Here is a 143684-nt window from a genome sequence, read left to right as displayed (position 1 = left end):
CTCCCTGCCATGCCCCCTGCATCCCAGCATTCACACACATCCTCCCGCAGATGCTGTCTGACACTATTCACAGGGGTTTGGAAAAAAGGGAAGGCCTGCCATAAAGTCTGCAAAGAGGTGTGACTATGGAGTTTCAGTAGGAAAAAAATCTCTGGGGGATCACAATTCCTATTGTCCTTATGGCTATGGATCATGGTTATGGTTATGGACAATTAAGGAGATGATGTAAAAATCACTGTCCAGGAACCCTCCCTGCATGTCCCCGAGGATGACACCTCCACACCCTTGTCAACATGTCCTGGGCTTAATGACCCTGTGAGTGCACCTAGCTTTGAAAGTTCTGGTGTTTGCACATGTGTGTGTGTGTGCGCGCGCGCGCGTGTGTGTGTGAAGGAGAGAGAAACAGTGAGAGAGAGAAAATTAATACTCTTGTTTCCAGACCAGACTTTGCTTCTGTGCTCGAAACACACACACTCCCATCCAAGTGCCTCCTGGACAGCCCCACTTACATGTCCTATAGGCAACTCAAATTGAATCTACCCAACACAACTTGTCATCCTTTCCTTCCCCCTCAAACTCACAGTTTGTCCTGCCTGATGATCCCTTTCTCAATAAGTGGCACTGCCACTCACCTACCTGGCCAAGCAGGAAATCTGGGCACACCCTAGTCTCACACTCCCATAGGCCTAGTCATCAAGTCAGGCCTGTTCTAGCCTTCACGTTTTCACTTCAACAACCTCGCTCTCCATGCACAGTCACTACTTCGGGTCAGGCCCCCATCTATGTGGAAGTGCAGCAACGCCTCCTGATGAGCTTTCCTGCCTCTAGTTCCCCGAATATCCCCACCCCACCCTCCAATCCATTCTCAACCCTCTCAACAAACCAGTCCCGAAGGAAGTGCCCAAGGCAGCAGGAAGCAGACCTGCCTGACAAGTCTTTCTCCAGGTTGTAGGTGCCTGATGTTCCCCCTTATTCCAGTAGTTTCTGGGGACAGCACTGCCATATTAGCTAGCTCACCACTCTAGGTTATCTGATTCACCCTACTGGCATTGGCAGAAAGGAAGGAATGTGAACTGAGAAGAAAGTTTTGAGGCTGGGCGCGGTGGCTCATGCCTGTAATCCCAGCACTTTGGGAGGCCAAAGCGGGCGGAATACCTGAGGTCAGGAGTTTGAGACCAGTCTGACCAACATGGTGAAACCCCATCTCTACTAAAAATACAAAATTAGCTGGGCATTGTGGCACATGCCTGTAATCCCAGCTACTCAGGAGGCTGAGGCAGGAGAATTGCTTGAACCTGGGAAGTGGAGGTTGCAGTGAGCCGAGATCGCGCCACTGCACTCCAGGCTGGGCAACAAGAGCAACACTCCGTCTCAAAAAAAAAAAAAAAAAAAAATTGACACCAATGAGGAAGTCAGGGGAAGGCCCAGAGAAGGGTAATGCTCATGTCCATAGGACCAGAGGGGATTTGTGGGGAGTGGCTTCCTGAAAAGGTGTGGGCTGGGTTCTGAAGGGACAGCCCATGAGGAAGCCCGGCCCTGAAGAAGGCAGGGCCAGTGGAAGGGAGCGGTCTCAGCTTGCCAGCTCCTGCCATGACAGGTGACTGTGCTTCCCTCCCAAGGTCTTTCTGTGGGGAGAGCCAGCAAATAGCTCTCAGGGGGAGAGTTATGATCTCCCAGAATGTGGTGTCCAGGCTTCCTTCCAGGAGGGAGAAAGAAACTGGCAAGAGGAAATTTGGGGGTGGGGTTGAAAAAGGGCTCCAATTCTCCCACTCAAGACCTATGACCTGAAAAGTTGACAGAGCCACGCATTTCTTCCTCTGGGTGGGCGGATCCTGATCCTCTTCAGAGTCTGAGGGAGGCTTTTTCTCTTACAAAATTCAAGTCTCTTCTTAACCCCCATCCTCTAGGCCAGCTGGAGAGACAGCCCCCTATAAGATATAGCTTGCACCAACCCCTCTCCAGTCCTGCAAGGTGACATTGAAGCCCATGCCCTTCTGTGGCCGCCTCTGACATCTCCAGGACACTGCCGCAACCAGTCCTCCAGGATGTGACACCACCAGACTTCTTGAGAAGAGCCCACCGTGCCTCATTCATCTTTGTATCTGTACTATGATGTGTCGCTCAAACATAACCAGAGCTAAGAAGATGACCACCATGCATCCTTCTACTCAGCCTGCAAAATGCCCATCTTTTCTCTATCCTGGTACTTCCTCCAAGGTCAACCCCTTCCCCTACACCCTTTTCGTTTTCTGTCCTGTGTTTGCTTTTTGGAGACAGGGTCTTGCTCTGTTGCCCAGGCTGGAGTGCAGTGGCGTGATCATGGCTCACTGAAACTTGACTTCCTGGGCTCAATCGATCCTCTCACCTCAGCTTCCGGAGTAGCTGGGACTACAGGTGCATGCCACCACACCTGGCTAATTTTTGTATTTTTTTGTAGAGACGGGGTCTCTCTATGTTGCCCAGGCTGGTCTTGAACTCCTGGCCTCAAGAGATCTTCCTACCTCGGCCTTCCAAAATGCTGGGATTACAGGCATGAGCTACCATGCCTGGCTCCTTTCACTCCTTTGGGAATATACCTTTTACTGCCCCGAAGTCCAGATTCTGACCATGGTGAGCAGGTCTCTTCAAGAACTAGCTGCTGCTTTCATTTCTCACCACTCCCTCCCCAATCCTTGGTACTCTGTGTCTTGCCATACTTTTTTATTTTATTTTTATTTATTTATTTTTATTTATTTTGGGACAGAGTCTCACCCTATCGCCAGGCTGGAGTGCAGTGGCACGATCTCGGTTCACTTCAACCTCTGCCTCCTGGGTTCAAGCGATTCTCCTGCCTCAGCCTCCCGAGTAGCTGGGACTACAGGCATGCGCCACCATGCCCAGCTAATTTTTGCATTTTTAGTAGAGACGGGGTTTCACCATGTTGGCCAGGATGGTCTCGATCTCTTGACCTTGTGATCCCCCTGCCCTGGCCTCCCAAAGTGCTGGGACTACAGGCGTGAGCCACCGCTCCTGTCCTATACTGAAAAAACTCTTTATTTGGAAGTAATTTCAGGCTGGGCGCGGTGGTTCACGTCTGTAATCCCAGCACTTTGGGAGGCCGAGGTGGGTGGATTGCCTGAGCTCAGTAGTTCAAGGCCAGCCTGGCTGACATGGCAAAACCGTGTCTCTACCAAAAATGCCAAAAAAAAAAAAGAAAAAAAGGAGCTGGCAGGAGGATCACTTGAACCTGAGAGGCGGAGGTTGCAGTGAGCTAAGATTGTACCTCTGCACTCCAGCCTGGGCAACAGAGTGAAACTCCATCAAAAAAATAAAAATAAAAAAAAATTCAAATTTACAAAATGTGCAAAAATAAAAAGAGCACGAGGAACACTTGTATAATCTTTACCCAGATTCATCTGCTTTTAACATTTTATCTCATTTCCTTTATCATTTGTGTTCTCTCTCTCTTTCTCGCTCTTTCTCTCTCCATACAGATACACACACACATTATGTATATACATTTTATACATACACACTATATATACACATATACACATACACGCATAATATATACACATTATGTATATACATTTTATATGCATACTATAAACACACACACTTTTTCTGAACCATTTGAGAATAAGTTGTATATATCATGGTCCTTTACCTCTACACTTCAGTGTATATTTCCTAAGAATAGAGATATCCTGTTCCAGATTTTTAAAAAAGCTAAATGCAATACCTGACCCTAGAGTAGCTCCTGTACTTGAGAGGAAAAAAATGTTCTAAAGAACATTCCCACAGCATTTTTTTTAGATGGCATGATCTTGGCTCACTGCAACCTCCACCTCCTGGGCTCAAGCGATTCTCCTGCCTCAGCCTCCCGAGTGGAGCTGGGATTACAGGTGCGCGCCACTACCGCCCGGCTAATTTTTATTTTTATTTTATTTTTAGTAGAGATGGGGTTTCACCACGTGGGTCAGGCTGGTCTCGAGCTCCTGACCTCAGGTGATCCGCCCACCTCGGCCTCCCAAAGTGCTTGGATTACAAGCATGAGCCACCATGCCCCGGCCTGTTGTTTCTTTAAATCTTTTCAAAAACCAACTTAAAAAAAACTTCAGTAGTTTTCTGGGGTACAGGTTGTTTTTTGGTTACATGGATAAGTTCTTTAGTGGAAAACTGACTTTTCATTTCATTGATCTTGTATATTTTTTTAAGTCTCAATTGTATTTATTTCTGCTCTGGCCTTTATTACTTCTTTCCTTCTACTAATTTTGGGTTTGGTTTGTTCTTGCTTTTCTAGTTTTTGTTTTGTTTTGAGACAGAGTCTCGCTCTGTCGCCGAGGCTGGAGTGCAGTGGCACGATCTCGGCTCACTGCAATCTCCACCTCCCGGGTTCACACCATTCTCCTGCCTCAGCCTCCCAAGTAGCTGGGACTACAGGCGCCCACCACCACGTCCGGCTAATTTTTTGTATTTTTTTTAGTAGAGACGGGGTTTCACCGTGTTAGCCAGGATGGTGGTCTTAATCTCCTGACCTGATCTGCCCGTCTCGGCCTCCCAAAGTACTGGGATTACAGGTGTGAGCCACTGCGCCCAGCCACTTTTCCAGTTTTTTGAGGTGCATTGTTGGGTTATTTGAAATCATTATATTTTCTTGATATAGTTGCTTATTGGTATAAACTTTCCTCTTAGTACTGCTCTTACTGTATCCCACAGATTTTGGCATGTTGTGTTTCATCCGATATTTTTTTCTTTTTGAGACAGGGTCTCATTCTGTCCCCCAGGATGGAGTGCAGTGGCACGATCACAGCTCACTGGAGCCTCAAACTCCTGGTCTCAAGTGATCTTCCCACCTCAGCCTCCTGAGTAGCTAAGACTATAGGCTTGCACCACCGTGCCCAGCTTATCTTCTTAATTTTTTGTAGAGACAGGGTCTCGCTGTGTTGCCCAGGCTGGTCTTGAACCCCTGGCCTCAAGTGATCCTCCCACCTAAGCTTCCTAAAGGGTTGGGATTACAGGCGTGAGCCACCACATCTGGCCCATCCAATCTTTATAATGATATTTGCAAAATGATGTGTTTCCAACTCTCATGCTCCCTCCATCCACATTTGCCAGTTGGCCCTTGCACTCTAGCCATTTTGAACCACCTTTGGTTCTCCACACCTGCTAAGTACTATTGGCTAACTCCTATTTATCCTTCAGCCTGGGCTGTTACAATTGGTAATGCACAACATTCACATTGTAGCCATGCCACGTGGCAGCTGTGGTTGAGATGGCACTTCCTTTTTTTTCTTGAGACACAATCTTGCTCTGTCAACCAGGCTGGAGTGCAGTAGTGAGATCTTGACTCACTGCCACCTCTGCTTCCTGGGTTCAAGGAATTCTCCTGCCTCAGCTCCCCGAGTAGCTGGGATTACAGGTGTGTGCCACCACACCCAGCTAATTTCTGTATTTTTAGTAGAGACAGGGTTTTGCCATGTTGCCCAGGCTGGTCTCGAACTCCTGGCCTCAAGTGATCTGCCTACTTCGGCTTCCCAAAGTGCTGGGATTACAGGTGTGAGCCACCGCGCCCGGCCGAGATGGAGCTTTCTCTCGGAAGTGTTTCCAGATTCCCCAAATGTCAGTTAGTTAAACATTCTTCCTTCTTTGCTCCCAAATCTCAGTCTGCTGACCCCTCTTAACACTCTTGTCACACTATATTGTAATTCTTACTTCTCTGCCTCCTTCACTGGGATATAAGCTCCATAAGCGTAGGATTTTTTCTCTCTTCTCTGCTGTGTATCCCTTGCTCCTAGTACAGTGCCTGGCCCACAATATCTGCTCAGCAAATGTCAAGTCAATAAATAGTTTGGTCTTATGTTACAGCTCGTTTTAATTCCACTTTATTAAACTAATAAACTAATTCCATTTATATATGTGTGACTGGCTTCTCTGGCAGAGGACAAAGTCCTTAAGGGAAAGGACTATGCTTAAGTCAACTTTGCATCCTCTTCCCCTCCCCTTGGTACTTGGTACAGGACCTTGTTCATAACAGACACTCAACAAATGTTTACTGAATGAGTCTGTATGTGTATATTGGTTGTTAAGGGTACACTTTTTTTTTTCCTTTCCATAGAACTGCACTAAACTGTTTGTGAGCAAGATCTGAGAAGCAGGCGATGTGCTTTTTGAACGCCTGCTGTTCTGGCACACCTGGGCCCAACCCTGACTGAGCCCGAGGCACAGGAAGGAAATGCAGTTGCAATGTGATTAGGGTCATGAGGGTTTCTGTAACTGAGGGACGCCAAAACCTGAGTGAGTCTCTGAGGGCGATCAAGGGTTGCCCAGGACCTATCCTGAAGCTCTGAAGCCTTCCTAGATGACAGTGTCTGACTCCTCCTATGGAATCCCTCATAGGAGCCCCTGGCTGGGCTAGATCCCTAGGATAGGTGAGCTGACTTTGGAAGTCTTTCTGGTGCAATGTCACTTGGAAGTCAAGCTGTTTGTGTTGGGATAATGTAGAAAGAAGAAGCCTGAAGAGAAGGCCTAGGAGGGGCTGGGCTGACAATCCAGCCCTTTGAAGAGCAGGGGCCACCTCTGTGGTCTAGGGCACAGCCTGCCAATCTGGCAGGATGACCTCAGATGATGGCGGAGACAACAGCTGGATTCCGGATTGTTGTCTTGCCCTGCAACCCTGGGGCCCCCGTACCCTCAGGCCCATTGCCACAGCAGCACACGCTTCTTTGTGGAGGCTGAGACCTTTGATCAGCTCAGTAGCCACAGCAACTCTTCCTAGAAGGCACTGGCTTGGGAAGGTCTCCTGTGGACTCTTACCAGCCCTCTAGAGGCAGAGTGGGGGCCCCAAGAACAGCACCAGGAAAAAGTCAATGTAGTAAGAACTTTAGATGACACAATCTTGCCTTTATACAGGAATTTTAGCCTAGATACAGGCTATTTTTTAGTTTTTCCTTTCTGTGTAAGAAATGCACCATACAACACAACATTTAGCTTTTTCCCAATAGGAAAAAAATGCACCAAAGGGCCTAAGATCGGTAAGTGAAAACCTTGAAACTTACAGCCAGGGAATAGAGGGACATGCACCAAACACGGGAACCACTGACATGGACGTTTTTCTTTTTGTTTAAAAAGCATGTATAGGCGGGGTGCAGTGGCTCACGCCTGTAATCCCAGCACTTTAGGGGGCCAAGGCAGGTAGATCACCTGAGGTCAGGAGTTTGAGGTCAGCTTGGCCAACATGGTGAAACCCTGTCCCTACTAAAAATGCAAAAATTAGCCAGGCATGGTGGTGGGCACCTGTAGTCCCAGCTACTTGGGGGGCTGAGGCAGGAGAATTGCTTGAACCCAGGAGGTAGAGGTTGCAGTGAGCCGAGATCGCGCCATTGCACTCCACCCTGGGCCACAGAGTGAGACTCCATCTCAAAAATAAAATAAAATAAAAACAATAAATAAATAAATAGCATGTATATTGCACTTACCACATGCCCAGGCACCGTTCTAAATGCATTGCAATCTGTTAACTCACTGAATCCTCATAACAAGTCTTTTAAAGTAGGTACAGTTATCCCCATTTTACGGTGGAAGAAATGGAAGCAGACAGAGGTTAAATAACTTGTCCAAAGTTGTAACCACCCAATGGGTTCACCTTGCTCACTGCCTAGATAGAGATGATTTATCAAGACAGGGGAATTGCAATGGAGAGTTCGGCCTATGCCCAGGAATGAACAAGGACAGTTTAAAGGTTAGAAGCAAGATGGAATCGGTTAGGTCTGTTTTCTTTCACTATCATAACTTCCTCAGTTATAATTTTGCAAAGGTGGTTTCAAAGTCACACAGGTGATAAATGGCAGAGTCAGGATTCCAGCCCAGGCAGCCTGTGTTTGCTTCGGCACTCTGCCCTGCTGCCTCCTTGAGTTTACAAGCCTCGTGATCATAGAACAGGACAGGGAGTGGCCCTCTTACTCCTCCCTTTTTCTTTCTTCCTTAGGTTCTTTTATATGGATCAAGTGCAGGAGTCCAGCCTGTCCCCTAGCCACATCAGGGAGAAAAAAAATGTGTGTGTGTGTGTGAGAGAGAGAGGGAGAGAGAGAGAGAGAGAATATGAGAGAATATGAAGGTGGCACTGCTGTCTGGATGCTTCTGGAAAACCCAGCTCTGTCAAGGACTGAGGAATACTGCAGTGGAAACTCCTGCATTTTATTTCCTGAGCCAGAATTCTGAGATGAGTATGCTTAGAGACTCCCCTAAGATGAGCAGCATCAAAGTCTCTTTAACCCTTGCCTCAGGGAACAGTCACCTAACAAAGAGGAGCTGGGGCTAAGCTTCTGTTTTACACTGAACAGAGCAGGGAAGAAAATTCATGCATCAGGGTGCTCTTTAGAGTTCTATTGTGAAGGAGAATAACTTGTTTATATTAGGCAAGGCCCCAGTAGCTTCTTTGTAAATTTCAGTCTGGAGAAAATAAAGCCAGAGCTGCAAGTCCAAACAGGTAAAAAAAAAAAAAAAAAAAAAAAAAAAAAATTTTTTTTTTAAAAAAAAATTTTTTTTTTTTTTTTTTTTTTTTGAGACGGAGTCTCACACTCTTGCCTGGGCTGGAGTGCAATGGCGCAATCTCAGCTCACTGTAACCTCTGCCTCCCAGCTTCAAGCGATTCTCCTTGCCTCAGCCTCTCAAGTAGCTGGGATTACAGGCACCCGCCACGACGCCCAGCTAATTTTTTTTGTAATTTTAGTAGAGACGAGGTTTCACCATGTTGGCCAGGCTAGTCTCGAACTCCTGACCTCGTGATCCGCCTGCCTCGGCCTCCCAAAGTGCTGGGATTAGAGGCATGAGCCACCGCGCTTGGCTCCAGGTAAAATTTTGATAAGCTCGTGAAAATTTCAACTAGAGAGTTCAGGCACCCATGGCTGGGATGAGGGCAACAAATCTGGAGCAACAAACATGCAACCAACAAGCTTTTTTTGACAGCATACTTTTGTTTGGCACTCCTCTACGCACTGGGATACAAATATGAGTAAGAATGCTACCACCTAAAATAATAGATGCCTGGATAGGCATAGCTTATCTCTGGAAGGGAACACCAGAATGTGGTCATGGAGATTACCTGGGGGTGGCGAGGGAACAGGGGTGGGAGGGAAACTAACTTGTTGCTGTAAACCCTTTATACCTTGTCAATTTGGTATCCGAGGATATATTACCAATATATTACCCATTCAAAAGATAAATGTGGTATCAGGGAGACACAAATACGTAAATGTGTAAATAGAGAAGTAAATAGCAGCATCAGCTCACAAAAGCATGTTCACAGTGCTAGAGTTATTGACAACAATGGAGGAACCATGATATAAAGACTGAATTTACTAGCCCAGGCATGATGGCTCACACCTGTAATCCCAGCACTTTGGAGGCCCAGGCCGGCAGATTGCCTGAGGTCAGGAGTTCGAGACCAGCCTGGCCAACATGGAGAAACCCTGTCTCTACTAAAAATACAAAAATTAGCTGGCCGTGGTAGCTCATGCCTGTAATTCCAGCTACTTGAGGGGCTGAGGTGGGAGGATCACTTGAGCCTGGGCTATCGAGGCTGCAGTGAGTTGAGATTGTGCCACTGCACTCCAGCCTGGGAGACAGGAGTGAGACCCTGTCAAAAAAAAAAAAAAAAAAAAAAAAGACCAATTTTACCAATTTGGTTTCCTGGCTTAGGACAGAATTGAGGCTTCAGCCATGATAGTGACGTCTAAGAAGTCCCTCTACCTCTAGCCAGAGGTCCTGGCTAGAAGAAAAAAAAAAAAAGTGTGTTTTCTTGTCTTTTTCCAAACACATCACAAGAGCAATATATAACCTGACAAGAATGCAGGGGCAGGTAAGACCTGCCTAAGGCAGAAGGAGTTTTGTCCTTCCATAGGCATTGGCCTCCTCCTCCCCTCACAGACAAAGGTGACTGTGTCAGTAACAACTATTTACCTTGCAAGCACATACCTGTGCCTAGCCAGACCTACTCCCTTGCATAGAGAAGTGATTCCTGACAGACTCTGCATCCAACTGGTCTTGGGGCAACGCCACCTGCTCACTCTAGCCTAAACCTGCTGAGGAGCTAGCACAATCCTGAGAAAAAGGGTCAAGAAATCACGTTCTGGCTGTTGAGTGGTGGCTCACTCCTGTAATCCCAACACTTTGGGAAACTGAGGCAGGAAGATCACTTGAGGCCAGGAGTTCGACACCGCAGTGAGCTCTGATCACACCACTGCACTCTAGCCTGGGCAACAGTGAGACCCTGTTTCAAAAAAAAAAAAAGAATAAGAAGTGGATAACTCGATTATCCACAGGTGGATTGTTTTTTTCTGGATTATAGGCTGACAATTTTTTATTATTATGTATGTATTTATTTATTTATTGCGAGACAGAGTCTCACTCTGTCACCCAGGCACGATCTTGGCTCACGGCAACCTTTGCCTCCCGGGTTCAAACAATTCTTCTGCCTCAGCCTCCCAAGTAGCTGGGACTACAGGCACCTGCCACAACATTCGGCTAATTTGTGTATTTTTTAGTAGAGACAGGGTTTTGCCATGTTGGCCAGGCTAGTCTCAAACTGCTGACCTCAAGTGATCCACCTGCCTCCGCCTCCCAAAGTGGTACGATTACAGATGAGAGCTACTGTGCCGGGCCTATGCTGACAGTTTTTAATCCTGGCCTGATTTTCCCTCATATACCCCTCCCCCAGGCTACCTTTAGACTTCCTTTATCCAAAGCCCAGTGGGTCTACTAGGGAAATAATGTCATGATAACTATGATTGCCACCCTTTATTGAATGCTTCCAGGAGCCAGACATCAGGCTGTGTTACATGTATTAGTCTTCATGCAATCCTCACAGATACCCAATGAGAAAGGTATTCTGGCTATATCTGTGTTTTGCAGATGAAGAAACTCAGGGAGATAAACAGCTAGCAAATGGTGGTGATTGGACTGAAAACCAGACTGTGTGGCTGAGCGCCCATACCACTGGTCTATAAAGGCTCTTAACCACTCTCCTATTCTGCATCCCATAAAGTTAATTTTAATTAGCCCAATCCAGCTCTATTTAGGAAGAGAAATATGCTGCCAAAAATCACTTACAATATCCAAAAGCTAAATATAAAAAGGCTTTTCTATTATCACTTGTTTGGGGCTATTTAGGCCAAGGCTTCCTTCCAAGGGCCTGTGTAACCAAGAGTTATATGGCAGCTTAGCATCTGGGCAAACAGGAAATGAGCCCAGCTCTGCTGGCTCTGTCAGCGCCCTAAAAAGATCTACTCACGGGGGAAGTTAAACTTATAGAACCAGGATGGGCCAGGTGCGGTGGCACACACCTGTAATCCCAACACTTTGGGAGGCTGAGGTGGGCAGATCACTTGAGGTCAGGAGTTCGAGACCAGCCTGGCCAACATGGCAAAACCCTGTCTCTACTAAAAATACAAAAATGTAGCTGGGTATGGTTGTGTGTGCCTGTAGTCCCAGCTACTTGGGAGCAGAAGAATCGCTTGAACCCGGGAGGTTAAGGTTGTAGTGAGCTGAGATCGCGCCACTGCACTCTGGCCTGGGTGACAGAGCAAGACTCTTTCTAAACAAACAAACAAACAAACAAAAAAACAAAACCCAGCATGGAAATGAAAACCTTAGACCGGGCCCTGAGATCAGAAATGTCAAGAATAGCCTTCCAGTTTACTGTCCCTGGGGTGGGGAGTTTGGGGGTGGTGGGGGGACAAATGCCCGGGATGAGCATTTTGCAGTTGATAGCTGAGGGTTTCGTGGGCTGGCTTCTGGGTCCCATTGGGTCATGTTCTTGGAATTCTAGACATATGTTCAGGCCCAGAAGAAAGAAACTTCCAGAGTCGCTTATCCCATATTATTGGCTTCTCTGCACCTGCAGAGGGAGATTGGGCCTCATCTTCCTTAGCTTGCGGTCATAGATTTGCCTTCCTCTTCTAAAATGCTGTGGCTGGAGACCAAGAGACTTCTCTAACAATCATCCGAGACACTGTTTCCCTCATATTACTTCTTTGTTTTTACTTTTGTTTTTGAGACCGAGTCTCGCTCTGTCACCCAAGCTGAAGTGCAGTGTCATGATCTCGGCTCACTGCAACCTACACCTCCCGGGTTCAAGCAATTCTCCTGCCTCTGCCTCCCAAGTAGCTGGGATTACAGGCACCTGCCACCATGCCCAGTTAATTTTTGTATTTTTTGTAGAGATGGAGTTTCACCATGTTGGCCAGGCTTGTCTTGAACTCCTGACTTCAGGCGATACGCCAGCCTTGGCCTCCCAAGTGCTGGGATTACAGGCGTGAGCCACCGCACCCAGCCCCTCATATGACTTTTTCACTGACTTCTTAATGCACAGTCGGGGAGCTGAGCAGCTGCCTGTACCTGGCTGGGCTGGGCCTGAAACCACTCAGCCCCATCACAGCAGCCTCCATCCTTGCCGATGCAGACCCATGGGACCAGCCCTGAAGACATCCTGTCTTTCCCTCTTTCTGGAATGCCCTCCCTGCTCCGTTCTCACACCTCCTGCCCCTTCACCTTCAATCAGTCAGGGAAAAACCCACTTTCTACTCACCTGCCACTTGTGTCTTCCAAGGTTTTTCTGTACTCAGTATAGTCAATGGTACCACATTGCTTTATTGTTACTGGAACAATAACATGGATTCCAGCTACCATTTACTGAGCACTACCTGTGAGCCAGGCTCTATCTCATTTATGCAATATCTCACTGAAACCCCACAACCACCCTGTGAGGTGGATACTGTTTTTGCCCTCCCCATTTTACAGATGAGGTAACTGAGGTTCAGGAAGTTCAGCAGCCTGACTTATGACATAGTGCTAAGAAGTGATGGGACCGAGATCTGAACCCAGGTCTCTGTGATCTCTGAACCAATGTGGGCTTGCCTTTTCTCTTCCATCAGATTGGGTTTGGTGAAGGAGTCTTTGATTTCTCCTGGATTTCCACCTCCCCACACCCAATCCTGGGCTCGGCTTGCAGTGGGCACTTGCCCAACTGATCTCAGTTTGCAGGGGTCTTCCTAGCACCATCAGGCCCACTGGGCCTCACACTCTGCTGTTTCCTGGCCCTGTTAGGGAGATGAAAATGGTAAGGTGTCCAGGAGCTAGAAGCAGGAGGAAGTGTCAAGTTTGGCCAATAACCAATGTTCCCTGTAGTCGGGTAAGGGCTCTTTGGCTTCCCAGAGCTCGCCTCATTGCCATATGGCAACACGCACACCTCTGACGTTGCAGCTTCTGCTAATAGGGCAGGGGAAATGGATGGCATTGATATCCTCCTTGTGCTTGTTCAGATAGCTGAAGCACCTATGAGGGGAGATTACCTTTATTTTTTATTTTTCTGAGATGGAGTCTCGCTGCGACGCCCAGGCTAGAGTGCAATGGAACGATCTCGGCTCACTGCAACCTCCGCCTCCCGGGTTCAAGCCATTCTCTCGGGTTCAAGCCATTCTTCTGCCTCAGCCTCCCGAGTAGCTGGGATTACAGGCGCCTGCCACTACACCCGGCTAATTTTTCTATTTTTAGTAGAGATGGGGTTTCACCATATTGGCCAGGCCGGTCTTGAACTCCTGATCTCAAGTGATCTGCCCACTTTGGACTCCCAAAGTGCTGGGATAACAGGCATGAGCCACAGCGCCCGGCCGGGAGATTGCCTTTTAATATCACTAGTATTGCCATCGTAATTGGACTTTGCCAGATATAATCTGCCCCCTTGTGGACGGTGCTGTCCTGACACTTTGAAGGAAGAGAAGGAAAAAAAAAAAAAAAATCCGGCAGTCTCTAAAATTCCTGGGAAAATGTTATTGCCCAAAAAATTTGCAGCGTCTGGGAACTGGCCATTCCAACTTTCACTGACCAGGGCCAGCAGAACCCCCTGTGAGTCTTCCGGGTTATTTTACACTTTGACAGGAGGTGGCAGACAGGCTCAGCTCTGTGCTTTTTGGCAGTAAAACACACGTAGCAGGTCTCTGCATCTTTCTGAGTTCACACCTATTTCTCTTTTCTAATTTGCAGTCATCTCTCCACAGTTTCCTTTCAAAAATAAGTTCTGGCCGGGTACGGTGGCTCACGCCTGTAATCCCAGCACTTTGGGAGGCCGAGGCGGGTGGGTCACGAGGTCAGCAGTACGAGACCTGCCTGACCAACATGGTGAAACCCCATCTGTACTAAAAATACAAAAATTAGCCGGGTGTGGTGGCACGCACCTGTCATCGAATCCCAGCTACTCAGTGAGAGGTGACAGCGTGCTGGCAGTCCTCACAGCCCTCGCTCGCTCTCGGCGCCTCCTCTGCCTGGGCTCCCACTTTGGCGGCACTTGAGGAGCCCTTCAGCCCACCACTGCATTGTGGGAGCCCCTTTCTGGGCTGGCCAAGGGCAGAGCCGGCTCCCTCAGCTTGCAGGGAGGTGTGGAGGGAGAGGTGCGAGCAGGAACCGGGGATGCATGAGGCGCTTGCGGGCCAGCTGGAGTTCCGGGTGGGCGTGGGCTTGGCGGGCCCCGCACTCGGAGCAGCCGGCCAGCCCTGCCGGCCCTGGGGAATGAGGGACTTAGCACCCGGGCCAGTGGCTGCGGAGAGTGTACTGGGTCCCCCAGCAGTGCCGGCCCACTGGCGCTGCGCTCCATTTCTCACCGAGCCTTAGCTGCCTTCCCGTAGGGCAGGGCTCCTTAGCTGCCTTCCCGTAGGGCAGGGCTCGGGACCTGCAGCTCTCCATGCCTGAGCCTCCCACCCACTCCATGGGCTCCTGTGCGGCCCGAGCCTCCCCAACGAGCACCACCCCCTGCTCCACGGCGCCCAGTCCCATCGACCACCCAAGGGCTGAGGACTGCGGGCGCACGGCGCGGGACTGGCAGGCAGCTCCACCTGCAGCCCCAGTGTGGGATCCACTAGGTGAAGCCAGCTGGGCTCCTGAGTCTGGTGGGGACGTGGAGAGTCTTTATGTCTCGCTCAGGGATTGTAAATACACCAATCAGCACCCTGTGTTTAGTTCGAGGTTTGTGAGTGCACCAATCCACACTCTGTATCTAGCTGCTCTGGTGGGGCCTTGAAGAACCTTTATGTCTAGCTCAGGGATTGTAAATACACCAATCAGCACCCTGTGTTTAGCTCAAGGTTTGTGAGTGCACCAATCGACACTCTGTATCTAGCTGCTCTGGTGGGGACGTGGAGAACCTTTATGTCTAGCTCAGGGATTGTAAATACACCAATCGGCACTCTGTATCTAGCTCAAGGTTTGTAAACACACCAATCAGCACCCTGTGTTTAGCTCAAGGTTTGTGAATGCACCAATTGACACTCTGTATCTAGCTGCTCTGGTGGGGCCTTGGAGAACCTGTGTGTCCAAACTCTGTATCTAATCTGATGGGGACCTGGAGAACCTTTGTATCTAGCTCAGGGATTGTAAACGCACCAATCAGCGCCCTGACAAAACAGGCCACTGGGCTCTACCAATCAGCAGGATGTGGGTGGGGGCCAGATAAGAGAATAAAAGCAGGCTGCCCAGCCAGCATTGGCAACCCGCTCCGGTCTCCTTCCACGGTGTGGAAGGTTTGTTTTTTCGCTCTTTGCAATAAATCTTGTTACTGCTCACTCTGGGTGCACGCTGCTTTTATGAGCTGTAAGACTCACTGTAAAGATCTGCAGCTTCACTCCTGAGCCCAGTGAGACCACGAGGCTACCAGGAGGAGCGAACAACTCCAGACGCGCTGCCTTAAGAGCTGTAACAGTCACCGCGAGGGTCTGCAGCTTCACTCCTGAGCCAGCGAGACCACGAACCCACCAGAAGGATAAAACTTTGAACACATCTGAGCATCAGAAGGGACAGACTCCAGATGCGCCACCTTAAGACCTGTGACACTCACCGCGAGGGTCTGCGGCTTCATTCTTGAAGTCAGTGAGACCAAGAACCCACCAATTCCGGACACATCAAGAGGCTGAGGCAGGAGAATCGCTTGAACCCAGGAGGCAGAGGTTGCACTGAGCCAAGACTGCGCCATTGCACTCCAGCCTGGGCAACAGAGCGAGACTGTCTCAAAAACAACAACAAAAAACAAGTTCTGTTATGCTTTCTCTGCCATACCTGTCCTTTCATCCCCATTGCCATCACCCTAGCCTGTCCCTAATCCCTTTGCTGTTGCAACAACTGCGACACCTGTGTCTCCTCCTCCTCTTCAACCCACACCTCACACCACATCTGTGTTGATTGTCCAACACCCATTGTCCACATCTGTGTTCATCGTCCAACACCCACCCTACTTTTTGTGCGAAGCTCCCCATTGCCTACAGGGATAAAAGGTTCAAGGCCCCAAACTTCCTCTCAGTCAACCTGTATTAGCTGATGACCTACTGTATGCAAAGCACTCCTCCGAAATCTGCTTCAGCCTAAGGGGTGTGATCACAATGGCCACCAATTGTCCTTGAGGGTTGCAGCAGGCACTTTACTCACATTGTATCATGTAATCTGTTTTTTTGGAGAGGGAGTCTCGCTCTGTCGCCCAGGCTGGTGTGCAGTGGTGCGATCTCGGCTCACTGCAACTTCCACCTCCTGGGTTCAAGCGATTTTCCTGTCTCAGCCTCTTAAGTAGCTGGGACTACAGGCATGCACCACGACGCCCAGCTAATTTTTGTTGTTGCTGCTGCTGTTGTTTGTTTTTTTGAGATGGAGTTTCCCTCTGTCGCCCAGGCTGGGGTGCAGTGGTGTGATCTCAGCTCACTGCATCCTCCACCTCCTGGGTTCAAGCGACTCTCCTGCCTCAGCCTCCCGAGTAGCTGAGATTACAGGCACCCACCACCATACCCAGCTAATTTTTGCATTTTTAGTAGAGACAGGGTTTCACCGTGTCGGCCAGGCTGGTCTCAAATTCCTATGCTCAAGTGATCCTCGCATCTTGGCCTCCCAAAATGCTGGGATTATAGTGGTAAGCCACCACACCTGGCCCACCCTTCCGCCCTTCCTTTCCTTTCCTTCCTTCCTTCCTTCCTTCCTTCCTCTCTTCCTTCCTTCTTTCCTCCCTCCCTCCCTTCCTTCCACAAACATGTATTGAGAGCCTACTATGTGTCAGGGACTGTGCTAGGCACTGAGGGTAGAGCAGAGGCAGAGGGCCCTGCCCTCCTGCACTTGGCATTCTCGATCATTCATACCTTCCTGCTTTTGTGCCCTTAGTGCATGCCCTTCCCTCTGTCTGGATTGTCTTCCTCATGCCTCTTCACCAAAGATCAACGCCATCATCAGGGCCCAACTGAAATCTCACCTCCACCATGCAGCCCTGACCACCCCGCCCAGTGATTGCTCTCTAAGAGAATCCATTAAATACTTATCATCTGGACAGCGCATTTGGCACATGTCAGATGTTCTGGCACTCTTAACTCTCATGTGTATATATGGATCCTATCACTCAGGAAACATTTCCATTCTCCTCAAGAAACATTAACTGGGTGCCTCCTATATATTTTAGCAGTGGTAAACAAAATGAAACTTTGTGGTGCCTCTTTCAGTTACAACAGCTTTCATAACTATTTTATCATTTGGTTTTCACAAAACACCATCACTTCCATTTTATGCTTCAATTTAAAAAAATATAATGTATACCCCAGCTAGAATAGCTATTGTCAAAAAGACAAAAAAAAAAAAAATGCTAGGGAGGATGCAGAGAAAAGGGGACTTGTACATTGTTGATGAGAATGTAAATCAGTACAGCCATTATGGAAAATGGTATGAAGGTTTCTTAAAAAAAAAAAAAAAAAAAACTACAAATAGGACTACCATATGATCCAGCAATTCCACTCACTACTGGATATATACCCCCAAAAAGGAAATCAGTGTATTGAGATACCTGCCTCCCCATGTTTATTGCAGCACTATTTACAATAGCTAAGATATGGAATCTATCTTAGTGTCCAGCAATGGATGAATGGATAGAGAAAATGTCATACATATACACAGCAGAATATTATTCAGCCATAAAAAAGAATGAGATCTTGTCATTCATGACAAGATGGATGAGCTTGGAGGACATTATGTTAAGTGAAATAAGTCAGGCATGTTCTGCATGTTCTCACTTATATGTGGGAGCTAAAAAAAACCCCTGAGCTCATAGAAGTAGAGAGTAGAATTATGATTATTAGAGGCTGGGAAAGGTAGAGGGGAGGGGAGGATAGGGAGAGGTTGGTTACAAAGTTACAGCTAAATCGAAGGAATAAAGCTGGGTGCAGTGGCTCATGCCTGTAATCCCAGCACTTTGGGAGGCTGAGGTAGGTGGATCACTTGAGGTCAGGAGTTCGAGGCCATCCTGGCCAACCTGGTGAAACCCCATCTCTACTAAAAATACAAAATTAGCTGGGTGTGGTGGTGAGCGCCTGTAATCCCAGCTACTCATGAGGCTGAGGCTGGAGAATCGCTTGAACCCAGAAGGCGGAGGTTGCAGTGAGCCGAGATGGCACCACTGCACTCCAGCCTGGGCAACAGAGCGAGATTCTATCTCAAAAAAAAAAAATGTGTACTGTTAAAAATGTAATTTAAATTACTTACTTCATGGATAAGTATGTTCTCATGAACATTAAAACATTATAAATCTGGCTATCATTGTAGATCTGACCACCGCTACCCTACTCCAGACTCCCTCGGAGATACAGAAGAGGAAACTGAGACTCAAAGAAGTGACATGGTGTGCCCAAGGCCACACAGCTAGTGCCTGTGGGGGATTTTCTGATTCTAAGTCTCTCTCTGTTTTTTTTTCTTTTTTGAGACGGAGTCTCACTCAGTCGCCCAGGCTGGAGTGCAGTGGTGCAATCTTGGCTCACTGCAACCTCCACTTCCCGGGGTTCAAGCAATTCTCCTGCCTCAGCCTCCCAAGTAGCTGAGACTACAGGCATGCGCCACCACGCCCTGCTAATTTTTTTTTTTTTTTTTTTTTTTTTAGTAGAGACAGGATTTTACCTTGTTGGTCAAGCTGGTCTCGAACTCCAGACCTCAAATAATCCACCCACCTTGGCCTCCCAAAGTGTTGGGATTACCGGCGTGAGCCACCGCGCCCAGCCTGACTTTAAATCTCTTGCTATTCTAATTTTTCTACACTGCCTCCCATCACCACAAGAATCCTTTCTATTCCTCACTGTGTCCCTGGTGCCCAGCACAGGGCTCTGCACCAAAGCTGGGGCTCAGCAAATATTTCCATATCAATGGATTCCCTGGCAGAGGGTTTCCTTTGCACGAAGGCATTGCCTTCTGAGGTGGGCTACACCGACCTCATTTGGTCAGTGAAGGCTCGAAGTGGCAACTGAGGCCATGCAGGCATCCTCCCAGGTGTCCCTTCTGCCACCCCAGGGCTTGGCGACATCAGGGATCCTGAGAGTCTCCTTTGGGAGCCAATACAGTGAGACCTAGTAGAGGTACACCAGGTGTTTGCTGGGCACACGCTATGTGGCTGCCGGTATGCCAATGGCCGTGTGTGACTCGGGGGAGAAATGCAAAGTATGATATTGTTGAGCCAAGATTTGTCCCATACGTAGGACACAGTGACCAGCCAGCACATATCCAAGTTCTAAATTATGCAGTGCTGATGATGCTTTGGGGGTTCAGGGGAGGAAGAGCTTGGCTGGAGCGGCCAGGGTAGACTTCTTGGGGGCGGTGGGTTTAGCTGAGCTTGGTGGAAAGCGGCCTGCGTGGAGGACACAGCTCTTCCAGCGGAGTCGGCCGCGGTGCCCAGGCCGAGGCGAGAAGCAGCGCGCCCTCTGCAGGCAGGTGCGAGAGGCGGCCGGAGACCCGCCTGGGCACGTGGACTGGAAAAGGAAGGAGTCGGCCATCGGCTGCTGCCGCTGCGGCTGCGCTGCGACTTTTTCAGCCTGTCTGTCTCAATCCAGCCTTGCACTTCGGCGACTTTCAACCGCCATTAGGCCTGCAAAAGCCGCGTTTTTTCCCTCAGGGCGTGCCCTCTCCTCCTCTCTCCTAGTTGTCTGCAGCTCCCCGCCTGGCGGGCCGGGCCATTTCCTTCTGCTGCTACTCGGCATAGTCCTAGCGGACTGTTTTAGCCACCGCGCTGAGAGCGCTCTTTACAAAGTTTCCCAGATTACAAAACCGGCGCCTAAAGGGAAGGGGCCGACTCTGAGAGAGCCCGTAGTTATTTAACAAACACTTAAGCGCATATTATATGCTAGGCTTTGTGCCAAGCGCCTCGCAAATACTAATTTATTTCATCCTCACTACAGTGCCAGGCAAGTAGTGTTCTTGACCCCATTTTCCGGCTGAGCAAGGTGAGGCAGTGAGACTTAGAATCTTGCTCACCATTTCACAGCTGGAAAGGGGCGGAACCATGCTCTTAACCACTGCACCAAGCGCCTCTCCAGGGGCTCCTCACATGGGTAGGTCCCCAAGCAGGCCGATGGTCCCTAAAGAGCTTGAACCCCTCCCTTCCTCTGGGTCTCCGTGGTTATTTTCCAGGCACCGCAGCATTAAGTGCTACTTCCTGACTCTCTCTAAGTTGGGGGGGTTCCCTTTGTTTTCAGGGTTTTCATCTGCAGGTGTTACACGTGGTTTGCCAGGTGCCTCAGTTTCCTCATCTGGGAAATGGTAATCTTAGCACCTGCATCATAAGGCCACTGAAAGGATTAAATGAGTATCCACAATTAAAAGAGTGCCTGGCCCATAGTCAAAGCTCAAGAAATGACAATGGATGTTACTACTGAGCAAGTCCGCTGCTGCACTCCTGGAGGCCTCCCACTCACAAGTGAGAGAGAACAAACTCTGCCTGCTTCCTGAGCACGTCAAAAAGGGCCACATTCACTCAAGGGTTCTCATGGGCTTTTAGTGGCTGAAATAGTCTTAGAAGCTGGGAACATTAGGCCCAGGTCTGGGAGCAGGTCTGGCCTAATCAGCCCTAATCAGTCACATGGGCGTGCAGTTGGCACAGCTCTATCGGCAGCGTCCTCAGGTGCCCCAGGAACATGTCTGTTCCTCTCCCCTTGGAGTGGCCTGAGTCATGTTGTGTGACAGCCACTGTTCAATATTGTCATCATCACAACCAGACATCCATCAGGCAATTACTATGTGGAGGGCTCTGTGTTAGGGGCTCATGACAAGATGGCCAGCACATGTGTGGCACAGGCCAGCATCCCATGAACACAGTATGGTAGAAGCCCTGGATGTGGAGTCAGCTGTTTTTCATACAGATTTCAGGAGGGGAGGGGTGTGTGCCAAGGTCCCGCCTCTCTGGTTCTCTAGCATGGACAACATAGCAGCAGTACAGGAACCAGTTGATTTCCCAACCCCTGCAATATCCAGATCTTCCCTGTAAGCCCAGGGTCTGGAAAAACAATAGCTGCAAGTCAAAAGGCCCCGGACATTTGCCAAATTATTATGTAAGAAAATGAAAAAGAAAGGCCCTGTACATTTATTGCTACAGAATTGTTCCCAGGTATCAAGTGGCTGGATCGAGCCAAAATTCATTCATGCCAGTCAATAACCAATGCACAAACCCTACAACATGCCATTCATTCATTCTCTATTTATTTCGTTATATAGATATTTATTTATTTATTTTTGAGACAGGGTCTCTCTCTGTCACCCAGGCTGGAGTGCAATGGCTCGATCTCGGCTCACTGCAACCTACACCTCCCGGGTTCAAGCCATTCTCCTGCCTCAGCCTCCCGAGTAGCTGGGACTACAGTGCCCGCCACCACACCTAGCTAATTTTTGTATTTTTAGTAGAGATTGGGTTTCACTATGTTGGCCAGGCTGGTCTCAAACTCCCAATCTCAAGTGATTCGACCGCCTCGGCCTCCCAAAGTGCTGGGATTACAGGCATGAGCCACTGTGCCTGGCTATTTTATTTATTTATTTATTTATTTATTTATTTATTTATTTATTTAGAGATAGAGTCTCTGTCGCCCTGGCTGGAGTGCAGTGGTGCGATCTCAGCTCACTGCAACTTCCACCTCCCGGGCTCAAGCGATTCTCCGGCCTCAGCCTCCTGAGTAGCTGGGACTACAGGCATGTGCCACCACACCCAGCTAATTTTTTGTATTTTTAGTAGTTACGGTGTTTCACCATGTTGGCCAAGCTAGTCTCAAACTCCTGACCTCAAATGACCCACCCGCCTCGGCCTCCCAAAGTGGTGGGATGACAGGTGTGAGCCACTGCACTTGGCCCATTTTCTCATTTATCTCCTCCTTCAGCAAACATTTACCACACATTCACTATGTGTTAGGTTCTATGCTCAGTTTTAGGAATGTAAAGAGAAACGAGACATAGCCCTTAATGAGGACAGACAAATAAACACTTGGTTGTGATACCATTAAATAAACATTATAATTCATTCACTTAACAACTATTTCTTGAACATCTACTATGTGCCAGGCACTGTTCTAGACACTGGGGACACATGAATGAAACAGACAAAATATCTGCCTTTGTGAAGCTGACAGAGATAGATTACTTTAGAAGTACAGAGGAGAGAGCAATGAGTATGGGCAGGTGGAGTCTGGGAAGGCTCCCAGAGGTGGTGCAATCTGAGCTGGGTCTTGAAGGATCATGCCCTGGCAGAGGGGCAGGTAAGGGCATGCTGGGAAAAACAATAGTACAGCCAAGCTTGGAAATATGAAAGTGAATGACATAGGTAGGAAATGGCAAGTGGAACTGCAGATCACGTGCAGGAGGAGGAACAGAACATGAGGCGCACAGTACTGTCTCTCAATATAAGGTGCAATCAGATAAAATAGCCCAAAGCCCAACTCATTTCATTTTTCTTTTTCTTTTATTCTTTTTTTTTCTCGAGACGGAGTCTTGCTCTGTCGCCCAGGCTGGAGTGCAGTGGCGCAATCTTAGCTCGCTGCAAGCTCCGCCTCCTGGGTTCACGCCATTCTCCTGCCTCAGCCTCCCAAGTAACTGGGACTACAGGCACCTGCCACCACGCCCGGCTAATTTTTTGTATTTTTAGTAGAGACAGGGTTTCACCATGTTAGCCAGGATGGTCTCGATCTCCTGACCTCGTGATCCGCCTGCCTCGGCCTCCCAAAGTTTTTTTGAGACTGAGTTTCACTCTGTCACCCAGGCTGAAGTGCAATGGTGCGATCTCAGCTCACTGCAGCCTCCGCCTCCTGGGTTCAAGCGATTCTCCTGCCTCAGCCTCCTGAGTAGCTGGGATTACGGGTGCCCGCTACCACACTCAGCTAATTTTTGTATTTTTAGCAAAGACGGGGTTTCACCACGTTGGCCAGGCTGGTCTCGAACTCCTGACCTCAGGTGATCTGCCCGCCTAGGCTTCCCAAAGTGCTGGGATTACGGGCGTGAGCCACCGTGCCCAGCCTCACTGCATTTTTCTGAGAGCCAACCCTGGTTAGAGGTAAGGGTGCGGCCAACACCAACTCCTCCTGTGGTTGTGTTAGTTGGTATGGGCCTTACGCAAAGTCCTAATGACCCCAGCCTCAGGCTTGTAACCTTAGAGAGAGGCTCAGTATTCCTTGTGAAGAGCTGTCATTTAAAAGGAAGATCTGTCTTGGAAAAGCCAAAGAAATGTGAATAAATTCAAATTTAACTCTAGAGCTTTAGGGTCAAGTAGTTTTTAATGACCATAATTCTTAAATTGGCCGAAAATAGAAAATAACCCATACTCTAAAAATGGACTTTATAAACAGTGCTTTGGTTATTATAATTTATTTTTTCTTTTGTTATCTCTTTTTTTATCCAACTGAGGTTATTATAATTTCTATTTAATATTTGTCAAATGGATTTTGTCAGTTGGTATTGAAACTAGCCGGCTTTCATATTTTAATATAGTTCATGACCCAAAATAAATAGTTGGACAGGGTCACCTTGAAGTTCTCTTTGAAACCTTTTGCCGAGTCAGATAGCTCAGAGGACATTATCTCATCGCTCTAAGCTTCGGTTTCATAGCTGTGAAATGGAGTGAATAATAATACCTGCCTCTTAGGGCTGTTGAGACAATCAGGACAGTTAATCCATGTAAAGTGCTTAGCACAACATCTGGCATATAAGATGTCAAAATAATGAGCTATGATCTTGATTCTGTAGTTTTAGAGAAATTACTGTTACCTGGTTGTATCGATTGTTTAACCTGAAGACGCAGGCTTAACTTAATTCAATCTATCTAGCCCTAGAAACTCCAAAAAGAACCACAGCCCACAGTAGATTTGAGGAATTATATTGTAGCTTAAAAAGGAAAGTTGATTTCCAGGTTTCCTGGTAGACAAACTGAGCCACTAACTAGTGACGGGATGTGATATAACCCAAGACAAAGAAACATGGAGCCGAAGTGGGATTACAATTTCAGTGGTCAAACTCCTAGCTTTCTACCCTAATTGGCAAACAGCACGCTTTTACCCAGAAGCCCAAGCGTCCTTACCCCCTGATCTTCACTTCTGGGATAAAGCCATTATGAAGCTCAATTTTTGTAATAAATGGACTCCTGAACCCTGGACTTAGTTGTGAAAGTGAAAGGAGATCCTTTGCTTCTAAAGGTCTCAGTAAATTTTCTCCTCCCTGCAGCTTCTTTCCCTAGGGAGTGAAGTCATAGGGTTGGGTAATCAGGCTGGGACCTCATGGGTTCCTTGAAATACTACGAGAGCAAAGGAAGCTGTGAGAAGAATCCTGGTGACCACACAGTGGCCTCTGGGTCAGGTGAGCAGTGCAGTCTGGTTGTGAGGCAGGACGGATTTATCTTTGACCTTTGGTCTCTTTCATAATCAGTGTTGTAAAATAAGTGCTCTGAGTTAGAGCTCAGGATTATCACCATAAGCACATGTTTCTATTCATTCAGTCCATTCCAAAAATGTCCTTTTCTTTCTTTACAACCTTCTCTCTCTCTCTCTGTGTGTGTGTGTGTGATCCACTTTCTATAGTATATATAGCATTTTCTTGAGACTGTTTTAGAAAATCTGCAGGAAAAGGATAAATCCATTAAACCATTCTCCCATGAATGAAGTGAAAATAATTTAAAGCATTTCAATAAAACAATAACAGTCGGGCCAGATGCAGTGGCTCCTGCCTGTAATCCCAGCACTTTGGGAGGCCGAGGCGGTTGGATCACTTGAGGCCAGGAGTTCAAGACCAACCTGGCCAACATGGTGAAACCCCATCTCTACTAAAAATACAAAAATTAGCCAGGTGTGGTGGCTTGCACCTCTTGTCCCAGCTACTCGGGAGACTAAGGCAGGAGAATCGCTTGAACCTGGGGGTGGAGGTTGCAGTGAGCCAAGTTCGCACCACTGAACTCCAGCCTGGGTGACAGAGCAAGACTCTATCTCAAAAACAAAAACAAAGCAATAACAGTCATAATAAGAGCAAAATTGTGTAAAGCAGGTGCCCAGCATTGTTCTAAGCACTTTACATATATTAACTCCTTTAATCTTCACACTATTCCTATGAGGTAGGTACTAAAGTTATCCCCATATTCCACATGGGGAAACTAAGGCACAAAACAGTTAAGTAAAAGTTGAATTGTTGTCAAGTAAGAAAGTTTGGTATTTGAAAATGAGACCTCTAGCCTCAAAGCTTCTCATGAGTGAGTCCTGAGCGGTGTGCTCCGAGGAAGGTCAGGTGGTGAGGAAGCCCCAGACCTCTCCCTGATGTACAGGGCTGCCTCCAAATTCCTTCATCTACTCCAGTTCCACGGGCAGGAATGGATCTGAGTTTTGTGGAAGTGTCAGCTTATATGATTTGGCTCCCTCTTTTTAAAAACACAAAATATGTCTTTTGAAAATGTTGCCAAACCACATGACCAAATGAATATATGGTTAGGGCTTGGGAGGGGCCCATGCAAGGGGTGGCTCCAAAGGGGAAGCACCCCTAGCTCCACAGTACATCTGCCTTTGCCTCTGCCCATAAGATATCTCTGCTTCTTGCCAAACTGGGTATTGGAGTTCATTTAGACAGAAGAGTTTTCCTTTTCATTCCCAAACACGAGGCCCTCGGAAGTTACCAGTCAACAGCTATTTAACTGATACTTTATTCTGGTTATGTCCTTGCAACCATAACCATCTCTATTCTGGGACTGAAAACATTAGAGACAGTGTAACATGTCATGTGATCAGATTCGGCATGTTCTCTAAAATCTCAACAGTGCTAAATTGCCTCCCCATGTTACGAAAGTTGCCCAAGGAAATGAAATCCCAGGATGGATGCTTGCCATAAAAATAACCCCCTCCTTTCTCTGTCCCCTTCCCTGATAGTCACGGAAAAGCCAAGGATTAATAGACTCCTTTAATTTAACTCAGTTTTGTCTCTGATGAGGGTCTAGTGAAAGCAACTGCCCAATCTGTCGCTTGAATACTGTTTATATTTGTTGCCGGGATACCAAAGGCTCTCTTAAGCCTTTGGCTAAGAAGAGCACCATGCATCTGACCTTGTTCACCTGCACATAAAGCAAATAATGGCTGAAATGATAGGAAAGCTCCTCCAAACATTTGGAGTGGAACACAAGGCATTTTTGTGTCCGAAATTGCAGCGCCTAATATTTGTTGTTCAAATAAATCTCAACCTGCATACGGAAGTGCACATTACACATAATAAGATGAGGCTTTGAGAAGACAGATGTTAATTATTTTGAGGTAAATCAGAGCACCTCTGACCCAAACACCGAGCTGTAATTTGTTGCTCAGCTTCTTGGTCCTGAAATTAATGTAAATCTTTACATTCGTAATTTTACTTGCCAATGCCAAACCACCCACACAGTCTGTAAATGACTGCTCTGAGTCAGAGACTATTCATTTACGATTGTGTTAGATATTTTAAAATGTTCTCTGAAAGGATTAAATCACCTAATCCTGGTCCTTTCACTGGTTCTGCTTTCTGCAAAAATGATGATGCTGGAGGACGTCTAAACTAGAAGGGACTTTAGAGTTTGTCTCTTCCCCAAATTTCTCCATTCAAGGATAAGAAACTAAGACCCTGATGTTAGAAGTGGCTTGTCTCCAGGTCACTCAGCAACCAAAACTAACCCCCCAACCCCCGCAAAAAAAAAAAAAAAAAAAAAATCCCAGGTTAGGATTTTAATAAATGGCCACACTTAGAAATCCTTGCTCAGAGTCCGGAAGCTACCCTTTCCCTGCCCTCCTGCCTCCGACAGCTTCTGTTAGTCCTGGTACTCCACAGTATGACTCGGTTCTAAAAGAATCATGCCATTTTGAATCCAGGTGGTCAGAATACGATTCCGATAAAACAAATCAGCAGCCGTTACAGCAATATGCATTAATTTTGGGGGAATGGATAGCCAAGAAATTGCTAATAACGGTGACTTTTGAGGAGGGGGCTAGTGATGAGAAACGCAGGACAGGAAGATGTTTACTTTTCGTTTTACATATTTTCTTTACTATTTGGCTTTTATTACCATGTACAGATGTTAACTATTAAAAACCTCAAAAGCAAATTAGAAATACTACGTTCACAAACTTCAAAGGAGAAATAGAATTTACCCCAGTAACATGGATGCTTGAAAATCTATGATACAGTACAGCAGTACTTTAAAAATTTTTTCTCCCAAAGTATCTGTAATGATAGAGGAGACTGAATTGGAGTCTGGGGGCAGTGCCAGAAATGGCCCTTGTATACCAAAACTCTCTTTGCAGTTTATGTTTTTAAAATGCCTTCAAATTAATAGACTCTCTAGCATCTCTGCATCTCTTTTGATACAAAAAAATGACGGTTTAAATGACTTACCATTCACGAAAACTGCCGCTCTGGGAAGACACCCCTCGTTTCTTTCTCCGGCGGTCCGGAGCGCCCGTAGCGCGCTGCTTCCAGTCACTGAGTGCAGAGGGCCCTTGGAATAGGAAGCACGGCTGTGCACAAGCTGACCTGTGTTCTGGCTCTCTCACCTGGAATCAGGCTTCACGGATCCTGTTATGCATTGAATAGTAACAAAACAACGGCATAAATTAGGGTGTTGCTAAGATTGTGTACCATCAACGTTCGCATGAGCGTAATGGACATAATGAATTCTATAGCACTATCCTGCACAGCTTGGAGAGATTAAAACCACTTTGTCTTTAAATTAAATTTCAAAAATCATTGAACAAGAATAGAAAGAACAACAACAACAAAAAACCCCACCTCATCTATGTCAGCTACCCAATTGCAGGAGGCACCACTTCTTGCTTTGTGATCATTAATGCCTGGTCCTAGGTTTATTTTAATAGCTGCCAGCTCAGTGAGTCCACATCTATTGTAATAACCATAAAGGGGGCTTGGGTCTTCTTGCATCGTGTATGCAGCCCTTACTGGAGAGCCTCTTATCCCCTTTCAAGAATAAAATCTACAACTGAAAAAGAACTAACCTGAAGTTTATTTTGTATAAATGCTACACAATATAGTATATCTAGTCTGTTGCAGAAAAAGAAAGGTGAGCTTGAATTCATTCTTAAGCAGAGCTGTACTTGGGCAAATCTTCACTCAACAAACCTGGGTGCCGTATTATGTGAAAGTTCACATCGGAGTGCTTGCTAAATGCCAGGCACCATACTTCTGGCTCTACATGCTTTCTTATGCTTAACCCTCACTCACAACACCCCTAAGAAATATATGAGCAGGCCAGGAGAGGTGGCTCACGCCTGTAATCCCAGCACTTTGGGAGGCCAAGGCAGGCAGATCACCTGAGGTCAGGAGTTTGAGACCAGCCTGGCTAACATGACGAAAACCCATCTCTACTAAAAATACAAAAATTAACCAGGTATGGTGGTGCATGCCTGTAATCCCAGCTACTTGGGAGGCTGAGGCAGGAGAATTGCTTGAACCTGGGAGGCAGAGGTTGCAGTGAGCCGAGCTCGCACCACTGCATTCCAGCTGTTAAAGATTTCATAGTCTTTAACAGCACTGCAATCTCAGCACTATGTAACTGTACCAGCTCTAATCCTCTACTCTGAATGGGCGACAGAGTGAGACTCCGTGTCAAAAAAAAAAAAAAAAAAAGGAAGGAAAGAAATATATAAGCGCTGTTATATCCCCACTTCACAGACGAGGAAACTGAGGCTCCCGGGGATTAAGTGACTTGCCCAAAGTCACACAGTAATCAGCAGAGCCAGGGTTAAAATCCAGGTATGTCTGATTGATTCTAGAGCCCCTGAAATCTGCCTCCTAAGAACTGTCAGTCACCATTTATGTAATGCTTATTATGTTCTATGGTAGATGCTTGGCATAAATTATTTAATCTTTGCAACAACCCTCTGAGGCAGGCATTATTAATAGCCTCATTTTACAGATAAGGAAAACCAAGGTTTAGAAAAATTAAGTAACTTGGCCTAACACAACTGAACATCAGAGTCCAGAACTTCAGCCCAGGCCTCTTTGATACCAGAACAGAATTCTTAATAACTAAGCTATAGTACGATTCAGGTGCCTGGCCAGAGGACAAACATAAACTCTGGGATCTTTGGGCATTCATCCATGCCATGCAGACCTCTCTGTGAATAGCTCTTATACATGCCAGTGTGTGGGATATTCCTCAAGAATGAGCTTTACATGTACACATGGAGCACCCGTTCTATCATTTTTAAAGTTGTGGCTTGACAGACATAATGCTGCATTCTTAGTACAAATCTCATGGCAAAATCCACTGGATTTGAGCCCTAATCAAGAGATACAGAAAGTCCAAACACTGTCACATGGATTCCAAATAAGGGTTTATTGAAAATAAACATAAATGCCCTCCATTGACTGGGCTTATTAGCATGAAGCAAAAGGCAGATGCTATTTCCTCTTTGTAAGGTTAGTTTTGAGGTCGTGGCCAATGTCTGGCCCTCTTCATAATCTTTAACAGCACTGCAATCTCAGCACTATGTAACTGTGCCAGCTCTAATCCTCTACTCTGAATGGAATTAAAAATGGCTTGAGGCCAGGCGTGGTGACTCACATCTGTAATCTCAGTACTTTGGGAGGCCGAAATGGGCAGATCATGAGGTTAGGAGTTCGAGACCAGCCTGGCCAACATGGTGAAACCCCGTCTCTACTAAAAATACAAAAATTAGCCCGGCATGGTGAGAGGCGCCTGTAATCCCAGTTACTCAAAAGGCTGAGGCAGAATCGCTTGAAACTGGAAGGGGGAGGTTGCAGTGAGCCAAGATTGTGTCATTGCACTCCAGCCTGGGCGAAAGAGAGAAACTCCATCTCGGCCAGGCACGGTGGCTCACGCCTGTAATCCCAGCACTTTGGGAGGCCAAGGCGGGCAGATCACAACGTCAGGAGATCAAGATCATCCTGGCTAACACGGTGAAACCCCGTCTCTACTAAAAATACAAAAAATATTAGCCGGGCATGGTGGCGGGCACCCGTAGTCCCAGCTACTCGGGAGGCTGAGGCAGGAGAATGGCGTGAACCTGGGAGGCGGAGGTTGCAGTGAGCCGAGATCGTGCCACTGCACTCCAGCCTGGGCAACAGAGCAAGACTCTGTCTCAAAAAAAAAAAAAAAAAGAGACACTCCATCTCAAAAGATAGATAATAAATAAATTTTAAAAAATTGCTCTAGCTGGCCAGGCACAGTGGCTCACGCCTGTAATCCTAGAACTTTGGGAGGCCAAGGTGGGTGGATCATGAGGTCAAGAGATCTAGACCATCCTGGCCAACATGGTGAAACTGTCTCTACTAAAAATACAAAAATTAGCCAGGCTTGGTGGTACGCACCTGTAGTCCCAGCTACTTGGGAGGCTGAGGCAGGAGAATCGCTTGAACCCAGGAGGCAGAGGCTGCAGTGAGCCAAGATTGCACCATTGCACTCCAGCCTGGCAACAGAGCAAGACTCTGTCTCAAAAAAAAAAAAAAAAAAAAAAAAAAATGGCTTGAGCCAGGTGAAAATGAAGGCAACTAGATGAAATTGGTATTGATTCTAAAAGTTTAAATGAGGTGATATTCATGCAACAAATGTAACCATTTTAAAGTGGATAATTCAGCTCATGGCTCATGATTAATAACCATAGGACTAGAAAAGGTGGGTTCATAGTATTTCTTGGAGAAAGCTCATTCAGCTATGATCATCCATAGGCAATGGAACAATGTTTTTTGGATGCACTGGGCCTGAATTCCTTTGCTAATGTGTTGGAAATGTTTGTGGGTGGCACAACCAAGTTATTCTGTTAAGTGGACTGCTGACAATTGGTTTTAAAAAGACAGTTCTTCATCTCCGGAGATACTGTAGCATGTATTAAAAATGTAGCATTCACTAAAAAGGTAGTATTTATTCGAATGTAGCACTCAAATATGTATTTTTATATGAAAATATACTGCAGACAAAATTTATTTTAGATATTTTTATTTCTCCAAATTTGTTATTTATCAGGAGTGACTGAAATAAAAAATACAATTGAGTCCCATCATCATCATCATGGAAATGGCTTTAAGAGAAAACTGGTCAGATGAATATTATTGCTTCCCATTTTCAACCAGTAAATAGTTGCCACTGAGAAACTGACAGCCAGGAGTCTGTCAAGAATGCTCAAGATATGTTATATAATACAACATGCCTGTTCACAGGGGGAAAAATCCTAGGAAATAACTTATGTGTACTTCTTGATTTCATCATACAAGACAAGCACAAAAGCACCACCCATGCCTCTGAGAACATTGGACCATGCACCCTTGAAAAAAGCTTTGCCTCCTTCATCACGAGCAATCTTCCTCCAGCAGTCAAGCGTGCCTGTGTACATGATGTCAGCTGCAAAGAATAAAGACATGGAGTTGGTGACTGAAGGGCGATGAAAAATCCTAAGATTCACTAGGCTAAATAAAGCAGAGCCCCACCTCTAAGAACGTCAGCTTTAAATCCAACATTCACACATTAGCATGGGCAACACTGAAATATTAATGCTATGACCACAGGAGTACAGACTACCCATTGGTCTTAACCTCTAACACCATTTAAGCACCCTCATTCATAGGCATCTGAAGGGCCAGCTCAAAGGAAGTTGTGGAACAGACACAGATGCTATCAACCCCATCCCTTGACTTGGACAGACAGCCATTTTTAAAGGTATGTATCACCAGTTTGTGGCAGCAGATTGCCCGACTACAACTTTATCTTCTGCTCAAGTGGAACTTACTTCCTTTGCGCCCTGACTGCATCATCATGCGGCGGCGAACGGTGTCAAATGGATAGGAAGTCAACCCGGCAACAGCAGTGACAGTCTGTGCGATCATCCAGCTGATAACGATGTGAGTGTTCTTGGGATCCGGAAGCATTCCTGGGAATAGGAAAGAGATGCTTTTACCAAAAAGCAGAGTTTTACTGACTTCCTTTCCCCACATCCCCTAAACACGTCATCTGTACACAAGGGTTGCATTGGATGATCTTGGCTTCCTTTAGCAATTAAAAAAACAACTCTCTAGCTCTTGGACTCTTAGGTTGGTACAATGCTCTTTTAAACTGTCTCCTAAGAACACAACGTTAAAGCCCACAGCAAACTTACCCTTTGCAGTGTCATAGATACCGAAGTAGGCGGCTCGGTAGATGATAATACCCTGCACAGACACGTTAAAGCCTTGGTACAGGCCCTTAATCCCATCAGATTTGTAGATCTTAACCAGGCAGTCACCGAGGCCTCGGAATTCCCTTTCAGCTCCAGCTTTACCCACATCAGCTGCTAGACGGGTACGGGCAAAATCAAGAGGGTACACAAAACACAGGGATGTGGCCCCTGCAGCACCACCCGATGCCAGATTCCCTGCAAAGTAGCGCCAAAACTGGGTTCTCTTGTCCACACCACCCAGGAAGATCTGCTTGTATTTATCTTTGAAGGCGAAGTTAAGAGCCTGGGTGGGGAAGTATCTGATGACATTGGCCAGGTTACCGCGCCAGAAGGACAGAACTCCCTGCTCCTTGGGAATACGGACCACGCAGTCTATAATGCCTTTGTATTGCTTATCTGCAGTGATCTGCTTGCTGGCATGCTGCACCTAACAGACAGGAAGGAAGCCAACAGGGACAGTTATAACCATGGGGAAGGGAAAGAGAAGAGCTTATGCCATCTCGATCAATGCCCTTTAAGGTTGGCTCCCCTCTCTCAAATCTAGTCTTCGTATATCATACTGGCTGGACCCTCCCAACCCTCTGAGGCTGTCACAGGGGAAGAGGTGATCTGCACCAGTAGCATTAAGCCTCCACCCCTCTGAGTGGAGAGGGGGCATCCTCCAGCGGACCCGTGACCTTCAGACCTAGGAGAAAGGTCATTACCTCAAACCCAGGTTCAGAGGCATTAGGGCGAGTCCCACATAGGGCGCGGTCACCTTGGGGACCGCAGCCTACGCCTCAAGTCTCCTGAGCTGCTTCCGTCTCGCTCCGCCCCCACTTCGCTCCCAGAGGTGACCCGAGCGCCGCCGCCGCCAGCCCTACACGCTAGCCCAGGAGCGCCCTCTAGAGCCGGCACTGGAGAGCGCGCGGCGCAGGGAGGCAGGCGGAGACGCGGCGGCAGCGGCCGCGGCTGCGCGGGGGCGGACGTAAAAGGCACACGCGCTTCCCGGCGCCGGCTTCCGGCCCGGCGAGGTTTGAGCGCGTCCGCGGGCTGGGAGGCCGCTGGACCCGGGCGCATGGCCTCCCCCGGGCAGTTATCTCCTTGCCGCGACCTTGAGGTCTTCGGTAAGAACTGGCGTTCCTCTTTCTAACGCCGGCTTTCGGCCTTCGCCCTTGACGCCCAGGCCCGGGGAGGCCGTCACTCAGGAACTGCTCCATCCGAGTCCGCCGCCTCGGAGATGCCGAGAGCCTGGTCCTGCCCTCTGCCCCCGGCCCCTTCCTAGACTCACTACTTCAGGTCACTAAAGGCGCCTCCCACCAGTTTGACTTCTGTTGTGCCTCTGCGCCCCGCTCTGGCCTCTCCTAGCCGCTTCCCTGGCCATGTCTTTAGAGTTCGCTCCCCGCCACCCCTCGGGCGCCCGCCTTCTGTGCGACCCTTCCCCCCACTTCCTGGTTGGGCTCCTGGATCCCAGGACGTACCTGCAGCAGCAGCTTGACCCGCTCGATGGGCGCTACCGCCGTCTTGGAGATGGCTGCGGCCACTCCACCTGCCAGGAAGTCCTTGGCGAAGGACACAGCGGCATCTGTCATGTTGAAAGAGGAGGCAGACTGCTGCAGGACGGTACTGGGCCGGGAACCGGCTTTGACTCCGGCGCTGCGGGGCGGAGCGAAGCAAATGGCCGATTTATATAGGGGGAGCCAGCGCTGGAGCGGCAGGCGTCGGAGGCGGGGCCGGGGCGGGATCTGGGCCCCGGCGCGGGATCTGGGCCCCGGCGCGGGATCTGGGCCCCGGCGCGCTGGGCAGCAGAGCCGCTGAGTGGCCCAGCGCGCAGGAGGAGGAGTCGTGGAGGGCGGGCCGGGACTGCTCTCCGCGCCGCCCGTGCTCGCCCTCGGCACCTGACCCGGCGAGAGGAAGGGGCGGGTCCAGAGAACACCCGGGACTTGAACGCTGGACCCTGAGAGAGGCCTCGGAGAGGGGAGGAAGGGTGAGGTCACGATGTGCCTGGACAAAAACCCTTGGAGCAGGACCAGGACTAGGGTGAGACGCATTTGTTACAGGGATGCCAAAAGAACCCTTCAGTCATCGAGATAAACAGTAGTCAATGCGATACTTTTAAAAAGTCGTATGGGCAAACTACATCCTACTGGGCGGCCCCCTTGTTTTGTAAATAAAGTTTAATTGGAGTGTCAAGGCTGGGTTTAGGGTGAGGCAAGCGAGACAAGGTCATGCAAGTGCAGGTTGGGATCCTGTCTGTATTTCAAATGTTGATCATTTGTTCATCATGGATTTTTGCATTGCTTCTGATTTTTTTAAAATAGTACATGAAAAATCATTTGTCTTAATTACTGAGTTGTTTTTCACCAAGGTGAATGCCTCACTCTTCCCACTCTAGACCGTGCGCTGTCCTGGAGCCAGTGAAACCAGACGAAATTAAGGGAACAGCAGACGAAGGAACTGCCACCGTGCCCCAGACCCTGGTTTGCAAATACAGTTCGACAAAGATCTTGCCGGGAATTGGCCTGGGAGAGTCCAAAGGACTGGGCTGGGGGTGGGGAAATGATTTTAGCCAGAAGACAAATATAGAGGTTGTACCCAGAAGGTTAAGAGGCTTAGGAAGGTTAAGAACTACGTTGACATTTGGCTCCCAGGACCCCAGGTAAAGTGCCCTTGGATCGAATAGATTTCTGAACTCCAGAAACATTTAGAGGAATCAATAGAATTAGATTGGCAGCCATTGTGCCAATGGACAAGTGCTTACTGAGCCCCTTAATCCCTTCACTGGGTAAGCATTTGCCACACATGTCCTCAAAAACCTACTTGTTAGCTTAAGTGGACTCCCTCAAGTTCAGAACAGGAGCAAATAGTGTAATCACAAGTTCCGTGTCTGAATAATCATAACAATGTTTATAAAAATAAGGACGACTGTTGAAAACTGCAACTGCAGCTGAAACTTATGTGCCCAGACTTCAGAATTCCCATAGGCAAAATGCCAGCAGGCCTTTGCACACTGAACACATAGTGTTCATATCCTTCACTTCCCTTTCCTGCCCTCTCCCATCTTCTCCAGATCTGCCTGTGAAAGGACCCAATTCTAGGACCCCCCAGGATGGTTAGGCCCTTCCTCTGAAAGTACACTTTGCAATTTGTTAGTCTCCTCAAGAACCCCAGCGATCGAAACTGATGCACACAAATTGCATGTGTTCAAAGGAGCAATTTTGAATCTAGCTTTGTTGATCCTGGGAGAAATCTTTGACCTGTGTTAGTGAAAGGCTATGGTGTTTCTCAGCTGATTATAATAGCGAGGTAGCTGGATGCAAAAAAACAGTTTCAGAGAATGGTAGAGTATATCCTCCAAAGGCGATACTCACTTCTCTATTCTGGTGAGAGAAACAAGAGCTAAAGCAAAATTCTACAGAGGGCTTTATTTGGAGAGAGGTGGATTTTATTTATAATGCATTTAAAATTCAAAATCTTTCTAGTTTGAACTCTTGACATTCTGATTAATGCATTTTTATTCAACTGTTAATTATTCCTCGATACACCTCGCCATCACTTGTGTATCCCTTTTCTACATGTGACCTTTCCCTGGCCACATCTGCTACTCTCTTTGAGCATGATGCCTCTACTGTATTCTATTCCAGAGCTCATTGTTTTGTCAGTTTTTTTTCTCTCCACAAAAAAAGATGATCAAATAATTACATAGAATTTTTCCCTTCTCAGTCTTTGGGTAACTAAGTGTGGTTTTATTGACGATGAAATACAAGATGGGTCATTTAAAAGCAACTTCTTGCCATCACTTGGTATTTTGCTAAATCCACGGTGAGCTGGAGCTCCCGTAGTCACCTATCACCGCGTGTATTTTAAGGAGTCAGATATTCTCGAAACTGTTAAGGTCATGAAAGACTAAGGAACTGTCACAGATTAAAGGAGACTAAAGATACTTGACAACTGAATGTAATATATGACACTCAACCGGCTCCTGTACCAGAAAAAGGACATTGGTTATATTGGTGAGGTTTGAATATCTGTAGATTACCAATACTATTCTTCGTTATGGTGGTTATGTAAGATTTAGAGAAGTTGAATAAAGGATATAAGGACATTTTTGTTCTATTTTTGCAACATTTAAAAAAGTCTGAAAGTTTAAAAACTTTTTAAAAAAGAAGGAAAAAGAAACAAGGAGCAAGCATCCAGGAAAATAGAAAATAGAGTCTCATTCTGTCACCCAGGCTGGAGTGCAGCGGCACGATCATAGCTCACTGCAGCCTCAAACTCCTAGGCTCAAGTGATCCTCCCACCTTAGCCTTCCAAATTGCTGGGATTACAGGTATGAGCCACTGCACCCAGCCGAGAAGAATATTAATGATGATGATGATGATGATGTTGATAATGATATATGGCTGGTCAGTTAATCAAAACTAATTCCTCCATTGAGACATAGTGCTGTGTTAGTAATTATTGTGTTTCTGGGAGCTATGTAAAATATAAGTCTAATTAAGAGGAACTAAAGCTAAGGCAATGCCTAGTAATTCTCAAGGAAAAACAAGGAAGAGAGTCAGAAATGACACTTTTAAGGCCTCAGATATCTATGTACCAACACCCAGAATATGGGTAATAAAGGGAATGTAATTTTTTTTTTTTGAGACAGAGTTTTGCTCTTGTTGCCCAGGCTGGAGTGCAATGGCGCGATCTCTGCTCACTGCAACCCCCACCTCCTAGGTTCAAGCGGTTCTTCAGCCTCAGCCTCCTGAGTAGCTGGGATTACAGGCACGCCACCACCACGCCTGGCTAATTTTTGTATTTTTAGTAGAGACAGGTTATTACCATGTTGGCCAGGCTGCTCTCAAACTCCTGACCTCAGGTGATCTGCCTGCTTTGGCCTCCCAAAGTGCTGGGATTACAGGCATGAGCCGCAGCGACCGGCCGGGAATGTAAAATTTTAATACACTCAGGAAAATGCAATTTTATAGGTATTGTTTAGACTTGGGAGGGTGGAACTTCTGGCTGGCATCTGGAAAACTTGATTCAGAGATACCATACAGAAGAAGAGAGCAGTAATATGTCAAGAAGGTATAACTAGTAATTCATTGGCTGGAGGGTGAAAAGCATTCAGTGAGAATGAAACGGAGAAATGAAAGTGATTATAGTTGTAGAAGTATACAAGAGACTTCTCAGATTAAAAGTATGAATGGGGCCGGGCGCGGTGGCTCACGCCTATAATCCCAGCACTTTGGGAGGCCGAGGCAGGTGGATCACCTGCGGTCAGGAGTTTGAGATCAGCCTGGCCAACATGGTAAAACCCCGTCTCTACTAAAAATACAAAAATCAGCCAGGTGCGGTGACTCAGGCCTGTAATCCTAGCTACTCAGGAGGCTGAGGCAGGAGAATCGCTTGAACCCGGGAGGCAGAGGTTGCAGTGAACCCACATCGTGCCACTGCACTCCAGCCTGGGTGACAGAGCGAGACTCCATCTCAAAAAATAAATAAAATAAATAAAAGTATGAATGGCATTTCATAAAACTGTCACATAGACGAACAGGAAAGGGTGATCAGAGACATAGAACATCTGAATATCTGCTGGAAGTTATTCTGATAGCAACATATCTGATACATTCTTTTTTCTTATTTTTAAGACCATCTTTTTTTTTTTTTTTTTTTTATTAATTTATTTATTTTTATTGATCATTCTTGGGTGTTTCTCACAGAGGGGGATTTGGCAGGGTCATAGGACAATAGTGTAGGGAGGGTCAGCAGATAAACAAGTGAACAAAGGTCTCTGGTTTTCCTATGCAGAGGACCCTGCGGCCTTCCGTAGTGTTTGTGTCCCTGGGTATTTGAGATTAGGGAGTGGTGATGACTCTTAACGAGCATGCTGCCTTCAAGCATCTGTATAACAAAGCACATCTTGCACCACCCTTAATCCATTTAACCCTGAGTGGACACAGCACATGTTTCAGAGAGCACAGAGTTGGGGGTAAGGTCACCGATCAACAGGATCACAAGGCAGAAGAATTTTTCCTAGTACAGAACAAAATGAAAAGTCTCCCGTGTCTACCTCCCTCTACACAGACATGGCAACCATCCGATCTCTCAATCCCTTCCCCGCCTTTCCCCCGCTTCTATTCCACAAAACCGCCATTGTCATCATGGCCCATTCCCAATGAGCTGCCGGGTACACCTCCCAGACGGGGCGGTGGCCGGGCAGAGGGGCTCCTCACTTCCCAGTAGGGGCGGCCGGGCAGAGGAGCCCCTCACCTCCCGGACGGGGCGGCTGGCCGGGCGGGGGGCTGACCCCCCCACCTCCCTCCCGGACGGGGCGGCTGGCCGGGCAGAGGGGCTCCTCACTTCCCAGGAGGGGCGGCCAGGCAGAGGCGCCCCTCACCTCCCGGACGGGGCGGCTGGCCGGGCAGGGGGCTGACCCCCCCACCTCCCTCCCGGTCGGGGCGGTTGGCCTGGCGGGGGGCTGACGCCCCCACCTCCCTCCCAGACGGGGCGGCTGGCCGGGCAGAGGGGCTCCTCACTTCCCAGTAGGGGCGGCCGGGCAGAGGCGCCCCTCACCTCCCGGACGGGGCGGCCGGCCGGGCGGGGGGCTGACCCCCCCACCTCCCTCCTGGATGGGGTGGCTGGCCGGGCGGGGGGCTGACCCCCCCACCTCCTTCCCGGACGGGGCGGCTGGCCGGGCAGAGGGGCTCCTCACTTCCCAGTAGGGGCAGCCGGGCAGAGGCGCCCCTCACCTCCCAGACGGGGCGGCTGGCCGGGCAGGGGGCTGACCCCCCCACCTCCCTCCCGGATGGGGCGGCTGGCCGGGCAGAGGGGCTCCTCACTTCCCAGTAGGGGCGGCCGGGCAGAGGCGCCCCTCACCTCCCGGACGGGGCGGCTGGCCGGGCGGGGGGCTGACCCCCCCACCTCCCTCCCGGTCGGGGCGGCTGGCCTGGCAGGGGGCTGACCCCCCCACCTCCCTCCCGGACGGGGTGGCTGGCTGGGCGGGGGGCTGAACCCCCCCACCTCCTTCCCGGACGGGGCGGCTGGCTGGGCAGAGGGGCTCCTCACTTCCCAGTAGGGGCAGCCAGGCAGAGGCGCCCCTCACCTCCCGGACGGGGCGGCTGGCCAGGCAGGGGGCTGACCCCCCCCCACCTCCCTCCCAGACGGGGTGGCTGGCCAGGCGGGGGGCTGACCCCCCCACCTCCCTCCCGGACGGGGCGGCTGGCCGGGTGGGGGGCTGACCCCCCCACCTCCCTCCCGGACAGGGCGGCTGGCCGGGCGGGGGGCTGACCCCCCACCTCCCTCCCGGACGGGGTGGCTGGCCTGGTGGGGGCTGACCCCCACCTCCCTCCTGGATGGGGTGGCTGCTGGGCAGAGACGCTCCTCACTTCCCAGACGGGGTGGCTGCCGGGCGGAGGGGCTCCTCACTTCTCATATGGGGTGGTTGCCAGGCGGAGGGTCTCCTCACTTCTCAGACGGGGCGGCTGGGCAGAGACGCTCCTCACCTCCCAGACGGGGTCGCGGCCGGGTAGAGGCGCTCCTCACTTCCCAGACGGGGCGGCGGGGCAGAGGCGCTCCCCACATCTCAGACGATGGGCGGCTGGGCAGAGACGCTCCTCACTTCCTAGATGGGATGGTGGCCGGGAAGAGGCGCTCCTCACTTCCTAGATGGGATGGCGGCCGGGCAGAGACGCTCCTCACTTTCCAGACTGGGTAGGCAGGCAGAGGGGCTCCTCACGTCCCAGATGATGGGCGGCCAGGCAGAGACGCTCCTCACTTCCCAGACGGGGTGGCGGCCCGGCAGAGGCTGCAATCTCGGCACTTTGGGAGGCCAAGGCAGGCGGCATGCTTCGCCGGGTGGTCAGAGCTATTCGCCCATAGTCCGTAGCCCAGAGCCGGGGCTGCTCGGCTCTCCGTCCCGGGGGGCCGGGGCCGGGCTGGAGGCGTGCGAGCCTCTCATCGCCGCCTCCTTTCTCTTGTTTTTTGATCAAGACCATCTTAAATTTAAGAAAACATCTGATAGATTCTTGGCTCTCTTGCTGATACAGTGTAATTACAGTTCTCAAAAGAATAAAGAAGCAATGAGGTAAATTGCTAAGCTGGGCTTAATCCTGATAATAAATAAGGAAGATTTGGTTAGCAAAGTGAAAGTGACAAGAATCTTGGGGAAAGTGATCCTGTCATCTGGATATCTGTTAAGCAAAAAAACTAAAAAAAAAAAAAAAAAAAAAAATTGCTGGGCATGGTCACATAGGTTAATTAACGTGTGTGTGTGTGTGTGTGGTGTATGTATGTGTATGTGTAAGGTAGACTTCAAAAGGATCAGAGAAAAGATAAGTATGATCTGGCCTAACACCAAAAGAGAAAGATAGCTTAAAAGGGAGAGGGATCCCGTTGAAAATTCAGAACTGTAGAATTTGGAAAAGTTCCAATGATAAATTAAAAAGGGAGAGATTTCTAATAAACTACATGTCCTTATAGATTATTCTCTGATGAGCTCAGATCTTCAAAGTGCATGTATAGATGACAGAAGGAGGACTATGCTTCCAAGGACAAAGCCCAAAGAATATCACAAACCTCTAGGAATTGAGTCATAAGGGCTAAAGTCCAGAATAAACCCAGGCTTATAAAATGGGAAGCATTGCAATAAAGGGTTTTAATGCCCTATTTAGTGCAAGACATTTAAGGATGAGGAGATAGAGCTTAATGGTAGCATGTGTGAAAAAGAGAACTAGGTCCTAGTTCACTGTGGGTTGACAATGCCAAAAAATACTAATGAGTCTTGAGTTGCACTAAGAGAATGGTAGTGACCAGATCAGAGGGACTTTCAGTTCCACTTGGGTTTCTGTTGGCCAGCCCATAGAGTTTTACATTTAATTCTGGATGCTACATTTAAGAGGACATTAACAAACTGGAACATATTCAAACAAGGCAATCAGGAAAGTGAAGTGTCTATAAATCATGTATTATGAGAAATGGCTGAATGAATGAGAGATATTTAACTGGGAAAGAGCTTTGGGTGAAAGAAGGACATCATAACTGTCTTCATAAATTAAACATTCTATATGGAATTAAACCCGCTGGTAGAAGTTTCATGAAGGTAGACTTCAGCTCAAAAAGACATTAGTTTGTAAAATATGCGATACTTAAAGGTAGAATGGGTTGCCATACGATGGGGTGAACTTTTTGTTACTGGGAAGGCTAAAAGTTGAGGCAGAATAGCCACTTGTTAGGGATGCTATGGGGGAGATCGCTGGGTTGGTCTGGAAGAGAGTTCTACACCCTTTCCAATTCTAAGATTCTATGGCTCTGTCCTTTTGTATCTATAAGAGTGAGTGGATCTGAGCGTCTGGGTCTGGGAATCTGGGGCAAATAGGAAGAGAAAGCTAATTTAGCCCAGTGGTTAAGAGGGTGGGCCCTGCAACCAGGTTGCTTAAGTTTAAATTCTGGCTCTGCCATTCGCTAGCTGTCAGGTCTTGGGTAAATTGCTTTACCTCTCCAAACTGCAATTTCTTCAGGTGTAAAATGAGAATGATAGTAGTGCCTATACCTCAGAGGACTGTAGGCACATGCAAATGAGATAATATGTGCATAGAACAGCATTTAATATGTGTTAGATTTTATTAATTTTAAGAAAAATACAGCTGGGCATAGTGGCTCACACCTATAATCCCAGCACTTTGGGAGGCTAAAGCAGGAGGATATCGTGAGCCCAGAGTTTAAGACCAGCCAGGGCAACAGGGTGAAACCCCATCTCTACGAAAAAATTAAACAATTAGCTGGGCATGGTGGTGCATGCCTGTAGTCACAGCTACTCAGGAGTCTGAGGCAGGAGGGTCACCTGAGCCAGGGAAGTGGAGGTTGCATTGAGCCGTGATTGCACCGCTGCACTACAGCATGGGTGACAGAGTGAGACTCTGTCTCAAACAAAACAAAACAAAACAAAACAAAACAAAACAACAGTTGGTGGATTCCAGCCCATGGGTAACTGCTTAAAACAACAGTCTTATTGAGGTGTAATTGTCAGACAATAAGACTGTACATATTTATAGTGCACAATTTGCTAAGTTTTTTCACATGTATACACATGTGAAGCCATCACAATTAAGATCATGAACATATCCATTACCACACAAAATTTTCTTGTGCCCCTTTGTAATCTCTCCATCCCCAAGCAAACTTTGATCTGCTTTCTGTAACTATAGATTAGTTTCCTAGAATTTTGCATTTCCTAGAATTTTGTATAAATGAGATCATATATTATGCACTCTTCTTTCTGGGGTCTAGCTTCTCTCACTTGGCATGTTACTCTTTGAGATTCATTCATGTTTTGTGTATCAATAGTTATTTACTTTCTGTTGCTAAGTAGTATTCCATTGTACAGATATGCCACTTTTTTTTTTTTTTTTTTTTTTGAGATGGAGTTTCGCTCTTGTTGCCCAGGCTGGAGTGCAACGGCACAATCTTGGCTCACTGTGAACTCTGCCTCCTGGGTTCAAGCGATTCTCCTACCTCAGCTGCCCAAGTAGCTGGGATTACAGGCATGCACCACCATGCCTGGCTAATTTTTGTATTTTTAGTAGAGACAGGGTTTCACCATGTTGGTCAGGCTGGTCTCAAACTCCTGGACCTCAGGTGATCCACCCGCCTTGGCCTCCCAAAGTGCTGGGATTACAGGCATGAGCCACCATGCCTGGCCCACATTTTGTTTATTCATCATTTGATGGACATTGGCTCATTTCCACTTTTTGCCTATTATGAATGACACTGCTATAAACTTTCCTATACAAGTTTCTGTGTGGACATATGTTTTTATTTCTGGGGTTGTCACCTAGGAGTGGAATTACTGGGTCACATGTTAACTCTATGTTGAACCATTTGAGGACCTGCCCAAGTTTTTTCCCAGAGTGATTATACCATTTTACATTCTCAACAGCGGGATACGAGAGTTCCAGTTCCTCCACATCAGGCACTGCAACCTTGACCTCCTGGGCTCAAGTGACCCTCCCACCTCAGCCTCTCGATTAGCTGGGACCACAGGTGCCTGCCACCACCCCTGGCTAATTTTCAAATTTTTTTGTAGAGACAGGGTCTCCCTATGTTGCCCAATGGGGGTGGTTAGTTACCATTTAAATGCAATTGTATATAAATTTTTTTTGAGATAATGTCTTGCTCTGTTGCCCAACCTGGAGTGCAGTGGTGTGATCTTGGCTCACTGCAACCTCCACCTCCCGAGTTCAAGCGATTCTCCTGCCTCAGCCTCCCAGGTAGCTGGGATTACAGGCGCACACCACCATGCCTGGCTAATTTTTGTATTTTTAGTAGAGATGGGGTTTCACCATCTTGGCTGGGCTGGTCTTGAACTCCTGACCTCAAGTGATCCACCAGCCTCGGCCTTCCAAAGTGCTGGGATTACAGGCATGAGCCACTGCATATGGCCCAATTGCATATAAATAATTTAACTCAGAAAAATTTAACTTAGAAATATTTGACATATTTTAATAAATTTTATAAGCTGTGACTAGCTTCTAAACCTGTGCAGGGTAAAATGTACATTATTCAAGTGATGGTTATATGAAGACGAGACCTCCCTACTAAGCAATGTAGTCATATAACAAAATTGTACTTATACCCCTAAATTTACACAAAACACTCCCTGCACATATACATTTTGCTTTATGGATCTCCAACTTTAGTCTGAGTAAGACTAAATAACTTTATGGGAAAAATTACATATCGCATCTATATAATTAAATGTGATTTGATATATATAAAATCAGGCAGCTTGGTATAACAATCAGGATCCCCAGGTGAGCTTATTGAAAATGGAGCAGAGATTCATCTTTGATAAAGATGTATAACTTCTAATTCCAAAGTAAACATAATGAGTACATGAAATTTTATTTCAAGTTTCCTTTTAGAGATGTGAGCAAAAATATTTATTTCAGGATCTAATATGTGGCATTTATCTTCTGATGACTACTATAGCTGTATGTGCTTTGCTGTATGTCAAACACACCCCCCTCGTTTCCATCATCCTATTGTAATATTTTATTTATTTATTTATATTTATTTTTGAGATAAGGTTTCACTCTGTCGCCCAGGCTGGAGTGCAGTGGCGTGATCATGGCTCACTGTCACTGCAACCTTGACCTCCTGGGCTCAAGTGACCCTCCCACCTCAGCCTCTCGATTAGCTGGGACCACAGGCGCCTGCCACCACCTCTGGCTAATTCTTAAATTTTTTTTGTAGAGACAGGGTCTCCCTATGTTGCCCAAGCTTGTCTTGAACTCTTTGGACTCAAGCAGTCCTCCCACCTTGGCCTCCCAAAGTGCTGAGATTACAGGCATGAGGCACTGTGCCTGGCCCCATTGGAATATTTTAGACAGTTCCTAAGTAACAGCTGCCAAATGGACCTGAATATCATATCAGTTAGTTTGGATATTACTTTTATTTTTGGCTAGCAATGACAACAAAAGGGAGAGATACGAATGACTGAAGAATTTATTTTTGCTTTCTGCTAGTACACGACTTTTCCCGACTTGCCCCAACTTGCCCCGACTTTCCCCGTGTCTATCCCTTCTCCAGTCTCCTATTGTTGTTATACTTGTTTTTTTCCTCCTCATTGTCTTTGTGATTAGATTAGAGGCACCTGCATCACAATAGAATGTACTAGGGCTTCAAGTCAGCATGCCTGGTTCAAGTCCCATCTTTTTTTTTTTTTTTTTTTTGAGACAGAGTCTTGCTCTGTTGCCCAGGCTGGAGTGCAGTGGTGTGATCTCAACTCACGGCAACCTCCGCCTCCCGGGCTGAAGCAATTCTCCTGCCTCACCCTCCCAAGTATCTGGGATTACATGCGCCTGCCACCACACCCAGGTAATTTTTGTATTTTTGTAGAGATGGGGTTTCACTATGTTGGCCAGGCTGGTCTCAAACTCCTGACCTCAAGAGATTCACCCACCTCGGCCTCCCAAAGTGCGGGGATTATAGGCATGAGTCACCATGCCCGGCCTCAAGTCCCTTGAGGCCTTTCTTTGGCCACCATCCTGAGTGTCAGTTTTTGTTGCTTCCCACTCCCCCAGAAGTTTCTTCCCATCCACTCCTTTGCTGCTCTTAGTCCCTTGCCATCTATCTGCTGATGACACCCAAATTCCTATCTCCAGTCATCACTCTTCCCCACACTCTAGACTTGTCCCTATTATCCTGAAATAATTATCAATAATGTTCTGATATACTAGTTTCCTATGGCTGCTATAACAAATTACCACAAATGCATTGGCTTAAACAACACAAATTTATTAGCTTGTAGTTCTGTAGTCACAAGTCTGACGTGGGTCTCACTGGGCCAAAATCGAAGTGTCGGCAGGCCTGCATGCCGCTCTGGAGGCTCCAGAGGTGAATTGGTTAGCTTGCTTATTCAGCTTCTTGGCTGAGTTCAGTTCATTGTGACTGTAGGGCTGAAGTCCTTTGTTTCCTTGCTGGCTGTCAGCTGAGGGTCATGCTCAGCTTCTAGAGGCCATACCCATTTCTTGGCACCTGGAAACCTTTGTCTTCAAAGCCAGCAGTGGCGAGTCCAGTTCTTCTCAGGCCTCATTTCTCCTGCCTCTTCTTCCATCCTTGCATCTCCCTGACCCATTCTTCTGTCTTCCTCTTCCACTTGTGATTTTTTTTTTTTTTTTTTTTTGAGACAAAGTCTCACTCTGTCCCCCAGGCTGGATTGTAGTGGTGTGATCTTGGCTCACTGCAACCTCCACCTCCCAGGTTCAAGCGATGCTCCTGCCTCAGCCTCCTGAGTAGCTGGAATTACAGGTGTGTGCCACCACACCCGGCTAATTTTTGTATTTTTAGTAGAGGTGGGGTTTCACCATGTTGGCCAGGCTGGTCTCAAACCCCTGACCTCAAATGATCCACCCGCCTTGGCCGCCCAAAGTGCTGGGTTTACAGCCGTGAGCCACCGTGCCTGGCCCCACTTGTGATTTTAAGGATTGTGATTAGGGGCCCACCCAATGAATCCAGGAGAATCCCTCCATCTCAATGTCTGTAACAGTAATCACATCTGCAAAGTCTCTTTTGTCATGAAAGGTAACATACTCACAGGTTCTGGGGGTTAAGGTGTGGACATCTTTGGTGAGGGCCATTATTCTGCTTACCACGACTGGTTTGGACAATTACACAGACAGCATGTGCTCCAGCCCACTGTCTACTTCTCTACTTGGATGTCTCATGGGCATTTTGAATTTAACATGTCCAAAACAGAACTTTGAATTCCTCCCCACCAAAACTCTGTCCCTCCTCAGTCTTCCTCACATCAGCAAATGGCAAGATCATCTACCTGTTCTCAAGTCAAAAGGCAAAAACCAGCCAGGCTCGGTGGCTCACATCTGTAATCCCAGCACTTTGGGAGGCCGAGGCAGGCCTTGATCACTTGAGCTCAGGAGTTCGAGACCAGCCTGGGCAACATGGTGAAATCCCATGTCCACAAAAAATACAAAAATTAGCTGGGCGTGGTGGTGCATGCCTATAATCCCAGCTACTTGGGAGGCTGAGGCGGGAGGATTGCTTGAACCTGGGAGGCGGAAGTTGCAGTGAGCCGAGATTGCGCCACTGCGCCACTGCACTCCAGCCTGGGGGAGCAGAGTGATATCCTGTCTCAGAAAAACAAAAACCAAAAACCTAGGTGCCACCCTTGACTCCTTTCTTTAACTCCCTATATTCAATCCTTCAGCAAATCATGCTGAGTCCACCTTCAAAATACATCTTGAACTCATTCATTCCTCTCCATCTTTATTGCCACCATTCTAGTCCAAGCCATCCTTTCTTGCTTGGACTTCCGAAATCGCTTCTTAACTGGTCTTCTCACTCACAGCCTTGCTTCCCTCCAATCCATTCTCCACACAGCAACTGAGTAATCTTATAAAAATCAAAGTCAGATTATATCGCTTTTCTGCTTAAAAACCTTCAATGCCTCCCCACAGCATTTAGAATAAAATTTAACTTCTTGTTCTGGCCCACGTGGCCACATAAGACCTGGCTGTCTCTCTCCAATCTCATCTCATCCCACTCTCTCACCACACTCTGGCTACCCTCGCCTCCTTTCTGTTCACCAAGGCTTTCCCACTGCCACACTTCTGCGCTTGTTCTTCCCTCTGCCAGGAATGCTCTTCTCCCTCGTCCTTTCTCTCCTTTCTTTCTTTCTCTTCTTTCCAGGAATGCTCTTCTCCCTCGTTCTTTCTCTCCTTTCTTTCTCTTCTTTTTCTTTCTTTCTTTCTTTCTTTCTTTCTTTCTTTCTTTCTTTCTTTCTTTTCTTTCTTTCTTTCTTCTTTCTTTCTTTCTCTTTTCCTTTCTTTCTTTTCTTTCTTTCCTTTCTTTCCTTTCTTTCTCTGTCTCTCTTTCTTTCCTTTCTGTCCTTTCTTTCTTTCTTTTTTTTGACGGAGTCTTGCTCTGTCACCCAGGCTGGAGTGCAGTGGTGCGATCTCGGCTCACTGCAACCTCCGCCTCCCGGGTTCAAGGGATTCTCCTGCCTCAGCCTCCTGAGTAGCTGGGATTACAGGTGTGTGCTACCAGGCCCAGCTAATTTTTGTGTTTTTAGTAGAGACGGGGTTTCACCATGTTGGCCAGGCTGGTGTCAAATTTCTGACCAAGTGATCCGCCTGCCTTGGCCTCCCAAAGTGCTGGGATTACAGGCGTGAGCCACCGCGCCCAGCCCTTCTTTTTTTCTTTTTTTTTTTAGGGCAAGTCAAGTGAAGCAGTGGGAGTGGGAAGGAACAAAGAAATCTGTAGCTGATTGTGGTCAATTACTTGTAAACACCACTGCACTTTGACCAGCTCTCCCTGGTTCTTTGCATAGTTGGCTCATTCTCATCCTTCTGGTCTCATCTCAAATGTCACCTGTCAGAGTGGCCTTCTCTGGCTGCCTGATTTAAAATATTCCCCTGTGACTTCAGCCGGGGAGACAGAGGTTGCAGTGAGCTGAAATAGCGCCACTGCACTCCAGCCTAGGCGACAGAGCGAGACCTTGTCTCAAAACAAAAACCAAAAATAAAATATTCCCCTTACCTCCACATAATTCTCTAATAAAGCACCCTGTATATAAGCACCTTCATAACATCACAGTCCATGATTACCTAAATTATTTATTAGTTTACTTGTTTATTGACTGCCACTCTCACTAGAGTGTAAGCTCCTTGAAGGCAAGGACCTTATCTGCCTTTTGTGCCACTGTGTCTGTAGTGCCTAGCAGTTATTGAATAAATGCACAAAGCCACTTTTCTTGCTGTGACCCACTTTTGCTTGTTTCCATCTCTGTGATGCTGCAATGCCCTGCCTTTAACCTGCAATGCCTTCCTATTCGTGACCAATACATATCCCTTAACTTCTTTCAAAACTTAGTTCAAGACTCATGGCTGGGTGCGGTGGGTCATGCCTGTAATCCCAGCACTTTGGGAGGCTGAGGCAGGTGGATCACCTGAGGTCACGAGTTCAAGACCAGCCTGGCCAACATGGTGAAACCCCATCTCTACCAAGAAAATACAAACATTAGCTGGGCATGGTGGCAGGCGCCTGTAGTCCCAGCCACTCAGGAGGCTGAGGCACGAGAATCACTTGAACCAGGAGGTGGAGGTTGCAGTAAGCCAAGATTGCATCTCTGCACTCCAGGCTGGGCAACAGAACGAGACTCTGTTTCAAAAAAAAAAAAAAAAGACTCACAACCTCCCCAAATCCCTGTTGATCACTAGTCTCTCTCCCATGTGATGATCCCTTTAGTTTTTTATTCACTAAGTTTGTATAGAGCTTCTTGGCAATCTTATGAACAGTTCATACTACATTATCATGCCTTTGCTTGTATTTGCTTTGTAATCATAGTCATTTCATATATGTAGGTATGATTTGTTCCTCAAGACCATAAATTCCTCCTGAGTCAACATTGCATCACACATCTTTATAATCCTTCTCAAGTACTTAGTCCAGTGTGGTGCTCACTGTCAGTCATAAAGCAGAAAGGCAGAACTCTCTCTTCATAATCCAAAGAAAATGAAATTAGCTGGAAGTTTATTTTAGAAATAGAACAAGAGTTTTAGAGTTCTTCTGAAATTAGAAAAATCAGGCGTATTATTTTCCCCACTTAATTTAATGAAGAAAAAATCAAAACTGCAGCTCAGAAAACATTTCTGTGCATGACAACTGCAAGAGTTTAGCTATCTATTTAATAATACTTGTGGAAGGGCAGGGTGTGGTGGCTCACACCTGTAATCCCAGCACTTTGGGAGGCAGAGGTGGGCAGATCACCTAAGGTCAGGAGTTCGAGACCAGCCTGGCCAACATGGTGAAACCCTGTCTCTACTAAAAATACAAAAATTAGCCAGGCATGGTGGCAGGCGCCTGTAATCCCAGCTACTCGGGAGGCTGAAGCTGGAGAACTGCTCGAACCCGGGAGGCGGTTCCAGTGAGCTGAGATCGCGCCATTGGACTCCAGCCTGGGTGACAATTTTTTTTCAAAAAAAAAAAATTACTTGTGGAAGAATACACAAGATATTATCATGAAATAATGTGAGGTTAGGATTTTATAGTTAAAAAAAGTAAAAAATATTTTTGCAGCTTTCAGAACTGTTTGAAAAGTTGTCTGTTTCAAGGAAAATAAAGAGTAATAAACATGAACTATTCACTTTGGGTAAAGAATCTGCCACCCTCCAAACTCTAACAGATTGAGTTACAGATGAGATTTCCATGTGTGTGTGTGTTAACTGCCATTCTCCATAAAACAGAATGCCGCAGCAGTTGGAAAAGTGAATTATTTTGGTATACTTAAATAGGATAAGGCTTTGAGAGTTTACAGATTTGGCCAATATGTATTTAACCATAGTTTTATAACTCAGACTAGCAATAAATGACCAACACATCATTTTTTCTTTGGAAAATAAATTTAATCGGAAAAAATACTTGCAACATACCGAAAATCTCTCTCTATGTATGAGTGTATGTGTGTGTATAAATTAACAATTTTATGTTAGATATTAATGCATTTTTAAATGCATAGATAGGTGCTATTTGACAAGTATAGTTATATAAACTTTACATAGAATCTCTAAAGTGGAACAATCCTGAGATTTGATTTTTAGAAAGTTTGATACAGATGATTAGGTTAAAGTGTTTATAGTCAGTTACATTTTTTTGAGTATGTGTGTCAAATGTTCCATTTGATCCTTTCTAGGCAACTGGGACATCTTTGAGAATAACTTGACTAAATAACTTATTTTCAGAGTAGGCTTGCAAAGCAAGTTAAAAAGGCAGAGAATTTAGGCCACTGAACTGTACATGACTTCAATCAGAAGGTCTTTGGGGGGATAATTAAGCAGTCATGATATAAACTGTCTTTCTGAAACACAAGATTTTAAGCCTGGGATGCTTCAAATTTCAAAAAAGAAGGATGATTCTACTACAATGGTGATAGCTTTTAAATGTTCGCTATTTTCATTTAGATTCTGATAAGGCATAATTTACACTGTGGTGTGTGCACTCAGATGTCAGCAAAAATTTGAGTTCAAGAAAGATTGTACTGGGGCAGGGTGCAGCGGCTCACACCTCTAATCCTAGCGCTTTGGGAGGCCAAGGCAGGAGGATTGCATGAGCCCAGGAGTTCAAGACCAGCCTGGGCAACATAGCAAGACCTCCCCCAAAAATTAGCTAGGTGTGGTGGTGTGCACCTATGGTCCCAACTCTCTGGAGGCTGAAGCAGGAGGATGTCTTGAGCCCAGTAGTTCAAGGCTGCAGTGAGCTATGATTGTGTCATTGTACTCCAGTCTGGGTGACAGAGCAAGACCCTGTCTCTAAAAACAAAACAAAACAACAGATTGTATTGGAAAGTCTCAGGTCAAACTGAGTGAAACTAGGCTGATGTTGGTTTGTGCAAGCTTTGCATTGACTACAAGTGACCCAGTGGCTGACCTCACAACATGGTATCCACTCAGCCACTTCAATTACCTGTTGCTTTGAGATGTCATGGCAATGCCCTTTCTTTGGTGTCATGTTTCTATTCAGAGCGTAAATTGTACATTTTATCACTGCTAGACTCTGGTTATAAAATCTCGTGGAATGCCATCATGATACACTCTTGTTGGGAAACCTTCTCATAGTGCAGGTGTTCACAGGGACATCAGTTTGGAGATCTGAGGTGGTGCATGGCCAAACCATCTCATTTCCCAGAGCAGCAGATAGCAGTAGCTTCTCATCCCTCCTCAGGTGCACAGTTATGAGGCTACATTTATCTGTGATTGCAACATGCTGTCAGTCAGTGCACTTCTAGTTCCATTCCATTTTATAGAGTTGGTTTTTTAGGCTTCAGTTTTCTCGTTTTGAAGAACTTCTTTAATTCTCGTAATTCCTGGGGCTGCAAACTCTGATCGACTCCTGGGGTCAATTTATAGCTCAGTGGAGACAGAATGTAACCATTTTGATAAAGACAGATTCTCTTGCAGAACTCAAAGGTGCTAAACATAATTCCAAAATATGGAACTATCTGTTAAAACCAAAAATGAAAATCAAGTTAAGTTCTTAAAAAGAAAACATCAATGTGTCTGCAGTCAACTTGGATCAGGGTAAATTATCTTGTAAAGTGAGATAATGGCGGTGGCAATACAAATGGTAACTCTTTTTGGAATCAGGAAAGATGGCAAAAGGAAAGCTGGCTCAGTGTGGGTTGGGAGAGGAATGACAGTGATTGAAGGGCATGACCTGCCTGGGAGGCACTAGATCTGGGTCATATGCACGCAGACTATCTGATACTACCTGTCACTATATGTTGGCCTTGACTGGAATCATTTACATGCCAGCTAGTGCAAGGTTAGTCCAGAGTGCTTAACGTTTTTTTTGTTTGTTTGTTTGTTTTTTTTTGTCATGGAGTTCTTTGGGAATATGATGCACATATGCATATACACATACATTTTTGCATAGAATTTTAGGATGAGGGGTTAGGTTCCCCTTAGGGGCCCATGAACCTCCACATTAAGTATCTCTGCACTAAATGCTCAGCTCCTCTGGAATGGGGTATAAGATACTCCACCACTGCACAGGTTCCCCTCTCTACGGGGCTGACAGTGTGCATTCATGGGCCTTGTGCTACCCATTAGTGCTAGAGGGGGTTTTCCAAGCAAACTAGTAGGGGTTGGGGGTGACAAAGGAAGAGGGTAGAATTGGAAGAGGCAGGGGAGCAGCGGAGGCTGGTGGCTCTTCTCACCTTCAGTAAATTGGCTGTCAATCCATTCCAGAGCCCCAGGACCCCCTGGGCCTTCACTATCTGCCGGAAGCAGTCCACTGCTCCTGAGAAATGGACATCTACTCCTCCACTGTGTGGGAGGTAGGGGCTCTGAGCCTGACAGGAAACAGAAGCTGGGATGAGGTGATTGAAACATTAGGAAATAAATGTCCTAGTGGAAGGAGCCAGGGTCTCAAGTCTACATTCTGGATGCTGGGTTCCTGGCCAAGATGATGGCAAAGAATGGCTGCTGTGGGGTTCTTCTTGTTCTGTGGGCTTAGAACGGATATTAACATGCAATACAATCATGATACCCTGTCCATATATTTGTCGTTTATTTTGCCTGGAAGGAAGCAGACATTTGGGACAGATTCAATTTCATACTTACATTCCCTCCCAACCTGTGCCTTCTGGACATGATAAACATAATCCCATGCCCTTAGCCTTTTTAAAGTATTCTGTTTCCTTGTCTTTACTGGTCCTTCCCCTGTGAAGCTCCCAAGCGGAGGCTGTTCATTTCTCCACCTCACAGATGTGACAGGGTGGGGAGCATTGTGATGGTGGCATTCTTCTCGCTCTCTGTTGCTGTTCCCAAACCCTTCCTCCTTCACTCTCACGACAGAAGCACTTAGCTGGGGCTGATGTCACTGAACCATACTCCTTGGCCTGCTATTATCTACTAATCTGGCCACTCTTCCACGTTCATTGAAGACTGTGATACCTGGTGGCTCACCCTCTCCTAGCCTCGCCATCATCTTAGGTAACTTTGGCATCTATAAAGATGACCCAGCCCATGACCAGTTTCTGGCCTTCGGCTTCAGTGATCCTCACCTTTATACCATTTTGGCCACCCCGTGGACATCATCACCACCTTCAGAGCCATCCTGATGGAACCCTATTATTACCAAAATGCTCCATCTCTGAAAGGAACGTTTTCTCCTTTAATATTATTATTTTTTTGCGACAGAGTCTCACACTCTGTTGCCCAGGCTGGTGTGCAGTGGCATGATCTCGGCTCACTGCAGCCTCTACCTCCCGGGTTCAAGCGATTCTCCTGTCACAGCCTCCTGAGTATCTAGGACTACAGGTGCACACCACCACACCTGGCTAATTTTTATATTTTTAGTAGAGATGGGGTTTCACGATGTTGGCCAGGCTGGTCTGAAACTCCTGGCCTCAAGTGACCCACCTGCCTTGGCCTCCCAAAGTGCTAGGATTACAGGCGTGAGCCACTGCACCCAGCCATCCTCTTAGAAAAATAATTTTACGATCAGATGAAATGACTTTTCAATATACCATCTACATATAAAACTGGTACTACCTGTCCACTGTGAAGGGGATGTCCCCTCAGAGCTGGCTTTCAGAAATGGTGTTGAGTTTAGATTAAGCTATACACATACTTTGGTTTGTTTCTGAAACGTTTAGTTGGGGCTATATGGCATTCTGTGGCAATGGAACCAAGATTATCGATGTGGGAGAGGAGGTGTGGTACAACAGTAAGAAGAGCACAACTCTGGAGTTGAGCAGGTTCGTTTCTAGTCCTAGTTTCTTCACTTACTTGGCCCTGCGACCCTAGGCAGCTTATCTAACCTTCAGAGCATTCACTGCCTTTTAATATTTGGAATAATTTACTTATTTATTTCCTTTATTTATCTGCTCCTTCTCTGCAACTAGAATTTCAGCTACATGTAAGGAGGGATTTTTTGATCTGTTTTATTGACTTCTGTATCCTTAGTATTCTTAACACATAGTAGATATTTAATAAACATTTGAATAAATGAAATGTATTCCATTGTCGACCTCCTGGTTTCCAAATCCAGTGGCTCTTTTTGGCTATATTATTACTGGATTTCTTAGGGGGCAATATTTGGCACTGATAACCAGGAACTCTTTTGGTCCTCCTCAATTTATATACCTTTTCTAGGAAATTCTACCATAGCTTTTGCTTTAAACACCTCCTACAGGCAGATGGCTCCCAAATCTTTAACTTTGGCTCTGACCTCCCACTGACCTCCAAAACCAAGCACCTAACTGCCTACTGGGCAGCTCTACCTGGATAGTACACAAGTACTCAAAACTCGACACACCTAGAATCTATCGTTGCCTTTCTTCTTGACAGTGTCAGATTTATTCTTTCTTCTGTATTTCTTATCTCAGTGATGAATGGCCCAAGTCTTTAACAAGCTACCCCAAGCCAGAAACCTGGAATTCCTTCATTTCGCCCACCCTTACTGCCCTATCCAAGCAATCCTCCTTTCCATCCCCACTGGCACTCCCATAATTCAGGCTACCACCATCTCATGTGTGCATTACTGTAGCAGTCTGTTACTGGCCTCTTGGACCCACTCTTGTCCTTTTCAATTCTTTTCTTTTCTTTTTTCTTTCTTTTTTTGAGACAGAGTCTCGCTCTGTTACCCAGGCTGGAGTGCAATGGTGCAATCACGGCTCACTGCAGCCTCAACCTCCTGGGCTCAGGTGATCCTCCCACCTTAGCCTCCCTGGTAGCTGGGACTACTGGCATGTGCCACCATGCCCTGCTAATTTTATATTTTTTGTAGAGACAGGGTTTCCCTATGTTGCCCAGGCTGGTCTTGAATTTCTGGGCTCACGTGATCCTCCCACCTTGGCCTCCCATAGTGCTAGGATTACAGGTATAAGCCATTACACCCAGCCTCCAATTCATTCTCCTTCTTCTTTTTTTTTTTGAGACAGAGTCTCGCTCTGTTGCTCAGGTTGGAGTGCAGTCACACGATCTCGGCTCACTGCAACCTCTGCCTCCTGGGTTCAAGCGATTCTCCTGCCTCAGCCTCCCAAGTAGCTGGGATTACAGGTGCATGCCATCGCACCTGCCTAATTTTTGTATTTTTAGTAGAGATGGGGTTTCCCTGTGTTGGGCAGGCTGGTCTTGAACTCCTGACCTCAGGTGATCCACCTGCCTCGGCCTCCCAAAGTGCTGAGATTACAGGTATGAGCCATCGTGCCCGGCCTCATTCTTTATACTACAGCCAGAACGCATTTCTAAAATTCCAATTCAGACCACTGACTACTTTACTGACATTTTACCGCCTATAGGATAAAATCTAAGCTCCTTAGAATGACATGTAAGGCCCTTCATGACAACTTTTCCAACATGAAAAGCATCACTCACCCCAATCATACTGACTGCACTCCTTAGCTCTTTTTTATACTCCCATTATCTCCTCTAAAGACTATTCATTTATTTGCATATTTATTGATACTTACTATATGCCCGACACTCAGGATACATTAGTGAACCAAACAGACAAAAGTCCCTGTTCCTATAAAGCTGAAATTCTAATTGCAGGGGAAGACAAGACAAAGAAAGAAAATAAATAAGTAAATTACGCCAAATACTAAGAGGAGGTGAGTGCTCTGGATAAAATAAAAGCAGGGGGAACATAAGGAGTGTCTGGAGGATGCTGAAGTTTTTATTAGGGTAATCAGAGAAGACCTCACCAAGAAGATGGCTTTTTGGAGATCTGAAGGAAGTGAGGAAGCAAGTTGTACAGATATCTTCAAAGGCCCTGGGACAGGAGCATGTCCGGGGTGTTACAGAGGCAATGAGGAGGCCAATGTGGTGGTAATGGAATGAACAAAATAGAGAGTAATGGGATATGACTTCACAAAAGTAAATGGTGGCTATGTTGTATAAGGCTGGTAGGGCACACAGTAAGAATTTTGGCTTTTACTGAGAAGACTGGTCACTGGGGGGGGGGGTTATGAATAGAAGAATGGCATGACCTAATTTATATTTTCACATGATCACTGGCTGCTGTGTTGAAAAAGACTCAAGAATGGAGGGAAAAGTAGGATGGAGACTGGTTAGGAGATTACTAGAGTAATTTAGGCAAGAGATGACGGTAGCTTGGACTGGGATGCTAGTGGTGGAGTGGTGAGCAGTGATCAGACTCGATATATTCTGAAGGTAGAGTCAACAGGATTGGCTGATGGACTGGATGAGGGTGTGAGAGGAGAGTCAAGGATGGCTCTAAAGTTTCTGGCCTAAGTGACGGGATAGACAGAAGTGCCATGAACTGAGATGGAGGACGCTATGGGAGAAGCAGGTTGGCTTTTTGTTTTTGTTTTTTGAGGGTGGGTGAAAACATCAGGAGTTCAACTGCGCAATGCTTGTTAGCCATTCAAATGGAGATGGAGAGTTGGCTACATGAGTCTGGAGTTCAGGGGAGAGGTCAGGGCCGGAGACATAATTAGGGAGTCATCAGTACATGGGTGGTATTTAAAGCCAGGAGACCAGATGAGATCACTTAGGGCTTGAGCCTGGGGATACTTCCACATTAGACCCCGCAAAGAAGACTGAGAAGGAGCAGTTGGTGAAGAAGGAAAAGGAAAGTGTGGTGTCCAGGAAGCCAAGTGAAGGTGTTATGTCAAGGAGGAGTGGTGAGCTGCTGAGGGCCCAGTAAGATGAAGACTGAGAAGTGACCATTGGATCTAAACACATGGAGGTCACTGGTTATCATAAAAAGAGAAGTTTTGGCTGGGTGCAGTGGCTCACATGTGCAATCCCAGCACTTTGGGAGGCCATGGGGGGAGGATTGCTTGAGCCCAGGAGTTCAAGACCAGCCTGGGCAACACAGTGGGACCCCTATCTCTGCAAAAAATATAAAAATTAGCTGGGTGTGGTGGTGCACACCTATAGTCCCAGTTACTTGGGGGGGCTGAGGTGGGAGGGTTGCTTGAGCCCATGAGGTTGAGGCTGCAGTGAACCATGATTGTGCCACTGTACTCCAGCCTGGGCGATAGAGTGAGTCCATGTCTCAAAAAATAAAAGAGAAGTTTATTGGGTGGTGGAGCAAAAGTCTGACTGGAATGGACTCAAGAGAGAATCGGGCTGGGCATGGTGGCTCACGCCTGTAATTCTAGCACTTTGGGAGACCAAGGCAAGTGGATCACCTGAGGTCAGGAGTTCGAGACCAGCCTGGCCAACATGGCAAAACCCTGTCTCTGCTAAAAATACAAAAATGAGCTGGGCATGGTGGTGGGTGCCTGTAATCCCAGCTACTCAGGAAGCTGAGTCATGAGAATCACTTGAACCCGGGAGGTGGAGGTTGCAGTGAGCTGAGATCGCGCCACTGCACTCCAGCCTGGGCGACAGAGTGAGACTCTGTCTCAAAAAAAAAAAAGAATGGGAAGAGAAAGATTGGAGATGGTGAATATAGACAACTCTTTCAAAGAGGCCTCTTTCACAATTGTACTGTAATCATGTCCAATTTACATGTCTGTTTTTCCTAGTGTTCTGTGAACTCTGAGGACTGGGTCTTTTTAATTTCCGTATCTCTAGTGCCTTAAGCAGCAGCTGACACATGACTGGTGCTCAATGAATGGTTTGCTGAATGAGTACATAAAATGCCCAGTATAAGAGTGGGCTGGAATTTTTAAAGCATTTTCACATAATTTTATGCATGAGTTATAAAAACGGTAGGTCAAGACTTACACAATGTAATGTAGAATCTTTGCAGAAAACAAATATCAAAATTCATTTCATTTCTGTCTTCACAAGACATTGTAGATGGTTCTATTTTACTAAGATGTAACGGCATAGTACAAAATATTACACATGTAGTCCATATTACTATTGCCACTACTGATGCATAGCTGCTGACATTTATTGACTGCTTATGTGTCTGTTACAGTTGAGGAAACTGAGGCTCAGGGACAGGTTAAGTGATTTGACCAAGGTCATACAGCAGGTAATGAACACATTTTATTCTGTTTTATATTCCAGTTAGTTGTTTCCTGTCTCTTTCCCTCAGGATACTATGAGACCTGTGATGGCTAGGACCACATTTTACTTAGCTTTTCTCTCTTCCACCCTCCTTAAAAATCTGTAGAAGAATGAATTACAATCAGTGAAGCAGTGTGAAAACTCGATTTTACTGATTCAAACCAGGCTTTCTGGACTTTCTTTTTCTTTTTTTTTTTTTTTGAGATGGAGTCCCACTCTGTCACTCAGGCTAGAGAGCAGTGGTTGATCTCGGCTCACTGCAACCTCTGCCTCCCAGATTCAAGCAATTCTCCTGCCTCAGCCTCCCGAGTAGCTGGGATTGCAGGTGCATGCCACCACACCCAGCTAATTTTTGTACTTTTAGTAGAGGTGGGGTTTCACCATGTTGGCCAGGCTGGCCTCAAACTCTTGACCTCAGGTGATCCTCCTGCCTCGGCCTCCCAAAGTGCTGGGATTATGGGCATGAGCCACCTCTTTGTTGCCCCTGACAATGAAAGCTGGCTCTTTCTTGCTCTCCTTCTGATTACTAGATCTCCAAGGACTTGATTACTTTAGACTCTGATAACGCAGATCCCTAAACCAGAGACCCCAATCTGAAATGGACCCTAAGATCTTCCCTTCCAATTATTTGTTTCACAAACAAAAACCTATGACCTGGAGAAGCAGAGCGACTTAACCAAAGCCCCCAGCTGGTGCATAGCAGAGGCAGACCTAGAGGCCAGATGCTGTGCCTACTGGGCCACTGCAATCTGTACTCCAGGATCCTGCCTCCTGGTGACTCTGTGACCTTGGCCTCTAGGCTCCAAGGCTTTACACTACAATTTATGATGCCCCTGACAGCCACGTAACTCATGTCCTTGCAGGACACCCCACCCCACTACTGTTGCTGCACAACCCTGGCAATGCCAGTCGTCATCTTGTCCAAGTTAGACTTTAGCTTTTCTCATGACCCCCAACTATAAGGACATTCAATACAGCATATAGTAAAAGGCAACTAATTCCAACTAGTGGGTATGTATAGGGGGGAAGTCGGCCTAAATGAGTGAAATCTAAATTATGAAATTTTGGAAAGACACTCCATTTTATTATACATGACTGGAACTAGATTAATGAAGGGCAACCTAGTAGAGACACTTTTCAGGCCTTACTTTCATGCATGGTTGAGTGATCTGTGGAAGCCTAGGTAGAGTGCGAATCTTCTGCCTGTGGGCTTCAGCATCACACAGACCTGGATTGGAACCCTTGTCTCTTCTACTCATTAGCTATTTTTGATCTTAAGCAAGTTCCTTTTTTTTTTTTTTTTTTTTTGGAGACAGGGTCTTACTCTGTCACCCAGGCTGCAGTGCAGTGGCATGATCTTGGCTCACTGCAACCTCTGCCTCCCGGTTTCAAGCGATTCTTGTGCCTCAACCTCCTGAGTAGCTGGGATTACAGGCACGTGCCACATCGCCTGGCTAATTTTTGTATTTTTCGTAGAGACAGGGTTTTGCCATGTTGGCCAGGCTGGTCTCAAACTCCTGACCTCAAGTGAGCCACCCACCTCAGCCTGCCAAAGTGCTGGGATTACAGGCGTGAGCCACTGCACCCAGTGAGTTCCTTAACTTCTCTGAGCTTCAATTTCTTTTTTTTTTTTCTTTTTTCTTTTTTTTTGAGACACAGTTTCACTCTTTTTGCCCAGGCTGGAGTGCAATGCCACGATCTTGGCTCACTGCAACTTCCACCTCCTGGGTTCAAGCGATTCTCCTGCCTCAGCCTCCCAAGTAGCTGGGATTACAGGTGCCTGCCACCATGCCTGGCTTTTTTTGTATTTTTAGTAGAGATGGGGTTTCACCATGTTGGTCAGGGTGATCTCGATCTCTCGACCTCGTGATCCACCCACCTCGGCCTCCCAAAGTGCTGGGATTACAGGCATGAGCCACCGCGCCCGGCCTCAATTTCTTTATTTCAAAAATGGGAGTGATAATACCTAGCTCTTAGAGTTGCTATGGAAATTAAATAAGACAATGAAGAGTGCCAGCAACATTATAAGTGTCAATAATATTAGCCATTATTAGTAATAAATAAGTACTTCAGCAGGCTTTAAAAGCAGCTTCTTTTGGTAAACAGTTTAAATATCCCTATAGTTATGCTGTTTATATGACTAATTTGCTTACTAAGCCCTGGGTTATTACAATTTTAGGTTAGTGGCATGCAAATTAACGAGGTTTCACAATTCTTTATTTTATATTAATGATTGTTATATCTTTCCTCATTAATCCAGCTCAAAGAATCAATATTCTATGCTTTAAAAATATAGAATGGCTGGGCGCGGTGGCTCATGCCTGTAATTCCAGCACTTTGGGAGGCTGAGGCTGGCAGATCGCTTGATCCCAGGAGTCCAAGACCAGCCTGGGCAACATGACGAAACCTCATCTCTACAAAAGAAAAAAAAATTAGCCGGGCATGATGGCATGTACCTGTAGTCCCAGCTACTCAGGAGGGAGTAGATCCTGAGGCAGGAGGATCGACCGAGCCCAGGAAGTTGAGGCTGCAGTGAGCCGAGATTGCACCACGGCAATCCAGCCTGGGCAACAGAGAAAAACCCTGTTTCAAAAAAAAATAAAAATAAAAATAAATAAATAAATAAATAAAAAATAATTCTCCATCAAGTTGAAGGGTGAAACTTTTGAGTTATGCCTTCTCTTTAAAGTGCAGTGACAAGCAAACACAGATGATTGTGAGAAACAGAACATGAAATGGACAAGCTGAATCTCCCAGCCTGGTTGTAATCCCAGCTACTTGGGAGGCTGAGGCAGGAGAATTGCTTGAACCCGGGAGGCAGAGGTTGCAGTGAGCTGAGATTGTGCCACTGCACTCCAGCCTGGGCAACAGAGTAAGACTCTGTCTCAAAAAAAAAAAAAAAAAAAAGAGAGAGAGAGAGAATAGAGAATGGGGGCTGGGCGTGGTGGCTCCCACCTGTTAATTCTAGCACTTTGGGAAGCCAAGGCAAGTAGATCACCTGAGGTCAGGAGTTCGAAACCAGCCTTGCCAACATGGCAAAACCCTGTCTCTGCTAAAAATACAAAAATTAGCCGGGCATGGTGGCAGATGCCTGTAATCCCAGCCACTCGGGAGGCTGAGGCATGAGAATCGCTTGAACCTGGGAGGTGGAGGTTGCAGTGAGCCAAGATTGTGCCACTGCACTCCAGCCTGGGCGACAGAGTGAGATTCTGTCTCAAAAAAAAAAAAAAAAAAAGAGAGAGAATGGGAAAAGAAAGACTGGAGATGGTAAATAAATACAGACAACTCTTTCAAAGAGACCTCTTTCACAATTGTACTGTAATCATGTCCAATTTACATGTCTGTTTTTCCTAGTGTTCTGTGAACTCTGTGAGGACTGGGTCTTTTTAATTTCCGTATCTCTAGTGCCTTAAGCAGCAGCTGACACATGACTGGTGCTCAATGAATGGTTTGCTGAATGAGTACATAAAATGCTCAGTATAAGAGTGGGCTGGAATTTTTAAAGCATTTGCACATAATTTTATGCATGAGTTATAAAAATGGTGGGTCAAGACTTACACAATGTAATGTAGAATCTTTGCAGAAAACAAATATCAAAATTCATTTCATTTCTCTCTTCACAAGACATTGTAGATGGTTCTATTTTACAGTAGGCAAAATGGCTAGGGGTCTTCAGTGGATGTCTTACTTTAAAGTGTTTCCTTTAGCATTGTTCGGACTCAACCTCCTTTCCTTTTTACCCTATCAGTAAAGAACTTTTACCAAAAGGACAGTAAGCCGCCTTTTCCCTTACAAAGAATCTGCCTAATCACAAGACTTCAAGTTCCTCCTGCTAATGTAAGACTGAAATATTGAAAAGAGGAAATTTATGTTCATTCAGGAAAGTAACCTCCTTATTTTGCTACCAAATAAGATGACTGATTTATCATCTGCCAGTTTCTGGTAAGAATTGTAAAGAGCCCTGGGTCATGAGTCAAGGTAATCATTCTGTAATCTGGTGCTCCCCACAACTAAAACAAAAAGACACTAAGTAACACGAATTACATAACAGGTCAATTATAATCAACTTGTGATAAATCAAGGTCCATCTGTATCCAGTCTTAGGATGTTAACAATCTTCCAAATTTCTTGACTGAACTCTTACCTGCACTGCCAAGGCACCACTGCGCATGTGGATTGTTGCAGCAGTTTCCTTAGCGATCTTGCCTTCTCCCACTGGGAGTCCATTCTTGTACAGTGATGTATTATTATTATTATTTTTTGAGATGGAGTCTTGCTCTGTCACCCAGGCTGGAGTGCAGCGGCGCAATCTCGGCTCATTGCAACCTCCGTCTCCCGGGTTCAAGCGATTCTCCTGCTTCAGCTTCCTGAGTAGCTGGGATTACAGGTGTGCACCACCAGGCCTGGCTAATTTTTTTGTATTTTAGTACAGACGGGGTTTCACCATGTTGCCCAGCTGGTCTTGAACTCCTGACTTCATGTGATCCACCTGCCTCGGCCTCCCAAAGTGCTGGGATTACAGGCGTGAGCCACTGCGCCTGGCCACGTACAGTGATTTTTAAAAATCAGATCCTTTTACTCACCTGCTTAAAACATTTTAATGACTTTACATCACACTTAGAATAAAATCTAAATTTCTTACTGGAGCCTACAAGCCATAGTACTAATAGGGTGGCAAAGTTTAACAACTGGTTCTCTGGGGGAAAATAAAAAAGGGCTGAATTGTAGCATTTACCAATTTCAACAGCATCAGTACTCCCACTATGGCTGATTTCAGGCTGCCAAATGCGAAGTCGACCAGCTCCCAAATTTCCTGAAATTTAACAGTCAGTTCTCCTGAGCCAGTAGGAAGTGGTTCCAGCATGCTCGTAGGCTACAAGGTCCTATATGATCTGCTCTGCCCACCGTTTTTTTTCTTTTTTTAAAAAAATATTTTTTAAGTTGGGTGCAGTGGCTCACGCCTGTAATCCCAGCATTTTGGGAGGCCGAGGTGGGCAGATAACTTGAGGTTGGGAGTTTGAGACCAGCCTGGCCAATATGGTGAAACCCCATTTCTACTAAAAATACAAAAATTAGCCAGGCGTGGTGGCTCATGCCTGTAGTCCCAGCTACTCGGGAGGCTGAAGCACGAGAATGGCTTGAACCCAGGAAGCAGAGATGGCTTGAACCCAGGAAGCAGTGAGCCGAGATCACGCCATTCCACTCCAACCTGGACGTCGCAGCGGACTCTGTCTCAAAATTTTTTTTTTTTTTTTTTAACAGAGATGTGGTGTCACTATGTTGCCCAAGCTGGAGTGGGCAACACAGGCTATTCACAGGTGGAATCCCACTACTGATCAGCACAGGAGTTTTGATCTGCTGTTTCCAACCTGGGCCGGTTCACCCCTCCTTTGGCAACCTGGTGGTCCCCCGCTCCCGAGAGGTCACCATAGTGATGCTGAACTTAATGTGGACATCTGATTAGCTTAGTGCTCTACAGTCCAGAACTCTTGGGCTCAAGTGATCCTCCTTCCTCAGCCTTCCTAGTAGCTGGGACCACAGGCATGCACCACCATGCCTGACCCTCCCACCTTTTCAACTTTATCTTGGGTCACTCTTTTGTGACCCAAGATAAAGGGTCACAAAACCCTTCAACTGCACTGGCCTTCTTTCTGTTCTCCTCTGCTTGATGATTTCCAAATTTCTATCTGTATCTCTCCTCTGAGCCACAGGATCATGTAATCAACTAGCTACTTGACATTGCTACTCAGAAGTCTACTGAACATCTGAAACTTTATATGTCCTAATCAGAACTCTTGATTTTGCTCCACTCCAATCCTGACTGTCCTCTAGTTTTCCTCATGTCAGCAAATGGCACTGTCATCAACCTACTTGCTCAGGCCCAAAACCTGAGTCACCTTTAAGTTTTCTCTGTCTCTCACCTTTCTCTGATCTAATCCATCACTAACCAAGTTCCAGTGGCTCCAAACATGTCCCAAATTTGTTTACTTTTCTTTCTTTCCACTCTCACCCTAGTCCAAGCCACCATCATCTTTTGCCCACACTACTACAACTGTTACTAGCTGGTCTACCTGCCCTTATTCCCCATCTAGCAGTCAGAGCGATTTAATCAGGTTACTCCCTTGACTTCAACTCTTCAGTGGGTCCCCCATTATCATCAGGATAAACTCCAGGCTCTTTAATCTGGCTTACCAGGTGCTCCATGACCTGGCCTCTGCCTACTGCTCAGCCTGATCTCTTGCTGCTACCTGCATTATATTCTATGCTTTGGATACTTTTCAGCTCTACTCCCAGTACCTCACATCATCTCTCTTAAGCAAGGGTCAGTTTCCTTACCCATCGTTTGACCTTCAGTCTCTGCCCTCTCCAACTCATCCTCCACATTGCAGCCAAGTACCCTTCCAAACTCATCAGATGTTACCATTGCTTTGCTCAGAAGCCTTCAACAATTCCCAATTTTCTAAAGAAAACATTTTGAGAAGAAAAATTTTCCAAAGAAGTTTACTAAAGACAATTTTAATAGAATTCAAAACCCTTTACAATTTGGCCCCTACCGGTTTTCCTAGTATCATTTCCCACTGCCACCCTGTGATGATTAATTTCATATGTCAACTTGGTTAGGCCACAGTACCCAGCTATTTGGGAAAAACACTAGTCTAGATGTTGCTGTAAAGGCATGTTTAAGATGAGTTTGACATTTAAATCAGTAGACTTTGAGTAAAACAAATTCCTGTCCATAATGTGAGTGGGCCTCATCCAATCAGTGAGGGCCTTAAAAGAAAAAAGACTGAAGCCCCTCAAGGAAGAGGAGATTCTGCCAGCAGACTCCCTTCAGATTTAAACTGCGACATCAACTCTCCCTAGTCACCCATGCCCAAGTCAGATGCCACCTCATCCTGAAAATTTTCCAGATTCCACAATTGTGTACTGCTTGTTTCCTTCCTTTTCTTCAACTTTACCTCTCTCTTTTATTTTTATTTTTTGAGACGGAGTTTCGCTCTGTCGCCCAGGCTGGAGTGCAGTGGTGCAATCTCGGCTCACTGCAACCTCTGCCTCCCGGGTTCAAACAATTCTCTGCCTCAGCCTCCCGAGTAGCTGGGATTACAGACAACCGGCTATTTTTTTTGTATTTTTAGTAGAGATGGGGATTCACCATCTTGGCCAGGCTAGTTTTGAACTCTTGACCTTGTGATCCACCTGCCTCGGCCTCCCAAAGTGCTGGGATTACAGGCGTGAGCCACTGTACCTGGCCACAACTTTACCTCTTTTAAAAAGTTTTTTTTTTTTTTATGGAATCTCGCTCTGTCACTGAGGCTGGAGAGCAGTGGCACGATCTTGGCTTACTGCAACCTCTGTCTCCCAGGTTCAAGTGATTCTCCTGTCCCAGCCTCCAAGTAGCTGGGATTACAGGTGTGTGCCACCACGCCCAGCTAATTTTTGTATTTTTAGTAGAGACAGGGTTTCATGATGTTGGCCAGGCTGGTCTCGAAATCCTGGCCTCAAGTGATCTGCCCGCCTTGGCCTCCCAAAGTGCTGGCATTATAGGCATAAGCCACTGTGCCCAGCCCTCTTTTTAAAACTTTTTATTGTGAAAAATCTCAACCATATATAAAAGTAGAGAGGCCAGTAAAATGAACACAAAGTTCCATCACCCAACTTCAACAATTAGCTATACGTGGCCAATCTTCTTTCATCTCTACCCCCATGAGACATCATTTCAATTCATCTGACTTACATATTATTAATTAGAATTATGTTTATCTAAACTATAATTGCTCCTCAAAAATATATGTATAATACCGTTATCACACCTAAAAATTTATAATTCCTTAATATCATCACATATTGAGTTCAGTTAGTATTCATATTTCCTTGGTTATTTTATAATTGTTTTCCAGCTTCTGTTTGAACTGGGGCTTTCTCTCTCCATATCTTGTGCTCCCTTAGCCTTTTTTTTTTTTTTTTTTGAGATCGAGTCTCACTCTTGTCACTCAGGCTGGAGTGCAATGGAGCGATCTCGGCTCACTACAACCTCCCCATTCCCGGGTTCAAGTGATTCTCCTGCCTCAGCCTCCCAAGTAGCTGGGACTATAGGTGCCTGCCACCATATCCAGCTGTTTTGTATTTTTAGTAGAGATGGGATTTCACCATGTTGGCCAGGCTGGTCTCGAACTCCTAACCTCAAGTGATCCACCTGCCTCAGCCTCCCAAAGCGCTGGAATTACAAGCATGAGCCACCGCCCCTGGCCTCCCTTAGCTTCTCGTTTAGACCTCTGCTGCGGCACACTCTACCTTATATGAGTTATCTGGGTGTCTTTATGCTCCCTCCCAGCCAGCAAGCCAGTCAGCAGGCACGGGGCCTTCCTAGTCATCCAAGCTCTTCAGGATCTTTCACTCTTCATTGTACATACCAGGCACTTATTAAATGTCAAATCAAATTCCTGTCAATATCAGTGTCACTAGTAGCTTTTCCCAAATATAGCTGTTTACTCACATAAGCTACGTGGATAGTCATGAAATAAAGACATGGCCTAGCACTGAGTGCTTTCTTTTTCTTCTTTCTTTTTTTTCTTCTTTCTTTTCTTTTCTTTTTTTTTTTTTTCTGTTGGAGACACAGTCTCACTGTCTTCCGGGCTGAAGTGCAGTGGCACGATCTTGGCTTACTGCAACCTCCACCTCCCAGGTTCAAGCGATTCTCCTACCTCAGCCTCCTGAGTAGCTGGGATTACAGGTGACTGCCACCAAGCCTGGCTAATTTTTCTTAGTAGAGATGGGGTTTCACCATGTTGGCCAGGCTGGTCTTGGACTCCTGACCACAGGTGATCTGCCTACCTCGGCCTCCCAAAGTGCTGGGATTACAGGCATGAGCCACTGTGCCTGGCCCACTGATTGCTTTCTATATACTATCTCATTTAATCCTCACAAAAGCCTCATGAAAGAGGTAGTATTATCGTATTAGCTTGATTATATGGATGACAAAATGGAGTTGGTGAGAGGATAAACGCCAGTCTCTAAAATCACAGACCATGACACAAAGCATCAACTTGAATCTGGGTCTGTTTGACTCAGAGCCAAGCTCCACTCCACTAAGCTCCACTGTCTTCTGACGCTCAGGACTGAAAATACTCTCTTAGCCCTTTACAGACTTGTTACCGCACATCACTGGTGGATGTGGCTGCCAAAGCATGTACACTGAATGAGTTCTTTATGCTGAGACAGGAGCCTGTGCTGTGGTATGAATAAGTGCCTCTACAAGTGTCCTACTAAGTGGGTGTCCAGAACACAAAGGCAAGTACGGGGTGCTGGTTGCTCCCAAAGGGCAAAGCAATGGCAAGCCTAGATCCCAGTACATCTCAACCGTTAGCTGCATTAGGCTGACCACGGAAGCTTTTAAAAACCCTCAGTGACTGGGATCCACCCCTAGAGATTGCAATTTAACTGAACGGGGGCGAGGCCTGGACATTAGCACTTTTTACAAGCTCCCCAGCTGATTCTGATGTGCAGCCAGGGTTGAGAGCCACTGATTGGACCTTCCATGGCACAAGGCAGCTCTGGGCTCAAACCTGAGTCCATCAGCCTGCTGCTGACACTGAGAGTGCCTGGGAGACAAAGCACATGGGCCCTGAAGCCAGACTGTTTGGACTCGGTCCCCCTGCTTTGCCACTCACTAGCTCTGTGATGGTTGGCAAGTGCCTTTACCTTCTGGAGCTTCAATTTCCTCATCTGTAAAATGGGGTAATAATAATAACACCAACCTTACAGAACTGCTGTCAAAATGAAATGATTTAATACATGTAAGTTGCTTAGAACTGTATTTGACATAGAGCAAGCGCTAAAGAATTAACCACCGTTGTTATTATTATTTAAACTTGTAAGAAAGACAAGTATGCTGAAGAACAAACCAACCCGCTAGATTGGAATGGCCATTCATCCAAACTGTATCTTACTAGTAAAGAGAAATGAAACATGTCACGCAGCTTGTCACAAGAACCTGAACTTAAGTCCTTCTACACAAACCCAGGCAACTATCCCATAGCTGTCTAGTTCAGACCCACAGCTCCCAGGATGAGCACACTGGATTCTGCAGCCTGACTTTGTTACTATCTGTATAACCCTGGTCAAGTCATTTAGCTCCCTAAACTTTAGTTTTCTCACATGTCAAATGAGGAGACTGAAACAAAATGTCCTTGAAGACCCTTTCCAGATCCTGTAATCCATGCTGCTGGCCAGAATCCTTGCTCCTGCCTTCCTCTAGGACTTCAAACCTGCCATTTCCTCGGCCTCACTAAGTCTGTCTTATTGATCAGAATAAACATCATTTCCCCAGGGAAATCTTCTGAGACCTCCACACGAAGTCAGGAGCCTACTGAACACTTTCAGTCACCCTGTGCTTCTCCTTCATGGCACTTAACACAGTTTGTAATGACTCAGTGTATAATTATTTCATTCATGTGTACTCCTGCCCCCAACTGCTCCATCTCCTAGACTGTAAATACTGTGGGGGCAGCAACCACATTTGTTGTGTTTATGGTTTTGGCCTCAAAGCTTACCTGGTGCATGGTAGAGGTGTTTAATACATATTGAAGGAAAGAAATAACAAACTTGCAGTAGATACAAATAAAGAACAAAGACTTAAAAGCAAAGCACTTGATTATTCCTGTGATAAATTCCTCAGAGGTCTTCCAACAGAGGCAACGTTTTGGTTGTTCAGTCTTTCCATGAGTACTGAAATAACTGAACAATATTGATAAAGATGTAAAACACAGCTGGGCACGGCAGCTCACGCCTGTAATCCCAGCACTTTGGGAGGCCGAGGCAGGCGGATCATGAGGTCAGGAGATGGAGACCATCCTGGCCAACATGGTGAAACCCTGTCTCTACTGAAAATACAAAAATTAGCTGGGCATGGTGGCGTGTGCCTGTACTCCCAGCTACTCGGGAGGGTGAGGCAGGAGAATCGCTTGAACCCAGGAGGTGGAGGTTGCAGTGAGCTGAGATTGCACCACTGCACTTCAGCCTGGCGACTCCATCTCAAAAAAAAAAAAGAAAAAAGATGTAAGACACATATGCCCTTTGACCAAAGCAAAAATTCTAGGAATTTAGCCCAGCAGTCCCTAACCTTTTTGGCACCAGGGACTGGTTTTGCCGAGGACCATTTTTCCGTGGACAAGGGGTTGGGGGGAATGGTTTTGGGATGAAACTGTTCCATCTCAGATCATCAGGCATTAGATTCTCATAAGGAGTGTGCAACCCAGGTCCCTTGCACGCACAGCTCACAATAGGGTTTGCACTCCTATGAGAATCTAATGCCGCCGCTGATCTGACAGGAGGCGGGGCTCAGGCCATAATGCTCACTCGCTGGCCACTCACTTCACGCTGTGTGGCCCAGCCAGGTTCCTAACAGGCCAGGGACCAGGGGTTGGGGACCCCTTTTTATCCTACAGATCTATTTGCATGTGTGTGAAAAATGTATGTAACAAGGAGATTTGTTACAGCATTGTTAGTAATAGCAGAAGACTGGAAATAATCTAAATGTCCACCAATCAGGGACTAGTTAAATAAATAGTATATCATACCATTGAATACTATGTCATAAATGAAAAATATGTGGCAGCTTTATCTGGATTGATGTGGTATCATTTCCAAGACACATTTTTTTTTTTTTTGAGACAGTTTCACTCTTATCACCCAGGCTGGAGTGCAATGGTGTGATCTTGGCTCACTGCAACCTCTGCCTCCCAGGTTCAGGTGATTCCTCCGCCTCAGCCTCCTGAGTAGCTAGAATTACAGGTGCCCACCACCACGCTCAGCTAATTTTCATATTTTTAGTAGAGACAGGGTTTCACCATGTTGGCCAGACTGGTCTTGAACTCCTGACCTCAAGTGATCCACCTGCCTCGGCCTCCCAAAGTGCTGGGATTGCAGGCGTGAGCCACCGTGCCCAGCCGAGATACATTTTCAGGTGGAAAAAAAACAGGGCACAGAAGAGTGTATGTAGTGTGCTGCTGCTGACCTAAAAACAGAACATAAATGTACAAGTTTATGTGGATCTTTGCATAGACCATCTTTGGAAAGATACAGGTAAGAAACTGCTAACAACAGTACTGACTCACAGGAGAGCTGAATGGCTAAGGACAAAGGTTAGAGAGGTTTACTTTTCAGCATATACTCGTTGCACCTTTTGGATTTTGTATCATGTGTATGTGTTACCCACTCAAAAGATAGAATACTTAATTTTAAAAGGGCATTAAAAAGGAAAGACCAGAGAAAGAAAAGGAAAAAAAATTCATAGGGAAAAGAAAAGAGTCTTCGAGCTGGAGCACACAGGAAGGAGCTCAGAACCTTCTGCATGTTATCTGGAAACAACTTGTATCTTCTGTGGATGTGGAGGACAGGACCTGATGACTAAGCTGTCCAATTCCCAAACCATCTGAGGACATATATGTGGGGGAGGTGGTTGTGGCAGGAGGCTTCAGTCTTTTGGCAAATATCCAATAATCAAACAAAAAAAAATGCCAGTCATATTGGAGTAAATGAACCTTTCTGTCCTGTGAACCACATGACCCATGTTTCTCTTGGCATAGCCGGGACCCAAATAGTTGTCCTTGTACAGCTGGGAAGCACCCGGGTTCTGCAGCGGGGACATTGGTACGAGTGGGTGTAGGCAGCTGCCCGCCAGCAAGGCAAGCCTACAAGCTCCCCTTGATCCCCTCCAGCGTGAATGCTTTCCGATTCAGTGGCAGGCTGGAGGGCTGACTAGCTGCTCAGAAAGCCTGCGATCACAATGGGGGAAGCAAGCAAACCACAGTAGGTTAGTATTCAGCTTGGACGAAGAAAAGAGAAACAGCCAGTTCCTGTGTGGTGATTGGGGGTGGGGGTTGGGGAGACCCAAAGTGCAGCTGGGCCCGACTGTAGAAAGCAATTGCCATGCAAGTGAGCAGAGCTGCTGAGGCCTGGGTCACAGGCCTGGCATGTGCTGCCTGCCGTGCCAACTTTGAAAGTGTCACCTTGCCTGGGGGTGAGATAGGGTGGGGAGGGTGAAGGAAAAGATTTGGCAGTGACAGTTCTCAGAAGGCTGAGAACATACAGAGGTGTGCAGTGCTTGCACATGGAGCCTGTCTGTAAAGCCTGTTGTTACGCTAAACAAACCAAAAAATTCTGTACGAACTCTCGATTCCTGTCGCTGCTCATCATTAGCTATACATATCCAAGGTCTATTGAGGTTCTGTGAGCCCAGCTCATTTGTGTGTTTACAGTAATCATAGGACATGGAAACACATCTGGACTGGTTTTTTTTTTTTAAATAGAGTTTCACTCTGTCGCCCAGGCTGGAGTGGTGCGATCTCGGCTCACTGTAACCTCTGCCTCCTTGGTTCAAGTGATTATCATGCCTCAGCCTACTGAGTAGCTGGGTCTACGGGCGCGCGCCACCATGCCCAGCTAATTTTTTAATTTTTATTAGAGACGGGGTTTCGCCGTGTTGGCCAGGCTGGTCTGGAACTCCTGGCCTCAAGTGATCCACCCACCTCGGCCTCCCAAAGTGCTGGGATTACAGGCGTGAGTCGCCGCGCCCGGCCTTGGACTGGTTTTTATGGTTCTAATCAGGCCTTCCATGCTGTGCACAGATTCTGAAGTGATGCTTCAAGAACAATAAACATGGCATCTTAGCATTATTGAGAGTACTTATTATGGGCCTGGCTCTGCATTTGCACTAAACGAATTTAGTCTTTGCTGCAAGTAGATGAGGTAGGCACCATTCTTACCCCCAAAACAGATGAGGAAGATGAGGCTCAGATGGGTTATGTGGTGTACACAAGTTCACGCGGGAGTAAGGGGCAAGGCTGGGATCCAAAGCTCACACTGTTACCCACTGAGCTAGTCTGGTCCCCCATTACAGCCTCAAGAGGAACACAGCCGTCGTAGGCAAATAAGCGACAGCTCTGTGGAAAAAAGGAGGTGAAAATTGGTGCTTCCTGTGAATGCTCCCAGCCAGCTGCGGGTCCTCCCTCTTGACAGCAGACCTTTCCTGGGACCTTTCTCTCCCTTTCCCTTATCTCCCTCTTCACCTCCACTTTGAGGTGGGGAGTGAGGGTGGGAACATCCTATCTTAGGTGCTGTTACCGTTTAGCTGGAGTTCAAAGAAGCCTGCTCAGCACAGGGTGGTCATTTTGACTCCCAGATCTTTATCTCTGCCAAGGAATAAGCCAGCTCAGGTCAGGGGAAGAGGACAGAGTGATTTTACACTAAGTGGAGTTAGGAAGGCTCTTCCCCATGCCTTCCTTGCCTTCCCTCTAGGGACAAGTCTTGTTTCCATGCTCAACAGCTGCCATCCCTAAAGTATTTCGGGCACTCTATACCTTTTGAAAAAAAAACAAGGGTGGGGAGACTTTTCCTTTCCTTTCACGTTAATAGTGACGCTCATACAGAGCCACCTTGCCTAAGGGATGTCCAGACATCTACCTATATTTGAAAAGCATCTTTTTTTTTTTTTTTTTCTGACTGCTAACGCAATGCTACTCAGTTAGAAGAATTTGGTTCACAAAGGGGCCAGACCTAAAAGTAAGATGACAGCAGGGAGTTGAAAATACAACAAACTAAAGGTAAGGCTCCACTCCTCTCCCACTACCCTGAAGGCTTAGAACCTAGCAGTGTTTGTACCTCTGGACAGGTAATTTGACTCTGTTAGGCAAACAGAACTCTGTTCCTACTAAGAGTAGATGCTATGCCAACCGGGAAATATTGAAGTAGGCAGAAAACCTGGAACTTTGTTAGCACCTCCTCGCAGGGATCGTTATAACAATTTACTCTCCCATCCTGGGGCTTTGCTTCTGCTCCCAGCCCTGCCCCCTGTGGTAGGCGGGCTTTCTTCCCAGTCCCTCTGAGCAGTTGTCGTTCAAGGCTGGCCAAAGACCTGTGGCTACTGAATGGTCTATGCCTGTGGCTCACTGCTCATTACGGCTTCTCAAGTCAAAGCAACAAGTAGGGCTTTCCATTGCCAGACTGCCAGGGACTAAAGCAGACCCCAGGACAGCCCAGTTTTCCAAAGATTTTTTTTTTTCCTCTCTCTAACTTGAGTTAACCATTCCCTGGCCAAAGCCAGGCTCGTTATGCTCTGAGTGTTTGTGTCCTCCCAAAATTCATCTGTTGAAATCCTGACTCCTAGGGTGATGGTTTTAGGAGGCAGGGCCTTTGGGAGGTGATTAGGCCATGAAGGCAAAGCTCTCATGAATGGGATTCGGGTCCTTTTAAAAGAGATGGAAGAAAGCTAGCTCCCCCTTCCACCATGTGAGGGCAAAGCAAGAAGGCTCTAGGAAGCTGGCCTTCGCCAGGTATCAAATCTGCCTTGACCTTGGACTTCTCAGTCTCCAGAACGGTGAGAAATACATTTTGGTTGTTTATAAGCCATCTAGTTTATGATATTTTGTTATTGCAGCCTGAACGGATTAAGACAAGGCTATGGCCTCTCAGTTTCTGAGCTTGCAAAGTATTGATTTTCTCAACTCCTCTTGCACTGAGGCTGTGGACTCCCAATATCAAGGTTTGCTTTCCCGCTCCCTCATCCTCTAGTCCCACACCTGGGGCAAGGGAACTAAAGTCAAAATGATCCAGTTCCCTTGCCTACAGGATTAGGCTCCTGTACTCTTGGTGAATTAAAAAAGGGCCTGAGGAAGGAGAGACATAGGTTCAAGTCCCAGCTTTGCCACTTACTTACTAGCTATGTGATGGTTGGGTAAGTGACTTACACCTTGTGCCTTGTTTCCTCATCTATAAAATAGGAGTACTAAGAGTACTTATTTCATAGGGTCAATAAAGATAGTTAAATGGGATAATAAACTGCCTTGTATACATTAAGTGACCAATAAGTGGTAGTTATTATTATATTATTATAATTTCTTTCTTTTTTTTTTTTTTTTTTGAGATGGAGTCTTGCTCTGTTGCCCAGGCTGGAGTGCAGTAGCGCGATCTCCGCTCACTGCAAACTCTGCCTCCCGGGTTCGCGGCATTCTCCTGCCTCAGCCTCCCAAGTAGCTGGGACCACAGGCGCCCACCACCACGCCCGGCTAATTTTTTGTGTTTTAGTAGAGACGGGGTTTCACCGTGTTAGCCAGGATGGTCTCGATCTCTTGACCTTGTGATCCGCCTGCCTCGGCCTCCGAAAGTGCTAGGATTACAGGCGTGAGCCACCGTGCCAGGCCTATAATTTCTTTCTTTTTTTTTTCTCTCAGGGGAAAGCGCGAACACAGTCCCCCACTACCACAAATTGTGCAGTCGAGTTTCCCACATTTGGGGAAATCGCAGGGGTCAGCACATCCAGAGGGCAATGGATAAGCCTCGCCCTGGGAAAACCACCTTTGTGATCATGGTATCTCCCCTGCCAGGTAAGTATATATTATTATAATTTCTTAATTGCAGGGAAGGCTTTCTTGTCATCACTTCCCTTAACATAGTTTGCCCCCATCCTTATCCCTGACAAAAACCTCCCCAACAAAGTACAGCATAGATTTACATGCATTCATTCAAATCTGGTCACATTTACAGAAAGCAACCAACTTTTGTTTTTCTTTTTTTTCCTTTTCTTTTCTTTTTTTTTTTTTTGAGACAGAGTCTTGCTCTGTTGCCCAGTCTGGAGTGCAGTGGTGCAATCTCAGCTCACTGCAACCTCCACCTCCTGGGTTCAAGCGATTCTCCTGTCTCAGCCTCCTGAGTAGCTGGGATTACAGGCGTGTGCCACGATGCCAGGATAATTTTGTATTTTTAGTAGAGGCGGGGTTTCACCATGTTGGCCAGGCTGGTCTCAAACTCCTGACCTCCGTTGATCGGCCTGCCTCAGCCTCCCAAAGTGTGGTGATTACAGGTGTGAGCCACTGCGCCCGGCCTACAGTTGACCTTTGAACAACATGGATTTGAGTTGTGCTGGTTCACTTATATGTGGATTTTTTTCAATAAATACAGTCGGCCCTCTGTTTCTGTGGGTTCTGCATCCACAATCAAATTTGGGATGCGGGACTTGTGTATAAGGAGGGCCAACTTTTTGTGTCCACAGGTTTCACAGGGCCGACTTCAGGGCTGAGAAATGAGTGGATTTTGGTATCAGAGAGGGATTCTGCAACCAATGGCCTGCAGACACCTAGGGACGACTGTATAAATTTGATGGTGCTATGATTTGTCAAGCACTTCCAGCCACCATACAAAGCGCCAGGAGGCTGGAATGAAGAGGAGGTGTAAATCAAAATGGTGTCAAGAATTTTTCCTTCTGTCCTTTTAGCATATTTGTCTATCCTGAAACGTTAACGGCTGTTTGCACTGAGATGCATAGAACCTGATTGCTAGGGTAGGAGATGGAAGACAGTGCATTCTCAGAGCGAAGTGCATAGACAGTTTTAGACAGGGGACATGCAGAGGTTTTCTTAGGGCAGCAGGTTGAGCAGGAGGCAGGCTTGGGTGTTCTTACCTTCATCTTGGGTAGGTACAACCACACGGACTTGGGACTCACCCAGCAGACAGCGAGATCTCCTAAGCTGTCCCTAAACTTCATTTTTAAACAAGTATTAGATGTCTGCTACATGAGGCTGTGTGTTGTGAGGATATACAAATGTGTAAGACATACTTCCCACAGGCAAAGAGTTTGCAATCTAGAGGAAATAAGGGACACAAAAGATTATAACAAAAGGAAGCATGTGGCATGGGCCATAAGACAGCTCTAGCAAGAGTGAGCCATTCAGGAGCGGGAGACTACTGCTTGGAGAGATGGGAGAAGACTTCAGGAGGCGGCTTTGATAGTGAGGGAACAGCAGGGCAATAGTGTTAAGATGGGAAGAGGTAGGGCATGGAGAGAAATGCCATGGAAAAGAAACTGGCTGGATCAGAGGGCACGTATAGGCTAACAGCATCATTTAAAAGGGGTTATTTGGCCGGGCACGGTGGCTCATGCCTGTAATCCCAGCAGTTTGGGAGGCTGAGGCGGGTGGATCACCAGAGGTCAGGAGTTCGAGACCAGCCTGGCCAACATGGTGAAACCCCATCTCTACTAAAAATACAAAATTAGCTGGGCGTGGTAGTGCATGCCTGTAGTCCCAGCTACTCGGGAGGCTGAGGCAGGAGAATCACTTGAACCCGGGAGGCGGAGGTTGCAGTGAGCCGAGATTGCACCACTGCACTCCAGCCTGGGTGACAGAGCGAGACTCTTGTCTCAAAAATAAAAAGGGGGTGGGTGGTATTCACCCACAAAGCTCTTAGAACAAAATAACTATGCCCTTGGGGGTTGGGTGGGGGACAGTGAAAATACGGCATCTGCAGTTATTAACTGAGTAGATTGTTAGTTAACTCAGCTTCTCTTGCCCCAGATTCCCCTCTGAAGTGGGCTGGAGCTCCATTGTGGTTCTACAAAGGCAAAACATCTACCTTGATCCATCAAGATAGGACAGCTGTTTTGGGGATGGGAAAAGCCAACTCATTTCTTAAACAACAGGTATGTGCTACAGTAGGTCAGAAAAGACAACCATCACTGAGACAAACCTCAGTTGAGCCTTTAAGAAAATTGGGACAGATGTTCCAAGACAGAGGTAACCTCATGAACAAAGGCCTGGTGACTGGAATGTGAAATGCACTTAGTCTTCAGGGCTTGGGAGAAGGGGCTAAGAAAATTAGTTTGATGAACTTGGAGGCTTGAATAGAGCAGAGGTCATACAAATGTGCGTTTTGTTTAGCCCAGCCAGTACTTAACAATTTTCATTTGCCAGCAGTGAAAAACTGGGAGATTTTACATAAAAATCTGGATTTTAGACTCCTTTGAAAACTGGGCCTACATTTCTAAATGGCATCCGTCCTTTGGAGAGGAGGAACTGGCCACAGCCTCTACTGGCTCTCTTTCTTCCTTTCTGTCATCCATATTTAGATGCAAATCACATTTTGTGAGCACAGTGAAGTTTAGCTCTCCAGAATGCTTTTGAAAGCCATGATGGCTCGGAATGCATTTGAAGGCTTTTTTTTTTTTTTTTTTTTTTTTGAGATGAAGTTTCGCTCTGTCACCAAGGCTGGAGTGCAGTGGCACAATCTCAACTCACTGCAACCTCCACTTCCTAGGTTCAAGCGATCCTCCCGCCTCAGCCTCCTGAGTAGGTGGGACTACAGGCACCTGCCATGATGCCCAGCTAATTTTTTTGTGTGTGTTTTAGTAGAGACGGGGTTTCATTATGTTGACCAGGCTGGTCTTGAACTCCTGACCTCAAGTGATCCATCCACCTTGGCTTCCCAAAGTGGTGGGATTACAGACGTGGGCCACCAGGCCCAGCCTGAAGGCTTATTCTTTACAGGGTGAGTGTATGTTATCTGGGTTTCCCTACATTCTCTTTTTCATGTTACTTCCAAGTTTCTGCAGGCATTTGTTTTTGTAACTTCTTATATAAAGGGCCTCTGTGCAACAAGGATCGCACAGTTGGTAAGGGAAACATGCCAAGCCAAGGGGCTCAGCCTTTTTTCTCTGGGGACAATCAAGAAGGACACAACAACAGGCTGAGTACAGTGGCTCATGCCTGTAATCCCACCACTTTGGGAGGTCAAAGCGGGAGGATGGCTTGAGCCCAGGAGTTTGAGACCAGCCTAGGCAACATAAGGAGACCAGGAGACCTCATCTCTACAAAACATTTAAAATATTAGTCAGGCATAGGTGGCGCATGCCTGTGGTCCCAGCTACTTGGGAGGCTGAGGTGGAAGGATTGCTTGGGCCCGGGAGGTTGAGGCTACAATGAGCTGTGATTGTGCCACTGCACTCCAGCCTGGGAGAGAGAGCAAGACCCTGTCTCACAAAAAGAAAAAAAAAAAAAAATCCTTTGTAGGGACATGGATGAAACTGGAAACCATCATTCTCAGTAAACTATCGCAAGAACAAAAAATCAAACACCACATATTCTCACTCATAGGTGGGAATTGAACAATGAGATCACATGGACACAGGAAGGGGAATATCACACTCTGGGGACTGTGGTGGGGAGGGGGGAGGGGGGAGGGATAGCATTGGGAGATATACCTAATGCTAGATGACGAGTTAGTGGGTGCAGCGCACCAGCATGGCACATGTATACATATGTAACTAACCTGCACAGTGTGCACATGTACCCTAAAACTTAAAGTATAATAAAAAATTAAGAAAAAAAAAAAAAAAAGGATCTAACGCAGACAGATCTGAGAAAGATTCATCTGACAGAATCCCATATGGGCTGGGCTGGAGAGGACTGAAATGAGCACTGACTCTGGAGACAAGCTCCCCGGGCTTATATCCCAGCTCAATTACTGGATGGGTGAACTTGCAGGCTACAAAACCTTTCGGTGCCTCAGTTTTCTCATCTGTAAAATGGACTTAATAATAACAGTGCCCACCTTGTAGGGCTGTTGTAAGGATTAAATGAGATAATGAACATAAAGCACTTAGCACAGTGCCTAGTACATATTAATATTCAATGCTTAAGATCATTTTTAGAATTAATCCTGGAGACCAATGAGGAGATTACTGTAATAGCCTAGATATGAGCTGATAAGGTCCAAGATTAGGGCAAGAGGCAGTGACAAAAAGAAAGACCAGCATGGGAATGTTAGGAATGAAGAAGCAACTGGGCTCAAGGTTAACCGGGTGAGGGGAAGGGGAAGAGTCAAACACAAGTTGTGGATTTCCAGCCTGAGTCACTGGGGCAATGATGGAATTGAAATGGAAAACTCTGGAATAACAGTGTTAGGAAAAGAAGAGGTCAGCTTGATGCACATTAAGTTAGAGGTGACAGTGGGGATATGATAGCCAAATAGTGATGTCGAGCAGGCTGTGGGAAATGTGGGACCATGGCTCAGAAGGGAGGTCAGGATTGAAGATGTAGATATGAACATGAAAAACTACAAGAGGGGATGAGCACCCTGAGAGGGAATGAATGAAGTGACTGTGTCCAATTCAACAAAGGTAACCCGAGGTGTCGAGCATCTCTATTTGAGTAGGCTGGGGCCTCTGTTTATTCACTGACCATGTATATTCTGCTCAGTCAGCTGTACCACTCGGATACCACCTTTGTCCTTCATCTTATGTGCTTTCAGTTCAAATGCTGACCTGGCCCAATCCTGCTTACCTTGTGAGCTGTGATGGGGTCAAAGTCCACTGGGGTATAAAGCAACAGGCTCACACTTGGTTTTATATTTGATGAAATGGAGACACCTAATATGGGCAGTAGGGGAGGGTGTCAGGCAGAGTTGTGGGGGGACTGAGCATGTGTCTGGTACCTCCCTCCTGATCCTTTCAGAAGGCCTGCCAGATTCCAAGGCTCCTACATTCTCAGCTGCTCCCTGGATTTTCAGGGCAGTATTCCCCAGCCTATCTCCCTCTCTTCTTCACATACACCTGTGCAGAGAGCCATTTTCTCAGGACTCCCTGGTTCTTATTCGGGGTGCACAGATTAATCAGATGAATTCATCTCTGTCAATATTTTACCCTTCCTACTTGTTCTCTCAATACACTAAGTTCTGCCATCTCTTCTGGCCCAGGCCCTGGGCTAGGTGTGGGAGATAGACAAAAAGGCGAGGCTATACCTGGAAGGGCTTGAGCTAAGATGCACTGAAGCATGGAGAAGGGGATTTCAGGCAGGGTGGTTGGGGTCCGTGAAAGCACACCAAGTTGGGGGCACCTCATTCCATGTGTGCACAGGCCTGACCCACCCCCCTTCCCACCAGAAGCCATTCTATCAAGACATGCACATGCATAATTTATTTACCTCTCCATTCTCTAGCATGCCAGCCAGGAGCCAAGGCAAGAAAAGGAAAAAGGGATAAAATGAGTGTAAGCATGGTGAAGGAAGGGCTCAGCTGGTTAAACAAGACTTCTGATTACTGTCATTATGTTCAAAAGAGTTCCAACCTGATGTGCCATTAAATGGGCTGTGTGTGTCTAGAGAAAAGCATATTAAGAGAAAGAAACATCCAGACAAAGGGGCCAGTCAGTGCAGGGATCGAGAAAAATTCCCTGTGTAGCTCGTTATCCAACAGACACCTGCCATTGATTTGCTTCATGACAGGCAGTGCAATGGGGAAAGCCAATGGAATGCAAATGTTGCCATTAAGTGTGCTCAGGTCAGAGCAGCCCAGTGGCCCTGCAAAGGTCCCTCGTTACTTATTCTGCTGGCAAACCCTGCCTGCTCCAGCGAGGACAGACTGTTATTAAAGCCCTCTCTTCTTGGTGAATTTGGAGTGTGTGCTTTGTAGGACAAGTAACAGTAACAACAAAACCAACAAGTTTAGCATTAGCCTGTGGTTTCTAGGCCTCTTATTCTCCAAACCAAAGATGGATTTCAAGCAGGGATTATGAAGTTGTTAACTGGACAGAGATCACCAAACTTCAGGCTCCAATCAGGTGATGCTCAGCTACTCTCCATTTACTGCAGTGACATCTAATGGCCAGAGAAGCCCAATGCCATGTTTGCATTTAAAAGCAGCCTGCAGTTCTGTCTTGGGGGTGAATTTTTTTTTTAACATAGGGTGGACAAAGTATTAGTATGTTTATTAACCCCTGCAAAATAACACTTTCACTGAAACCCTAAAAGTTCACTTCCTATATCTTTGGATGACATTTATATTGTTATTCATAATTACATGTTGATCCTATTTTGTGAAAACAGTGCAATTACCTCTTTGGATTTTTTTTTTTTTTTACAACCATCATGACTTTGCATCTATTTGAAACTTCTTCTTATGCTCTATATATGCATTATTTGGAAGGCTCCCATATAAGGAAAAAGATGATCAGGATTACCCCCAAATACCCACTTCTAGTGTATCTTACCCCAGTTTATAGTGGGTTGTTGTGGTAGGGGTATAGAATGCAGATGGTGTAGAATGCGGTGTTGGCTGGATTCTCCCAGATGAGGTCACTGTTCTAGCTCTCAGGAAGAGAAAGCAAAACTAAGGTTTATGGGGAAGACTGGGACCCTTACCCCGTCCCATTTAGATGTCATTGAACTTCATCTGAAACCTTTTTCTTTTCTTTTCTCTTTTTTTTGAGACAGAGTCTTGCTCTGTCACCCAGGCTGGAGTGTGGTGGCACAATCTCAGCTCACTGCAACCTCCGCCTCCCAGGTTTAAGTGATTCTCCTCTCTCAGCCTCCTGAGTAGCTGGGACTACAGGCACGTGCCAACACACCTGGGTAATTTTTTTTTTTTTGTATTTTCAGTAGAGATGGGGTTTCATCATGTTGGTCAGGTTGGTCTTGAACTCCTGACCTCAGGTGATCCACCCGCCTCGGCTTCCCAAAGTGCTGGGATTACAGATGTGAGCCACCGCACCTGGCCTGAAACCCTTTTTCACGGACTAGCCCTACCCCTTGAGGCTCAAGGCCCTGGTTGTTTTGGACTGGCCCACTATGGGGAGGAAGCTAAGCTGGCGAAGCCTTGAACTAGGCATGAAGTGGCAGAAAGTGCTGGAGAGATGCCCCTGGCAGTGAGAAATTCTTAGGACCAGGATTTTAAAAAAATGAATAAAACACTTACAGTATATCATACTTCTTTCCTACCCTACTTCTCCCCAGATTTTTTAAGAGAAACTATTTTTTTGTTTGTTTAGAGAGAGCATAATTTCCCTTTGAAGAAAACAACTTTTCTAAGGTTTGAACCAGATGAAATTGCTGTTTGAATGATGTCAACAAAGTTGAATATTGGTAATTTCATCTGGTTCAAGCTAAAGAAAGAAGATTGAAAGTAAAGGAGAGACATACTGTGTCTCTGAATAAAAGATGAAATATTTTACATAAATTACTCCAAGTGTATGGGTTTTACATAATTCCGATCATAATCACAAGGTAATTCTAAAGTTATCAGGAAGAACAAATGCCCGAAAATAATCAAGGAAATGTTGAAAAGAAAAACAATGAGGAAGGCTATATTCCACTAGACATTAAAAGGTGTTTTTTGGCCGCGGACGGTGGCTCACGCCTGTAATCCAGCACTTTGGGAGGCCAAAGCGGGCAGATCATGAGGCCAGGAGTTCGAGACCAGCCTGGCTAACATGGTGAAACCTTGTCTCTACTAAAAATACAAAAACTTAGCCGGGCGTGGTGGCACATGCCTGCAGTCCTAGCTACTCGGGAGGCTGAGGCAGGAGAATCGCTTTAACCTGGGAGGCGGAGGTTACAGTGAGCTGAGATCACGCCACTGCACTCCAGCATGGGCGACAGAGCGAGACTCCATTTCAAAAAAATAAAAAAAAAAAGGCATTTTTCTAAAGTTATGGTCATTAAGATAGAGACCCTAGAATAGATATAAACATTTAGTATGTGGTGAAAGCTGCAGCACAAAGTAGTGGAGAAAAGAATTATTCAAAAAATGGTGCTTAAACAATTGGTAAACTATTAAAAAAAAAAAACTTAGATGACTGTTTCACATCATGCACCAGGAAAATTCTTTTTTTTGAGATAGGGTCTTGCTCTGTCACCCAGGCTGGAGTGTGGTGGCATAAATACGGCTCACCGCAGCCTCTACCTCCAGGGCTCAAGTGATCCTCCCTCCTCAGTCTCCCAAGTAGCTGGGACTACAGGTGTGCACCAGTTACAGGTGTGCCCAGTTAATTTTTGTATTTTTTACGGAGACGGGTCTCACCATGTTGGCCAGCTGGTCTCGAACTCCTAGCCTCAAGTGATCCTACCTATCTCAAACTCCCAAAGTGCTGGGATTACAGGCAGGAGTCACGGCACCTGTGCACCAGGTAAATTTTTTTTTTTTTTTGAGACTGAGTCTTGCTCTGTTGCCCAGGCTGGAGTGCAATGGGATGATCTCAGCTCACTGCAACCTCCATCTCCTGAGTTCAAGTGATTCTCTTGCCTCAGCCTCCTGAGTAGCTGGGACTACAGGCACGCACCACCACACCCGGCTAATTTTTGCATTTTTAGTAGAGACAGGGTTTCACCACGTTGGCCCGGCTGGTCTCGAACTCCTGACCTCAGGTGATCCGCCCACCTTGGCCTCCCAAAGTGCTGGGATTACAGGTACAAGCCACTGCACCCTGCCACACCAGGTAAATTCTAAATGTATTAAAATGTTAAGTGTAAGGCTGGGCACAGTGGCTCATGCCTGTAATCCCAGCACTTTGGGAGTTTGAGATGGGTAGGATTGCTTGAGTCCAGGAGTTTGATACCAGCCTGGGCAACATGGCAAATCTCTGTCTCTACAAAAAATACAAAAATTAGCTGGGTATGATGGCCAGGCACGGGCGGCTCACCCCTGTAATCCCAGCACTTTGGGAGGCCAAGGCAGGCGGATCACGAGGTCAAGAGATTGAGACCATCCTGGCCAACTTGGTGAAACCCCGTCTCTGCTAAAAATACAAAAAAAAATTAGCTGGGTGTGGTGGCACGTGCCTGTAGTCCCAGCTACTCAGGAGGCTGAGGCAAGAGAATTGCTTGAACCAGGGAGATGGAGGTTGCAGTGAGCCGAGATGGTGCAACTGCACTTCAGCCTGGCAACAGAGCCTGACTCCGTCTCAAAAAAAAAAAAAAAAAAAAAAATTAGCTGGGTGTGGTGGTGCATGCCTGTAGTCCCAGCTACTCAGGAGGCTGAGGTGAGAGAATCACCTGAGCCTGGGAAGTCGAGGCTACAGTGAGCTGAGATCGCACCACTGCACTCCAGCCTGGGCAGTAGTGAGACCCTGTCTCAAAAAAAAAAAGAAGCCAAGTGTAAAAATCACAACTAAAAAAGTATTTAAATAACATATAAGTGAATAGTCATAGGATCATGGGATAGAATAGGCCTTTTAAGCAGAAAAGCAAAGTCAGAAACAAAAGATAATACTAATAGATATAATTAGATAAAATTCTAAAAATATGTACAACAAAACATCACCACTCCAGCCTGGCCAACATGCTGAAACCGTGTCTCTATCAAAAATACAAAAATTAGCCAGGCGTGGTGGCAGGTGCCTGTAATCCCAGCTACTTGGGAGGCTGAGGCAGGAGAAATGCTTGAACTGCTACTGCACTCCAGCCTGGGCGACATAGCGAGACCCTGTCTAAAAAAACAAAACAAAACAAAAACCCACCACCACCACCAACACATAAACAGCATTAGAAGGCAAATGTCAAACTGGGAAAAATATATGAAATGTATGACAAAGGGTTAATATCTTTAATATATAAAGACTTCTTACCAATGAATAGAAAAAGTTGAATATTCTAGAAAAATAGGGCAAGGACATAAATACAAAACTTACAAAGAAATACAAAGGGCCAGTGCAACCTTGCTTATAATCAATCAAATTAAAATTAAAATGATGGGATACTATTTTTCAGCTATTAGGTTCACAATGATTTAAAAAGTGACAATTAATATTGATAATTAATATCAATGAATATTGAGAGTTTAGAAGCTGAGCCACTGCTTTAGTGCTGGTGGAATTACAAACTTACAACCTTTCTGGAGTGCACATTTCATGAAGAGTCTTAGAATTGTTCATATTTTGTGACCTATAAGTCAATTTCTAGGAATATAGCCTAAGGATATCATCACAGATATGAAAAAATGCAAAGGTTTTTGTTACAATGTTAGTATAACTCAAGAATTAGAAAAAGCCTAAATATTAAAAAAAGGAGAAATTGTTACATATTTTTGGCACATCCATATGGTGGAATATTATTTGATAATTAAATACTTAATGGCCCAGGGAAATACCCATTATATAATAAGTGAAAAAAGGATACTAATTTTTTTTTTTTTTTTTTGAGATGGAGTCTCGCTCTGTCGCCCAGGCTGGAGTGCAGTGGTGCAATCTTGGCTCACCGCAACCTCCATCTCCCAGGTTCAGGGGATTCTCTTACCTCAGCCTCCCAAGTAGCTGGGATTACAGGCATGTGCCACCATGACCAGCTAATTTTTGTATTTTTTAGTAGAGACGGGGTTTCGCCATGTTGGCCGGGCTGGTCTCAAACTCCTGACCTCAGGTGATCCACCCGCCCTGGCCCCCCAAAGTGCTGGGATTACAGCTGTGAGCCACCACACCCGGCCTAAGGATACTAATTTTTATATACAGTGTGAACACAATTTTGTAAAAGAAATAACCTTATATATCTTTATATGTGTGTGAGTGTGTTTATGTATATATATGAAGGTCCATAGAAGGAAAACTATTAATCATTATAATCCATGGGTGTTGGGCTATGGGTAATTTATTTTCCTTTTTGCACTTTTCTGTATGTCCCAAATTTTCTACAACTTATGTGTATTACTTTTTTTTCATTGTGGTCAAATATACATAAAATGAACCATTTTAACCATTTTAAAGTATATGTGCATTACTTTTTTTTTTCTTTGAGACAGGGTCTCTCTCTGTCACCCAGGCTGGAATGCGGTGGCAGGATTATAGCTCACTGTGACCTCGACCTCTTGGGCCCAAGTAATCCTCCTGCTTCAGTCTCCCAAGTAGCTGGGACCACAGGTACACACCACCATGCCCAGGTAATTTTTTATTTTTAGTAGAGACAAGGTCTCGCTATGTTGCTAAGGCTGGTCTCAAACTACTGGGCTCAAGTGATCCTCCCATCTTGGCCTTCCAAATGTGCATTATTTTTAAAATTAGAAATACTTAAAAAAAAGATAAGCATGCACTAAGCAGACTTTACATTTAAGCAGAAAAGCAAAGTCAGAAACAAACAAACAAAAAAGTAATAGATATAATTAGATAAAATTCTACAAATATGTACAACAAAGCACCACCACCAACAACACATAAATAGCACTAGAAGCCAAATGTTGGCTGGGCCCAGTGGCTCATGCCTGTAATCCCAGCACTTTGGGAGGCTGAGGCGGGTGGATCTCTTGAGCTCAGGAGTTCAAGACCAGCCTGGTCAACATATAGTGAAACCCCATCTCTACCAAAAATACAAAAATTAGCTGGGTGTAGTGGCACATGCCTGTAGTCCCAGCTCTTGGGAAGCTGAGGCAGAAGAATCGCTTAAACCCAGGAGGAGGAGGTTGCAGTGAGCTGAGATTGTGCCACTGCACTCCAGCCTGGGTGTCAGAGTGAGACTCTGTCTCTCAAAAAAAAAAAAAAACCACCAAATGTCAAACTGGAAAAATTGTGTGAAATGTATGACAAAGGGTTAATATCTTTAATATATAAAGACTTCTTACCAACGAATAGAAAAATTTTGCACCTATACTACCATTACAATGATGCGACAATTATCTGTTTGGACAAGGACAGGAAAGGAATGCAACCCAGACAGATGAAGTTTCAGGGAGTGGAGTGGCAGCTTTGATAAGCACCTTCAGGCTGTTTAGTGCTGAGGTAAGCGATGGCCCAGGGCAGCCGGGACTACTACAGAGGGAAAGCGGGGAGGGACATTGAGCAAGCGAGGACAAGTTAGAGTCACAGGGGAAAACCAAACTTGGCTGGGACTGCTCATTTAAACTTGGATTCAGCTGACCCCAAATTAATTTCTATAGAGTTCTTCAGGAATATATTGCTTGTATAAATCAGGGTTTGCCCAGAAGAGGCCATGGAGACAGCCTAGCCTATGGAAGTGGAATTTTTAAAAAAATTTTTATTTTTAGTTCTGTGGTACACGTGCAGGATGTGCAGGTTTGTTATGTAGGTGAACATGTGCCATGGTGGTTTGCTGCACCTATCAACCCATCACCTGGGTATTAAGTCCAGCATGCATTAGCTATTTTTGAATTTTAAGGGCCTGAGCAGGGCTAAGAGAAGATACAGCACCTCAGCCCTGCTAGGATTCTGGGCCTGCCCCCACTGTACAGATATAACTGTTACCCACCCAACCTTATTTGAACTAGTCTGATTTTTCTTTGATCAAAATTGGCTTATTCTAGGCTAAGTCAATTACTCACTTTGGAACTTCTGATTCTAGGATTTTGCCTCAGTGGTCTCACTAAGATGCCGCCTCATTTTTTTTTTTTTTGAGACAGAGTTTTGCTCTTGTTGCCCAGGCTGGAGTGCAATGGTGCAATCTTGGCTCACTGCAACCTCTGCCTCCCGGGTTCAAGTGATTCTCCTGCCTTAGCCTCTCGAGTAGCTGGGATTACAGGCATGTGCCACCACAACCAGCTAATTTTGTATTTTTAGTAGAGACAGGGTTTCTCCATGTTGGTCAGGCTGGTCTCGAACTCCCGACCTCAGGTGATCCGCCCACCTCGGCCTCCCAAAGTGCTGGGATTACAGGCATGAGCCACCGTGCCCGGCCTGATGCTGCCACATTTTAAATGCAGTTCCTTCCTCAGCGAGGGAGTCAGGGATGCTGGACCCTTGTTAGCTACAGTTCCTAGCTTATGTTGGTCCTATCCAGTCTGCTTCACTGAGGTAAGGCACAGTGAGGAAACCAAGAGTGGCATCCTTGCTGTGGAGGCAGCAAGGACAGGGAGCATTAGCAGGCTGCATTTCATATTCTACTCTCTGCTGGTCTTGGAGGAAGGAGAGCCACAAGTGATATAATCAGGAAGTCAGGAAAGAAAAGAGAAGCCTCATCTGGAGGCTTCTTTTTTTTCTTTCTTTCTTATTTTTCTTTCTTTCTTCTTTTTTTTTTTTTCTTTTTTTTGAGACATAGTCTTTCTGTGTCGCCCAGGCTGGAGTGCAATGGCGCGATCTCAGCTCACTGCAACCTCTGCCTCTCAAGTTCAAGTGATCCTCCTGCCTCAGCCTTCTGAGTGGCTGGGATTACAGGCGCCTGCCACCACGCCCAGCTAATTTTTGTTTGTTTAGTAGAGGCGGGGTTTCACCATGTTGGCCAGGCTGGTCTTGGACTCCTGACCTCAAGTGATCCACCCGCCTCCGCCCTCCCAAAGTGCTGGGATTACAGGCGTGAATCACCGCGCCTAGCCTGGAGGCTTCTTAAAAGACCAAAAAACAGAGGATGGGAATGAGGAGGCAGCCGGGGCTCAAGCCAACAGCTCTGAGGTTAGCAGCAGAAATGCCACAGAGTGGGGGTTTGCACAGTATTTGTGAGCAGTCAGAAGCTCCTTGGAAACCTGGCATCACTTGGGGTCAGTGTTCTTTGCTGTTATTACCCGACCACAAACACTACAAAGCATTCCACCCCCTACCCCACTCTGATAACTCCTCACCTGCATCTTTCTCTTCACGGTCTCAAAGGGAAAGGAGAGGGTCTGGGTCACTGCAGCAGCCAGACAGACATTAGCAAAGTTCTGTGGGAGAGAGAACTGATCTCGGGGTCCGTTCCAGATTTTCTCCAGGTTCATGTAAACAAGAAGGGAGCCAGCAGAGAACGGGAGAGCACCTGCGAAACAAGGCCAGGGAGAAGCTGCTGCTGTCTTGGGAAAACACTGGCTTGAGAACATAAATTCCTGGGGGGATTCCGGGGAAAGAAAACAGGAGGGGCTCTGGGGTTGCTAAAATCCCTCCAACCCAAGGAGCATGAGGGAACTTTCTTGAGTGACGATAATGTGCTATATTTTGGTAGGGGTTGTGTCATTTGTCAAAATGCATCAAATGGTTCACTAAAGGTTTGTCCGCTTTACTGGATGTAAATTGTACTTTAAAAAACAACCATACGGCTGGGCGTGGTGGCTCATGCCTGTAATCCCAGCACTTTGGGAGGCCAAGGCGGGAGGATCACCTGAGGTCAGGAGTTTGAGACCAGCCTGGCCAACATGGTGAAACCCCATCTCTACTAAAAATACAAAAAGTAACTGGGTGTGGTGTTGGGCACCTGTAATCCCAGCTACTTGGGAGACTGAGACAGAAGAATCACTTGAACCCAGGAGGCAGAGGTTGCAGTGAGCTGAGATCGCACCACGGCACCCCAGCATGGGTGACAAGAGAGAAACTCCATCTCAAAAAAAAGAACCATACACAAATATTGAACTCTAGTTAATGACACACATGTTGAAGGGTTTAGGGGTGAAGTGTATTGATATTTGCAAGTTACACTGAAATCATTAAAAAAAAAAAAAAAGGTGAGCTGGCTGAGCACAGTAACTCACGCCTGTAATCCCAGCACTTTGGGAGGCCGAGGTGGGCGGATCACTTGAAGTCAGGGGTTCGAGACCAGCCTGACCTCGTCTCTACTAAACTCCATCTCTACTAAAACGGAAACTCCATCTCTACTAAAAATACAAAAAGTAACTGGGCGTGGAGGTGCGTGCCTGTAATCTCAGCTACTTGGGAGGCTGAGGCACGAGAATCGCTTGAACCTGGGAGGCAGACGTTGCAGTGAGCCGAGACTGCACCACTGCACTCCAGCCTGGGTGACAGAGCAAGATTCTGTCTCAAAAAATAAATAAATAAATAAATAAATAAAATAAAAATGAACTGATGAATGGCTGGAGGGATGAATAGCAAAATGTTAATTGTAGCATCTAGATGGTCCATGGATGTATACTCTAGATTTCTTTTAATATTTCTAGATGTTTGAAGCTTTTTTTTAATGTTCGGGGAAAAAAATCACTCAAGTAAAAAAAGCCAGTGGGCAGCACCTCATTATGTTTTGGAGGACAGGAGGGACTGATCTCTAGCTGAGAAGGAAACATTTTATGAAAACTGGAAAGTGAGAGACTCTCGATGGTAAGGGAGGTCACCTGACCTCACCTTTGGGAATGACATGGTCATATCATGGCCCAGTGGGCACCCTACACTGTGTGGCTTCCTCACCTTTCTAAGAACTGAGATGGTGAGTAAGTAATATAGTAGGTGGCACTTTCACAAACTTCCAGAACCTTTAGGAGCCATCTTTAGTTTACAGAGGGACTAAATTTCTCCCTCAAAATGAAATTTAAAATAGGGGATAATACAAGTGAAATTGCTTATCTTTAGAAAAATGTAATGTTTATTTAATTGGCTCACCAACCTTCCATTTACCTTCATTCAGAAAATGTCTGGAAAGCTTAGGTTATGTGCCAGGCCCTATGTCAGGTGCTGGGAATCGAAAGAGGAGCGGGCTAATTTCTGGAGATGCTCATCATCGAGGAGAACAGACAGCCAGGGCAAAGTCAGTATAACACCCCTGATGTGTGCCACAACAGGGGGGCTATATGAAATGCATTAGGTACACAAGGATCAAAGGGATTAATTTTGCCTGGGGGAGTCAGGAGGGACTTGATGAAAGAGAGAACTTTTGAACTGGGTCTTGAGGAATAAATAGGAGTTCATCAGACTTTGACAGAGTGGAAAGGCAAAGGGAATAGCATGTATAAAGGGAGTGGTATTTCCAGGAAATCCAAGTTTTTCTGAAGGGCTGGAGCATGAATGCAGGTGGAGGTATGGCAGGAGATGAGGTAGGACAGACTGGCAGGGGCCAGGTCTGAAGGATCCAGAATGTCCTAAGGAATTTGGGCTTTCTCCTGTAGCTCAGGAGTCGCTGAATACTTTTAAGGAGAGCAGTGAAATGAGGGCCGTGAAACGATGAAATTGCACATGGAGAGATCACCTCAGCCAGGCAGCGGTGCACGGGGAAGACTGGGGCAGGAGATACCAAGAGTGGAAGCAGGTAGGAGCCGGAGTCTGTGGGAGACCCTGAGAGTCTGAGTTGTAAGGACCTGTGGGAAAGAGGATGAGTCAAATCGACGGGACTTGGTGATTCAAGTGGGGGTGGAGTGAGAGGAGAAGTTGAAGTGATCCCTAGGCTTTTTTTTCTGGCTTGGGCTACAGGGTGAAAGGAAGGTAGTCTCATTCATTAGGGAACACAGGAGGAAGAGCTAGTTTGAGACCAACGAGGACATCAGGGTTAATCTTGAATTTGATGTGCCTAGGGAGCATGGAGGTGAAGGTGTCCAACAGCAGGGACTCATACTACCATTGGGAATTGGTGTTAGTCAGGGGCTAACAGAGGGCTCTGGAGTTCTATTGCTAGTTTCTCCTGCTTTCTATCTATGTGGACTTGGGCAAGTCACTTAGCTTCCTGAAGCATCTATCTCCTCATCTGTAAAATAAGGCCTCATGAGAAAGCGCATGCAATGCATTTGGTCCAGTACCCAGAACATGGTAAGTACTTCCCCCCAAAAGTTGGCCATTGTTACTAAAGAGGTAGAGAATGAGGGTCACAGAATACACTGACGCTTGTTTAAGCCACTAGCATAGATGAGGCCACCTAGGGAGGGTTTGGAGGATGAGAAGCAAGCTAAAGGGGAGGGTAAAAAGAAAGCTAAGGAAGGAGCCCAGGGGAAGAGCAACATGTAGGGGCTGGCAGTATCAGACGACCCAGATGGGCCGGATAAGTCAGATAAGAAAGAGCTGCCAGAGAGATGGGAAGACACCCAGGACTTGGAGGAGTCCTGGAAGCCAAGTTTCCAGAAGAAGGGGTGGTCAACCTTATCAAATGCTGCAACCAAGTTCAGATAAAGGGCAAAAGTCTACTGGATTTTGCAATTGGGCCATAAATGTGTAGCTCTGGCAAAGGTTACAAAGACCCCAGAAGACACAGTTGCTACCCTAGTTGCCCTCATGGCATATCAATGTGTATGTACACTGAATACTACTTCTGCAGTCAGATGGAGAGTGGTTAGAATTGCATTCTTACCAGTTTGCTGAGTCACCTCCACTTTCTGGTCTACTCCCCTCCCGGGGATGTAACTGGCCAAAGTTTAGGAGTGGAGTGTATGGCTATGGAATAGAATGAAGCTAATTGCCTCTATGTAGGTTGAATCCATATAACCTTGATCTCAGTAAAACTGATTTAGTGGCTCACAAAGGTATACAATACATTTGTAATTTCAGAGAACATAGCCTTTTCTTGGACAAGGTGAAAAGGTCCATCTTACCTACAACAGTGAGAGAAACCCCTCGATAAAGGGCAAGGAGCCCTTCCTGTTGGTAAATAGTAGAAAAAGCATGGAGGAGCCCCCTGTACGATGGTTCCAGTATGTTCTGCATGATCAACCGGGTTTTGATGAGGTCTGTAGGATATGTCACAATGGTGGAAACCATGCCTGCGAGACTCCCAGCCATGATGGAGCTCCACTGGGAAATGTGGCCCAGGTCATCTGTGAACAGCACAACAAATCTGGGAGAAAATAGGGGGAAAGGCCAGAGGAATCAGCTATGGATTGTGCTAGAGTTCTCTCCACTAGTTCTTGAAATATTTTCCAGCATTTCAAAGTACTTTACAAAGTGAAAAGTTACTATAGTACTATATAAGCATTCATGAATAATACATTTACATTTTTCTATATTTATATGATGCTAGTTGGCTATAAGAGATGCCTAACTTTCTTAATTTACATCTATCCCAAGTCCTTCCCACTTAAAGCATTTTCTACTTTTATCTACATAATTGTCAACACTGGCTTGCCTGTGGGATGTAAATGCACAGAAGTACCTGGTAAATACCAACTGGAGTGCAGTCTTTCAGTTCTGTTGAAACTTAAAAAGGAACAAAATTTCTTCAAATGATAACTTTGAGCATCTCAGTAATTACGTTTTTTTTTCGAGGCAGAGTCTCACTTTGTCGGCCAGGCTGGAGTGCAGTGGCACGATCTCGGCTCACTGCAACTTCCGTTCCCCAGGTTCAAGCAATTCTCATGCCTCAGCCTCACAAGTAGCCGGGACAACAGGCACACGCCACCATGCCCAGCTAATTTTTGTAGTTTTAGTAGAGACGGAGTTTCACCATGTTGGCCAGACTGGTCTCGAACTCCTGACCTCAGGTGATCCGCCCCGCTCGGCCTCCCAAAGTGCTGGGATTACAGATGTAAGCCACCGCACCCGGCCCAGAACTGGGCACTTTGGGAGGCCGAGGCAGGTGGATCGCCTGAGGTCAGAAGTTTGAGACCAGTCTGGCCAACATGGTGAAACCCCATCTCTACTAAAAAATACAAAAAAAATTAGCCAGGCATGGTGGCCTGTGCCTGTAATCCCAGCTACTCGGGAGGGCTGAGGCAGGGGAATTGCTTGAACTAGGGAGGTGGAGGTTGCAGTGAGCCGAGATTGCAGTGAGACGAGCAAGACTCGTCTAAAAAAAAAAAAAAGAGATAAAATATTTTTATTCTAGCCCAGCTCTGTTCACTTACCTTTGATTCCAAACTCTCCCTATCCTTCTCCCTCTCTCCCTAGCCCCACTCTCTGGTAGAAAAAAAAAATTTTTTTTTTTTTTTGAGACAGGGTCTCACTCTGTCGCCCACGCAGAAGTACAGTGGCATGATCTGGGCTCACTGCAACATCCACCTCCCAGGCTCAAGAGATCCTCCCACATCAGCCTCCTGAGTAGCTGAAACTACAGATGTGCACCACCATGCCTGGCTATTTTTTTTTTTTTTTTTTTTTTTTTTTTGTAGAGATAGGGTTTCGCCATGTTGGCTAGCCTGGTCTCAAACTCCTGGGCTCAAGTGATCTGCCCGCCTCAGCCTCTCAAAGTGCCGGGATTACAGGTGTGAGCCACTGTGCCCGGCCTATCTTTTTAAAATGAGAGCATCCCCAGTTCCTTAGCCTTCAAACCTCCAGTGAGGAGGTGCATTTCCTGTTCTTTCAGTTGCCCATAGGCCAGGGGCTGCTGCATGAGAAATAAGAGTGGGCATTCAGGTGAAACCATTTAAGGGGTTCTAGGCTAGCTCTTTTGCTTTCAAGTAAACACTCACTGATTAAAAACATCTTCAAGCTGTAGGAGTCTTGACTTCATTTTGTCAACCTACCTTAGCCGCATTAACTGAAACAGTCATTTGAGTTAATCAGCTACTTTTAAACATACAGGGAAGTAAAGGTGATGTGGTGCTATGATACATACATTGGTTTTCACCCATGGTTCCTGGCTCCTAACTTCCCTAGTCCTTGTTATAATGTTGGGGCACTTTAGGTCTCAGGAAACAGAATCTTTCTCTCTTTGACCTTCTCCTGCCCTCCTTTTACCTGCCCAAGGTAGGACTCTAATCTGATTGTGGGTTAAAAGATCCTCATTCCGGAGAGGGTCCTGCCCCATACCCTAGAGCAAACTTGTCCAACCCACAGCCCACAGGCCGCATGTGGCCCGGGATGGCTTTGAATGTGGCCCAACACCAATTTGCAAACTTTCTTAAAACATTATGAGATTTTTTTGCAATTTTTTTTTTTTTTTTTTTTTAGCTCATCAGCTATCGTTAGTGTTATTGTATTTTATGTGTGGCCCGACAATTCTTCTTCTTCCAGTGTGACCCAGGGAAACCAAAAGATTGGATACCTCTGCCCTAGAGAAAGGAACACTGCATAGAGGCCAAGAAAAGTCTGAACAGACAGGCCTTGCTGGGTTTAGATCATGTGCTTTTCATCCAATCACATTTCTACATGGTTGTCAATCATGCCTCTGTAACAAATCTTCCATAAAAACCCGAGAGGACAGGGTTTGGGAACCTTCTGGATGGCTGAACATGTGGAGGTTCCTGAAGGGTGGCGTGTCCAGGGAGGGCATGGAAGCTCCACGCCCCCTGCCCCTTACCTCACCCTGCCCATCTCTTCTCTGTATCCTTTGTGATATCCTCTGTAGTTAACTGGTAAACATTAACTATTTCCCTGAGTTCTGTGAGCCGCACTAGCAAATTAATCGAACCCAAAGAGGGGGTCGTGGGAACCCCAACTTGAAGCTGGTTGGTTAGAAGTTCTGGAGGCCTGGCTAGGCATGGCGGCTCATGCCTGTAATCCCAGCACTTTGGGAGGCCGAGGCGGGCAGATCATTTGAGGTCAGGAGTTCGAGACCAGCCTGGCCAACATGGCAAAACCTTCTCTTTACTAAAAAAATTACAAAAATTAGCCGGGCATGGTGGCGGGTGCCTGTAATCCCAGTTACTCAGGAGGCTGAGGCAGCAGAATAGTTTGAATCCGGGAAGCAGAGGTTGCAGTGAGCCGAGATCACGCACTGCACTCCAGCCCGGGTCACAGAGCGAGACTCAGTCTTAAAAAAAAAAAAAAAGTTCTGGAGGCCTGGACTTGTGACTAGTGTCTGGTTGGGGGCCATTCTTGGGGACCAAGCCCTTAACCTGTGGCTTGGTCTGACATTATGTCCAGGTAGACAGTGTCAGAACTGAATCAGAGGACACCTAGTTGGTGTCCATTTATCAGAGTGTGGGGTTCCCCACACTCATTTGGTCACAGAAGTCTTCTGTGTTGAGGGTTGTTGTTGTGGTGTGAGAGCAGAGGAAAAACCAAGTTTGACAGAGGTTTTTCTCAAACAGGTGGCATTCACCAACAGACCATCTGCCTCAGTTGTACTGCCTGCCTGCCCGCTTCCTCGTTCCTCCCTCTTCTATACCCTGGCCAGTCAAGTTGGAGGGGGACCTCAGGAAGGACAGGAGAAACAGAGGAAGTAGAAATTTTTGACTGGGGCTGGGCGTGGTGGCTCACGCCTGTAATCCCAGCACTTTGGAAGGCCAAGGCAGGTGGATCACGAGGTCAGGAGTTCGAGACCAGCCTGGTCAACATAGTGAAACCCCATCTCTACTGAAAATACAAAAATTAGCCAGGCATGGTGGCGTGCACCTGTAATCCCAGCTACTCGGAAGGCTGAGGCAGGAGAATCGCTTGAACCCGGGAGGCGGAGGTTGCAGTGAGCCGAGATTGCGTCACTGCACTCCAACTTGGGCGACAGAGCAATACTTCTTCCAAAAAAAAAAGAAATTTTTGACTGGAGGGGCGGTCTGCAGCAAGCTGGAACCACCTAGAAGGTGAAGTTTGAAATGCCCAAAGAAATACCATTCATTCTCCTTGTCCCACTCTTATTCCCCATCCCACTTGGTCACTTCTAGGGCATAGTTAATTCACTATTTATTGAAGGTCTACAATGTATCAGACCCTGTGTTAGTCCTCAGCATAGAGCCTAAGGGAGTTCAACACTTCTGACAAGGAAATGACTGGTAGTGGCAAGCGGAGAGGAAACAGGCCCTTAATTCACTGAATGACTTGATGAACTAGGAAGAGGAGCCGTATTTTATATCAGTTTCTTTTATAGAGTCTCAATATCAAATATACACAATTAAAAAGAAGAACCATAGGAAGTCCTTTTTTCGCAGACTTCTCCCATCTGATACAGAGATAAGTCCTATCAATTGTTCCCCTTAGAATCTCAGAGTCAGGGCAGGCAACCCTGATAATCCGCCAATGACGTCATCTCAGTCCATGCATCTTAAACTTTTGATTTGCTAGGGCGGCACTGTTCCCTTTTCTGTTCTTCCTCCCACCCCCACACATACATGCACAGAAGCTTTTTCCAGTGAGACTGGATACACTGGTGAATTGCAGCAACCCCTTCCTTTCAGCCAGCACAGATACAACACACACCCTGGATATGTGTAATTAGAACTGCCAATACTTCAACCTAACAGGTTAGCAGCCAGTGCAGCCAAACATAAGCTCATGAAGTGCTTATTCAATAAAGAAATAGTGTTGGTTACGAACAATTTCAGAGCTGCAGGGACCCAAACTAACGTTTATTAGATAAGATAGACAAGCGGTTGTGAAGTTCCGGGGCGGGGGGGTCTTCTATTTGATACATCTGAAAACCACCCATTACAATAACCTAGCTCCCAATAGACTACTGAGTGGACTCTTGATTGTCAATCCAACTAAGCAGATATTTCTGCTGTGCAATGGTAGACAGAGACCTGAACTAAGGAGCCAGAAGACTTGGCTTCAAGTTCCAGCTCTTCCAGTAATTGCATTTGTGGACAAGTCACTTAACTACCCCATTCCCTGAACATTCTGGATGTTTATGTTTTGTTCAAACCCATGATCACAGGCCCCCAGCCAACTGTTTTGCAAATTCATGGTCAGAAAAGAGTAGAAATGAATCAGTATAATGATGAATCAAGAGTACCATGTTGATGTAGGAAGGATGGCATCGCGATTAATCAACCACTTTGCTTTCCAACTATGCCTTGCCATTCACCAAAATACTTCCTTTTAGTTTTCAGAAAGAAAATAATCCTGTAGGGGAAAAAAAATTCCTAGAAAACCTAGCCCAGGTAAGTCTCTGTTCTCGTTCTCCCACATATCTCCTCCTCTCTGCTCCCATGGTCACCTATTGCCGGTGCTCTCAGCTGCTATGTGGACTAGTGCAACAGGTTCCTAACTGGCCCTGCTGTCTCCACTCTTCCTCCTCTCTAGTCATCTTACTCTGCCACGATGTGACGATCATTTCCATTGAATTGCTTTAATCACAACACACCTCCCCCCACCCCCCACAAAAACCTCCCACAGCTACCCTTGGATACCAAGTCAAGTCCAAATCCCTTAATCCAACCCTCTAATATCTCATTCCAACCTGCTTTTCTGGTTGGATTTCCTGTTGTGCTGCTTGCCTTCCCACCTCTGTGCGTTTGCTGACATCAACTGCAGTATCTTTCTCTCCATCTCTGCCCAGCAGACTCCTACTCATTCTCCCAATGCCAAACTCAAATTTTTTTCTCCTCTATGAAGTCTTCACATTTTCTCCTCCTCATCGCTCATCAGAAGGGTACATTTCTAGAACACATTATCCATGACAATCACATGCTACCTTGTGTGTTATGGTCATGGACATATTAGTCTTACTCTTCTATTACTCTGTAAGCTCCTGGGGCACAGGGACCATGCCCCTTCCATCCTGACATTGTCCTCAGCATCGTGCACACAGTGGGGACTTAATGTAGCCTAACTAAATTAGTGTCAAATGGATGCAGGGAGGCAGCATGATGTAACAGAAAGACTATGAGATTTGGAGTCAGAAGGCCAGGTAGTGGAGCTCAGCTCTGTCACTGACAAGAGGTGTGATCACTCTGAGCCCAATTCTGCATCTGTAAAACAGGCACAATGCTTCCTGTCCTATGGACCTTACAGGGCAGGAGGCAGGAGCTTAAAAAATCTAATGTGCATATACTAGGTGCTTAGCAGAAGAGCCACAATACTTAAACCAGCCTTTGAAGTTCTGCCCCCCACCCCTCTGGACATATTTTATCCCATCCAAAGGAAGATTTCCACACTACTTTGTAGAGAAGAGGGTGAAGTGGGGGAGAAACTGAGTCATTAAGACTCAGAGGAGAACTGTTTACAGACTGCAGGCCAGATGTTGATGAGGGCAAGCAGAGGTGGGGAGGAAAAAGGGCCTTAACTAAATGTCATGGTCCCACCCACGAGTCCCTCTGCAGAGGAAGAGAAGGGAACTCTATTTCCAGGCAGAGGCAAAATGAGTACTGGCCTAGAGGCCTAGGTAATAAGGATGATTCCGTTCGGCTTGTCGGCTGCCAGGTGAGCCTTCCACCTCTGGCCTCCCAGGTGAGTGACAGTGTCAAGGCAAAATCCTTTGACTATTAGCCGCCAAGACTAAACTATGCGGTCAAGACCGACTCTCCCAAATGTGGGCTGTTTGTCTAATTCAGAGCCAAGGCGATATCAAAGATGCCACTGTGCCCACTGAATGAGGAACACAGGGACCGTCCCCCCAATACAGAAACATCTCTGCTTCCTGAAATGCCATCACTACCAATTCATTCTTTCAGGCTTGGTTTCCAGTTCAAATGCAGGTACCTCTGAGCTCGGTGGAAGCTTTAAGGCTGCATTTACACCTTTAGATCTTTTCCTAAGGAGCAGCTGTTAATGTGGGAGAAGGTGGAAAAGGCCCAAATAAATGAGGCCAGTGGGGTGAAGCAGTAGGCTGAGGGGGCCGTTCTCAGCTTGGGGAGGGGAAGCTGCAGCCTCTGTCGGAGCCTGAAGTCAAGCTTCATTTAAGTTGGGGAGATGTGTGGGCAAAAATCTGCGGCCTTTTCGTATCGATGGATTGGGTCCTTTCCCCACACCAAGCACTTTCTTCTCGGGGCTTGAGTCACACAGACAAAAACACCTTTAAAAGGGTCTCTCTCTTCCTAAGCCAGCCTAAGCAAAAGTTTCCAAATTGGAGGACGGTGGAAATGGTTAGGGCTCATCTCTCTGGAGAGCTTTTCATTCCTTTCCTCCAAATCCTTTGCTGCATTCCACCTCCTCGCCCGGTCCAATCCGGAAAGCCTCTCGGACCAGGGCTGCGGACCACAAAACTGCATCTTGCAGGGCGGTAACCCCAAGAGAACGTGAAAAGCATTGGGGCTGCACTCTGGGGGCCATAGAGGTGGCCCACCGCCCCGAGGGGTCCCCAGGTGATCGACAAGGGGGCCGTCCCTACTCCAGGGCCCCGAGTCCAGGCAGCAGGGCGGCGTCGGGCCGCGGCTCCCCCACCCCACCCCCGTCCGGCCTCCCGGTTCCCCGGCCCCGCCCGGCTCTTACTTGCGGTAGGCGGCGAGCTGCACGGCGCTGCAGGGGAAGAGGCGCAGGCACGCCACCGCGTTCCCCTTCCACAGGGCCCGGAGCCCCTCTGCCCGCCACACCCGGTGCCCTGTGGCCCACGGTCCCCGGGCGTGGCCTCGCACGACGCCAACCTGGGCCAGCACGGTGGCGAGCTCCAGGGGCGCGGTGAGGCTGAGGCTGAGCGTCCCCGCCAGCCCAGCGCACAGCAGCCTTTGGACGCCTGTCAGTCGGCCGTCCCGCCTCCACGTAGCCATCGAGCCCCGACCCGGGCCCGGGAGACCGCGTGGCTCGGGCCTGGGGCTCTCCGGCCACGGGCGGAGGCGGCGGGCCCCAGGCCCCGCCCGGCATGGGGCGGACCCGCGTGAGGGACGGGAAGCCCCGTCCACGCCCTAGCCTGGCCCGAGGCTGGTCGGGGGTGGGGCGCGAGGGCCTGGAGGGTCCGGGGTCCGAGGCCGCGGATATCATGGGCATAGTCTCCCCAGTTGGCAAGGCTCGAGTAGCGACTTTCAGTTGCGAAACAGTTACTGTTCTCTCAAGGCCCAGCCTGCTAGACATCTTGCTTCCTAAATGTTCAGTGCGCCCCCGCCGCCCCTCCCTGCCTCTCCTCTGGTTTGCCCCTTTTCTCCCTTTCACGTGCCACTTCTCTGTCTTCCTCCCCTGGCGCTTCCCTCCTCCTCCTCTTCCCTCCAACCTCTTTTTTTTTTCCTGCCTAACCAAAAAGCTTTGATGGTTTCCCAGTGCAGAAGGTAAAAAATTCTAACAACCACAGTTGCTATCTCTCAGGCACTTGTCAAGTACTGGGCTTTACAGACGTTCTCATGTAATCCTCAAAACGGCCCTAAGTACGTATGTCCTCATTGACAGAGGCTGTGTGGGTGTGGGGACTTGAATCTGGACTCTTGAACCTGTGTAAGATTCTTGGCTCTGCAGCTTACCAGCTGTGGGACCTTGGGGAAGTCACTCAACCTCTGTGTGTCAGTTGCTTTATAAAACAGAGATTATAATTTTTTCCTCCTAGGGGTTGTTGTAAGGATTAATGAACAATGACTGGTATGGGTAAGCAGTTTATATGTGTTAGTTCTGATTAGGTATTCTTTTACAGGAGAGGAAACCAAGACACAGAGAGGACTTGCTCAGGCTCACACAGCTACCTACAAAGCAGAGACCGGTTTGAAATCTAGGTCGTTTTATGTCAGTTTCCACTAACGGCTACACTATATGTCTACTAGGACTGCAGAGTTAACTCCTGTAGGGACATTTTCAGTGGTTCTGTAAGCTAAGAGAACAATAGAGGCAAAGAATGGCTAAGAGAGGCTTGGCCAGAATCCAAGGATTCTTTAATCAGTTCAAAAATTTCAGAATTTCAGAATTTCTTTCTGTCTCTTTTTTTTCTAAAAAAGCCATGTCACTAATAATTACAAGGAAAGGAACTGTCAGCAGTCTGTTGGTGTGAGCAAGATGTTCCGGGTACATAGTTGTTTTTAGGCTTGTATAGTTATTTACATTTACTAACACACAATGCTATAGGAACGTTTTCTAAAAGGCATTGCAGGGTTTCTCCTTTTTTATTTTTCACTGTCAATCTCACTTGAGTATGACATTACAAGGTTTTGACTGTGAGAACTTGTTCTAGTTGCAGAAGCCATACTCTGCTCTCAACAATTGGGGAATGCTTATTTTCATGTTTTGTGAATTCTTCTGTCTTGCTGTAAGCTAATTTGATGGCTGGGGGAAGCTTGAGAAAGATGTATGACTCTGAAGACCGGAGGACCCTGACTTTAAAAGGGCTTGAATTGGAATTTGGGGATTACAATAAGGAAACCTTTGGGTACTGGTACTTCCTAAAGCCCTTTGTTGGATAACGGGACAAGATTCTAAAGCTCTTTCAGGAAGTTCCTGGGTCTGGAACATTTCATGTGATAACCCCATTGTATGGAGATTGGGTCAGCCAAGTTATGTTTTTTTTTTTTTTTTTTGAGACAGAGTCTCGCTCTGTCGCCCAGGGTGAAGTGCAGTGGCGTGGTCTTGGCTCACTGTAACCTCTGCCTCCTAGGTTCAAGCGATTCTCCTGCCTCAGCCTCCTAAGTAGCTGGGACTACAGGCATGTGCCACCATACCCAACTAATTTTTTAATATTTTCAGTAGAGATGGGGTTCGCCATGTTGGCCAGGCTGGTCTCGAATTCCTGACCTCAGATGATCCACCTGCCTCGGCCTCCCAAAGTGCTGAAATTACAGGCATGAGCCACCGCGCCTGGCCTATTTTAACCTTGAAAGTAAAATGTATGGCCGGGCGCGGTGGCTCACGCCTGTAATCCCAGCACTTTGGGAGGCTGAGGCGGGCGGATCACGAGGTCAGGAGATCGAGACCATCCTGGCGAACACGGCGAAACCCCGTCTCTACTAAAAATACAAAAAATTAACCGGGCGAGGTGGCGGGCGCCTGTAGTCCCAGCTACTTGGGAGGCTGAGGCAGGAGAATGGCGTGAACCCTGGAGGGTGGAGCCTGCAGTGAGCCGAGATCACGCCACTGCACTCCAGCCTGGGTGACAGCGAGACTCCGTCTCAAAAAAAAAGAAAGTAAAATGTATATTTTTCACTGCAGGTACACTGAAGCATAAAATGAATAACACCAAACTATATATTGGATGCCTTCTGTCTTTTCATGATCATGTGCTAACCAGGTGTTCATATTTTACTCAGCCAGAGTCTCATTCATCTGCTTAGCATTGGGTACCTTATGTATATTCATCCTAAACATAAATAAATCTCTGAGGATATCCTGTATTTGGATTGTGACTTGTAGACTCAAGCCAACCTTATTGCCTCTTTTTCACACTTGTTGAAAAGTCTGTGGAGAGCATAGTAGGTTAACAAGCTCCAACTTTGGAAAATGTACATGATGTGAAATTGGGATGCTATGCTAAAAATAAATGTACGATAACTAAAAAGGAAGAGGCAGTGAGCAAAAAAAAAAAAATCTTAGAAGTTATGTTGCAATATAAGGAGAAAGGTGGCCAGCTGAGAGTTAAGCCCTAGGCAGCCTCTCATTGCCCCAGTCAGGGCTTGGGAGATGCTAACAGTTTTTTAAATTCTCCAGCTTTCATTTTTCAGTTTATCTTCTCACCAACTGAAATCTCTCAGTACATTACTTTAGTTTAACTTGCTAGTATTTCTTAGAATATAATTTATCTTGTTATATTTATACTAATGTTGGTTGATTCCTGCTCTCCTAATTTTCTTTTATTTTTTACTTTTTGGGAAATTTGTAAATTATAAAGTAGTATATACCTGTTGTAACAAGACAAATAGTCCAGAAGTGTATTAAAGAAAGTTAAGTTCCCCTGCCCATGCCCTGAGGTAACCACAGTTAAGAGCTTGATGTGTGTGTGAATGTTTTTCCTCATATTTTTTTTTCATACTCAGAACAATAAATATTTATATGGGGTTGCTTTCTCCTCCTTTCCGCTCTTCCCTCCTTCTGACCTTCCTTCTTTCCTTCCTTTGAAACAGAAAAGAAATAATTCCTCTGGAAGGATACCCAAAAAACTGATAATCAGGTTATCTTTGGGGAAGGAAACGGGGAGACTTGGGAACAGAGGTGGAAGGGAGATTGAGTTTTGACTGTGTGCCGTTTTATTTTCTTTTATTATTTATTGATTTATTTAGTTAGTTTTGAGACAGAGTCTCGCTCTGTTGCCCAGGCTGGAGTACAGTGGCACGATCTCAGCTCACTGCAACCTCTGCCTCCCAGGTTCAAGCAATTCTCATGCCTCCCCAGTAGCTGGGACTACAAGCAGCCACCACCTCACCAATCTAATTTTTTTTTTTTTTTGAGACGGAGTCTTGCTCTGTCACCCAGGCTGGAGTGCAGTGGCGCGATCTCGGCTCACTGCAAGCTCCGCCTCCCGGGTTCACGCCATTCTTCTGTCTCAGCCTCCAGAGTAGCTGGGACTACAGATGCCCACCACCGCGCCTGGCTAATTTTTTTGCATTTTTAGTAGAGACGGGGTTTCACCGTGTTAGCCAGGAGGGTCTCGATCTCCTGACCTCGCGATCCACCTGCCTCGGCCTCCCAAAGTGCTGGGATTACAGGCATGAGCCACCGTGCCCGGCCCTAATTTTTGTATTTTTAGTACAGACGGAATTTCACCATGTTGGCCACGCTGGTCTCAAACTACTGACCTCAAGTGATCTGCCCCCTTTGGCCTCCCAAGGTGCCAGGATTACAGGCGTGAGCCACCGCACCCAACCCTGTGTGCCTTTTTATGCTGTTTACCTTTTTCTCCTGTTTTTGTTGTTGTTGTTGTTGTTGTTGTTTTGTTTTGCCGTGGCCATGTATCATCAATTTAAAAAATTCTCTTCTCCATCAATTTTCTCTGAAGGTGCAGTGTTTTCTGTGACATTGCCTTGCCATTGGTGAGATTTTTTTTCCTTTTAATGACACATCTTTATTTCCTTGGCAACTTTTTTTTTTTTTTTTTTTTAGATGGAGTCTCACTCTGTTGTGCAGGCTGGAGTGCAGTGGCGCGATCTCGGTTTACTGCAACCTCTGCCTCCTGAGTTCCAGCAATTCTCCTGCCTCAGCCTCCTGAGTAGCTGGGGTTATAGGCGCCCACCACCACACCCGGCAAATGGCTAATTTTTGTATTTTTAGTAGAGATGGGTTTTCACCATGTTGGCCAGGCTGGTCTTGAACTCCTGACCTCAGGTGATCCGCCTGCCTGGGCCTTCCAAAGTGCTGGCATGAGCCGCTGCAGCTGGCCGGCAACTTTTTTTTTTTTTTTTTTTTTAAATGTTAAACAACTCTTGATGAAGTTCTGAAAGAAACAAACAAGATACAACCTTCCTTCTATTTACATGGTACTTGCGATCCTGGAAAATGCCATGTACAAAAACACTGTGCAAAAAATGTTTTGTCTTTAGCAGTAAAGCAAAGTTAAGTTCTTGACACAGATAATTGTAAACAGGTTTTCCACCTACATGAATGTCTGATGGGATCTTTGAGAGCCATGAAGGATGCAGGACTGTCTTGCGCATTGCAGATGTGCAGCTTCCCTGGCCTTTCTCCAGTAAATGCCAGCAGAATACCCCAATCACTGTGGTACTCTTCCCCGCAAATTTCCAAAATGCTTCCTAGGAGGTGGTGCTATTCTTGTTGAGAACCACTGCTCTAGCTGCTTCCTCTGATTGGAATGTTCTTTCCCCAGTTTGCAGAGTTGATTTCTTTTTGTCGTTCAGAGCTCAACTTAAATGTTACCTCCTTGGCCGGTTGCGGTGGCTCATGCCTGTAATCCCAGCACTTTGGGAGGCCGAGGCGGGCGGATCAAGAGGTCAGATCGAGACCATCCTGGCTAACATGGTGAAACCCCGCCTCTACTAAAAACACAAAAAATTAGCCGGGCATGGTGGCGGGCGCCTGTAGTCCCAGCAACACGGGAGGCTGAGGCAGGAGAATGGCGTGAACCTGGGAGGCGGAGCTTGCAGTGAGCCGAGATCGTGCCACTGCACTCCAGCCTGGGTGACAGAGCAAGACTCCGTCTCAAAAAAAAAAAAAAATGTTACCTCCTCTCAGAGGGCTTTGCCTGACTGCCCCATCTACAGGGCCCTCATTCACTCTACCACATTGCCCCATTTCAATTCTCTGTATAGCATTTATCCCTGTCTGCTGTTTTTCTTTCCTGTCATTTTATTGTCTGTTTCCACCTACCAGAATGTAAGATCCATGAGGGAAGGGATCTTGTCTCTTGTTCACAGCAGTGTCCTTGTTACCTGCAATGGTGGCTGGCACATTAGTGCCCAGCAATCATTAGTTAGATGAAAGGAAGGAAGGAGGGAAGGAAGGAAGGAAGGAAGAGAAGGAAATCTCTTCTTCAGTTGTACAAGTTGCAAAAGATTGGCAGAACATGATGTCTTCATGAAGTGGCTTAAGTTAAATATGATAAATACCAAAATATTAGCTAAATTCACAAGATCAGTAGACTCATCAATTTGCAGCAAATAATATCAATCTCCTCAGAAGTTGGATATTTGCTATTTTAAGTTTCCAGCCACATCTGTAATTTTAAAAAGAACTGTGATATTTGACAAATACACTTGCTTTGTTCCCAGTCATCATTTTCACTATGTCTTTGGCAGCAGTTTTGGTAAGTGTGTGAACAATGAATTCAGTAGGTCTAAACTTTGCAATTCAGTACAACCTTATAAAATGTGGTTTCCACAGCTTTTGCCTTTGGCCTGTTGTGTTTAGCTTTAGGTGATGATGAAATGTCCTTCCATTCTAGGTGGATAAGTCTCACGAGATCTGATGGTTTTAAAAATGGGAGTTTCCCTGTACAAGCTCTCTCTTTGCCTGCTGCCATCTGTGTAAGAAGTGCTCCTTGCCCTCCGACATGATCGTGAGGCCTCCCCAGCCACATGGTATTGTAAGTCCACTAAACCTCTTTCTTTTCTAAGTTGCCCAGTCTCAGGTATGTCTTTATCAGCAGTGTGAAAATGGACCAATACACCAGGTCATGGTAATCCAAATTTCAGTTATTTTTCATGGGAGTTGCATGATACTTTTAGTTTCTTTGCTGCTGTTTTTTTGTTTGTTTGTTTGTTTTCAGAGACAGGGTCTCGCTGTGTCACCCAGGCGGGAGTGCAGTGGCATGATCATAACTCACTGCAACCTCCAACTCCTGGGTTTAAGTGATACCCCCACCTCAGCCTCTGCAGTAGCTAGGGCTACAGGCATATACCACCATGCCCAGCTAATTTTCAAAATTTTTTCGTAGAGATGAGGTCTCACTATGTTGCCCAGGCTGGTCTTGAACTCCTGGGCTCAAGCAATCCTCCTCCTGCCTTGGCCTCCCAAAATGTTGGGATTACAGGCATGAGCCACTGTGCCTGGCACTGCTGGTATTTTTTTTTTTTTTTTTTTTTGAGACGGAGTTTTGCTCTTGTTGCCCAGGCTGGAGTGCAGTGGTGTGATCTTGACTCACTGCAACCTCTGCCTCCTGGGTTCAAGCGATTCTCCTGCCTCAGCCTCCTGAGTAGCTGGGATTACAAGCATGCACCACCACACCTGGATAATTTTGTTTTTTTAGTGAGACGGGGTTTCTCCATGTTGGTCAGGCTGGTCTCGAACTCCTGACCTCAGGTGATCTGCCCGCCTCAGCCTCCCAAAGTGCTGGGATTACAGGTGTGAGCCACCGTGCCTGGCCAGTATTTTTTTTTATACCAATAGACGGTCCAAGTGTTGGAGTGATACATCTCTAATAACTATCTGAAGACCTACGATTAAAGTCATAACATTTTTACCACAAATTCCACCACTATACTTTTTGTAATTGATATGCAGCATAATCACATCATATTTTGGTGTAGAGTCCTAGGAATTTGAGCACATGTATAGGCTGGTGTGACCACTACCACAATAAGGATCCAGAGCTGTTCCCAACTTCTCATGTGCTGCCCTTTTGTAGTCAAGGCCTCCCCAACCCCCACCTGGGCAACCACAGATTTGTTCTCTATCTCTATCATGTTGCCTTCTGAGAATGTCATATAAATGGAAGCATATAGCATGTTACCTTTTGAGACTGGCTTCTCCCACTCAGCACAATACCTTTGAGATTTATCCATGTTGTGTTCATCAATAGTTTCTTCCTTTTGATTGCTGGGTAGTATTCCATAGTATGGATGTACCACAATTTGTTTATCCATTGTTTTAGTTTGTGCTGCTACAACAAAATACCTGAGACTGGGTAATTTATTTATTTATTTTTTTTTTTTTTTGAGACAGAGTCTTGCTCTGTCGCCCAGGCTGGAGTGCAGTGGCGCAATCTCGGCTCACTGCAACCTCCACCTCCCGGGTTCAAGCAATTCTCCTGCCTCAGCCTCCTGAGTAGCTGAGATTACAGGCACCCACCACCACGCCCAGCTAATTTTTTTGTATTTTTAGTAGAGACGGGGGTTTCACCATGTTGGTCAGGCTGGTCTCGAACCCCTGACCTCGTGATCCACCCGCCTCAGCCTCCCAAAGTGCTGGGATTATAGGCGTGAGCCACCGTGCCTGGCCAAGACTGGGTAATTTATAAAGAACAAAAATTGATTGCTTACAGATCCGGAGGCTGGAAAGTCCATAACCAAGGTGCTGGCATCTGGTATGGTGAGTCCTTCTTGCTGCACCACCCCATGGCAAAAGGTGGAATAGCAAACTAACCAAATGCTACATGAAGCCTCTTTTATAAGGGCCTTATTCCCTTTAATGAAGGAGAAGCCCTAATGGCTTAATCACCTGTTAAAGGCACCACCTCTTGATGCCATCACATTGGCAACACCTTTATTTTGGAGGGGACACATTCAAATGATAGCATCCCTTCATCCGTTGATGGTCTGATTCTGGTTTTTGGCTATTATGAATAATGCTGCTGTGAACATTCATGTACAGATGTTTGTATGAAAATGCTTCCTTTTATTTACTACCTAAAAGGTAGCATTCTATAGACATATCTTTGGCACTTTGCTTTTTCACTGTAACTTTATTTTAGAAGTCACTCCACTTCAGTTTGTAGAGAGTTTTCTCACTTTTTTTTTTTACAGCCACATAGTATTCTATTGTATGGATGTACCATAGCTTATTCAACTATAAACCTATGTATGGACATTTATATTATTTCCAATATTTTGCAATTTTAAGCAATGTTGTGATGAATGACCTTGTGCATATGTATCTTTGGATCATTAGGGGTTTATCTTCATCTACTGTGACATTTTAAAATCCTATTTATAGGCTGGGCATGGTGACTCAGCCTATGATCCCAGCACTTTGGGAGGCCAAAGCAGGAGGATCACTTGAGGCCAGGAATTTGAGACCAGCCTGGGCCACATAGTGAGATGTCGTCTTTACAAAAAATTTTAAAAATTAGCTGAGTGTGGTGGTGTGCACCTGTAGTCCTAGCTATTGTGGAGGCTGAGGTGGGAGACTCCCTTGATCCCAGGAGTTCAAGGCCCTAGTGAGCTATGCTCTCCAACCTGAGTGACACAGCAAGACCTCATCTCTGAAAAATAAAAATAAAATAAAATCCCATTTGTAATCACTGACCCACGGTGAGTTTAACAGAAAACAAAACAGAAAGAATGAAGCACAGGCCCAACTTCTAATAAAAACAATACACACTTTTACCTATTTCCTGTTCTAAAGAGTTGTCAACTTTTATAAACCATGTGCTGGTGTACCAATGAAAAAAATTAATTGAAGTTTATGAACCTTCAAGATATAAGGCCCCATCTTGCTGCTCTGGGTTGTGAAGTATGTCCCAAAATGGCAGTAGTTATTTGCAATGGGCAGATCAAGGAAACATGAGGTGTGCACGCTGGGTTATTGGCCACGTGAATGTTGAAATCACTGAGAATGACAGGGGAAGTTGGGACAAAGAGGACAGAGAGACTGTGAGTACAGAACTAAATTCTTCACAAATGAGGGTAGTGACTGGGAAGGTATAGAAGACTGCTACCAGGAATGGGAGAGGATGATACAAGCGGATAGCATGAGCCAAGGAAAAACCAAAGATTTCTCAGGAGGGAGGAGGAACAAAGATCAGAAAGTGGTCTTGGGGAGCGACGAGAGCTCGAGCTCCACCTCCTGGCACTCCCTGAGGCATTTAGCTGTGGGGGGGATGAGAAAATAAACAGCTCGCACTTGAAAGGGGTCAGCAGACAGCCAAGGTTTCAATTACAGCAGGGATGGGGGAAGAATATCTTGAGAGATTTGAGGCTTTGGGATTTAACCCATCATAGACTTGGAGTGCTAAGCTTAACTTAAATCTCTCTCAACCTAACCTGCTGATAAGGTCCAGCAGTTGGAGTGTAAAGTGTTCTTTTACTTCTAGGTCAGTTGGTATTTGGCAGCATCAATGAAAGGGGGTGCAGTGAGCCAGTAGCCTTTTGCTATTGGGGCATTGGTGTTATCGGTAGAAGGTCTTGACTGCAAGCTGTCCAGATTCTTGAAGTTTTGAACAAATAATTGGACAAAATGCACAGCAAAGCAAGGAAAGAATGAAGCAATGAAAGAATGAAAGCAGGGATTTATTGAAAATGAAAGTGCACTCCACTGTGTGGGAGCGGCAGAGCAGCGGCTCAAGATCCCCGGATACAGAATCTTCTTGGGTCCAAATAACCCCTAGAGAGTTCCCATTGGCCACTTGATGTTCACCCCATGTAAATGAAGTGGTGGCCCACAATCAGAGGCTGAAGCGAAGTTACAAAGGTCACACTCCTATGCAAACATCTGACTGGTGCAACGAATCAGAGGCTAAAGTGAAGTTACAAAGTTACACTCCTTTGCAAAGTTACACTCTTTTGCTTTTTGCAACCAATGAGAGGTACTTTCAATTTCCCATCTGCCATCCAGAAAAGGTGGGGGTTTGGAAAGGGAGTAGTCTCTGGTCCTTTTGTTACTTAGGCGTGGAAAGTTAGGGTTTTCCTTTCAATTTAGTTCTAGGAAGTCAGCATGAAATGGCCTTAGGGTCTTTAACTCCAGTCCCTATTCTCCTGCCTCACTGGGAGTGGTTTTCAGTGTCTCTGCTGGGTGTTCTCCAAGGTTGGCCTGAGGGCCTGGTTGGAGGGTCACAGGGTGGAGCTCCTCCTGCCAGTGTGGCATGCATGGCTGTAGTGTTTAATGTCTGTCCCTAAACAAGAGACTAGCCATATCTACCGCAATATTGCCGTCCTGATGTTTTTGCATATAATTTGCATCAGATTTTGTTGCATTTAAAAGATATCAAAGGAAAACGCTGACTGACTACTTAGCTAGACTTCACCAGACAGCAGTACCTTGGTGAGGGTCCCTGCTGTTGATTTCTTAGCTCTGCAGATCCAGAAATTCAGCTTTATCAGGATACCCTGCAGCCAGCAGGCTCAGAAGGCTGACTCTTGATAACTACCATCACTCCTTCTTGGTCTCCTTTGTTGGTTCTTCCTCATCTCCATGACCTCTAAAATATTCGAGTGCTCTAGGCTCACTCCTTGAGCTTTTTCTCCATTTAAACCGATTTCCATGCTGATCTCATTTAGTCTCATGGGTTTAAATGTCATCTATGTCCCGATGACTCCCAAATATATACTGTAGTATCCCCTCATCTGAAGTTTCATGTTCCTCAGTTTCAGTTACCTGTGGTCAACTACAGTTTGCAAATATTAAATGGAATATTCCAGACATAAACAATTCATAAGTTTTAAATTATGCACCATTCTGAGTAGTGTGATGAAATCTTGCTTTGTCCTACCTGGGATGTGAATCATCCCTCTGTCCATTGTACCCAAGTTGTCCACGATACCTGCCTGTTGGTCTCTTAGTAGCTCTCTCGGTTATCAGGTGAAAAAAAAACAGTATATATATTGGGTTCAATACTATCCATGTTTTAAGGCGTCCACCAGGGATCTTGGGACAGATCTCCTACAGATAAGAGAGGACTACTGTATCTCTAGTTTGGACTTCTCCCCTGAACTCTGGACTCCCATTGAGAGGTGACAGCCTGCTGGCAGTCCTCAGAGCCCTCGCTTGCTCTCGGCACCTCCTCTGCCTGGGCTCCCACTTTGGCGGCACTTGAGGAGCCCTTCAGCCCACCACTGCACTGTGGGAGCCCCTTTCTGGGCTGGCCAAGGCTGGAGCCCACTCCCTCAGCTTGCAGAGAGGTGTGGAGGGAGAGGCGCAAGCGGGAACCGGGGCTGCCTGTGGCACTTGCGGGCCAGCTGGAGTTCCAGGTGGGCGTGGGCTTGGCGGGCCCCGCACTGGGAGCAGCCGGCCAGCCCTGCTGGCCCCGGGCAATGAGAGACTTAGCACCCAGGCCAGTGGCTGCGGAGTGTGTACTGGGTCCCCCAGCAGTGCCAGCCCACTGGCACTGTGCTCGATTTCTCACCGAGCCTTAGCTGCCTTCCCGCGGGGCAGGGCTTGGGACCTGCAGCCCGCCATGCCTGAGCCTCCCACCCACTCCATGGGCTCCTGTGCCGCCCGAGCCTCCCCGACGAGCACCACCCCCTGCTCCATGGCGCCCAGTCCCATCGATCACCCAAGGACCGAGGAATGTGAGCACACGGCACGGGACTGGCAGGCAGCTCCACCTGCAGGCCCAGTGCGGGATCCACTAGGTGAACCCAGCTGGGCTCCTGAGTCTGGTGGGGACGTGGAGAGTCTTTATGTCTAGCTCAGGGATTGTAAATACACCAATCGGCACTCTGTATCTAGCTCAAGGTTTGTAAACACTCCAATCAGCACCCTGTGTCTAGCTCAGGGTTTGTGAATGCACCAATGGACACTCTGTATCTAGCTACTCTGGTGGGGCCTTGGAGAACCTTTATGTCTAGCTCAGGGATTGTAAATACACCAATCGGCACTCTATATCTAGCTCAAGGTTTGTAAACACACCAATCAGCACCCTGTGTTTAGCTCAAGGTTTGTGAGTGCACCAATGGACACTCTGTATCTAGCTGCTCTGGTGGGGCCTTGGAGAACCTTTATGTCTAGCTCAGGGATTGTAAATACACCAATCAGCACTCTGTATCTAGCTCAAGGTTTGTAAACACACTAATCAGCACCCTGTGTTTAGCTCAAGGTTTGTGAATGCACCAATCGACACTCTGTATCTAGCTGCTCTGGTGGGGCCTTGGAGAACCTGTGTGTCGAAACTCTGTATCTAACTAATGTGATGGGGACGTGGAGAACCTTTGTATCTAGCTCAGGGATTGTAAACGCACCAATCAGTGCCCTGTCAAAACAGGCCACTCGGCTCTACCAATCAGCAGGATGTGGGTGGGGCCAGATAAAAGAATAAAAGCAGGCTGCTGGAGCCAGCAGTGGCAAGCCATGCGGGTCCCTTTCCATAGTGTGGAAGCTTTGTTCTTTTGCTTTTTGCAGTAAATCTTGTTATTGCTACTGCTCACTCTTTTGGTCCACACTGCTTTTATGAGCTGTAACACTCACTGCGAAGATCTACAGCTTCACTCCTGAAGCCAGCGAGACCACGAGCCCACCGGAGGAATGAACAACTCCAGACGCGTTTCCTTAAGAGCTGTAACACTCACCGCGAAGGTCTGCCGCTTCACTTCTGAGCCAGCAAGACCACGAACCCACCAGAATGAAGAAACTCCGAACACATCCGAACATCAGAAGGAACAAACTCCAGACGCGCCACCTTAAGAGCTGTAGCACTCACCGCGAGGGTCCGCGGCTTCAATCTTGAAGTCAGTGAGACCCAAGAACCCACCCATTCCGGACACACCATGTTCACAGGCCCCTTTAGTAGCTCCACTTAGATTATGCATCTCAATCATAAAGTGTCTCAAGTGAGACCCCTGATCTACCCCACCAAATCTGTCCCTCCCTTGCCTTCCCCATCGTGGCAAATGGAAACTTTTTTTTTTTTTTTTTTTGAGACATAGTCTTACTCTGTCACCCAGGCTGGAGTGCAGTGTTGTGATCTTGGCTCACTGCAAACTCTGCTCCCGGGCTCAAGCAATTCTTGTGCCTCAGCCTCCCTAGTAGCTGGGACTGCAGGTGCACAGCACCACACCTGACTAATTTTTGTATTAGTAGAGACAGGGTTTCACCATGTTGGCCAGGCTGGTCTCGAACTCCTGATCTCGTGATCCTCCCACTTCGGCCCAAAGTGCTGGGATTACAGGCGTGAGCCACCACATACGGCCAATTGATCCTTTTAGCATGAAAGTCAGATGGTGTCACTTCACTGTTTGGAACCTTCCAATGACTCTACATCTCAAAAATCCAAAATCCTAATACTGCTCTGCAAGGCCCTACACAATCTTTCCCTCATCCCCCCCACTGCCCCCACATTATCTCTCTGACTCCTCGCCACTACTCTCTCCTGTGTTCACTCTACTTCAGTCACACTGGCCTTTCTGCTGATCCATAAACAAACCAGGCACTCCCCACCTCAGGCCTCTGCGCTTGGTGTCTCTTCTGCCTGGAATGCTTTTCCATAGCCATCTGAATGGTTGCTTCTTCACCTCCTTCAGAGATTTGCTCAAATGTCTTCTTCCCAGTGAGGCCTGAATACTCTGTTTAAAATTGTAACCCCCACCTTGGTACATTTCTGTCCCCCTTCCCTGCTTTCTTGTTCTCTATAGAATTTACCACTATCCATCTGACACACTATATATTTTTCTTAAAAAAAACCTCTCTCTCTCTCTGTTTTTTTTTTTTTTTTTTGACAGAGTCCTGCTCTGTTGCCCAGGCTGGAGTGCAGTGGCTCGATCTTGGCTCACTGCAACCTCTGCCTCTTGGGTTCAAGCAATTCTCCTGCCTCAGCCTCCTGAGTAGCTGGGATTACAGGCATGCACCACCACATGTGGCTAATTTTTTGTATTTTTAGTAGAGATGGGGCTTCACCATGTTGGCCAGACTGGTCTCAAACTCCTAATCTCAAGTGATCCGCCCACCTCAGCCTCCCAAAGTGCTGGGATTACAGGTGTGAGCCACCACTCCGGGCTAAAATCTGTCTCTCTTTAGCCTACTAAGATGTAAGCTCTGTGAGGGCAGAGGTTTTATCTGTTTGGTATACTTGTATATTTTTGGCATTTAAAACTGTAGCCTACTAGGCACTCAATAAATATTTGTTAAATATATGAATGAATGAATGAATGATTCTACTCATAAGTTACAGATATATATGAACCAAAATGTCAGTTTATTAATTGACAGTGAGAACTATAACTGTTAAGCAGACCTGAATACTCACATAGGATATTCAGGGAACCCTCTTCCCTTTAGGGAAGTCTTAATGGGCTATCACACTGCAATAAGAAGTTAGTATAAAACACAGCCTTAGAGCAAAGGGAAATATTAAAATACTCTTCATAGGTCGTTCTATTTTATTTTCTTTTTTTAAATGAACCTGACATTGTGAGCATAACTTCACAGGTAATTCTGCCAATCCATCTTCACTTTAGGAATTCCTTCCAAATGGAATTGTAATATTCATAGAAGCTGCTCTGGGATCACTCCTGCACAGGGCTCTTTGGCTTTCTTTTATCCAGTTTCTTTTTTTCTTGAGATGGAGTTTTGCTCTTGTTGCCCAGGCTGGAGTGTACTGGTGGGATCTTGGCTCACTGCAACCTCTGCCTCCTGGGTTCAAGCGATTCTCCTGTCTCAGCCTCCCGAGTAGCTGGGATTACAGGGACCCGCCACCATGCCCAGCTAATTTTTGTATTTTTCATAGAGACAGGGTTTTACCATGTTGGCCAGACTAGTCTCGAACTCCTGACCTCAGGTGATCTGTCCACCTCGGCCTCCCAAAGTAGTGGGATTACAGGCGTGAGCCACCATGCCCGGCTCTTTTATCCAGTTTCTATGTAGCAGAAACACAGATAAATTTTAAGTTTTGCACTTGAGCAAATGGGTGGATGGTGATGTAATTAATTGAGATAGAGAAGAAATTTAAGCTTATTGGTGACTTTATGTGAATAACTTAGACTGAAGGTGATGTGTCAGGATAAACTATAAAGAGTGTGAAAGCTTAGGTAAATCCAACGTTAGAGCTTGTTTCATGTTTTCAAGCTGTTATATCAAAAGCAAAGTCTATTATGCCAGAGACTATCCACCAATATCCACATGCTCCCTTACATTTCCAAGCTTTCTTTTTGCCTAAATGGGACCATGTGGTTTTGTTTTGGCAAGACAACATGTGTAGGATTGATAACTGCCACTTCTAGGCCTAAACCATGTAATACCCTTCATGATTTTTCATGCTATTAATAAATCTCTTTGCTCTTGTACAGCAGGAAGCAAAGGACTCTGAAATGGTGGAACACGATGCAAGGAACCTGTATCCTTGGGTTTACCCCTCAGAGGAAAACCACCCTGGAGAGTTGCTCATACAGGAACCATCTCATAGGACTTTGTGTGAGTGAAAAATCAACCTTTGGTTAAGCCACTGAAATTTCAGGGTTTCTTCGTTACCACAGCAGATTCTAGTCTACCTGACTGTCTCAGTCTGTTTGTGTCGGTATGCAGAAATATCTGGCTGGGCGCAGTGGCTCATGTCTGTAATCCCAGAACTTTGGGAGGCCAAGGCAGGCAGATCACTTGAGGCCAGGAGTTCGAGACCAGCCTGGCCAGCATAGTGAAACTTCATCTCTACTAAAAATACAAAAAATTAGCCAGGTATGGTGGTGTGTGCCTGTAGTCCCAGCTACTTGGGAGTCTGAGGCACGAGAATCGCCTGAGCCCAGGAGGCAGAGGTTGCAGTGAGCCAAGATCGTGCCACTGCACTCCAGCCTGGGTGACAGAGCCAGACTCTGTCTCAAAAACAAAAACAAACAAACAAAAAGACCAGCCTGGCCAATGTGGCGAAACCCCATCTCTACTAAAAATACAAAAAATTGGCTGGATGTGGTAGTGCACACCTGTAGTTTCAGCTACTCGGGAGACTGAGGCACAAGAATTGCTTGAGTCTGGGAGGCAGTGGTTGCAGTGAGTTGAGATTGTGCCACTGCACTCCAGCCTGGGTCACAGAGTGAGACGCTGTCTAAAAAAAAAAAAAAGAAAGAAAGAAAAAGAAATATCTGAGCTAATAAAGAAAAGAGGTTTGTTTGGCTCATGGTTCCACGGGCTGGAATGTTGGGCATCTTGGTAAAAGCCTCAGGGTGCTTCCACTCATGGTAGAAGGCAAAGGGGAGCCAGTGTATGCAGAGATCACATGGCGAGAGAGGAAGCAAGGGAGAGAAGGGGGAGGTACTAGGCTCTTTTTAACAACCAGCTCTCATGAGAAGTAATAGAGTGAGAACTCACTCACCACTTCCCTCCCTAGGGCATTAATCTATTCATGAGAGATTTGCCCCATTACCCAAACATCTCCTAATAGGCCCCATCTCCAACACTGGGGATCAAATTTCCACATGAGTTTTGGGGGAACAAACATCCAAACAATAGCACTAACTAACACAGCTACACACTGTTGACCACAAGAAAGCCCTCTCTACCTGAGCTACACATGAAGGTTATGAGAAGCACTTAATGCTTGCCAGTTATGTTAAAGGTTTTTTTTTCCAGTTTTGTTATGAGGTTAGGGTAATGACCATAAATAACTACTTTTGCTCAAGGAAGTCACTGACTTCCCTAAGGAAAATTCATCACTTGACTGAGTTTCAAGAAAAATCTTGTATCTTTCTGGAACAAAAACCCTTAATCTGAATGATCATAAGCATGATTAAGATTAACTTTACGCAGCCCAAATGTATGCTTGTATGACAAGCTTCATCAGTGTTCTATCCTTCCAGATAAACCGAATGCAATGATTGTAAAAACTGTAGCTACAGCACACATGCCTTTTTTTTTTTTTTTTTTTTTTTGAGACTGAGTGTCACACTCTGTCCCCCAGGCTGGAGTGCAGTGGCACGATCTCGGCTCACTGCAACCTCTGCCTCCCGGGTTCACGCCATTCTCCTGCCTCAGCCTTCCGAGTAGCTGGGACTACAGGCGCGTGTCACCACACCCGGCTAATTTTTTGTGTTTTTAGTAGAGACGGGATTTCACCATGTTAGCCAGGATGGTCTCGATCTCCTGACCTCATGATCTGCCTGCCTCGGCCTCCCAAAGTGCTGGGATTACAGGTGTGAGCCACTGCAACTGGCAGCACACATGCCTTGATGGAGATTGTGAGGCTGTGGTATTAAATGGTTTTCATTATCTGATTTTCCTAGTTATGAATTAAACTGAAGAACTTGCTGAAAACATTTTGATCATAATGAAGAGACTCTTGAAATGCTTGATTAAGTGTATTCTGAAGAATTTCCCCAAAGTGGATGGCAGTGGTGTGTGGCTAATTGTGTCTATTTGGGTCCTCTAGGAAGCAGATGCTAATACGGAGTTAGGAATGCAGGATGTTGATTGTGGCTAATACCTGTGAAAGATAAAAGGGCAGAGAGCAAGACTGGGCAGGAAAGGCATTCAAACTACAATGCATATCTGACACATGTGAAAGGATAAGGGGTGGAAACAGAATTTGGCAGAGTTGCCTTAGACTTTGAGGCAAATATGACAAAGTCTTGGTCTCAACCCAGTGGGGAGTTCTGGAGGAAAGTCTGCCTCTTAAAAGAGTCTCACATTGGGCAGAAGTGGCCAGGCCCTAGAACTACCACCTTGCTTAGTTATTGACTGGAGGCTGCCCAGGGAAAGCATGGTTTTGTCAAGAATACTGCAGCCAGTCTTGGAAGGTCCTACAACCTGAGGCTGTAAGCTAACTTCACTCCTCATAGTTCCATGGCAAAGTCTTTCTTGATGGGAGCTCTGAGCTATGCAGCTCCATGCTTGCCACAGTCCATCCTTTGTGTTGCTTGGATTAACTTCAGAGTTCTTGTTCAGAGTTCCTGTGAACCTCTCTTCCTGAGGGAAGACTTAGAAGAGGAGGTTAGTGGGAAGAGCAATAGCTCATCTTGCTGCAGTTGGTCTCAGGGCTGCCACTAGGTTTCATTTTCTTCCTTCTCCACAATCCATTCTATATTTGTACTGATTTTCTGCCTGCTTAATCTATCCATTGCTGACAGAGGGGTGTTGAAATCTCCAATGATAATAGTAGATGTGTCTAGTTATTCTTACAGTTCTATCAGTTTTTGTCTCATTTATTTTGATGCTTTGTTGTTAGGGCATACATGTTTTAAGATTGTATTGTTTTCTTGAGACTTGACCCCCATAATGCCCCATTTTATTTTATTTCTTTTTCAGAATTGTAAAATTTTATTTTCTATATGTCAACATTCTTAATAATACAGCTTGATCAAAAAAAATTCTGACCATAAGCATGTTGATTATTTCCCTTTGGAACTGCTGAAGTCAGAAAAATAAAATATTTATTTTGAATATATAGCATCCAAAAGATTCACTTAATGTGGCCTTATTTGTTTATATTCAAAGGCTTTCTTCCCTCAAAATAAAGGTTCTAAGGTAAATTCAAGATTCTTTTGAATGAAAAAAAGAAAACTGGCTGGGCACAATGGGTCAGGCCTGTAATCCCAGCACTTTGGGAGGCCATTGTGAGCATTTCACTCCCAAGAGTTCAAGAACAGCCTGGGCAACATAGGGAGACCCTGTCTCTACAAAATTTACAAAAAATTAGCCAGGTGTAGTGGCACGCTCCTGTGCTCCCAGCTACTCAGAAGGCTGGGGTGGAAAGATTGCTGGAGCCAGGGAAGTCGAGGCTGCAGTGAGCCAAGATTGTACCACTGCACTCCAGCCTGGGCGACAAAGCGAGACCCTGTCTCAAAAAACGAAAACAAAACCTTCGAAAACAGTGAGCTTACAAAATGCAACAGACCGCTAGACACACTTAGTGTAACGTGAAAGTATGTTCACTGAAAAGAAAATTTGAAGCATGACCATAAACCTTTGTGAAAAACCATAATATGCCCTTTACTTCATTTGCTTTTAGCTATTTCATAAATATCACAAGAGAAATTGGACACAGTTTGTGATGAAACTTAGAAAAATTTCTTTTTCCATAAAATAAACAAACATGTAAATCTTTCCCTTTGGCTTCTTCTTCCGTTCCTCCTTCACTGTGCTGAAGAGATATTGAGTTCTTCCAGATTTTTGCTTACCTGGGTGGTTTCCGAACTCAATGGACTCTCCAGATAGGTAGTTCCTGCACAAGGTTTTCCTGTCACTGGATCTATGAGTTTTCCAACTTTGAAAACAATCTCAGCCAGTTCATGTTTCACATGCTTTGTTTGTGGAACAGGTAAAGCTTTGAGAAGCACGATATCCCCAATTGTGCACTGCTGAAGGGCATTGTGAGCAAAGTACGTTTTTTGCTTATTATAATACTTTAATAAATGGGGATCCAGAACAAGCCTGATCACTCTCACTTTAGCAGTCTTTTGCATTTTTGTCCCAGTCACCTTCCCCACAATCCATTTGGCATGGACGGATAAACGAACTATGGACATTATGTGGCTATGGTCACCTCCGCCACTGCTGTGCAGCCATCTGACCTGTGGAGTGCCGGTTGCAGAATGATCCCCATTTTATTCTTGATGACATTCCTTGTTATGAAACCTGCTTTATCTGATAGAAATATAACTACCCCAACTTTCTTGTGGTCAGTGTTTTTTTGTTTTTTTGTTTGTTTTTTGTTTTTTTTAGTATATCTGTGGCTATCTTTTTACTTTATTTTTAATTTTTTTGTAGAGATGGGGTCTCACTATGTTGCCCAAGCTGGTCTCAAACTCCTGGGCTCAAGCAATCCTCCCGCCTCAGGCTCTCAAAGTGCTGGGATTACAGGTGTGAGCCACCATACCTTTGACTTTTAATATGTCTATGTCTTTATATTAAAAGTGGATTTCTTATAAACAGTGTGTAATTGGAGCTTATTTTCTTATCCACTGTGACAATCTCTGTCTTTTAATTGGTGCATTTAGACCATTCACATTTAAAGTGACTTTGATATAGTCAGACTAATATCTACCATCTTTATAACTATTTTCTTTCGTATATTTATTTATTTAAATTGATACATATTAGATGTACATACTTTTGGGATACATGTGATAATTTGATGCATTTACATAATCGGATCAGGGTAATTAGAATATCCATCATCTTAAACATAAATCTTTTCTTTTAACTAGGAACATTTGAATTATTCTCCTCTAGCTATTTTGTTTTGTTTTGTTTTGCTTTTTTGAGACGGAGTCTTGCTCTGTCATCCAAGCTGGAGTGCAGTGGCACGATCTCAGCTCATTGCAACCTCTGCCTCCCGGGTTCAAGCAATTCTCCTGTCTCAGCCTCCCGAGTAGCTGGGACTACAGGCGCATGCCACCACGCCCAGCTAATTTTTGTATTTTTAGTAGAGATGGGGTTTCACCATATTGGTCAGGCTGGTCTTGAACTCCTGACCTCAGGTGATCCACCTGCCTCGGCCTCCCAAAGTGCTGGGATTACAGGCGTGAGCCACCACGCCCGGCCTCTTCTAGGTATTTTGGAATGTACAATTGGTTCACGTTAACTTTAATCACTCTACTGATGACTGAAAACCAGGTCTTATTTCTTCTAAGTGTGTATTTGTGTCCATTTTTATAACTGTTTTCTATTTATTGCTCTTGTTCTTTGTTTTTTCCCTATCGTCTTTTTCTGCCTTCCCTGGTTTAAATTGAGCTTTTCATATGATTCCATTTTATCTCCTCTCCTAATGTATCAGTTGCAATGGTTGCCCTAGACTTTATAATATACATTTTAATTAATTAATTTATTTTTGAGACCGGGTCTCACTTTGCCACCCAGGCTGGAGTGCAGTGGCTCAATCTCGGCTCACTGCAGCCTCGACCTCCTGGACTCAAGTGATCCTCCTACCTCAGCCCCGCAAGTAGCCGGGACTACAGATGCATGCCATGCTGCCTGGCTAATTTTTGTATTTTTTTGTAGAGACAAGTTTTCACCATGTTGCCCAGGCTGGTCTCAAACCCCTGAGCTCAAGCTATCCTCCTGCCTCAGCTTCCCAAAGTGTCAGGATTACAGACATGAGCCACCACGCCCAGCCTATAACGTGCATTTTTAACTAATGTAAGTCAACCTTCAACTAACACTATACTGCTTCATGAGTAGTGCAGGCATCTTATAACAGAGTATTTCTAATTTTTACTCCCCATGTCTCTGACCTCCAAAATGCTCTGGTGGCAGCTGTAGCGTATAGTTCAATGGGACTCCTGCTACGCCCCTGGCAAGAGTGTGCTCACCTCTTACACTGTAGAGCCCCAGGTTGTGGAGACTGAAAGCACAATGTCTTGCTACTAGTAGGTTATTGAGAATGATGGTACTCCTGCTTTCACTCCTTGGTTCCTGCACCCATGTATTTTTCCTCTTGGCGAGATGGTGCCATATAGAGGTCTCTAATTTAGTGCTTACACTGCATCCTGGAGGATGCTACCACATCTTTGCAGAGTGTTGCTTCTGAGCTGGTGCTTCAGCTGCTCCTTGCCATTCCATCACTCTTGTCAGGCCAGCTACTTATGAATGGTGTGGAATGTTGCATGCCTAGGGGATCCTATGGTCACAGGCACACTCCCAAACTTCCTTTGCTATGAAATAAATTCCCTGTTTGGATGCTGTGCTGTGTTGGATTCCATGGTGTGGATCAGGCACTCCTTAAGCCCCTGGATGGTGGTGCTGGATGAGGTTCTGTGGGCAGGAAAGGCAAAACCATATTCAGAAAGAATGTCCATCCTGTGAGAATGAATTGCTGGCCCTTCCAGGATGGAAGAGGCCCCGTCATCCCCATTGCTAGTTATGAGCCCAGCTCTGTGATTGCCCCTCCTATCATCCACTCTGGCCTGCAGAGGAGAGCCACATTGAATTTACTGGTGATATGCTGGCATCCCTCTCTCCAGCACATTCCTTATGGCCTGGGTGAACTGGATGTTCCCTGAGTCCTTCTGTACAAGAGAATCCTCCAGTGGGTCTTCTGGCCTCACATGACATACGCACTCCAGCGTGTCCACCTCCCTGAGCCTTCTCATTCCTTTCTTCACTATCTGCCAGGGCAATGTAGGCATTTCTACTGCACTTAGTGTCAGACAACATGTTTTTCATGCTTCTAGGATCTATCCTAGCATTGTGTTTGTGCTGTCTTCCAGGGCCCTTCCCCGGGTGTATACCAGGAGAGTACTCCTATATTGGTAAACTATCTTCTATCCAAATTTGTGTTCTGTCTCCTTGCTTATTACCTGGAATTTCTTGTTAGAGAAACTTTTTGGGTCTCTAGACATCAATTTCCAGTAGTCTCTAAATGTCTGTCCTTCGTGTAGAGTCATCTAAGTCTTAGGTCCTTTTGGGAGAAGGACTCAAACTATGGTTTATAATTGCCATGGTGATGTGTAGGGTTCTTCTTCCAGGGGACCTAGCCACCTCTTCAGTCAATGAGTCCTAAGTCTGATAACTCAGATCCAGGAACTAGGCAGGAGATCATGGCTTTTTACAGGAGTGTTGACCTTCAGCCTCCTCCTCATCTATTGCCACTTAAAAAATTATGTAATTAAACGATATTCTTGTTGGCAATCCACCTATTTTGCCTCTAGGGACAACATGCACTATTAATCCTCTTGACTCCTGGAGTGTCTTTGGCTGCTCCTCTGATTGCTAATCATTATGGTCTAAGTGCAGCCTTCTGACTTCGGGCAGTTAAACACAGTCACTCGGCCCTTATAACTTTGGCTTCCATTAACAAGCCCAGCTCTGTGATTGCCTCTCCTGCAGTCCACCTTGGCCTGCAGAGGAGCAACACCATGGAACATCTTGGTGATGCTGGCACCCCTTTCACCAGGGCATTCCACATGGCATTGGTAAATCGTGCATCTCCTGAGCCCTCCTGTGCAACATAATTCTCTGGCTGGTCTTCGGGCCTCAGGTTATATAACCACTCCAGCATATTCACCTTCCTGCGCTACTTAGTTCCTTTCATTACCATCTGTCCTGGCAATTTAGGCATTTCACCCTCACTCAATGTGAGTTATCACTTTCCCCAGGGTTCTAGGGGCCACCCTGACTGCCAGTTTACACCAACTCCTAGGGTCCTTGCCACAGTGCTAAGTCCTGTATTCCTGGACAGTGCCCCCAAATCAATAAACTCTCCCTTACCTAGTCTTATGTTCTGGCCCCATTGCTCAAACACTCTAAATCCAGTCCGTGGGACCTCTCTGACTCCTAGTATATGTTGGCTAGATCTTACAACTCCTTTGGGGTATAGATCTTTTCCTTTCTTACCAGGCCCAGCACATCCCTGGCAGGCTTACACCCTGACTTAACCCTACTTACTGGTCTTATAGCCAGGAGAAAAAGGTGGAGGCAGATCTTGGTGCCTTATAAGGGAAAGGCCTTTGTGCTGTCTTTCCACAAAGGATGGGGTGAATGCCAGCCCTTAATAGGGAGAGATGAGTTACTGCTGCAGGCTCTAAAGGTTCAGAGCAGTCTGAGGAGTCAAAATCTTTGGGAGCACCCACTTAGACATTCCCATGCTGTTTGCCACGATCCTGGGTTTGCCTAACTGGAGTGCTGACTTGAGTATCGTGGACCTGGCTTGGATGAGTATTCAGTCACCTTTGAAGCTTGGTCATTCTGAATTTGATCTCTAGGTTTTTCTGCTGTCTCACTGAACGAGATAAGAACATCTTTATGAGCTACCAAAGAGGTCCTCTGGCCTTCATGCTTAGTTTTCAATAGTTAACTGCCCTCAGCCACTTAATTGTCCCTTCATATGGTGTCTGTGCACCTTAATGACAGCCAGCCAAGTCCACTGTCCTTCTATGCAAAGTTATTCATCTCTACTCTTCATTGCACCTGCCAGAGCATTTTCTTTTTACCAGAACACTCTCCCAAGTTACTACCAGTGACAGTTTTAGCAGTTGGGCCACCATCTTGTACCAGGGACTATCCATGGTCCACATACTACTTGGGAAGAAGTCCTCATTTCATTTCATTAAGTGATCCAGTGCCAAAACCCCAATCATCTGCTTTCTCAGACCAATCCTGGTACCAATTGTGTCAGTTCAGGTCCTCTGGGAAGCAGATACTGAGACAGAATTAGCAGTGTAAGAAGTTTATTGGGGTCTGCTTGTGAATTACAAAAGGGGAGGAAGCAAGATTGGGCAGGAAATGCCTCAGACCATGACACAGACTTGACACTTGCGGATAGAAAGGGGAAAGGCAGTATAGTTGGGAAGGGAGAGTCTCAGATGACAATGCAGATCTGACAATGCCAAATCTCTGAGTCAGGATGCCCCAGGACTCAGTCCTTGGCCCTTCTCCCTTCTCTAGCCCCACTTACTCCCTTGCTAATAATCGTTTCCAGTTCCAGGGCTATAAATACCACCTATATTGATGACTCCCAAATTTCTATCTCCAGCCCATGCCTTTCTCCTGAGCTCTAAGCTTATATATTGTTTCCCACTTGAAGATTTACTGATTCCCAACTTAACATGTCTAAAACTGAACTTTTGCTTCCTACCCTGACCTATTTCATTCTTCCTAGATTCTTCCACACCTCAGTCAATAGCTCCCACTATTCACTCAGTTTCCCAGTTAGTCATCTTTGACTTTTTTTCTCTCTCTTATTTCCCATGCATATCAAGTTCTAATAGCCCTTCTGTTCTTTACCCATGCCAACATATTTCTACATCAAGACCCTTGCACATGCAGTTTCTTCTGCCTGAAATGAGCTTCCCTGCCTTCACATAGAGATTCTTCTCTTCCTTCAACTTTCCAGTTTAAATATTGTCTCTCCAGAGAGGACGTCTATGAATACTCTCTTATACTCTCTCCTAGCACCCTGTCTTTTCTTTTCTTTTCTTTCTTTCTTTCATTCTTTTTTTTTTGAGACGGAGTTTCACTCTTGTCACCTAGGCCAGAGTGCAATGGCACTTTCTCGGTGCACTGCAACCTCCGCCTCCCAGGTTCAAGTGATTCTCCTGCCTCAGCCTCCAGAGTAGCTGAGACCACAGGTGTGCACCACCACGCCTGGCTAATTTTTGTGTTTTTAGTAGAGACAAGATTTTACCATGTTGGCTAGCCTGGTCTCAAACTCCTGATCTCAGGTGATCCGCCCGCTTCGGCCTCCCAAACTGCTGGGATTACAGGTGTAAGCCACTGCACCCGGCCACACCCTGTATTTTCTTAATATCACTTAACAAGTTTGTGGCTATGTATTTATCTTTTTTTTTTAATGTCTGTCTCCTTCATTAGCATGTAAGCTCCACCAGGGTAGGGGATTGTCTCTTTTGTTCCCTACTGTGCCATGTAGTGTGTTCAATGAATATTTGTTGAATGAATAAATGAATTAAATATATTTCCAACAATTTATTGTCTTCTGTCATTGAATTGAACCATTTTAAAAATTGTGTATTAGAGAAGTAAAGAAGTGCCCTTAAGGACATCTAGTTCAGTATTATGCTGGACAATGTCAGTGCTTCATTAACTAATGCTGCATTTATTACCTAAGGCTGTTATAACATAGTGGCACAAACTGAGCGCAGAAATGTATTGTCTCACAGATCTAGGGAATAGAAGTCTGAAATCAAGGGGTCAGCAAGGTTGGTTTCTTATGAAGGCTGTGAGAGAGAATCTTTTCTATGCCTCTTTCATTGCTTCTGGGGGTTTGCAGCCAATCTTTGGCATTCCTTGGCTTGTAGATGCATTGCTTCAATCTCTGCCTTCATCTTTCTTCACGTGGCTTTCTCCCCATGTCTCGGTCTCTGTCCGAACATTCCATTAAAAAAAAATTTATGGCCAGGTGCGGTGGCTCACGCCTGTAACCCCAGCACTTTGGGAGGCCAAGGTGGGTGGATCACCTGAGGTCAGGAGTTTGAGACCAGCCTGACCAATACGGTGAAGCCCCATCTCTACTAAAAATACAAAAATTAGCTGGGCGTGGTGGCGTGTGTCTGTAGTCCCAGCTACTTGGGAGGCTGAGGCAGAAGAATCGCTTGAACCCGGGAGGCGGAGGTTGCAGTGAGCCGATATCATACCACTGCACTCCAGCCTGGGCGACAGAGCAAGACTCCATCTCAAAAAAAAAATTATTTTAAGTTCCGGTATACACGTGCAGGACGGACAGGTTTGTTACATAAGTAAATGTGTGCCATAGTGGTTTGCTGCACAGATCAACCCATTAGCTAGATATTAAGCCCCCCATGCATTAGCTATTTATCCTGATGCTCTCCCTCCCCCCAAGAAGATTCTGTATCCAGGGCCCTTGAGCCACTGCTCCGCCCACTCCCACACTGTGGAGTGTACTTTCGTTTTCAATGAATCTCTGCTTTCCTTGCTTCATTCTTTCCTTGCTTTATTTGTGTGTTTTGTCCAATTCTTTGTTCAAAATGCCAAGAACCTGGACACCCTCCACCCGTGACAGAACAGAATAGAGAACCCAGAAATAAAACTGCATACCTACAGCCATCTGATCTTTGACAAACCTGACAAAAACAAGCAATGAGGAAAGAATTCCCTATTCAATAAATACTGCTGGAATAACTGGCTAGCAATATGCAGAAGATTGAAACTAAACCGCTTCCTTATACCATATCATACAAAAATTAACTCAAGATGAACCAAAGACTTAAATGTAAAACCCAAAACTATAAAATCCCTGGAAGACAACCTAGGCAATACCACTCAGGACATAGGCACAGGGAAAGATTTCATGACAAAGACACCAAAAGCAATTGCAACACAAGCAAAAATTGACAAAGGAGAGCTAATTAAATGAAAGCACTTCTGTACAGCAAAAGAAACTATCAACAGAGTAAACAGACAACCTACAGAACGGGAGAACATTTTTGCAAACTATGCATCTGACAAAGGTCTAATATCCAGCATCTATAAGGAACTTAAACAAATTTACAAGAAAAAACTAAACGACCCTATTAAAAAGTGGGTAAAGGACATGAACAGACATTTTTCAAAAGAAGACATACGTATGAACAACAAGCATATGAAGAAAAGCTCAATATCACTGATCATTAGAGAAATGCAAACCAAAACCACAATGAGGTACCATCTTGCTTATTCTTGGTTCTATTTAGAATTTTAATTGGAATTGCATTATTCAATTGCATATGAATAAATTTCATAAACACACTAAGCAAGAGAAGGAAATTGCAGAATACATGCTATATAGTTTGATTTCTGTAAAGTTCAAAAGATGACAAATTGCAATATGTTTTCTGTGGATAGATGAATAGGTGGAAGGGATAGTGTTTACCTCTGAAGGTGGAGGGAGTGGCATGAGATCAGAGGAGGCTACAATGTTATGGCTTTTATTACTTTATTTTTTTATTTGAGACAAAGTCTCACTCTGTCACCCAGGCTGGAGTGCAGTGGTGCCATCTCTGCTCACTGCAGCCACGACCTCCTAGGCTTAGGTGATTCTCCCACCTCAGCCTCCCGAGTAGCTGGAATTACAGGCATGCACCACCACACCCAGTTAATTTTTTTGTATTTTTAGTAGAGACAGGATTTCACCATGTTGGCCAGGCTGGTCTCAAACTCCTGGACTCATGTAATCTGCCCACCTTGGTCTCCCAGAGTGCTGGGATTACAGGCATGAGCCACCAAGCCTGGCCAATTTTTATTACTTTTAAAAGAAGCAAACATGTTAAGATTTGACAAAGATGGGCAGTGATAATATTATGACGCGAGTTATCATTTTATTAGTCCCCTAGTGTGTGCTTGAAAAGACTCATTTGAAAAAGTATTGGCCAGGCTCTGTGGCTCACGTCTGTAATCCCAGCACTTTGGGAGGCCGAGGCAGGTGGATTGCCTGAGGTCAGGAGTTCGAGACCAGCTTGGCTAACATGGTGAAACCCATCTCTACTAAAAATACAAAAATTAGCTGGGCGTGGTGGTGCACGCCTGTAGTCCCAGCTACTCGGGAGGCTGAGGCAGGAGAATCAGTTGAACCCAGGGGGTGGATGTTGCAGTGAGCCGAGCTGAGATTGCACCACTGCACTCCAGCCTGGGTGACAGAGCAAGATTCCATCTCCAAAAAAAAAAAGAAAAGAAAAGAAAAGAAAAAAGTACCACCAGTTCAGTACCATCTGTATTTGTGTGTGTGTGTGTGTGTGTGTGTGTGTGTGTGTGTGTATGTGAGTTGAAAAGTTGAAGCAGTTTGGTAATGCTACTGTTGTCTCACTCTCATGGCCTCTTCCTTCTGTTTACACTGTCCCAGATTTAGGGTTATTTGCTGAACGGAGATCATGCAGTTTTCAAGTTTGAAACTCAGCTTAATTTGGGACAGGGATCAGCAAACTTGTTCTGTTTGGGCCAAATAGTAAGTAATTTGGGGCCATATGGTCTCTGGGCCAAATATTAAGCTTTGCTGGCCATGTGGTCTCTGTTGCAACTACTGAAGTTTCCCATCATAGCATGGCAACAGTGTGGTAGGCAGAATTCTAAGATGGCTTCTGAGATTCCTGGCCCCTGATGCATACAAACTTTATCTCAGTTATTTAATCAAACACTAATCTAGGTGCTGCCGTGAAGGGATTTTGGAGACATACTTAATGTCTCAAATCAGTTGACCTTAAAATAGGGAGATTATGCATGGTAGGTTTTGCCTAATCAGGTGAGCCTTTAAAAGGGATAGGGCTCTTCCTAGTAAGAGAGATTCAAAATGTTAAAGCGGTTGAATGTGAGGGAGACTCTCTATTGCTTACTTTGAAGATGGAGGGGCCATGTGGCAAGGAATGTAACCAGCCTCTAGGAGCTGAAGGTAGCCCTTGGCTGGTGGCCAGCATAAGAATGGGAGTCCCAGTTCTACAACTGCAAAGAATTAAATTCTGCCAACTAGGTGAGCTTGAAAGAGGACCTTGAGCCTCAGATGAGACTACCACCCCGGCCAACACCTTGATTTCAGCCTGGTGAGACCCTGAACAAACAGCCCAGTCCTGCCGGGACTGCTGACCAGTGGAAACTGTAAGATAATAAATTTGTGTTTTAAGTAAGCCACTAAAGTTGTGGTAATTTGTTGTACAGCAACAGGAAAGTGATGCAAACAGCCATAGACAATATGTAAATGAATGAGTGAGGGAGGATGTGTTCCCATAAAACTTTATTTATTAACACTGAAATTTGAATTTCATGTCAATTTCACGAGTCACAAAACATTTTTCTTCTTTCAATTTTTTTAACTGTTTAATATATGTGTGTGTGTATATATATATGTGTGTGTGTGTGTGTGTGTGTGTAGTTAGCGTGTAGGCTATACAAAAAACCAGTGATGGGATGGATTTGGCCTGTGGGTTACAATTTGGCAAACCCCATATCTAGGAATTGGTGCATTTTTTTGTCAAACCCTCTGAACTTTGGAAAATTTTTCAGGTCTCATAGGAATAGAAATTTTTCAGTCTCTAAAACACCCTTTTATTCACGATTTTAAATGAGTTGTAGCTCATTTTCTTCACATAGCATTGTAAGCATCATAGTATTTTTCAAACACAAAATACATTTTAAAATAATTTGCACTAATGGTCTAAATCTCTTCTAAATATCAAATCTAAACTATAAAACCATTTAATTTATACATCAATTTCTAGCATTCAAATAGGTTCAAAGGAACATTGCCAACTTTAATGAAAATATTGTAGTTATTTATTTATTTTATATCCCCCAAGGAAGTACTCTTTATTCTTTGGATTGTATGATTCTAATTAGATGATAAACATGCATGGCCTTTCTTAAGACATGTTAATTAGTATGGATGTTGCTATAACAATCTTCTGGCAATTTATGTTTTCCGAATATCTGGTATATCATGCATTAATTTTTATCATTTAATGAAATTGCTAAATCAGGAATTTAGAATGCTGTGTTTAAACTTTCTTTAATTAGAAATGGAGATATGAAAGAAGGTAGGACTCTTGGAAACAACAGTTTGATAGCACAAGATAGACATGTTTTGGGGACACTTTCTGGATTAGTTTCCTAGGGCTACTGTAACAAAGTAGTACAAACTGGGTGGCTTAAAATAACAGAAATTTATTTTCTCACAGTTCTGGACACTAGAATTCTGAAATCAAGGTGTTTTCAGAGCCTGCCCCTCTGAAACCTGGAGGGGAGAATCCTTCCTTGTCTCCTTCTAGCTTCTGTTGTTTTCTGGTAATCATGGGTGTTCCTTGGCTTGTAGATGGATCGCTCCAATTGTTGCCTCTGTCATCACATGGCTGTCTTCTCCCCCGTGTCTCTGTGCATCTTCTACTCTTAGAAAGACACCAGCCATATTGGATTAGGGCCCACCCTAATGACCTATCTTAATTTGATTACATCTTTGATTATTTCCAAATAAGTTCTCATTTACAGGTGAGGTAGGAGAATAGGGTCTGGTGGTAGGGAACCTGAGGCTGATTCACACTGACTTCCTAGAAGGAAATGGAAAGGAAAACCCTAACTTTCCACGCCTAAGTAACAAAAGGACCAGAGGCTACTCCCTTTGCAAATCCCCACCCTTTCTGTGGGGCAGATGGGAAATTGAAAATACCTCTGATTGGTTGCTTTTTGCATAGGATTGTAACTTTGTAACTTCAGCCTCTGATTGCAGGCCAAGTCTTTGTTTGCATAGAAGTGCAATTTGTAACTTCACTTTAGCCTCTGACTGTGGGCCACCACTTCATTTACATAAGGGGAACACCAAGTGGTCAATGGGAAACCTCTAGGGAGTGTTGGACCCAAGAAGATTCTGTGTCGGGGCCCTTGAGCGGCTGCTTCAGCCCACTCCCACCCTGTGGTGTGTAATTTCGTTTTCAATAAATCTCTGCTTTCCTTGCTTCATTCTTTCCTTGCTTTGTGCGTTTTGTCCAATTCTTTGTTCAAAATGCCAAGAACCTGGACACCCTCCACTGGTAACAGAACAGAATAGAGAACCCAGAAATAAAACTGCACACCTACAGCCATCTGACCTTTGACAAACCTGTGCATTTTGTCCAATTCTTTGTTCAAAATGCCAAGAACCTGGACACCTTCCACCAGTAACACAGGTACTGGGGCTTAAGACTTCAATATATCCTTCTGAGGATATAATTCAACCCATAACCCTTTCACAAAGAAAAAGACAAGAATTTAAGATAGAATAAGAATGTTGGAATAGGAATGATCTTAACAGTTTTCTACAATAACCACTTACTTGTATTTTTGGAGAAACTGAGGTATGGAGTGATTAGGAGATTTACCCATGGTCACACACAGATAAAAAAGGACAGAGCTGGAAGTGGAAATTGGTAGTGACAGGGAAATTTACAAATGATGCAAATACATTTCTGGTAAAACACCTAAAATAGTCAAAGCTGGCCCTCGGAAAAAAGTGGAAATTAGGCAGCTTATCTGAGTCTTTCTCATCTCCCTGCATTTATTTCTCCTTTCTTCCCGTTGGAACCTCCTTGGCCTCACTCTCTCCTCTAGGAACAGGTGGCATATACTGAGTGCTTCTTATGTGCTGGACATTGTGCTAAGTCTTCCGTGGTACTATCTCATTTAATTCTCATAATATAGTGGTAAATACTATTATGATCCCATTTTACAAATGAGGAAACTGGACTTCAGATATTATGATTCTGTTTAACAAATGAGGAAACTGGACTGAGATGCAAACACAGGCAGAGCCTACATTTGTCTTAAAAATTATTGTATAAATCTAAAACATACAAATGCAATTTTGTTCTGTGGATGTATTGCACAGCTGAAATCCAGGCTTTTAGTGTATCCATGACCCAAATAATGTGCATCATATCTATTAAGTAATTCTCAGCACCCACCCTCTCCCACTCACGTTCTTAACTACTCTCTTATTTCTATTCCTCCTTCTTGCCATTGCCCCCCCCCCCACCATACACCTGCATACACTTTATGCTTTGCTCACAGTCCCTTCCTGGAGGCCCTCCTTAAGCCTGCCTTCCTAGACAGGGTTCTATATTTCAGAATCGTCTCTTGGACTCTGCCTGTTTCAGTGATGAGGTAGTAAAGAAAGAAACCAGTTGGCTGTTTGAGCGGGTCCTCCCAGGGGTGGAGGGTCTGTTTTGCAAATTTGAGGATTCAGAAACTTTGTCAGCTCTCCCAAAAGTGTTCAGGTCTAGGGATGGGGTTGCCCTACCTAAATTTATAACTGGTTGATTGCGAATCCAGAATACCAATTTGTGGATTTACACTGAGAAAGATGCCTGCAAAGTGTTGCAACCAGAGAGCAATATTGAAACGGGAGAGCTGCCCAGACAGGGCCTTGCCAGGGGTCTGATAGTGAGATTCTAATGCCCATGAGTAGGGTGCTGGTCTCTCTGCCACCGAAGGGAACAGGACAAATGGGCCGGGAGTGCAGGCCATGGGCTTGACTCCTGGGTAGCAGGGTCCCAGGGGCTAGGTTGTCTCAGGGCTTTTCCTCAGGCAGCCTGAGGCAGAAAGCCAGATACTTATGTGGAGAAGGGCCAAGGCTGTAGCAGGAAAGCCAGTGCCAGGACTTGAATTCAGAGGACAGAAAGGGGAACATGAGGAGGGAAATCAGTAGCTCAGGGAGATGTGGCCAGGCAAGCAGTGTTGGATTCTTTGCTCAGTCTGAGCCTTGTCTCGGACTCTTTGGATTTAGGCCTGCACCAGGTCATCCTGGTGATCAAACCCCAGCTTTCTCCTGAGGGCTTTGGCTTGACCTGACCTTCAGGTCCTTGGCAGACTGTGCTGCCTCTGGCAGAAGCTTCACACTCTGGCTCTGACCACATAAATCCCAGTCCTCCCCAGGATGGGAGGGTTCAGGTATTTAGCCACAAATCTATGGCTCCTGAGGTCCCCACTAGCTGCCCTGGCAATGCCCTGCCACCCTCCACTCCCTGAGTCTGCCATGGTCCAAGAAGGAAAATGCAAATTTCCATGGGTAGGTTTCCACTTTGGCACACGAAGAAAGTACAGGTGAAGGCAGAGTTGATTCCGTGGCTGGTTCAGAGATCAAGAAAGGCTTTAGGTAAAAGTCTTACAAGAGACATGTTGGATTTTTCCACTGCTGCTTGCTTTTCTCTTTTTGCATCATTGGATTAAAAAATCATTAGATTTTTTGCCTCTGTCGCGTTGTCTGTCACTTTTGGACATTACTGCGACAGGCATTAACTTCTTATTTTATTAGTAGCCATTAACCATACATAATTGATCTATGTGGCTTCTAAAGAGCCACATCAACTGCACCTGTGTTCCAGTCACCTCATCTGACAGCTGGCTTCAGCAATCACCCAGCTGGATGAGCTGCCCTGGATCAGAGCATTGTCTGTTAATCGCTAGTGAGTACCAAGTACCTAGAACTCAGCAGGAAATATTTGTTGAATGAATGAAGAAATAAATGTGTGATTGAATGTAAACTTTTGTTTGTGGTCCAGTTTGTCCCAACATTCACAGAAAAGCAGACTGTGGTAACTGCTCTTTTTGTTATTTATTTATTTATTTATTTATTGAGACAGAGTTTCCCTCTGTCACCCAAGCTGGAGTGCAATGGTGCGATCTCGTCTCACTTCAACCTCCACCTCCCAGGTTCAAGCGATTCTTGTGCCTCAGCCTCCTGAATAGCTGGGATTACAGGCGTTGCACCACCATGCATTTTTGTATTTTTAGTAGAGACAGGATTTCGCCATGTTGGTCAGGATGGTCTTGAACTCCTGACCTTAAGTGATCCACCTGCCTCAGCCTCCCAAAGTGCTGGGATTACAGACATTTTTTGTCTTTTAAAAAGTATACAGGTGATACAGGAATCATTCTCATCATAAAAGATTCAAACATTATAGAAGCATACAGAACAAAATCCTTACTACTCTCCCTCCCACCACCCATACCCTGAATGCCAGTCCTCTCCTTGAAGGTAACCACTGTTACCAGTTCAGTGGGCATAATTTCTGTCTACTTTTCATGTATTTACATACATGTAATGTATGTGTGCTCATATATACATGTGCCTTTCTTCCATAAATAGGATTACATTGTATTTATTGTTTTGCAACTTGCTTTATTGTATTTAGCAATATGTCATGAGCATCTTTCCACATCAATACATCTACATTATTGTCAATAATTGCATAATATTGCACAACATGGACATATCATATTTTATTTAACTAGTCTTATATTGGTAGGTATTTTAGTGGTCTACAGTTGGTCTCTAATATAAACACTGGTGTAATAAACATCCTTGCTATCCGTATTTATTGTATATACTTTAATAAGACAAGTTCCTCCTGCCCCATTATTCTTCCTTTTCAGCATTTTTCTGGTTATTCTTTCTTATTTTCCATATGAACATCAAACAAGCTTCTCTAGTCCCCAGAATAGGCAGTTTTACTGGGATCATGTTAGATTTGTAATTTAAATGAAAGAGAATTGACCTATTTTGATGTTGAGTCTTATTATTCATTTATTTATTTTTAAATTAAATTGTATTATTTTGTTGTTGTTGTTGTTGAGACAGATTCTTGCTTTTGTCACCCAGGCTGGAGTGCAATGGTACAATCTCGGCTCACTGCAACCTCCACCTGCCTCCCGGGTTCAAGCAATTCTCCTGCCTCAGCCTCCCGAGTAGCTGGGATTACAGGCGTGCGCCACCATGCCCGGCTAATTTTTGTATTTTTAGTGGAGATGGGGTTTCACCGCATTGGCCAGGCTGGTCTCGAACTCCTGACCTCAGGCGATCCACCTGCCTCGGCCTCCCAAAGTGTTGAGATTACAGGCATGAGCCACCGCACCCAGCTATCTTTCCGTTTTTGTCTGAAGTTTCTAAAAATATTTTATTTTAAAATCATTACAAAATTAATAAATGTCTGTTGTAGAAGCTTTAGAACACTTAGAACTGTATACATTAAAAATTATCAGCTTTCTGTGCCCCCCTCCCCGCCTCCCGGTTTCCTGTTGCCCACAGGTAACCACTGTTATCAGGTCATGGTCTCCCTCACGTCTTCAAAAATAAGATCATGCTATTCCTGTGATCTGCAACTTGCTTTTTTCTTAAAATATTTCCCAAGTAGCTTTCCATGTCAGTACACACAATGCTGCCTCAATATTTTTAAACTGCTGCAGTTTATTACCCTCTGTGGTTATGCTAGATTTTTAAAAAATGCAATGCCTTGTGATAGACATTTGTGTATGTCCAAATTTATTATAAACCATTTTATAATAAACAACCTTATTATATAGTGTCATGCACATTATGTGATTTTCTGTAGGATAAATTCCCAGCAGTGGAATTACTGATGCCAAAAGTTATTGTGTATTTAAAATTTTAATTGATATTGCCAAATCACACTCCAAAAAGTTTTTAACAATAGTTAAAAGACAGTATATGTTTTTCTAAAACCTTGTCATCACTAGGGCTATTAATCTTTTTAGTATCTGCCAATCTGTAGTTTTCATTTCTATTTCTTAAATAAGTGTCAGGTTGAACATCTTTTCATATAATATGTTTGCTGGTAATTTGTAACTTGCCTTCTATGATTTCTCAATTTTCATCCTTTGTCAATTTGCCTGCCTTTTTAATCTTATTAATTTTATTTATTTATTTATTTATTTTTGAGACGAAGTCTCATTCTTGTCCCTCAGACTGGAGTGCGATGGTGCAATCTCGGCTCACTGCAACCTCCACCTCCCGGCTTCAAGCAATTCTCCTGCCTCAGCCTCGCGAGTAGCTGGGATTACAGGCACCTGCCCACCACGCCCGGCTAATTTTTGTATTTTTGGTAGAGATGGGGTTTCACCATGTTGGCCAGGCTGGTCTCGAACTCCTGACCTCAGGTGATCCACCCGCCTCAGCCTCCTAAAGTGCTGGGATTACAGGCGTGAGCCACTGTGCCCGGCCAATCTTATTAATTTATAACAGTCCTTTGTGTATTACCAATACTAGTCATTTGCTTTGTATATTTGTTACAAATACTTTCCCTATTTTTATGCTTCTTGGCTTTGTTTATGCTGTGTTTTGGCTGTTTATAAGTATTCAAATGTCATACAGGCAAATGATTAAATCTTTTTTATTTTTGATTGTAGATTCCAAGATTATAAAAATATTCTCCTGGCTGGGGCACAGTGGCTCACAACTGTAACCCCAACACTTTGGGAGGCTGAGGTGAGTGGCTCGCTTGAGGCCAGGAGTTCGAGATCAGCCTAGGCAACACATAACCCGGTCTCAAATAAATAAATAAATAAATAAATAAATAAATAAATAAATTCTCCTACATTTGATTTTACTCCCTATATTGTTTTATTTTGAAATTGAAATCTTAATTCCATCTGGAATGTATTTTTGGGCAGGCAGTGAGGTAGGGATCTAGCTCTATATGTTTCTACATGGCTAGTGAGTTAAGGATATTTAGGTGCTAGTAAAGGTGCTAACTCAAGCTAGCTTGATGGGGGAAAAAAAAGGAATTTATTATAAGAATATGGAGTATTTCTCTGGAACCCAGATCTTGGATGGAGCTTAATCTCCCAAACGGCTGGAATCAGAGAAGGAAATGGTGTCAGGAATGCAAAGAGTAGCTTGTTGCCATTCCTCAGCTCTGCTGCCCTCTGAGCCTTGGCTTCATTCATCTCTGTGGCTGGGCTTTCTCGGCCACTTGGTCCTGTTGGTGGAAGCTGTGTATACCAAAGCTCAACACGTGAGCTTTTAGGTTTCCTCACTTAAAGATGCCAACCCTTCAGACTAGAAGAGACTCTGATCAGTCTAGCTTGGGTCAGGGGTTCACCTCTGATCCAACTAGCTTTGGCTAGGGAACATGGGTCACTTAATGTGTACATGGCTGTTGTGGACCCACTCCTGAAACCTTATGAATTGGAAAGGAGAAGATAGAAGATAGAAGTTCTCTGGGAAGAATCACTGTGACCTGGGCAGACACACCTACTACACTATTTGTCCCAGCACCATTTTTTTCAGCACCATTTTTGAACAATGTGTATGCCCACTAATAATCTCTTCCACTCTCCTGGATGACTTTTTCATGCTGCATTAACTATGGCAAGTGAACAGGGTTCCATTGCTAAAGGAGACTTAGAGGACTCAAATGGCATTACTCTCAAGTATATAGTTTACTACAGGAAAAGGATACAGCCAGGGGTCTGGAGTGGTCAGGTACAGGATCCTATTGTCCTCCTTTCTAAGAGCCGTGACAGCAGGATGCTCTTTATCACTTGGACCAGGAACCACTGACATGTGCACAGAACACCTCAGAACCAGGGAGTCCAAAGTGGACTCTCAGATGGGTTTTAAACAATTTTTTGACAGTCACACAGGCATATTTTAGCCTTAACAGTAGAGCCCTTTGAGGGAGGGACAGGTGTCACACTGAGACCAGGTACAAATAATCAGTCTCACTGTTACCAATACATAATGTCGACAAGCTCGGACAAACCACCATGAATCTGAAGACTCATGGCTACAAAACAACACCATTAACCAGTATGTTTTGTGTCTTGATAGGAGGTCAGTGTCATGCCAGAACTTCAATAAAACAACTAGGGCTAATTCTAGACCTGCTGGAATTAACCTCACAACCCATACTTTTTCCTTTCTCCTCTGTTTTTGGGTTCTGTTGTTTTAACAATTTCTTGTGATCTGAAAGATTTTTGTAAATCTTTTTTGCAGTAATTGAAGTCTGAATGTTCGATTTTATTTTTCTTACTTTGGACATTTACTTCAAATTTACTTCAAAATTTACCTCTAAAACATATGGACTACTTTGGAAAAACAACAAGGATTGATAACTCTTTATTCTATAGGCAGTGGCTAGCATTTGTTTTTTTGAGTCGACTTCTTAATCATTAAGAAAATTACTCGAATAATTCAGTTTACATCAAAATTCTCTTCTGCCTGCTTTTAGATTGAAAGTAAGTTCAACTTGCAGTATTCAAATACTGTGGAAACCCAGTTAATTTTCTAAATCATGCAAGGCAAAAACATCTTACCTAAAGAGCTTTCAAAAACTCACGATTAAAACATATTTTGGAATAGAATTACTTTATTTCAATTTTGCTTTATAAATGGAATGAACTGAAATGCATTAAACCCCAGAAACCTGTGTTGCCACCATTTGGTGTAATTCACATGCTGAAAATGTAATATTTTTAAAAGGCCCCAGAAAGCCCATAATAGGCTGTCTTACTCATGTTTGTACTCTCATCTTTGTTAAAGATAGCACATGGTCCCATTAGCCCCTGGACGTTGTCAGGCCAAATGCACAGAAGCATTAATTGAATACACAGAAGTCTCAATTAGGCAGTGGCTTTTTTTTTTGTCAGTAACATAAGGAGAAAAACATTTTGATTAAAGTTGGGAATGGGGAGGGGAAATTTTGTTTCCATTGCAGATACCTGATTAGCTATGAAAAGGGAACGTGCTCTCTTTAAGCTTTGGGTTAATAATCTGAAAACCTATTTCTCTGGCTTTTGTTAAAAAAAAAAACAATCAGATGTGATGCTGGAGGCAGAAACCATTAAAAGAAAAGAATGAAAGCATAGACCACATTTTAAAACTCTATTAAAATACCATAAATAATGTTGAAATTCAAACAATATATTTAGAAAAAAATATTTGCAGCCTATATGAGATGATTCTAACTAATTGATTAACATAAAAAGATACACGCTTAAATAGAAAAAATTGGAAAGGACCCAGTTGTGATACAAAGTAAGAAATATAAATGGAAATAAAGATTAAAATGTGTTCTGCTTCACTGGTGATCAAAGTCATGCAAATTAAAATCATATTGCTATTTTTACAAACCTACCGGGGTGGCAAAGATTAAAAGATTATTAGTATCTAGTGCTTAAAATGGTGTGTCAAAAGGGCATTCTGAAATATTACTGATGAGAAAAGTCAATTGAGTGCAATTTGGTAATGTGTCAAAACCCAAAATGTGCATACTTGTTATTTAGCAATTCCAGAGATCAGAGATCTGTATTTTGCACATGCATAAAAATATGTTCAAAGATATTAATTGCAGCATTATTTATGATTGCCAAGGAGATAACTACCAAAATGTCCATCAAAGGGAATTGGGTAAATAATTATGGTACCGCTTACACTAAACAATTTTTAAAATTAATGAAGTAGATCTATATGCACTGATAGGAAAAAAATCCCAAGAACTATTACTGAGAAAAGCAAGTTCCAAGCCACAAAGTATGATCACTGTCTCTGGTATTTTTTGACATTTATTTTTAAAAAGGCTTTACCTGGGGTATATTTTATATAAAATAATTATCTCATGTTTTTACTATATGATTCCAAGCTTTTTAGTATATTTATAGAGCTATGCAACCATAATTACAACCTAACTTTAGATTATTTCTATCTTTCTTTCATTTCAATAGTTTTAGGGGTTGATATGGTTTAGATATTTGTCCCTTCCCAATCTCATTTTGAATTATAATCCCCAGTGTTGGAGATAGGTCCTGGTGGGAGGTGTTGGATCATGGGGGTGGATGCCTCATGAATGGCTTTGGTGCCATCCTCTAGGTGATAAGTGAGCTCTCGCTCTGAAGATCTGGTTGTTTAAATGTCTCCAACATTAGCACCTCTCCACCCTCTCTCTTGCTCCTGTTCTCACCATGTGATATGCTGGCTCCTCTTCACCTTCTCCTATGATTGGAAGCTCCCTGAAGCCCTCACCAGGAGCTGAGCAGATGTTGGTGCCATGCCTGTACAGCCTGCAGAACCATGAGCCAAATTAAACCTCCTTTCTTTATAAATTACCCAGTCTCAGGTATTTCTTTATAGCAATGCAAGAATGATCTAACACAGGGGGTATAAGTGGTTTTGGGCTGTATGGATGAATTGTATAGCAGTGAAGTTTGGTTTTTCAGTGTACCTGTCACCCAAATAGTGTACATTGTACCTAATAGGTAATTTTTTTCCTCCTTTACCCTCTCCCACCCTCCTCCCTTTCTGAGTCTCCAGTGTCCATTATACCACCCTGTATGCCTTTGCATACCCATAGCTTAGCTCCCACTTATAAGGGAGAACATGTGGTTTTTGGTTTCCCATTCCTGAGTTACTTCACTTAGGATAATGGCCTCCAGTTTCATCCAAGTTGCTGCAAAAGACATTATTTTGTTCTTTTTTGATGGCTGAGTAGTTTGTACTCCATGGTGTATATATGCCACATTTTATTTATTTTTAAAAAAATTATTTTAAGTTCAGGGGTACATGTGCAAATTTGTTACACAGATAAACTTGTGTTATAGGAGTTTATTGTGCAAATTATTTCATCACCCAGATATTAAGCCTAGTACCCATTAGTTATTTTTCCTGATCTTCTTCTTCCTCCTACCCTTCATCTTCCAATAGGCCCCTGTGTATGCCATTCCCCTCTATGTGTCCATGTGTTCTCATCATTTAGCTCCCACTTATAAGTGAGAATATGTGGTATTTGGTTTTCTTTTCCTGTGTTAGGATAATGGCCTCCAGTTCCATCCATGTCCCTGCAGAGGACATGATCTTATTCCTTTTTTATGGCTGCATAGTATTCCATGGTGTATATGTACCACATTTTCTTTATCCAGTCTATCATTGATGGGCATTTAGGTGGATTCCATGTCTTTGCTATTGTGACTAGACAACATTTTCTTTATTCACTCATCAGTTGATGGGCACTTAGGTTGATTCCACATTTTTGCAATTGTGAATAATGCTGTGATAAACACATGTGTGCAAGTGTCTTTTTAATATAATGACTTGTTTTTTGTTGGGTAGATACCAAGTAGTGGGATTGCTGGATCGAATGGTAGAGCTACTTTTAGTTCTTTGAGAAATCTCCATACTATTTTCCATAGAGGTTGTACTAATTCACATTCCCACCAGCAGTGTAAAAGTGTTCCCTTATCACTGCATCCTTACCAACATCTATTGTTTTTTGACTTTTTAATAATGGCCATTCCGGCTGGGGTAAGATGGTATCTCACTGTGGTTTTAATTTGCATCTCCCTGATGATTAGTGATGTTGAACATTTTTTGATATACCTGTGGGACATTTGTGTATCTTCTTTTGAGAAGTGTCTGTTTATGTCACTTGCCCACTTTTTAATGGGATTATTTGCTTTTTCTTGCTGATTTGAGTTCCTTGTGGATTCTGGATATTAGTCCTTTGTTGGATATATAGTTTGCAAATATTTTCTCCCATTCTGTAGGTTGTTTATTCTGTCCACTCTCTTTGACTCACTCCAACCACCTCTGGGCAATTTCTCCATTACCACTGATGCAAAATCTAATGTTCAACTGTCAGTCCTAACATTACTTGAAATAGTTGATCACTCCGACTTTGAAACACTTTTTCAGTTGGCTTCCAGGACCTCACGCTCTCCTGGTTTCTTTTGACCACATTGGTTCCTTTCTTTGTCTCTTTTATTAATCCCTCTTCTTTTCCCCAACTTCTCCAACATTAGAATTTCCCAAGGGCTTGGTCTTGGTCCACCTATTTTCTCTCACTCTCCTTGCTCCTATCTAATCTCATGGCTTCAAATATAACCCATGTGCTGCTGTCTGCCTAATTTACTTCTTCAGCAAGTTCTCTCTCCTGAACTCCAGATTCATACATCCAACTGCCTACTTGACATGGCTTAGCTGTGTTATAGACATCTTAAACTACTTTTCCTGTTCCAAACTGAATCTTCAGATGTTCATCCCCATAACTTATCTTCTGTTAGTCTTCTACATCTCAGGAAATGACAACTTCACTCACCCACTTGCTCAGACCAAAAACCTTGGCATCATCCTTGACTCCTCTCTCTCACACACTCCACATCTAGTACCAAATTTACTGTGAAGCTAATGAAGCTTAAGCATCAGAGCCGCTCACTTGCAGGAGCCCCTTACGAGACACAAGGCTCCTTACGGTGGGGTAACACAGTCATGTGCTTTTGCAAAATTTGCAAAAGTAAAATATTTTAATTACAATCAGTTAAGACAGCTGTCTCTTCACTCTGACTTCCCCTGTATCACTCTTCCTTCATGGCGGGATTGGCATTGGGGTGGCTGTGAACATTGTTGGGATCATGCAGAGGGGAAATTGAATTGGGTTTACATTTATTTTTGATTTGATCAGATATATTTCCAAGGCTGGCAGTCACCTCTATACCACTGTTAACCGTCTCAGCATAGGAGTGGCTTCCAGAAATACTCTCACCTCAATTACCTTACTATGCTGGCTAGTGGTGCAGGGCCAAAGATCATATCTCAAATACTACCGCCTCCTATAGCACCCAGCATTGGGAATATGTGTAGCTGAGGAGAAATAGATTTGGAATGTACAGAGCCAGAAACTAGTCTGTGGAAAATTATTCACTGGACATGTAAAACTATATATGGAGAATTCAGTTCCGCCTAGTCAGAATGGGAGTTTTCTTCTGTCACTAATATACTCAATAATGCAACATGTGTAACTATAAGCACAACATATGGTTTTTATTGTGGTAATAACACTTAACATAAGATCTACCCTCTTAATATATTTTAAACTAAACAATACAGTATTGCTAGCTGGAGGGACAATGTTTTGCAGCAGAGCTCTAGAAAATCTTCATCCTGAAGAACTGAAACTCATACCTGTTGAACAACTCCCCACTTCCCTTTCCCATAAGCCCCTGGCAACCACCATTCAACTCTGCTTCTGTGAGTTTAACTATTTTATTTTATTAGAGACAGGGTCTCACTCTGTCACTCAGGCTAGAGTGCAATGGTGCAGTCCTAGCTTACTGTAGCCTCGAACTCCCGGCTTAAGGGATCCTCCTGCCTCAGCCTCCTGAGTAGCTGGGACTACAGGTGTATGCCACCATGCTCAGATTTTTTTTTTCTTTTTTTGTAGAGATGGGGTCTCACTATGTCCCCCATGATGGTCTTGAACTCCTAGGCTGAAGCAATCCTCCTGCCTCAGCCTCCCAAAGTGCTACAGGTATGAGCCACCATGCCCAGCCAAGTTTGGTAATTTTAGATACCACATATAAGTGGAATCACGCAGTAGTTTTGCTTCTATGCCTGGCTTATTTCCTTTAGCATAATGCCCTACAGGTTCATCCATGTTGTCACATATGGCAGGATTTCCTTCTTTTTAAGTTTGGTTAATATTCCTTTGTATGTATATATCACATTTTTTTTATCCATTCATCTACTGATGGACATTTAGGTTGTTTCCACATCTTGGCTATTGTGAATAATGCTGCAGTCAAAATGGGAGAGGTAATATCTCTTTGAGACCCCAATTTTAATTCTTTTAGATAAATATCCAGAAGTAAGATTGTTGGATCACATGGTAATTCTATTTTCTGAGGAACTGCCATACTGTTTTCCAGGAAATCTTGTGAAATAGAATTTATCAGAAATGCTTTGTTTTCAGAGCATAAGCCTGTAGCAGTATTACAAATCATGATTTTTGTCTATGTATGAATTTGCATGTTTTATGCATTTTAACATATTGGATCATGTTTTAGTGTATCTGACTCATCTTGTTCTGATGAAGACTGGCAGTTTCAGATGAAATGGCATATGCAATTGTCACGAACACAGGAAAATAACCTGAAGAAACAAGTGTTCCAATCACAAAA

The 143684-nt window shown here is 45.4% G+C and overlaps 3 protein-coding genes, 2 long non-coding RNA genes and 1 other non-coding gene across 6 annotated transcripts; 2 read left to right on the top strand and 4 right to left on the bottom strand.

Moving 5' to 3' along the window:
• Positions 1–31229: 31229 nt before the first annotated feature.
• SLC25A5 (solute carrier family 25 member 5) lies at positions 31230–34323 on the bottom strand. Its single transcript, XM_003812627.6, has 4 exons — positions 33920–34323; positions 32400–32886; positions 32034–32174; positions 31230–31648 (listed from the first exon to the last, which is right to left on the bottom strand). Exons 1-4 carry the CDS (start codon positions 34028–34030, stop codon positions 31491–31493), a joined length of 897 nt encoding a protein of 298 aa, XP_003812675.3. The 5' UTR covers positions 34031–34323; the 3' UTR covers positions 31230–31490.
• LOC117977568 (uncharacterized) lies at positions 34257–36543 on the top strand. Its single transcript, XR_004668763.4, has 2 exons — positions 34257–34478; positions 34834–36543. It is a non-coding gene; the product is annotated as an uncharacterized LOC117977568 (long non-coding RNA).
• A 13779-nt stretch (positions 36544–50322) lies between these two features.
• Positions 50323–100230, bottom strand: SLC25A43 (solute carrier family 25 member 43). The gene is made up of 5 exons (XM_003812626.5): positions 99603–100230; positions 92174–92415; positions 88523–88695; positions 52654–52788; positions 50323–51936 (listed from the first exon to the last, which is right to left on the bottom strand). Exons 1-5 carry the CDS (start codon positions 99875–99877, stop codon positions 51736–51738), a joined length of 1026 nt encoding a protein of 341 aa, XP_003812674.1. The 5' UTR covers positions 99878–100230; the 3' UTR covers positions 50323–51735.
• On the top strand, positions 71565–114253 carry LOC117977540 (uncharacterized). Its single transcript, XR_008622750.2, has 3 exons — positions 71565–76904; positions 105907–106047; positions 112571–114253. It is a non-coding gene; the product is annotated as an uncharacterized LOC117977540 (long non-coding RNA).
• On the bottom strand, positions 74659–74822 carry LOC112438628 (U1 spliceosomal RNA). The gene has a single exon (XR_003027029.1). It is a non-coding gene; the product is annotated as a U1 spliceosomal RNA (small nuclear RNA).
• Positions 114254–119167: 4914 nt separating the features above from the next.
• On the bottom strand, positions 119168–120768 carry LOC103785120 (small ribosomal subunit protein uS17m-like). The gene has a single exon (XM_034949499.3). The coding sequence runs from the start codon at positions 119558–119560 to the stop codon at positions 119168–119170; it is 393 nt and encodes a 130-aa protein (XP_034805390.1). The 5' UTR covers positions 119561–120768.
• Positions 120769–143684: the final 22916 nt, after the last annotated feature.

This window comes from Pan paniscus, chromosome X, assembly GCF_029289425.2.
Source record: "Pan paniscus chromosome X, NHGRI_mPanPan1-v2.0_pri, whole genome shotgun sequence".
NCBI lineage: Eukaryota > Metazoa > Chordata > Mammalia > Primates > Hominidae > Pan > Pan paniscus.
The sequence above is the reverse complement of the archived record's forward strand: the minus strand, read 5'-3'. Positions and strand labels throughout refer to the sequence as shown.

Excerpts from the sequence above, each read along its gene's own strand:
- SLC25A5 (XM_003812627.6), bottom strand. The coding sequence starts at position 34,030 with ATGACAGATGCCGCTGTGTCCTTCGCCAAGGACTTCCTGGCAGGTGGA. Across the intron at positions 32,175-32,399 it reads TATCTATGACACTGCAAAGG|GAATGCTTCCGGATCCCAAG; the intron begins GTAAGTTTGCTG and ends TCCTATTCCCAG. Across the intron at positions 31,649-32,033 it reads GCAGTCAGGGCGCAAAGGAA|CTGACATCATGTACACAGGC; the intron begins GTAAGTTCCACT and ends TATTCTTTGCAG.
- SLC25A43 (XM_003812626.5), bottom strand. The coding sequence starts at position 99,877 with ATGGCTACGTGGAGGCGGGACGGCCGACTGACAGGCGTCCAAAGGCTG. Across the intron at positions 88,696-92,173 it reads GGTTTCTCTCACTGTTGTAG|GTGCTCTCCCGTTCTCTGCT; the intron begins GTAAGATGGACC and ends CTTGTTTCGCAG. Across the intron at positions 51,937-52,653 it reads TGACAGCCAATTTACTGAAG|ATAGTTCCATATTTTGGAAT; the intron begins GTGAGAAGAGCC and ends TGGTTTTAACAG.
- LOC103785120 (XM_034949499.3), bottom strand. The coding sequence starts at position 119,560 with ATGTCCATAGTTCGTTTATCCGTCCATGCCAAATGGATTGTGGGGAAG.